Source organism: Corylus avellana, chromosome 10, assembly GCF_965113065.1.
Source record: "Corylus avellana chromosome 10, dhCorAvel1.hap1.2, whole genome shotgun sequence".
Lineage (NCBI taxonomy): Eukaryota > Viridiplantae > Streptophyta > Magnoliopsida > Fagales > Betulaceae > Corylus > Corylus avellana.
In genome coordinates this window covers 17,536,520-17,676,282 of record NC_142499.1, presented here as the reverse complement: position 1 = coordinate 17,676,282, position 139,763 = coordinate 17,536,520, and the positions used below count along the sequence as shown (strand labels likewise).

The window sequence follows — 139,763 nt, the reverse complement described above, 5'->3', positions numbered from 1 at the left end:
TTTGTAACGGAAGGTTTAAATTTAAAATTTTTGAAACATTGGGGGTGGGGGGGGGGTACACTGCCAATTTTTAAACTTTGGGGTTTAAATTAAAAAACCCCTGAAACTTCAGAGGGGTAAAGTGAATTTTCCCCTAAATTCTAAGTGAAATAAAATTCTCTGTATGCCCATTTATGCAAACAAATTCTCACAAACGCTGGGTCTAGAAGTTTACTCGTTAAATATTTGTACATATTCCAATAATTCCTCATAAATCCTAACAAATTATAGTAACTCATCCCCTTGTTATCACAAGCACCAGGAATGCCCAAATATTGCAAAAGAAACTTTCAATTTCAGTATATTTTTTACAATCAAGATTTTTTGCAGCCAACAAATGCATTACAGCCCAAACCACTGAGGGAAAATTACAATCCCTTTAGAACATTCCCAATGAAGGAGCCATATTTTTATGTAAAATGGCTTCTCAAAGCTCACTTTTATCTAGTTTAGCTAAGCCATTTTTAAATGTCTCTACATCCGATTAACTATATTTCTATCTATTCTATTAAAATATTATTAAGAGCAATAAAAGTTTTGGGAAAAAAAGAACATGTGAGAGGAAAAATGGGAAAAAGTTTTGGGAAAAAGAGAACATGCAAAGAAAAAGTAGGAAAAGATTTAAAAAAGAAGAGAAAATAGGTGAGAGAAACAATGAAAAATAAAATAGCGCCCTTGAAAAGTGCTGCTACATGTAGCTATTTTTTTTTAGCTCTTCTAATCAAATATTTATTTTACATTTTCTTTTGGCTAATCCAATATAGGAGATTTTTTAAACATTTAAAGAGCTATTTTAGATAAAAATAACATTTAGTTCTTCCATTGGGAATGCTCTTAGCCTTTATTACATGAATGAACGTAACTAATGTCTAATGACACTGTACTCAAAAGAGGAAGAAAAAAAGTGTGGATTTTTGTTTGCTTTTCTTTCTTTATTAGTTTATTTTATTAGTCTAGGTCTTATTTCCAAATCTTAACAGATTCACAGAATACCCAAAATCAGAGACAGAGTCCAAAGATAAAGACTAGAGAGAGTAAGAGACAATGAGACATACCGCCATACTAGAGACAGAGAGGCGCGGCTGACGGCGACAGTGACTTGGTAAGGATGGCGAGTCGGCAACGGTGAAGATGCCTTGGCCCTTGCTAACGCCTAACGGACGGCGAGGAGGGAGACCTGAGAGAGAGAGAGAGAGAGCCGAGACTTGAGAGGGAGAGTCAGGAGACCTGAGAGAGAGAGAGCTGAGACTTGAGAGGGAGAGTCGGGAGACGAAGGGAGAGTGACGAGCAAGCAGAGAGTGACCGGTGACGAGTGAGAGAGGCAGGCAGAGGCGCAGTTTAGGATTTAGGTTTACTGAATACTGAGTTTGAGTGCAAGCAAAAAGGCAGAGAGTGTCGTCTAGCCCCGTGGCCCGTCTTCCTTATCCTGAAAAAATAATAATAATAAAAAATAAAAACGGGTCTAACGGGTCGACCCGCCAGACACGAAATTACCGGGTCTTAATCAGGTAGACCCGATTACGACTTGAACCCGATAAGCCTAAACCCAATACCTATTTTTTCGTGTCGAGTTCGCGTGTCGTGTCAAAATTGCCGGCCCTACGTAGGCATGTGAGCACGTTGAAACTGGCTCATATTCTACTATTAGCCCATTAGGTGTAATTAGTTTATGTGGGCCTGGGGACAAATAAATTGTAGGGGTATTTTGGGGTTTTCCAAAGTACTTATAATTAGGGTTTTCTCTAATTGTAACTTGTGGCGAAAGCAGTGGCTACTATTCGGTTTTGTATGGAAGATGACGTGATGTATCATGTTATGGACGAAAAATCTCTGGCAGCAGTTTGGCTGAAACTGGAAAGTCGGTATATGTCAAAGTCGTTGACGAACAAGCTCTATCTAAAGCAGCGGTTGTATGGCTTGAAGATGGCGGAGGGCTCGGATCTGAGCCAACACATCAACGCATTCAATCAGATAATCGGAGATCTAAAGAGGGTTGATGTGAAGTTCGAAGACGAAGACAAAGCGTTGATGCTATTGAATTCACTCCCAACTTCTCCTACGTATGAGAATTTGGTTACAACTCTGACATGGGGGAAAAAGTCCTTGGAGTTAGAGGACGTTACAGGAGCCCTATTGTCTTTTCACAAGAGGAAGAAAATCAATGATGAAAGTTCTCAAGGAGAAGGGCTAGTTGTAAAGGGTAACTAAGAGCTTGGAAAAAGCATTAACAAGGGTGGTTCGAATGACAAGAATTTTCGGTTAAAGTCCAGGAGAAGGAAGGACACCATCTGTTATAAGTGAGGAAAGAAATGACACATAAAGCAGGATTGTCTAAACTGGAAGAAGAAAAATGACGAAGAGAATGAAGGTTCCTCAAAATCTGTGAACGTAGTGGAAGATAATTCAGACGATGCTGATGGTGATATGCTTTCTGTTGCATCAAATTTAGAGCATCCTGTGGATTCTTGGATTCTGGACTTAGCAGGTTCATTTCACGTGACGTCCAACAGATATTGGTTTGACACCTACAGGTCAGTTAATTCTGGTATAGTTACTATGGGTAATGGTGCACATTGTAAAATTACTGACATAGGTAATATCAGGATTAAAATGCTTAATGGTGTGATTAGAACGTTATGTGATGTTAGACATGTACCAGAAGTGGAAAAGAATCTGATTTCATTAGGCACCTTAAACTTAAACGGTTATGGTTATAAGTCTGAAGGTGGAGTAGTAAAGGTGACTAAGGGTGCGATGGTAATGATGAAGGGGTGAAAAAGTTCAAAGAATATCTATAAACTGTTAGAAAGTACAGTTATAGGTGGAGTCGCCTCTATAGAGTCTAAGTCTGATTGTACTGTTTTGTGGCATATGCGGTTGGGTCATATGAGTGAGCGGGAAATGTTGGAGCTTCATAAGAGAAATTTGTTGAAGGGTGTTAAAACGTGCAAGCTTGAATTCTGTAAATTTTGTGTTTCGGGAAAGCAGAATCGGGTACAATTCAAGACAGCCACACAGAAGACAGAGGGCATTCTTGATTATGTTCATTATGATGTTTGGGGGGACTAGTGAGGACATCGTCACGAAGAGGACATATGTATTTCGTAATCTTTATTAATGATTTTTCTATAAAGGTTTGAGTGTACTTCATGCGGCACAAATCAAAAACGTTTGCCAAGTTCAATTTGTTGAAAGCTGAAGTGGGGAACCAAACTAGGAAGAAGGTTAAGTGCCTTAGGACAGATAATGAAACTGAGTACACAAACGACAAGTTCAGAGATTTCTATGGGCAGCATGGTATAAAGAGACATTTCACAGTACGCAAGACTCCACAACAAAATGGTGTGGCGGAAAGGATGAATAGGTCTATTGCAAAGAGAGCACGATGTCTCAGGTTGAATGCTAGACTTACAAAGACTTTCTAGACAGATACAGCGAGTATGGCATGCTACTTTATCAACAGGTCACCAAGGGTATCACTAAATGGAAAAGTTGCAAAGGTGTGGACAGGTAATGATGTAGATTACTCTGGTTTGAGAGTATTTGGTTGTCCAGCCTATATGCACATACCTAGTGAAGAAAGATCGAAGCTTGATCCAAAGTCTAGACAATGTGTCTTTTTCAGATATGGGAAAGGGGTTAAGGATTACAAGTTTTGGAATCCGAAGGCAAACAAGGCGATGATCAGTAGAGACGTGGTATTTGATGAAAATTTCATGTTGAAGAGTACTCATGGTAAAGAGAAGCATGTGCCAGAAAGCAGCAGCAGTGATAAGCAGGTGATGCAGGTGGAGTTAGAGACTCATGTGCAGGAGAACACTTCTCAGGGTACAGAGACCTCTACTTTAGGAGTTAAGGAGCATCACACTATAGCCACTGACAGGCCTAGACGCACTATCAGGCCACCAACCAGTTATGGTTTTGAAGACATGGTTTCTTATGCTCTTGCCATCAGCAACAGAGATCCTACTACTTTTCAAGAGGCTATCAATAGCCAAGAGAAGAGCAGATGGGTGGGTGCTATGACGAAAGAGATGGAGTCTCTGCATAAAAACCAGACGTGGGATTTTGTGGAGTTTCCAGAAAGGAAGAGGGCAATAAGGTGCAAATGGGTGTTCAAGAAAAAGGAAGCAATATAAAAAAAATGGGGAGAAAAGTTCAAGGCTCGCCTAGTAGTAAAGGGTTATTCACAACAGAAAGGGGTTGAATATGAGGAAATATTTTCTCCAGTGGTCAAACATACTTCCATCGGAACGGTATTGGCGTTGGTAGCTCATTATGACATGGTATTAGAGCAAATAGATGTGAAGATAGCTTTTCTCTATGGTGATTTGGAAAAGCAGATTTACATGGAGCAGCCATAAGGGTTTAGCCAACTCGGACATGAGCACTTGGTCTGTAAATTTAAGATGTCACTTTATGGGTTGAAGTAGTCTCCAATGTAGTGGTATAAGCAGTTTGACTCCTATATGATCATAATTGGCTACAGGAGATGTGAGTATGACTGTTGTGTGTATGTGAGGAGCCTTGATTATGACTCATTTATTTTTCTGTTACTGTATGTAGATGATATGCTTATTGTAGCTAAGAGTATAGTGGAGGTTAACAAACTTAAGGTTTTGTTGAGTAGAGAATTTGACATGAAGGATTTGGGCTCAGCCAAGAAGATTCTTGGGATGGAGATTCCCAGAGACAAGGATGCCAAGAGATTGTGGCTATCTCAAGCCGGCTATGTGAAGAAGGTATTGGATAGGTTTAGCATGGAGAATGCGAAACCGGTAAGTACACCTTTGGCGAATCATTTCCGTTTGTCTACCTCACAGTGTCCAAAGACAGTTGAAGAAACTGAAGACATGTATAAGGTCCCATATGCCAGTGCAATAGGGTGTCTAATATATGCTATGGTATGTACCAGGCCAGATTTGGCTCATGCAGTCAGTGTGGTGAGCAAGTACATGGCGAATCTGGAGAGACAACAGTAGTATGCAGTCAAATGGATTTTCAGATACTTGAAAGGTACTACAGAGTATGGCATCACTTTTGTCAGACAGAAAAATGATTTGTCAGTAGTCCGATATATGGATGCAGATTATGCAAGGGATTTGGATGACAGGAGGTCGACCACGGGTTATGTGTTCACTCTTGCAGGAGGACCCATATGTTGGAGGTCTATGATCCAATCCACGGTTGCGATGTCCACGATTGAAGCGGAGTACATGGCGGCTGCTGAGGTTGCAAAGGAAGCTTTGTGGCTTACAGAGTTAGTCAGGGAGCTGGGTATTCAGCAAGGCGGAGTTTCGTTGTATTGTGACAGTTAGAGTGCAATTTACTTGGCAAAGAACCAGGTGTATCATGCGAGAACCAAACACATTGATGTGAGCTTTCACAAGATCAGGGAATTGGTTGCTACAAGTGAATTGTTACTTGAGAAGATTCACACTTCTGAGAATGCAGTGGACATATTGATGAAGCATGTTACCGCAAACAAGTTCAAGCATTGTTTGGACTTGACAAATGTCTCCATATGCTAGAAAGGAGAGGAGAGAATGCGGCATTTCCAAACCTATTAGTTCTAGGAGTAGGCCCAATACTTGATTATCTTCAAAGAGGTGAATACTCGCCAAGGTGGAAATTGTTGGAACAAGTGACTCATATTCTACTATTGGCCCATTGGGTGTAATTAGTTTATATGAGCCTGGAGACAAATAAGTTATGAGAGGAATTTTGGGGTTTTTCAAAGTACTTATAATTAGAGCTTTCCTATAAATATGTTATGTTGTAACCATAAATCATTGAATAATAAAATATAGCCGCACTATCTCCTGTGGACGTAGGCACATTGCCGAATCACATAAATCTGGGTCTCAACTTTCTCTTGATCTCTTTCTTTTCGATTACATATTATTCATCATTGTTGTGCATGGTAACAACATAACAGCAAGTAGAAGAGTGGAGGATGGCGACGATTAGCAAGGAGGCAAAAAAGAACACTGGACAAGCACATAGGAGGACAAGATTGACAGAGGAGAGTAGATCGAGGTATGAAAAAAATCAACCCAAGAACTAAATCAATTTCCAAATGGAGAAGGCGAGTAGTGCAATGATGTGCGGTGGAGAAGACGAGTGGCAAATGGAGAAGCGGAGGACGACGGTGGAGGGAGAGATGACATTGTATTGGTGGGTGGAAGAGGAATCGAACAGAAGAAAACACATTGCAAGAAATAAAGAGAAAGGGAAGGCTCCACAACTAGCGAAACGAGATCTCACAAAGAAGAAAGTGGAGTTGAGATATTCTACAAAGAGAAATGTTACACTTCTCAAAAAAAAAAAAAAAAATTCTTTTTTTTTTTCTAAAAATTGATTCTTAAATAATGTGTTACTATCCCATGATATTCATTCCCAACTTTTAAAAACTTTTTTTTAAAAAAAATATAGCATTTCCCTTCTGCAAATAGTTGTCGTGACGTCTATCAGTCTCTGAGGCCGGTCGTTTAGACTTTAGAGGGAAAGGAAATTTTTTTTTTTTTAAAAAAAAAGGTATAAATGTTTGATGTTTCTAGAAGTCGCCACTATGCTATGGAATTCCATGTGTGAGTCAACAAGCATGTGGCATGTAGCAACGATTTTATTCGACACCATTCCACTATGATTATTCCGTTCTACACGTGGTAGCATGCAATTGGTAAGTCCTTTTCCATCCTCCGTGTTTCTCGAGGGCATACCAACCGCATGACGTTCGTCAAGCATGATCCGAGCCGTTCAGCAAGCAACCTATCCTCACACTACGATTAAAATAATCCAACGGCCGAAGTCGAATGCGAGAACCTTCTTTGTCCATTTGTTATAGGGACGACTCCTATTTATCAGCTCAGTGTCTACACCAGTGCTTGTGTCACATTTCAGTGCTTTTCAGTTTGCGATCGAAGGTTCGTATATGTTTAATTCTATTAAATAATTATTTAAATTGCGATTTGTGCTCCGATCGTCTGGTTTTCCGAATTTCTGGCTACGTTTGGTTGCCGAGAAATAGCAGGAAAAGAAGAATAGTTATTAGTTGCGATTGATTTTACACTCATCTGGTCGAACCAGAACCGGAGAAGTAGCTATAAGTCATTGGTTAGAACCGGAGAAGTAGCTATAAGTCATTGGTTAGAATTATGAATTAATAGCCGTGTTTAGAATTATGAATATAGAGCATGAATGATCCGGTTTCTAAACGGAGGGATACAATTGAAAACGATGCTCAGAATTTTGTTCTTTTTGGTGTCTATTTGTTTGTCATATGGTAATCTTATTCTTATCGATGTGATCGTTTGGTTCGAATATAGAAGTAAATCGTGGCCATGGGGAAGAATTGCCCAGCTGTGAGCGAGGAATACCAGAAGGCAGTGGAGAAATGCAAGAGGAAGCTCAGAGGACTCATCGCCGAGAAACGCTGCGCTCCTATCATGCTCCGATTGGCGTAAGATTCTCTCTCTCTCTTCCTAGATGCATACATACGTAGAGTAGGAAAAATGGAAAAGTGAAATATATTCCTTTATTTGACAGAGGAGACGGATGGATTCAAATAAGAAAAAACAACTTTGAAATTGTAATAACTATATACTCGGAGGAAAAATAATATGTATATATGTTCGACATATTCAAGTACTTTCTTATTTTACATTATCTGGAAATACAAAATATGAATATTGAATTTTATTGACTTTATATTATTATTTCTTTCATAGTTTTTAATCACTCCTTTTTATTTTTACATTAAAACATCTCAATTTATTTGCTATACGTTCATAGAATCTGACGGGAAAAGAATATCTTATAACGTAAGTAATAGTTGTTATGAGATTATGTTCTGGGTTAAAGACTAAATTAATTGAAAATATGTAAATATTTTGAGTATCTTTTCTCTACCAAACGCTTTATGAGTGTTTGTGGCTTTTTTGGCGTTGTAGCTGGCATTCGGCTGGTACCTTTGATGTGCAGACGAAGACAGGAGGGCCGTTTGGGACGATAAGGCATCCAGATGAGCTTTCTCACACGGCAAACAGCGGTCTCGATATCGCCATTAGGCTTTTGGAGCCGATCAAGGAGCAGTTTCCCATATTGTCTTATGCAGACTTTTACCAGGTTCTGGTTAATTAACTAGATATTTACCATAAAATCAAACTTTTGTGTTTCCTGTTCCTGTCTTTTGGATTTGAAATTGTTAATTGACTTTGATACTTGTTTGCTTGCTGAAGTTGGCTGGAGTTGTTGCCGTTGAAGTTACGGGAGGGCCCGAGATTCCTTTCCACCCTGGGAGACCGGTCAGTGAACCCCAATATTGTCATTGGTTTCCATTTTATTGTATCGGATGCTTTGGTCTGATTGAGAAGTTGTTGATATTCGTGTGTCATGAATTTGTCAGTATCTGGTATGTTCAAGTTTTTTTTTTTTCTTTGGAATTTGCAAGTTGAATTGTCTTAAACTTGGGAGTCTGATGGTCCTGAATTGAGCAGCTCTGGAGGTTCTTAATATGACTTAAGCTGCTTGTTTGGGACTCAATTCAGAATTAACCCTACATCAAAATGCATTTATAATGAAACTAGTTTTTTGCTTAGTTACTACTTATTGGAAATAGCGTAATCACCCTATCACCTCCAAGATTGTGATTGGTGGCAGAATTAATATATTAGACCCTGAACAATGGTGACTTTCTTGGAAATATGAAAGAAGCATAGGAACAATGCGAAAGAAGGGCTAATATATGCGTGTCAAACTGAATGGGGAGCGCAATGGTGCATTGGTGAAAGTAGGGGTAATCTGCAATACATTTGATTAGGTGAAGCTCTTAATTTCATCTGAGGACAATTGTGGAGCAAATTGACTCATGTAGTTGCAAAGACCAATGGCATCTAAGGGATTAATTCATAGTTGAGCAACAACTCAATCCATGAAAGGGGGAGAGTGGATTCTGTGATCAACTTCTTTGACAAAGGAATATATGGTGATCATATTGAATTCAAATAAGGCAGTGTATGGCTTTGTGGGTTCTGACAATTCTAGTCAGATTGCATTAGGTTTCAATTTTCGCCAGCTCTAGTGGATCTTAGTCCTTGAATTTTGAGCCTAATCTTTCACTCTACTTGAGCCATATATGTTTGTTGTATTAATCTCAAATAGCATTGATGACTCATGACTGCTCGGATGTTTCAAAAAGAGGACTTGAATTTTGGACCATGAAGTTGAAAATAATTGTTACCTGTACATTTGGATAAATTATAACTGCTTATTGGGGATTTGCTATGTAAAACGTTGTTTTGTATATATAGTCCCTTCCACATTTATTGCTGCTGCTTGAATACACTTTTGTTAAGGTTTAATTTGGAAGTGGCACATTCCCCTTTTCACCTTCTTGGTTTCTAGTCTCTTCCTTGTTTATTTAGTTGCTTAAGTAGCTTTATGTGCGGTCTGGAGTGGACCATCCTATCTAGCTTTTTTCTTTTCTTAATGCTTTATCCACTACTGTAGATCACGTCTCTATCTCCCTTGGGAGGGTTGCATGAATGTTCACAATTAGGTCAAAACTCATGCACAAGATAAGCTAGCAATTTGAAAAATTAAATGTTAGTCTGGAATTTTCAGATTCTTTTTTTTCGTTTGGAGGAAAACTTTGTATTTCAATTTTTATTATTTTAACATGTATATTAGTTGTAGTCAAGTATGTTGTTAGACTCCAGCGTATAATATTACTTGATTATGAGATACTAATAGTATAAACGGTTGATTCTAAAACATACTTATTTATCTCAGGACAAAACTGAACCACCCCCAGAAGGTCGCTTGCCTGATGCTACCAAAGGTTAGTTAATCTGTTTAAAATCAAGTCAAAGCTAGATCATTACATGTATCTAATAACTCATCAATAACTTCACTAATGTTTTGTTGTCACTCAAGGTACGGATCATCTGAGGGATATTTTTGGCCACATGGGTCTTAGTGATAAAGATATAGTTGCTTTATCTGGTGGTCACACCTTGGTATGTTCATAATATATGAAATTCTTTTGCTGCCTCCGTTGATAGGTTGTTGCTTGTTTTGTTATAATGGAATATTTTTACTAAAACAGAGTTTTAGCAATTCGTGTATTGTAGTTATTGATGAACTAAGATGCTTTTGGAATCATTTTACAGGGAAGATGCCACCAGGATCGTTCTGGATTTGAGGGACCCTGGACCAACAACCCTCTTATTTTTGATAACTCCTACTTCAAGTAAGACACATCTCTCATTGATTTCTTGTAGATGGTTCTCTGGCGAAATTGATTGTATGCAATGTTTTCTTGTGTAATCATCTCATCATTGGCTTGCATATAATATTGTGTACTGCGATTTCGTTTTTAAAAAATGTATTGTTTAGGAGTTCATTTTAAAAAAATTGCGGTCTGAAAACGTAGAAATCTGTGTTTTCAAGTCACATGTACGGAGTGTGTTTATAAAAACACACAATTTTAAAAGCTAAACACATAACTACATCTTTAAAAATCACAGTTTTTAAATCACTTGTTTTGAAATCAATATTTTTAAATGGCATGTTCAAACATCCCTAAATATCAATAAGGATTCCGGGGGCCAAGACAAGAAGAAGCCAGCTAATTGGTTTGAATCTAATTCTTTAAAACAGGGAACTCCTTAGCGGAGAGAAGGAAGGTCTAATCCAGCTGCCATCAGATAAAGTTCTTCTGGAGGATCCGGTCTTCCGACCTCTTGTTGAGAAATATGCTGCGGTGAGTGTCTATGTTTTACAGTCTTATTTATTAAAACCATATGTAGTTTTTGGATAAACAATTTGCCTACTATCTTGACAATTATCTAATTTAACTTCTGGTTCTGCAATTATGCTTCAGGACGAGGATGCCTTCTTTGCCGATTATGCTGAAGCTCATTTGAAGCTCTCGGAGCTTGGGTGAGTGAGAAACATCGTCTTCTTCATTTTTTTCCCCCTTCAATTGCCTGATGCATGTTGAACTTTGTTCCTCAATCTGAGATTCGGCTTTTATATCACTTGTTAGATTTGCTGACGCCGAATAGAGAATTGGAGACTTGAAATGTGGCTGCTGTCAGGCGTCTGTATATTATGAAGGTTTGCGTGCTTTGATTTATGGCGATGATATTATCTTTGGATTGGCGTGTGTAATATAACTGATATGCAAAAATAGCTAAAGCTTTGGTGTTTGGTGTGCTCCCTTGGTGTGACAATTATGATTCACGACCCCAACAAGGGGATGTTACGTGTTGTGCCTGTTGGCCATCAGAATTTATGTTGTACTTGATTCCTTCAATTTTTTTCTTGCTCTTTTTCTTTTCAATTTGAAGTAACCATTTTTCTGTATTCTGTAAGGGAATAATTACGAAGAATGGAACATTGTGGGACGTCGCGGTGTTCCGGCGTAGTTGTTAAGATTGAAGTTCAACGGTGGTTTAGGTTGGCTGGAGCTAGCTCAGGCCAAGAGCCAAGTCCTACAAGGAAAGAAAAAGTGGAAAGCCTTAAAAAAAAAACGAGGAGAAAGTAAGTGCCTTTTTGTAAAGATAGAACAAAAGTCACAGGTTGATTAAAAGGCAAGCCCTAAAATCAACCCCACTAACAATGACCCATCTTGTTCAAACTCTGAAAAGTCATCAAGAGGAACTCTTTGGGGTTGGGGGTTTCCTTTTCTCATGAGCTTCCACCACCATCATGCTTTAAATCCATACCCTATCACCACATGCTGTTTGGATATTAATATTGCCAACTACTCCAACCGAATCCAAAGATCATTTCAATTTATAATTAATAATCTTGATTAGGTTAAGGGCCTCTACTTTGAGTAATGCCATAACACTCCCATTTTCCTTCCTCTTATTTATTCTTTAACCTTTTTTTTTTTTTTTACATGTCCATACAAGGGGAAAGAAAATGAGAGAGGATTTGAACTAATGACACTGACCTCGGCCGTTTGAAAATGCATGATATCCAGCCAATTGAACTACTCATTAAAAACTATTTACTCCATAACTTGGCACAACCACTTGAGACAAAAAAATTTGCCAGCCTATCTCCTAGTCGGCATCATCCCAAACCACCATGTAGGGGTGGTCGAGACCACTTGATAAAGGACTTTTTACAATTTTGAAAGTTTTTTTTTAAAAAAAAAAAAAAAAAAAAAAAAAAAAAATCAACCCAAATAATAATAGTGTCCTTCGTCGCAACCACCCAAATGGTGCATTGGCCATTGGGGCATCGTTTGGCAACAACCAACATCCTGTTACTATTTATCAACAAAAAAATCACTTCTAACATTCACTTTTTATTTTTTTTCAAATAAAAAAATTATTATAAAACAAAAAATTTCACTTTTTTATACCAAGCATTCTTATTTTTTTTTCTTTTTTCATAACAAACATTTTCGTCACCTGACCACTAAAACCCCAAAAACCTTATCCAAACGGAGCTTGTGATTCATGGAGGCTAAGCAAATACTTCGCCTATAGGCTATAGGTTTGGTGTTGTAGATTAATTTGACCCTTAGTCAACCAAGAAAATCTTTTCTTCTCCAGCTTTGCGTTGAAGCTGGTCAACGGTCGACGAAGTAGGTGAAGACAACCAATAGAATCCTAGAACACGTGTCTTGTCACTTGTGTGTGAATATTTAGACCTTACCTTGATTACCTATACGGCTATACTTCTTTTTTTTTTTTTCTTTTTTTTTTTTTCTTTTTTTAATTTAAAAGGTGGGAAGGGGCGATCAGTGTAGTTTCTCCCCTTGGGCGTTACCATCAGGGTTTCCACCCACTGTAGAATGTCCGGTTTAAGCCATAGCTATACGGCTATACTTACTCCTACAAACATCATTTCATCAATCAAGCAAAATGTTTTGAGGGGATAGGCCCACCTTCATTTAAAACTTCTTTGTTAAATATCTTATGATTATGAAATGATGACGCATTAGTTGAAAATTAATTTTTTTTATAAGTATAACATTTTTCTTAATCAAATTAGGTTATTTATTATTATTATTTTTTTAAAAAAAAAATAAAAAATTTCGGGGCCAACCCTTTGGCCATCTTGCTATTTTTGCACCCCTAATTTTTTTAAAAAAAATAAAAATAAATAAATAAATTAGGTGCAATATTTAAATTTTGGGATAAGATTGGTCAAATTGAAGAAAAAAAAAATTGCAAGTTTGGAGAGTGCATTGCAAAAATTGAAATATTGGAGGTCAAATTGAAAATCGCCTAAAACTTTGAGGGGTAAAATATATTTTTCCCTAAAAATTAAATTTTACAGTAAAATGAAAAGGATTTATTTTGTTATATTTAATAGTGTATACATGATATATCATTTAAAATTTTTTAAATAAGGTGTAAAAACATATAAATCATGAAAGCTATGGATAAAATGAAGAGAACTTTTGACTACATCTAATGGGATAGACATTAGAGTGATGATTTGTACTGAATTGAATGCTAATTCTTTCAAACTTTTATAATCCGATGTAACGTTTCACTTTCACCGGAATATATAATATCCGATGTAACGTTTTCTATTTGGGTGTACCGATGATATCATTTTAGCCATAATAAAATAAAATGAAAAAAACTCCTATTTGACAGTATATTAATATAGTTGTTTTGTACTCTTCTGTCTAGATAGATATTAAAAAATGCTATATATGCATGAAACATGAAGTAAAGTACATTTACTAATATTTCTAAATTATTACGTAAATTTAAATTAAAAACTAATTTAATTTAGGAACAATGAGATAATTTTCTTTTGAAATTTAATAGATGTGTATGATATGTAACTGACGTTACGTGACTATTACATTGTTCATGCTATCCCTTGTACGACATACCATGGATGGATAAGGATAGGATTGTTTTTGTTTTTGTTTTATAATAATGCTTATTCTTTATTTATTTCATAAAAATATAACATATTGCTCTAACAAAATAATATCATATATATACAAGAAGATGCATCCATTGATAAGAAAAACAACAAGATGAGAGTGGGAGTGATTGTTCAGGTATGGGATGCGGATGGATTTGTTTTGGCCTCAATGTGCACCACGGTGTCTTATATTACTGATCCGACTTTAGTGGAGGCTGTGGCTGTTTGGAAGGTTGTTGGTTTTTGCAAGAATTTAGGTCTTCAATGGGTTTTTTTGGAGGACGACGCCCTTGAAATTGTGAACACTTTGCATCAAGATGAATCTTGTTGGAGTCGGTATGTGCAATTAATTGAAGATAGAAAGTCATCCTGAATAGCCTTCAAAGCTGGACGAATCTTGATGGAGTCGGTATGTGCAATTAATTGAAGATAGAAAAGTCATCCTGAATAGCCTTCAAAGCTGGACGAATCTTGATGGAGTCGGTATGTGCAATTAATTGAAGATAGAAAAGTCATCTTGAATAGCCTTCAAAGTTGAACGAATCTTGATGAAGTCGGTATGTGCAATTAATTGAAGATAGAAAAGTCATCCTGAATAGCCTACGAAGTTGGATAGTTAGACATGTGAGGAGGGAGGCAAACGAAGTAGTCCATCGCCTAGTGAAACTTGCACTTGGCTAATCTTTAGACCAGGTATGGATGAAGGATAACTCCAAGTGTATTCAGAACATTGTATTTGCCGAGCAAGATTATTTGGTTAGATTTTTATAAGAATGACTCATATATATATATATATATATATATATATATATATATATATATATATATATATATATATATATAATGTAAAATTTATTCACCAAATATGATATTGATCTATCATAACTTTCTCAACTAAAAGTGATTTCATAGCTTTTTCATTTCCACTACTGGCGCATTTTCAAACACATTCATTTTTGTTGCCTCTATCATCACTCTCAACTCTCAAATTAATGTAATCTCTTTTGTTGCTTCTATTATGAGTGATAATCATTCAATTTGTCTCATAAATTTTATGTCGTTGGTCAGTAATTTACTCCCATAAACGAATTAGAAAGAAAATGAAAAATAAACTGAAAATCTTAGATCGCTATTCTGAAAATTTCATGTAAACAAAACCTTAAAAAAGAATAGAGAAAATCAAAACCCAAAAAAATAGAACAGAAAAAAAACTTTACCCGTAGATTGTTACTGAAAACTTATACAGAAAGAAGACAACTAAAAACTAGTGTAGTTTTGCAAAGCCGAGCATCATTAGACCCACGTTGTTCATGAAAAATAAAGAATTGAGAGACTATAAAATGGCATATAGGAAAACATTAAGACACAACGGTAAAAGAACATCGCTCCTAGTACAGCCCAGGGGTAGCACCAATCTCTGCAAGCGCGTGAGACTTGTGCACAGAAAATTCCATTTTAGGGGTAGTAATTTTTTTTTTTTTTTTTTGTTCATTGTCGAGTTTGAATTGTATTAAGATATATGTATAAAATTATGCAGTTTTAATTTTAATTGAATTTATTTAACTAAATAGGGTAGGCTATTTAATCTTAACTCACCAATTTTATATTGAATTTACAAGTTGTGTGAAAAGTCGTCGACCACCTGTCAAGTTTTTGTTTTATGTTTTTTTAGCTATTTAGGGTTTACTAAATCATTTCATGGCCTTGGAGATGTTTCTGTTCTCCTCCTTATCTCTTTTAATTCTTAATTTGTAAATTTAAATTTTAAATCTTTTGTTATAGATAACACATGTTCAATAAAATTGGTGCTGAACTGATATTAGACGATTTTTGTAAAAAATTTAGATAGAAGTTTTATGCAAAGACCTTAGGGAGTGTTTGTTAAAGGATTTTGATTCGATACTGTAGCAAAAATTGATTGAAATAAAATAAAAAAATAAAAAAAAAATAAGATTTTTTTTTTTTTTTGAAGAAAGTGAAAAAGTAAGAATGTTTGGTATGAAAAATTTAAAAAAAATTTATTTTGTAGTGATTTTTTTATTTGAATAGTAGTAAAAAGTGATTGGTATGATGTAAAAAATAAGAGAATGTTAAAAAAAGAAAAAAGAAAAAGTAAGATAAATAGTAACAAATCAAAATCGTTTAGCAAACGGCCCTTATTTGCTTTTATTGCTTACCCTACAAGTAAGTTCTCAGCAAAATTTTATTTCAAAATAACATTATTGCAAATCGGTGTAATCACTTAACTTAATTTGAGAAAAGTCCACATACTCACCTCAAACCACCACTCCATTGACAATGTGCCCCCCAAACTTTCAATTGTGACAATATCTTCCCCAAACTACAAAAAATTGTCAATGTTCCCCTCAATGATGAAACTACTCTCAGTAAAATAAAAACTAAAAATACTAAAACTTCTAGAAAAAACCTAAAACTAAAAAAAAAAAAAAAAAAAAAAATATCCAAAGGGTGGCACATTTAATTTTTTTTTTTTTAAAAAAAAATCATTTTTATAAGAAAAAAAAATTCTATTTTTTGTTATAAAAATTGAAAATTTTTGTTTTGTTTTATAACTTTTTTAAATAAAAATTTCCGTTTAAAAAAAAAATTCCATTTAAAAAAAAAATCGTTTATATATATATATATATATTAAAATTAAAAATTTTCGTTAAAAAAATAATTTTTTTTTTTGAATTTATAGGGGTATTTTTGTCTTATTGAGAAATATATAGGGGCATTTTTATCTTTTTGCTAGCCTTAGGGGGAGACATTGTCACAATTAAAAGTTTGGGAGAAACATTATCAATTGAGTGGTAATTTGAAGGGTATGCGAACTTTACCCAATTAATTGTGTAATTTTTTTTTTTTTCATAATTAAAATGTTGGAGTGTTTTCAAAATTGTACCGAGTGTGTGATACACCTCCACATAAGCATGGACCAAGATTCCTTAAAACGAGGAGTGAAGAAAACTTCGGGAGCGGAATAGAATGACGAAAAAACAACGGGTTCCTTTAATAAACGATTTTGTTTTGATACTGTAGCAAAAATTGATTGATATGAAAAAAAAAAAAAAAAAAAAAAAAAAAAGTAAAAAAAAATATATATATATATATATAAATTTTTTTTTTTTTTAAAGTGAAAAAGTAAGAATATTTGATATGGAAAAATGAAAAAAAAAAAAGTTTTGTAGTGATTTTTTAATTTTAATAGTAATAAAAAAATGATTGATGCGATGTAAAAAGTAAGAGAATGTTGAAAAAATAAAAAATTGAATTTGTAGGGGTGTCAAAAATTACCGGGAAACCGGGAAACCGGGGTCCCGGTTCTGGTTCCAGTTTGGAAAATCCAAAAACCGGGTACTTCGGTTCCGGTACCGGTTTTTGGTACCCGGTTTTTACCGGGAATACCGGAACCGGGTTTCCATTTTATATATATATATATATATATATATATATATATATTTTTTTTTTACACTTAGGTTTAGGTTTAGGGTAGGGTATTTTAAAAAATTAAATTTTTATTTCTAAGGCCCAAGTAGGCAAAAACATTGATTTTTTAGGATTTTTGGACTTTTTTAGGTTTATTTTTTAATTATTTGGAACAATCACAACAAAACTCCTTTAATTTAGACAAAGAAACTAATAGATTTTTTTTAAAATGGGCCAACTTATGAAAAACAAATTGGCTTATTTTAGGCCCAATACCTAAAATAAGCAAAAAAACCAATTTTTTTTTTTAAAAACCGGTTACCGAACCGGGTAAAACCGGAACCGACCTGTAACCGGGGTCCCGGTTCTGGTTCCGGTTTCTCAAGACACCCCTAGAAATTTGTGTGCCTTTGCCTTTGTCTTTGCCAAACCATTTACCAAACGTCGGGGTGTCAAAAATTACCGGGAAACCGAGGACCCGGTTCCGGTTTGAAAAATCCAAAAACCACTCCAGTTCCGGTACTCGGTTTTTACCGAGAACCAGGTTTCCATTATATATATATGCTAAGTTGAAATTTTCAGATAGTCAGTTTGAAAAGTAGGAAAAATGGTATGCTAAGTTGAAATTTTCAGATAGTCAGTTTGAAAAGTAGGAAAAATGGAAAATAAAGAAATATATTGTTTGAATATATATATATATATATTGTTGTAATATTTATATATAATGTTACTTGAATGTATAATATTAACATCTAAACAAGATTTGATGGAATTTTGATATTGGGTTTATTGGGTTGATTGTAGTAGTTGTTCATTTTCTGATGTTGGATTGTTGGAGTCTTAATCATCTGGAAATTTGGTCAATTGGGTCACTTATTTGGTGCCTTTCTTTGCATAAAGTTTGGTTCTTACAATTTTTTAGGCTCACAATGAAATATACTGTTTGAATATATATAAAGTATTTATTGTTGGTAGTTTATATTTATTGTTGTAATAATTATTTGAAACAATCACAACAAAACTTGTTTAATTTAGACAAAAAAAACAATTTTCTTAAAAAATCGGTTACCGGACCGAGTAAAACCGGAACCGGCCGGTAACCGGGACCCGGTTCTCAGTTAACCGGGGTCCCGGTTCCGGTTTCTCAAAACCGAGAAGCGGGATACCCTGGTTCCAGTTCTCGGTTTTGGCAAAAAACTAAGAAATTGGACTGGATTGACACCCCTAACCAAACGGTGCCAATGAGACTAGAAGTGAAAGGAAATTGATGTGATGTGACGCCGGTGCAACACCAGTGGTGGGTCCTCTCAGTGGCATCGAATCTCGTCCCTACATCTGCATCACGATGAACTTTGAGGCCGTAAGACTCTCTCTCCATTGCCTCTTTTTGGTGGGGTCCTCTCCGAACATCCATTTCAGTACACCATAAGAGCTCAGAGCTCGAAGATTCCTTCTCGCTCTATTCTACAAACCATCTTCTCATTCTCTTTCCAAATCATTCACTGACACACACCCTCAAAAGAAGAATCACTTCTGTTTTATTTGTTTTGCATTATTGTTTTTTTTTTTTTTGTTTAATTAAAAAAATATGATGGCAGTGGCATTGTAACTTTTTATCTGTAGCACAGAGTGGCTTCTCTCTGTTTCATCCTCTCACTTCAGCTTTTCAATGCCCATAATGGAGACTGGGCTTCTCCTATACTCTCTCTTCTTCATCCTTTTCCTTCTCTTCCATGCCTCTTCAGCTCAGATGCCAGGTACTTCCACTCCTCGCTCTTTGTTTCGCGTATATGTATGAGCAAAATAGTGAAATGAATTTTTTTTAAAAATACTTACTGGGTTTGTGGTGGATTGGTTTCTAATGCCCATATCTTGTTAAATATACTGGGGCTCTGTTCTTTTGGATTGCTCTGTGTATGCATTCTTAATTTTGCTTCGGTTGTCATTTTTGATATCTTTTGTTTGCTTTTTAAGATGGCAGTCTAAATAATAGAAAGGGAAAGTAACCATCTTTACAGTCCCACTCCACAGAAATAATGGCCAAACCAGAGATTTGAAGAACTGGAAACAATTGAAGCAAACGGCACAGTGGTTTTCGTCGTTTTGGCTTTTTTAGTGGATCTGATATTTTTCTTCAGTATAACAGATTCTGAAAAAGGGTAGAAAAGAAAAGAATAGAGGCCATAAGTTGTAACTGATATGCAAACCCTTCAACCCTGTACTTATAACCGTCTCATACAAGTTATATTAACCATGCTTCCTTTATAACCTACAACTACCTAAAATTGTTAGCTTTTTAGGTTGTCTTGTCCCATCTTGTAAAATTGTTCTTTTTACGGATGAAGTTAACATAAACTACATGCTTATAAGTGGCTGGGACTTGGAAATTGAATTCATGAGTCACTTTTTTGGGTGGTCAAATGTGTCCAAAAACTATAATCTGTCAATTACATCAACAAATAATCTGTCAATTACATCAACAACTGAAGAATCCTGCTCCAGTTTCCCTTGTGCTCAAGAATAAATTCAATGCGCATATTAGATACTGTGGTAAATAGTTGATCAAGATTAAAGCTGAGAGATATGATCGATCCAACTAGTGTATGCTATAATTAAACTAGATAAATCTATCCTTTCTCCATAGCATGTGTAAATCAAGAGGAAGAGATAGGCGTACTTCCATTGTTAGATGACTTGTTTTTCATGTCTGATCTGATCGCCGCGTTCCCATCTGTGTGTGTGGAGGAGACTAGTACCTCAACCCTAAAATTTGTCTGATGACGGATCATCCAATTTTAATTTTTTTTATTATATTGGTCTTAAACGCATATTTTCAATCTTGAATTTAGGTTCGACTTTGAATTCCACTATTATGTGGGATGAGATCTCTCTCTCTCTATTGTAGCTAAAATGAGATTTGTTTTAAGATAACTCCCTGCTGCTTATTTCCCGTTCTTTTATTATACCCCTTTTTATAATTGCATAAGGTTATTTGGAGTTTTATCCATTATGTGATAAAAACACTAGGTAGACAATAGCAGTTCCTTATAAAATTTGCATGGAGTTTGGATTTACTTTTCTTCTACACCAATATGGTCTTGTGAAGCAGGTTTTGTCAGTTTTGACTGTGGAGGTATAGAAAATTTCTCCGATGACATTGGCCTGGTGTGGACCCCTGACAGTCAACTTGCTTATGGAGAAACAGCTAACATATCTGTTGCAAACGAGACACGCAAGCAATACATGACCCTGAGGCACTTTCCTGCCGATTCCAGGAAGTATTGTTACACCCTTAATGTCATAAGTAGGACTAGGTACCTTCTGAGAGCAACATTCTTTGTATGGTAACTTTGACAACAGCAACGTTTATCCAAAATTTGACATTTCCCTTGGGGCTACTCATTGGTCTACAATAGTCATTTTGGATGCTGGTACTATAGAAGTCCGAGAGCTAATATTCCTGGCTTTAAGTCCTACTATCAGCGTGTGCCTATCCAATGCCACAACTGGGCAGCCATTTATATCTACTCTTGAGCTCCGGCAATTTAATGGTTCAGTTTATTACACAGATTTTGAGGCGCATTATTACCTCAGTGTCTCTGCCAGGATAAACTTTGGTGCAGATAGTGAAGCTCCAATCAGGTATGCACAGAATATTTGCTTAGAAGTGCTTTGCAGCCTGCTATTTCAAATATACAGTTATCTGAATGCATTTTAAAATAATATACATCAAACAATATGAGAAGAAAACAGATTAAGTTAGTCAAGTTGATCTGAGACATGTTGATGCCTAACAACCTAATAAGTGAGAATTTTGAGCTAGAAGAGGTGTACTAGCTACACATTATTGTTTGAAGATTTGTCCAAATTATGAAAAGATCTGTATCTCTGTTATTTTAGGTATCCTGATGAGCCTTTTGATAGAATATGGGAATCAGATTCCTTGAAGAAAGCAAATTACCTTGTTGATGTCGCTGCTGGAACCAAAAAAGTGTCAACCAAAATGCCAATTGATGTTAACAAAGATGAGAGGCCACCTGAAAAAGTGATGCAGACAGCTGTAGTTGGAACAAATGGCAAATGGATCGTTAACTTACCGGTTAAACTTGAACGGTTTTCCTGGTTTCGGATGGGCTGTCTCCTACTTTGCAGAAATTGAAGATTTGGATTCAGATGAGTCTAGAAAATTCAGATTGGTACTCCCAGGCTATCCTGAGATGAGCAAGGCTGTAGTCAATATTGAAGAGAATGCTCTAGGAAAATATATTGTTTATGAGCCTGGATATGTCAACTTAACCCTTCCCTTTTTATTATCTTTTAGATTTGGGAAAACATCAGATTCTTCCCTGGGGCCTCTTTTGAATGCTATTGAGATCAATAAGTATCTGGAGAAAAATGATGGTTCTTTAGATGGTAGGTATAATGAAGTGTGTGCATAAAGATCTAAGATCATGTTTTCTTACTTGTGTTGCATAGCTATTGTTTTTGCTTGTTGAGTGTTTTCTATTGAGTATCATTCTTTAACATGAATTTCATGAGTTGCAGGAGCGGTTATTGCTAATGTAGTTTCACCCTACTCATCAGCAGACTGGGCACAAGAGGGTGGTGACCCATGTCTACCAGTTCCGTGGTCATGGGTGCAGTGCAACTCAGATCCACAGCCAAAAATTGTTAAAATGTAATGGTTAAATTTTTTAAGGTTTTATCGCATGAATATCTAATAGTTTCTGCATTGTTTGCGTGTAGTCACCTACATATATGAATAGAAATGTCACTGATCCAATCACAACTATTTTGTGTCTCTGGTGCTTGGCAGTTTGCTTTCTAGAAAGAACTTAACAAGGAATATCCCTTCGGACTTGACAAAGTTGACTGGTTTAGTTGAGTTGTAAGTATAATACTGCATTTCCATTTTTCTGGATGGTGACTATTGGTTTCAGTGTTTAAAGTCCACAAGTATTGATGACCCTTATATTATAATCATCCCTTTGTCTTGTGGTTGCAGGTGGCTTGATGGTAATTCACTTAATGGTCCATTACCTGATTTTACTGGATGCATAGATTTGAAAATCATGTAATCTACGATGACTTGCTCTCTAAATCATGGGTATATTAAAAAATTAAGCTAATCATGATCTTTGCCTTGTGTAGTCATCTCGAGGACAATTAATTGACAGGTGGTCTGCCTTCTTCTTTGTTCAACCTACCGAAGTTGAGGGAATTGTAAGTTATTGGGACTTCTATATCGGTAATTGTATTGCTTTAAAATTTGAAGACTCCTTGTAAACATCTATTAATTAACTTGAACCATAAAAACCCCAAGGGGTTGGCCCAAGTGGTGGAGGCCTTGGTCTTAAGGTTTGCTCCTTCAAGGTCCAAGGTTCAATACCTCATGGGTGCAAACAATCTCTTGGGGCCACACCCCCTGGTGAAAAGCCAGCGATTTAGCCAGTTTCGTATAGGGAAACTTTTAAGGGTGCGGTGCACGGAACTAGGTTTACTCTGTAGGAGTGGGTCTGAAGGGCCCTGCCTTGGAGAGGTTCCTCGACATAAAAAAATAAAAAATAAAAAATAAAAATAAACTTGAACCATAAATCTTACCTTAAGGTGATGCATCGAGTTGATGACTCAGAGATTATGTATATTATTACAAATTTTTTTTTTTTTTTTTGATAAACAAGTAACTGACTTTATTAAAAGTGTAAGGCGCCCCTAAGTACACTTGAAGTATACAAGGAGGATCACCTAACTAGAAAGGGAAAAACGTACAAGGAAATCATCATAGCTAAACGAAACCGGGAAAACAAACGCTACAGTCCAAAGATACAGAGTATAGAAACAATAGGATAAAAAGTCCTCGATAGACCTCTCCACATCCTCGAAGCACTTATTATTTCTCTCTCTCCATAGACACCAAAAAAAGCAAGTAGGCACCATCTTCCAGCAGCACTCCCCCCCCTTCCTGTAGACCACCAACAGGCTAGCAACTCGAAAACCCGACCAGGCATCACCCATGATAACCCAAAACGGCCAAAAAAGGCACTCCACAAAGCAGACGCCACCTCACAATGAATAAGAAGATGATCCACCGTCTCCTCACTCTTCTTACACATCCAACATCTGTTTACTACAATCACATTTCTCTTTCTGAGGTTATCTAAGGTCAGAATTTTCCTCCAAGCCGCCGACCACGCAAAAAATGCTGCCCTTGGAGGAGCCTGTGTCCGCCACACACTCTTCCAGGGGAACCTCCTCCCTTCCGAGCATGCCAAGGAGAGAAAGAGAGACTTGACCTTGAACGTACCTCTTTGGGAAGAGTTCCCACCATAATCTATCTTCCGACCGTCTTCTCACTCCTGTAGAATGTAACAGCTGGAAAAATGAGGCAAAGGCCTCCACCTCCCAATCATGAGCCTCCCTCGAAAAACTCACGTTCCACTGGTTGGACCCCCCTAGCATCTCCACGTTATCCGCAATTGAGGCCTCCTTCGCACAAGCTATACTATAAAGGATCGGAAAAGCTATCTTGAGAGCTGAATCTCCACACCACCAATCATGCCAAAAGCTAATCCTAGACCCATCCCCCACTGCAAATCTCGTAAAGCCTTTGAAAGTTTCCCACCCTTTTCTAATATTCTTCCATAACCCTACCCCAAACGTGCCTCTAGGCTCAACCGAACACCATCCTCCCCATAAGCTTCCAAACTTCGCATCTATCACAACTCTCCACCAAGCATCTCTTTCCAACCTATAACGCCACAACCATTTCCCTAAAAGAGCGCGGTTGAAAACCAATAAGATCCTGATCCCCAACCCTCCTTCCTTGATCGGAGTGCACACCTGCGACCACTTCACCAAGTGGTATTTGAACTCTTCGCCTATCCCTCCCCAAAGAAAATTGCGTTGAAGCTTCTCAATGCGCTTAGCAACACTCACCGGAATAGGGAAAAGAGACAAGTAATAAGTGGGCAGGTTAGCAAGAGTGCTCTTAATAAGGGTGACCCTACCCCTTTTCGACAAATACAACCTTTTCCAGCTGGCCAACCGATATTCAATCTTCTCGATCACTCCATCCCAAATATGCTTGGACTTATAAGAACCTCCCAACGGGAGACCAAGGTACTTCACTGGCAAAGTAGCTGCCTCACACCCTAAAATACCGGCTAACGAAGCTACTTGCTCCACATTCCCCACCGGAATAAGCATCAATTTAGCCAAATTAACCTTCAACCCGGAAGCAGCTTCAAACAACAAGAACAAACTCTGCAAGTAACGTAACTGGGCAGGCCTAGCATTGCGGAAAATCAAGGTGTCGTCGGCAAATAAAAGATGGGAGACTGTAATGTTGCCGATTTTGAAGCCTTCTAACAACCCCCTATGAACTGCCGCCGAAATCATCCTACTCAGGACCTCCATCACAAACACAAACAGCAAAGGAGAGAGAGGATCCCCTTGTCTCAAACCCCTGGAGCTACTAAAAAACACCTTTAGGAGACCCATTTACCAGAATCGAGAACCGCACCGAGGAAATGCAATGTTGAATCCAAGAACACCAAACCCCTCCAAAACCACACCTCCTTAGCAAGTACATCAAGAAGCCCCAATTCACATGATCGTAAGCTTTTTCCAAATCCATTTTGCAAATGACCCCTGGCTCCCCAGATCTTATCCTACTACCAAGGCATTCATTAGCAATCAAGATGGGATCTAGAATCTGTCGACCTTTGATGAAAGCATTTTGCCACTTGGAGATAATCTTGTCCAACACAACCTTCAATCTGTTTGCTAAAACCTTGGCAATAATTTTGTACATACCTCCCACAAGGCTAATCAGACGGAAATCTTTAAGGTTGATGGCACCGGGAATCTTCGGAATAAGCGAAATGAACAAGGCGTTGAGGCTCTTTACAAACATCCCGCAAGCATGGAAAGCACTGAAGACCCTCATAATGTCCTCCCTCACCACATCCCAACAAGCTTGGAAGAACGCCATAGAAAACCCATCGGGGCCCGATGCCTTGTTGCCATTCATCTTAAACACGACCTTTCTAACCTCTTCCTCTTCAAAATCTCTCTCCAACTAGCTGGCCTCTCCCTCCGAAATGGAATCCAAGGAGATACCATCTACCAAAGGCCTCCAACTGTGTTGTTCAGCAAAGAGCTTTTGGTAGAAATCAACAATGTGCTCACTAATCTCATCCTGATTTGAAGAAAGATTATCCCCAATCATAAGATTCTCTATCGAATTATATCTTCTGTTAGAGTTGGCTATGGAATGAAAGAATTTAGTGCACTTGTCCCCTTCCTTTAACCAAAACACCCTAGATTTTTGTCTCCAACTAATCTCCTCCATAAGAGTACACTTCTCTAATTCTCGAACAACCTCGGCCTTCCTCGCTAACTCCTCCTCGTTCAAAGCCCTACTTTCTTCGTGCTCATCAAACACCCGAAGATCTTCAAGAAGAGTCCGCTTATTCCTCTCAATGTTACCAAACACCTCCTCATTCCAAGTCTTCAAATTCAGCTTCAAGGCCTTGAGTTTGCGAGCGCGAACAAAGCTCGGCGTACCTTGGAACTCATAAGAATCCCACCATTGTTTCACTAAAGCAATAAAGCCTTCCTCCTTAAGCCACATATTCTCAAACCTGAATGGCCTTTTCCCCTGGGATACCTCCCCCAACTCAAGCATGATTGGGAAGTGATCCGAGCATAGACGTGGGAGCCTCTTCTGCCTCACCCCTGGAAACCAGGCTTCCAACTCTGGAGAAACAAGAAACCGATCAATCCTAGACCATAGCGGAGGATCTTGAGAGACCGACCAAGTGCAAACAACCCCGACAAGGGGAAGGTCCATAAGCCCTTGTTCAGAAATAAAATCTGAGAAACCCATCATAGCAGAATCCAGACGAGCTCCACCAGATCTTTCACTAGGGAATCGAGTAACATTGAAATCTCTCCCAATACACCATGGCACGTTCCACCAACTAAGAACGCCAGCCAACTCATCTCAAAGGAGCCTTCTATCCCTATCAATATTCGGACCATACACCCCTGCAAACGCCCACACAGAGATATCTGCCACGTTCCTGAAAGACACAGCTAGGGTAAAATCCCCTATACAGACATCGATCTTCTCCACCACCCTAGTATCCCACATGATTAAAATACCACCCGAGGCCCCACTAGAATCCAAACAGTACCAATCCACATGATTTCGCCTCCATAAACTGCGAACAATGTTTCTAGACATATCCTGAATCTTGGTTTCTTGAAGGCAAACAACATCTGCATTCCAATCCCTAAGCAAATTACTCACCCTCAAGCGCTTATCCCTCTTATTCAACCCTCTCACATTCCAAGAGATTATGCTTATCTTCATAACACTACTACATTCCCCCTCCCTTTCCTGCTTCCCCGAATTGAGCTCCCACTTCTGGCATCATAATTCACCGAACACTCCAAATTCCTCATCTGCCTTTTACCCTTAGTGCCGCTATTTGAAGTAGTTACCATCCCATTATTTCGACACTCCTCTTCTAGAGAGGTTAACAATGCTAACAACTGCAGCTTATGACCGGCAAACGAAATCCCCACGATCGGATATATCTCATTGGCACACTGGATAACCCAATCGGAATAGCCTGCTGCATCCCCTAAATTAGGACCATAACTGTTCAAAGGCGAAGGCCCCTCTATTCCACACGCCTCTGCCCTCCCGCCTTCCTTACTCCTATCCTCAACCAAGACTTCACCCCCACAACTCTTAGCTACCACCACCTGACCAGCCTCTCGAGTCTCAACCAAACCTGAACACCGGAATCCTCTATTTGAAGGATCATCGTCCTAGACATGCAGCCCACCAGTATACCTTAGTTGCTGCACTTGACCCAATCCCCCACTAGCCTGACCGACAACCTGGAACACTTCACCGCCATACCAAGGTTACAACTCACTGCCCTCACACACTGTACCTGGCATCACCGGCATCTTCTGGTGCGAAATAGTATCCCCACCGCCCAAAACCACCATCTCTGGTGCTCCGACAGCTCCAGATGTCTCCCCAGACTCGACCTACTCAAGCTCCTCACCGGCGGCGACCAAAAATGGCACCTCCGGCGTTGTCTGGCTTGACAGAGACTCCCCCCCTTTCGAAATCACGACCGCCGGAGCACTGAATAAATCGCCGGCCATCTCTGACTCACCGGCGACAACCACCAACGGCATCTTCGGCTTTGTCTGGCACGGAAACATCTCCCCCCTGTCCTTAATCACGATCGCCGGCGTGCAGCAGCTGTTTCCGGCCAGAATCAACGCTTCTGTACTGCTAGAAAACTCACCGGGACCACCACCAGAAACTCCCACTGTAGCCGGCGATCCCTCTTCTGTGTACGCCCCTACTGCCACCGACGACGACGCACCTGGGTCACCTGCTGGAGACCTTCAGCATCCCTCCTACAGGCCGATCGTGTTAAACACCTCCGAAGATCCCTTGGGTCTTGCCCCTTCTGGACCAGACACGCATGGGCTGGACTGACCCAGACCCAAGCCCACCTTCCTATGCCTATACACAGCCACCACCTTCTTCTTTCCCTTAAACTTTCTCTTGGGCCATTGGCCTTTCTGTTAGACCCATCCTCCCCCTCCAAATCTCTAACCTCCATGTTAATCTTCTTGGGTTGGGCCTCCCCTTGCTTGAATGAGACCCCTCCTGCCAGACCACACACGCACGCCCCCCCAGTCCTTGTGTAACCACTCCTCTCCTCCAGACTCTTAATTGAAAAATCAAACCTCTCTAGACCCACGTCAATCTCTCCCCTCAACCTACTCAATGACTCCTTCGCATTAATGAGTTCAGTTTTCACACGAAACCAGGCCTGCTCTTCGAGCCTACCTACCCCCTCCCATCTCTTCACGTGATCGTCTCCAACTTCCGATGCTGCCATCATTGCCGAGGCGTTCAACCTGCTCACTAGAGATTGATTTCTGCTCGCCGGAATCCTGTTGACAACACCCCGTGACCCCCCTGCCTTTAGGTTGCACAATCCCTCCGCGTCAGAGAATTGGTTCTTCTTCGGTCCCTCCACGCAACCGCCACCAGTGGAAGCAATCCTCGCCTTGTGCGTACCCACCCCCTGCTCCGTGGAAGCATGGTATTGTTTATCCTTCTCTACAGCAGCCTCCTTCAACCATCTAGGCACCCTGGCTATCGACTCGGAATAAGCAATAAAACAGTCATATGCCGGTTGCAACGACGACCTCAGCACTTCCGCGAAACTCCTCCTTCCCACCCCCTCAAACTTCTTCTTGTTTACCGTGACCTCCCTGACCTCGCACAGTGAAGACTTAGCCAAACGCACCTCCGAGATGAAACGTTCCCAACCTTGACCAACTTGCCCTTCTGGTATAATAATCGATCCTCTTCTTTGCCTTCCATCAAATTCTTCTACTGTCAGAAAACGTCCATTCCTGTTGGAGCATTTTTGCGCAATTATCCGAGGAAACCCTGCTCTGGATTGGTCCCAAAAAACCTTAGAAGTTTCCACTACCACCAAGTCCTCCGCAATGCGCCCCAACCACAGCAACTCATCCTTCTTCAAGAAGATGGTTTTTTGTATCCTATTGCTTCTTTCAAAAATCCTCACCCCTGAACTTTTTATCAGTAACTCAAACTTCTTGGACTCCACAGACCACTTCCTCGAATCAGCCATAACACTAACCAATCAGCTAACAAACTCGACACCCAAACAGGTCACTCGCGCCACCCACACCCCTGCACTCAGGCGGGGGTGGATGAGAGAGAAGAGAGAAAAGTCATGTTTTCCTAGAAGCCATAAGAACCAGATTCTCTTACACAAATAGTCCCACCAAATGCAACAGGAGTTATTTAGAATGATGAACAACTTTTATTAACTGCACTTTAACTTCAGAAAAGATTAGAATGGAAAAGATCAAAGTTTGAAATCTCCATGTTTCAGCAAATTTGTCAAAAGGAAAAAAAAAAGAGAAGGTGATGTAGACAAAATACAAATGATGAAGCTGGGTATTAAATTTCTGGGCAAGGTACAAATGTATCAAACTTTCAATTACCTCATTCCGTTAGGATTTTTTATTAAATTTTGTCAACATTATCAAAATACCCATGTTTTTTTTTAAAAAAAAAAATAGAAAAATTTTAAAAACATTTGCAAAGATGTGACAAAAATATTGCAAAGATGTTTTTTTATTAAAGAAATAAACGTATGAATCTTTACAAATTTTTTTATTTTATTTTTTCTAATAAAAAAATATGAGTATATTAGAAATTTTGACAAAATTTAACAAAAAATTCAAACGGAAGGGGGTAATTGAAAGTTCGATACCCCCTTAATTATGAGTTTTTGAACTTCGGAGAGTACTTTCAAAATGCGTGAAAGTTCGCCCGGGGGGGGGGGTTTGTGAAGTTTCCCAAAAAATAAAGAATCTTGAACAGTTTATATAAGTTGGTCAAGGTAATTTGGCTGCAGAAACAGAATGTAGAAGGAGATTCAACTCATGAAAAATTACCTCGTTTGCAAATTCCCTCTTTCCCTGGAAGGAATTACTGGTTAGAACTTTGACTGCAATTTGTTTATCATCTTTCATTTTCCCATAGTATACAACTCCAAATCCTCCGGAACCAATTTTCTTCTCAAATTTATTTGTAGCGTCTTCAATTTCAGAGAAAGTGAAGCAATGCGCAGCTTCTGTGGGAGCATCACTCTTGGATGGAACTAGCCTTTGAACAGGCAGGGAATGTTCAAGTTGTTCTATAACAAATCAAAACATGTTTTGTTAAACCAACTTCAATTTTTATAAAAGCAAGAGATGAACTTGAAGATTGCTCCAGGCTCATACCTTGCTCAAAATACTTTTTCTTCCCTTTGCTCATAAATAGGCAAGATGCAATAGTAGCTATAAGCAGAACAACAGCCCCAACTGATGAACCAATAATTATATTCATGTGACTTCCTCTTTTGTCACCTTTATGAAGATAATTGTTCCCAGAGTAGCTGAGGAGAATAGAAGTAGCAAGGGTTGGCACATTGGAGTGACAGACACATAGAAAATCACAAACCCCCCCCCACCCCCCCCCCCCCCCCCTCCCAAAAAAAAAAGATATTTGTGTGAGGAGGCAAGATATAGACAAATCCACGTTCATATTAAATCTGACAATAGGATTTCAGTTCAACATATCGGCATGCAAAAGTAATTTAAGACATAGTGTGGAGTAACACACATGAACTGACTATTGCTGTGTTTATCTAAAGCACAGAACCATATGGCAGGGCCTTCAAAGCCATTTTAGTTTCCACAATCCGAAACACACAAACAACATTGTAATCAGCCATGTAAAAACATACATAACCAATTCCTCTCATAGTCCATTGTGGTTGAAAGTTAAAAGCAGTGTAATCTTCCACAAAACAACATACTTTTGAAGAGGGCAAAAAACTTAAGATTGTTAACAAAGAATATGACTCTTAGACGCAGCTACCTCAAAATGACATCTACTTCATCATTAATTCCAAAATTACTTGTGTGGCCATCCATAAGGAAAATCTTGCTTAAAAAGGGTGAACTAGATTCTGCAGTCTAAAATCATGCTACTAATGAAATATCATTATTTCATTAGTAGATATTTCATTAGTAGCATGATTTTAGACTGCAGAATCTAGTTCACCCTTTTTAAGCAAGATTTTCCTTATGGATGGCCACACAAGTAATTTTGGAAGTAATGATGAAGTAGATGTCATTTTGAGGTAGCTGCGTCTAAGAGTCATATTCTTTGTTAACAACCTTAAGTTTTTTGCCCTCTTCAAAAGTATGTTGTTTTGTGGAAGATTACACTGCTTTTAACTTTCAACCACAATGGACTATGAGAGGAATTGGTTATGTATGTTTTTACATGGCTGATTACAATGTTGTTTGTGTGTTTCGGATTGTGGAAACTAAAATGGCTTTGAAGGCCCTGCCATATGGTTCTGTGCTTTAGATAAACACAGCAATAGTCAGTTCATGTGTGTTACTCCACACTATGTCTTAAATTACTTTTGCATGCCGATATGTTGAACTGAAATCCTATTGTCAGATTTAATATGAACGTGGATTTGTCTATATCTTGCCTCCTCACACAAATATCTTTTTTTTTTTGGTGGGGGGGGGGGGGGGGTTTGTGATTTTCTATGTGTCTGTCACTCCAATGTTGCAACCCTTGCTACTTCTATTCTCCTCAGCTACTCTGGGAACAATTATCTTCATAAAGGTGACAAAAGAGGAAGTCACATGAATATAATTATTGGTTCATCAGTTGGGGCTGTTGTTCTGCTTATAGCTACTATTGCATCTTGCCTATTTATGAGCAAAGGGAAGAAAAAGTATTTTGAGCAAGGTATGAGTCTGGAGCAATCTTCAAGTTCATCTCTTGCTTTTATAAAAATTGCAGTTGGTTTAACAAAACATGTTTTGATTTGTTATAGAACAACTTGAACATTCCCTGCCTGTTCAAAGGCTAGTTCCATCCAAGAGTGATGCTCCCACAGAAGCTGCGCATTGCTTCACTTTCTCTGAAATTGAAGACGCTACAAATAAATTTGAGAAGAAAATTGGTTCCGGAGGATTTGGAGTTGTATACTATGGGAAAATGAAAGATGATAAACAAATTGCAGTCAAAGTTCTAACCAGTAATTTCTTCCAGGGAAAGAGGGAATTTGCAAACGAGGTAATTTTTCATGAGTTGAATCTCCTTCTACATTCTGTTTCTGCAGCCAAATTACCTTGACCAACTTATATAAACTGTTCAAGATTCCTTATTTTTTGGGAAACTTCACAAACCCCCCCCCCCGGTCGAACTTTCACGTATTTTGAAAGTACCCTCCGAAGTTCAAAAACTCTTAATTAAGGGGGTATCGAACTTTCAATTACCTCCTTCCGTTTGAATTTTTTGTTAAATTTTGTCAATTTTTAATATACTCATATTTTTTTATTAGAAAAAATAAAATAAAAAAATTTGTAAAGATTCATACGTTTATTTCTTTAATAAAAAAAACATCTTTGCAATATTTTTGTCACATCTTTGCAAATGTTTTTAAAATTTTTCTATTTTTTTTTTTTTTTAAAAAAATGGGTATTTTGACAAAATTTAATAGAAAATCCTAACGGATTGAGGTAATTGAAAGTTTGATACATTTGTACCTTGCCCAGAAATTTAATACCTAGCTTCATCATTTGTATTTTATCTACATCACCTTCTTCCTTTTTTTTTTTTTTTTTTTTTTTCCTTTTGACAAATTTGCTGAAACATGGAGATTTCAAACTTTGATCTCTTCCATTCTAATCTTTTCTGAAGTTAAAGTGCAGTTAATAAAAGTTGTTCATCAGTCTAAATAACTCATGTTGCATTTGGTGGGACTATTTGTGTAAGAGAAAGCTGGTTCTTATGATTGTGTACGCCTCAATTTCATCTAGGTGACTCTTCTTTCAGGGATACATCACAGGAACCTGGTACAGTTTCTTGGGTTTTGCCAGGAAGGAGAGAGAAGTATGCTTGTTTATGAGTTCATGCATAATGGAACTCTCAAGGAACATCTTTATGGTAAGCTCAAAGATTTCTGAATTAAGCAACTGGAGTTTGAATGCTCAACCACGTATAAATTTTTCGTAGGCCTGTTAACACATGAACAGAGTATCAATTGGATCAGGCGACTTGAGGTTGCTGAGGATGTCGCAAAAGGTTTATAAGCTAAAATAAATTCTTTCTTATATTGCTCACAGAAGCCTCTCCTCTGTAATAGAGTAATTAAATGGACTCATGTATTCTCATTGTTATTTAGGGATTGAATACCTTCATACCGGCAGCGTTCCAGCCATTATTCATAGGGACTTGAAAAGCAGCAATATTCTTCTCGGCAAACACATGAGAGCCAAGGTTTCAGATTTCGTTCTTTCAAAACTTGCAGTAGATGGATCCTCTCATGTATCAAGCACAGTTCGGGGCACCTTCGGTTATTTGGATCCCGAGTAAGGCTTTTCTCTGCCTTAATTAAATTCTGCCACTTTTCCTCAAGATCAAGTCAGCATCATATCTGTTTGAATCTTTGAACAAATTTGCAAATAAAAAGAGTGTCTTCAATAAAAAAAATTAACCACTCGTGTTTGAGATGGTTGGCTTCACCTGCTTAAAATTTTCTTGGATCAATTGGCCACCTTCAAATGTATTACATTATAAAGATTTTTTTTTTCTCATGATATGCAGGTATTACATCTCGCAGCAGTTGACAGACAAAATCGATGTTTATAGTTTTGGTGTCATTCTTCTTGAGCTAATATCTGGTCAAGAAGCCATATCTAATGAAAGCGTTGGTGTTAATTGCCGTAACATAGTCGAGTGGGTAAGTGTGTTTTATGTTGAAGCCGGCATTTGTTTGAGATTGCGTTTAAGAAATAAAGCTTTTAAGTTAAAAAGCGTTTTTTGGTAAAAGTTTTATTTTAAAACTTTTGTCAAAAGTGCGTTTTGACAATTTTTAGGCTTTTTAAACCCTTAAAAGTGCTTTTAATTTTTTTACCAAACGATTGTTTTTTTCTTCAAACGGATTTTTTAGTGTTAAACGCACTTTTATGCCCCTCAAACGTAATTTCAAACATGTCACAATAACTAAATTCATCCCACAAATTCCATTAAAGTAAAACCATTTTTATAAAACAACTCAAATTAGTTTTCATTTTCTAAAAATTACACGTTACTTTTCAACATGACCAATCTTCAATTGGGTTTCTCCCATCATTTTTGTTTTTTGGTTTCTTTGAAAGATTAAAATCATCAGTATAGAAACCCTCCTTCTATGACATTTACAGGCAAAGTTGCATATTGAGAGTGGAGACATTCAAGGAATCATTGATCCTTTACTACACGAAGAATTCGACATCCAATCAATGTGGAAGATAGCAGAGAAAGCTCTGATGTGCGTGCAACCACAAGGGCATATGAGACCATCAATTTCAGAAGTTGCCAAGGAGATTCAAGATGCAATCTCAATTGCGAAGGAAACATTGGCTCTAAGAGAAGGTAGCTCTGATGATATGTCAATGAATTCTCCTCATTCTTACTGGAGCGCCTGTTCTTCCATGCATTTGGGTGGTGCTGATGATTACATCTCAATTGATGAATCCTTTGCACGGCCTCTGCACGATAGTACAAACACCAAATAGCTCATTTTTTGTGAAAAAAAAAAAAAAAAAAAATTCATATTTTTTGTTAGAGTGAGCTTACAATTTTTCGCTTATTTGTTACGAGAATGGAGTTTTATACGGAATAATTATTAATATTAGAATATATTAAAATATATGATACGGTAAGATATTTTATTGTGTTTATTTTTGTTTGATGTTGTCTTTATTTTATTTCATGTAAGAATCTTGATGACTCAGTCATTGTTTATATTTTAATAAGAGCTGATGACTAGCCCTAAAAAATATTGTAATAGTTTGCCTATTTAAAGGCCATAATGTTATGAATAAAGTAATCAGAAAATTAATCCAAACTTTATATTTAAAAAGGTTTTAGGTTTTCTTTAACAAATCTAAAAGGGTCTAGGTTCTCGCAAAATTTAACAATCTATCCCGTTACATGTATGTAAAAGCATTTACGTAACAGTATTCCTTTAGTTTTGATCAGCAGTGGTTTCTGTTTTAGTGTTAATGTCTAGTTGTGGATAAAAGGTTCTCCTAATGAATCCAACTAATTCATGAAGCATAAATCATGCCTCATACCTATTTGCTTGCGACAATGCTCAAAGCAATTTTACCAGAATGATGCAAAGTAGCAATTGAAAAAATTTCAGCAATGTGTCCTAATTATGTGTCCTAATTATGGCTGTAAGATTCTTTTTTTAAAAAATCCCAGACATGAATTAAATAATAGATCAGAGAAAATCCTATTCCAAGAATATTAAGCTATAAAATTAAACATGAACTGATTTGGAGACAAGTCAAAGGCAAAACCTTGAACCCTCTGTGTCAGGAGAATTAATTATCTAGTAGCTATAGAGTGCAATGTAAATGGAGACATCTCGAGAGGCCATCTTTTTCCTTCTCTGAAGTGTCAACACGTGCGATCAAATGGCCCACGGGGACTGTGGCACATGATATCTCCCTCTTGTACAATATGATTGAAATATAGACGAGTAGATGTTCTTGAATTGTAGTGTTCTATAATGCCTTTCGGTGCCACGTGTCTAATTGGTTGGTTCATATCAAGTAAGGAGGTCCATGGTCAAAGTTGTAGTCAGGCCATGGTGAGTAGGCAACCATAGCTGATATTGAATGTACTTTTAAAGGCAAAGGTGTACTTTAATATAAGATTTATTTATTTTATTTTTTATTTTATAATTCGTAAGATTTTGAGCATCTTTAGCATATTCTTTAAATATAATCACCTTTTTTTTTTTTTTTTTTTTTTTTTTTTTTTCTAATTGAATAAGGAAAGGGCTACAGAGGAGGATCTTTCCCACTTCTGATCCGGATGGAAGAGAGAATAGGAGATCCTGTGGGAATGCTTCCAAAAACAAGATGGGAAGCGGCCCATTTACCTAAAGCATGTGCCCGAAAATTGGCACTACGAGACACTTTCAAAATATTCCAACTTTGAAAGGAAGATAAAACTAAACTAACATCAGCTATACAATGAGCAAAGTTCCAAGAGGAAAATAAGGAAGGATTGTTAATAGCTAAAACCACTAGAAGAGCATCCCCTTCCAAGGCTAGTAAACTACAACCTAGAGAAGAGGCTAAACGGGAAGCCAGCAAGGCTGCAAAAGCTTCACCTTGAAGGACATCTGTACCCAGGAGCTTCTGAGTAGCTGCACCAACAATATCACCCCTTTCATTACTAATCACAGCTGCTGCAACAGCAAAAGAGCCCTTCACTGCAACATCAAAATTTCCTTTCAACCAACCAGCAGCTGGAGGCTTCCACAAGGCAGGAAGAGCGAGATCATTCCAAGCCACAAGATGATAATTGAAGCTGCAAGAAATTTGATGGATAGCTTTAATGGGAGAGGGCTGCACACCTTCATGAATTAAGAGGTTCCTGCACCTCCAAATATGATCCAACATGAGAACAACAAACAATTGAAATTTCCTAACATCAGATTTAGGAATACCAAAAGAATCCACAGGGGACAAAATAGCAAGAACCCAATCCGAAATAGGCAAGGAGAAGTAAGCCGAAAAAGAGATAGGCCAAGGGGAAGAACTCCACAAAATTCTAGCCAAATCACACTCCAAAAAAATGTGAGATAAAGTCTCCAAAGGTCCTTTACAAAAAGGGCAAAGCCAAGCATCTGGATCTTCACTAACCACAAACCTACCAATCTTAGCCCTTGAAGGAAGAATATCCCAAGCAACCTTCCAAAGCAAATGTTTCAACCTTGCTTGGATTTTTAACCCCCAAAGAGAAACCCAAGCTTCTGTAGCAAGAGGAGGAAACCTGCCCCCCAAAGACAATGAAAGATCATGAGCTGACTTCACTGAGAAATTACCTGAAGGAGATAGAGCCCAAACCCACTTATCAAAAGAAACACAAACAGGCAAATGAATGCTAAGAATGCTGTTCACCGTAAGGGGATCAAAAAGATCCTGCAGCAAGGACAAATTCCAAATTCTCCTAATAGGGCAAATAAGATCAGCAACCGCATAAGATGGGAGCCCCACCAAGTTAACATTCGGAATAGGCTTAAAAAAAGGCATGAGAGGAATCCAAGGAGAATTCCAAATATCAACATTAAGACCACTAGAAATGGAAATACATGCTCCCTGCTCCACAAAAAATATAATCACCTTTAGTCTTCAATAAACATTTCAAAATACAAATTTCTCCCTTTCCTCTCCCTCTTTTCTCTCTTTTCAATAAAAATAATATTTAAATAAAATAAATAGTTGCATAAATAATCTATTAAATTTTATATTAAAAAACTAATAGCTAATTTTTTTATTTTTTTTTTTAAAGTACATTTTGAGCTGCTAAAATGGCCACTACTACTGTAGATGCTTAGAGCATCTCATCAATAGTAGCTAAAATATCTAGTAAAAAGAAAGATAGGAAAATGATGAGAAAATATTAAATACCATGTCTCTTCACTTGAAATATAGATGATCTATTTCATGGTACATATTACTAGTTAGATGTAAAATATCTAATGTGGTATGTTGTTGTGTGTTTAAAAAAAATTAAAATGATGTAATATAATTTACACTATTAGTTATAACAAAATAAAATTTGGACACTTATGTAGGTCCTACAAATTTAATGATTAATTTAAATAAAGGATGAGAGAATAACGAAATAATACTAATAAAACGATACTTGCTGATATGGCAAAATCTCCACCATTGAATTTAAAAACAATGTTGAGATTTGAAGAAATTTACTTGGTAGAGTACTTTAAGAATGGTAGGATTATGATCGTTGTTGATGGTGGACCTCACAGATTCAATGATGGATTTACATAATAGACAAGAGATTGATGTGTAACACTTCTCTTTTCAAATTAAATAGATATAGTTTTGTTAAATCAATATTTACTATATTGTTCTTTATTTTAGAAATAATAATTACTTAATCCTAATATTTAATTTGAAAACTAATTGCTAAGATTTGAGCAAATAATAAAAGAGGAATGCTACGGTTATTCTTGATGTTCTCTTGGTCCTATGTAAGGGTGTTCGCGAGCAAACTCAGGATCGACTTGTATAAACTCGACTCGATTAATTTATAGGTGTAAACGAGCCGAGCTTGAGCGAGCTTCCCTTATTCGGGCTCTAGACAGACTCAATCTAATACATAGGTAGCTCATATTGCAACATTTATTTTCCCGGCCATAAGTGCAAAATCCTCACACCGAAACTTATCATCCTCGATCCAAAAGTCAGGACAAAAATCTTTATCTCAAAGATCACTCATGAAAGCAAATCTAAAGAGAAGTCAAATCTCTATTATAAAAAAAAAAAAACAAAAACACAATAAAAAAAAAAAAAAAAAAAAACAACTACAACAACCGAAGCGAGGGAGGCAAAAATTCCAACCGATTTCGAGGAGGTGAAGAGCGATGTAGCACGGTGGAGGGCGAACGGAGGCAGCGTAGTATCAAAAAGATAAATTTAAAAAAGAAAGGAAAAAAAAACAAGAAGGGAAGGGAAAGGAAAGAAGAGGGGAGTAAGGGGGGAGGGGAAAGGAGGAGGGAGCTCCCTTCTCTAGGGCTGTCAAACGCGTTGGTGTGTCAACCCTCCTAATTAATTCTCTCTCTCTCTCTCTCTCTCTCTCTCTCTATATATATATATATATATATATATATATATAATGGGATAAAGAATTAATTAGGAGGGTATCTCATAACAAAAGGGAAAATTTAAAAAAATTTGGAGAGACTACTTTCCCAAGGGTCTATTTAGCCTCTCAATTTCTATTCCCTCCCGGTGTTCTACATCTAATGCTACAAATAAATATTTGAAAGTATTTTGAATATCAAATAGGACTGCTAGTTAGTTGATCATGATTAGATATGTGGCTTGGAAAAAAAGAATTTTAAAACATCGTTAAACTTTTGGTAAAATCGCAAATTCGACATTTAAAATTGTGGCTTTTTCAATGTCCTCTTTAAGCTTCAAAATTTTGCAATGTGTGTTTGATTTATCAATCTCCTTCAATCACCACCTCAATTAGAATTTTTTGTTTAATCTTATCAGAATATGTAAAAATGACCAAAATATTTGTATTTTTATAAATTTTAGGCTAGGTCAGTTAAGTTTAAAACTCTAGGGCAATTGTCTTGTACGAACATGAGCTAATATTTCACAATTTTTGCATAACGGAGTTCGAATGATGTGCGATCGAGGTTGTGATCAAATGTCTTGTATCTGAGTTGATGACCATCTCAATCGAAAGCTATGTGACGACTACAATCACCATTGCGATTGGGGCACTATGTGAATCTTATCATATGGTCTCGTTCGAATTGGATGTGATTGCCTTTGTGATCGAGCCTTTCAAGTCTTCATGCTCTCGTTTGAACATCATATTGATCTTGAACATCGTAAACTAGACATTTTACCTTGCATATTTATCTTTAAAAGTAGCCTCATTTGAACATTATACAATCGATGTTGCGAACAAGCTATTATGTTCTTCACCTAGAACCAAGTTTTTGAACCTTACAAAATAACAAATTTTGACATTGAATTTGCCAACAAGATAAAATCTATCATTGTTGCTAATTTCTAAACCCTTAATGACCTTCTTCATCTTCATTTTTTTTAAAAAAAAAAGATATTATAGTGGTCAACAAGGGTGATTCGGTATCCGCTACATGTCATCTTTTTATTTTTATTTTTATTTATTTATTTTTATGTGCAATCACATTTTGAACCCTTCATTTAAAATGAATAAACCAAATTAAAATTATTGTACCTCTTACAATACCCTAAATATTGTAGGAGAATTCAACCTTCCGTTATCTTTCAACTTTTCAAAAAAAGTGACAAAAACCTTCACTTGATACATTTTGGTAGTTGTTTGATTTTTTTTTTGAATGTTTTATTTGAGGTGAGATCATCATGGCCAGTGAAGGCATCTAGAATTTGAATGCAAAATGAGATGGCTTTTAAAATCACCGTTTAATCAAAATTCAATAATAATCAATCATAAGGCCAATGATGATTTTAGAAACTACATCATTTTTTAAGTGAAACAAGAGAGATATAAAAGTGGCTTCTAACATTACTCAACCCTTGAATATAGCATTTAGATGCTTTTAACCTTACGAATAAAAGTTGTCTATCAATAGCATAATTATTTTTCATAAATGAGCTTGTGCAAATTATTTTTCACGTAGTGGTTGAGCAAGGTAAGGCTATTCATTTCCCAACAATATTGAATATTTGGTATGATGCCTTAATTTGCACAAGGCAAAATTACGGCTCTTGCAGAATTATACAAAGATTTGTTGATCAGGAAGGTGGATAAAACGATGTCTGTTGATGCACAGTTTTCCGAGGTAACGTGGCACAGATTCTGAGTAGTGCTGCGGTGTCTGAGGACGCGTTAGGCTGCACAGAAAATGCAAAGAACAAGGATTAGAGCAACCGGTGGTGTTCCGACGGGGGAAGCTCCAATGCCTAAGTCAGTATTTTGAGGGAAGAGTGTATAAGCAACAAAAGCTAGAGAACAAGAGTTGCGCTTACCTTTGGTTTAAGTTACGACTTGTATTTAAAGGCATGAAGTAGAGTTTGTTCCCCGCCAAGAAGTGTTGTAACACTTCCTTGCTGCAATCTGGTCTCCTTTGACTTCCTCGACTCCGTCTTCTATCGAAAATTTCATTTTCAAATGATAGGTTGAAGTTGTAGCCTTCAAATTATTCAAGGTTGGCCGACCGATTATTGCGTTGTAAGCAGATGGTCGGTCAACTACTAGGAAATCCACCATGACTGTGGATTGTTTGGGGGCTGTCCTTGCTGTCACAGGGAGAGAAATGAGCCCTATGGGTTGGACTTGCTCTCCTGCAAATCCGACTAGAAGTGAGCCAAATGGTATGGTCTTGTTCCGATCAATGCCCATTTGTTTGAAAGCTGGCCAATAAAGGATATCAGCCGAACTTCCATTGTCTACTAGAATTTGGTGGATCACATGGTTTGCCACAATCATTGTTACCACCAGTGCATCGTCATAGGGCATCACCACCCCCCTAGCATCCACTTCTAAAAATGTTAGAATCATTGAGTCTTGCTTTAGGGCCTTGGAAGGTCTTTCGAGAAAGAAAGCCTTTACGGTCCGCATTCTTCTCGCATGAGCCTTCCTGGCCGAGCTGGACTCTTCTCCACAGCTATCCCACTTACGATAGTGTGGGTTTCGCCTACTACGTCTTGGTTCCGAGGTTGTTGATGTGCGTTCCGATTTTGCCTCGGCTCCGCCTGCTGATTGTTTATCAGTTCAGCGTACCTATCCTCTCTCGAGCCAGCATCCTAACGCTGTCTCATATCTTGTCTTCCATGATCTTCTTGGTTCTCCTCCAGGAATAAGGGATCTTGAGGGTTTCTCCCTCTATTTCTCTCACTCACCAGGAATCTAACCAGTCTGCCGTTCTTGATGAAATTTTCAATTTCCTAGCGCGGAGCTATACACTCCTCGGTGAGGTGGCCTCGGTCATTTTGGTATTCGCAATACTTGTGCAAGTCACGTTTCGCCATGGGACCTCTCATTTTTATCGGCCATTTGAAAGCAGGATCTCTTCTGATCTCCATTAACACCTCAGTCATACTGGTGATTAGTGGAGTGAATTTGCTGAGTTGGGGTTGAGCGCCAATCGTCGGATGTTGAAGGGCCTTTTTTTCCCGACTTCTTTGGGTTCTTTTTTAACTTTTTCTCAGAGTTATGCGGTACTACCTTGTCACTGCTAGTCTTGACTTGGGTCATCTGCTTCTGAGACTTCATGAGGGCTCCAACGGTTTCCTCCTAGTTGATGTATTCCTTAGCCTTATTTAAAAATTGGCGAAGGGTCACATACGTAGACTTCTTCGCTAACCCGGCCATCAGTGGCCCCTCAGCTCTTACCCTATGCATCAAAGATAAGAGCACTATTTGCTCATCTGGGTTTTTTACTGTCAATTTCTCCTTGTTAAACTTGAGCATATAGTCCTTCAAGGACTCGTCATTTCGCTTTCCTTGAACAAGGGAAAGCAAGTAAGCGGGTTTTTCTTCCTCTTCTGGGTTGCCATAAACTAGCTTAAGAAGAGACATCCCAAGGTCTTGAAGTCATCAATCGACTTAGCAGGAAGCCTTGCGAACCATTCTTTGGCTACTCCCTCTAAGGTTAGTGGAAATGCCTTACATGAGATCTCATCTGGGGTACCATGGAGGATGAAATGCACACGAAGGTTTTCCATATGCTCCGCAGAATCTCCGCTACCATCATATGCCTTTACACGAGGCATTTTGAACTTGTCAGGTAAGGGGTAGTTCATACCGCGCTCAGTAAAAGGTAGATTGGTGTTCTCCATCAGCTCTCCTGCCGTTGACTTGTCTCCACTGTCAATCATCTGGCGAGCCATCTCCTCGTACTTCCTCTTGAGATCTTGAACTTTGGCATTAACATTGGTCTCGTTATGCCTGGCATGGTGAGATCTCTCGTTTTGGACAGTCGTATGATGGCTGCCATGAATAGAACTCTCATCATCTTCTTGATGGTTTTCTGCCCGCTTCCCTCTGCGAATCTATTCGCGTCTCTCTCTTTCACGCCTATCTTCACGCTCTTTTGCTTGCCTTTCGTCATGCTCTCAATCCCTTCGACTATTACGGCCATCAGTGATCGTGAGCCTTGTAACAAGATCTTCATTCTGCTTCTTTAGTGTATTCATGGATTCAATCATCTGTTTCATGAAATCGGCGAGATTGGGAGGCGCTCCAGTTGCGTTGGGTGCACTGGCTTGATTCTTTGGTTGAGGATGGGAATGTGTAGTCACCATATCGGATTTATAGATGGGAAGAACTAATGAAAATTGAATTCCCACTGACGGTGCCAAACTGTTGATGCACAGTTTTTCGAGGTGACGTGGCATAGATTCTGAGTAGTGCTGCGGTGTCCAAGGATGCGTCGGGCTGCACAGAAAAAGCAAAGAACAAGGATCAGAGCAACCGGTGGTGTTTCGGTGAGGAAAGCTCCGATGCCTAAGCTAGTATTTTGAGGAAAGAGTGTATAAATAACAAAAGCTAGAGAACAAGAGTTGCGCTTACCTTTGGTTTAAGTTACGACTTGTATTTATAGGCATGAAGTAGAGTTTGTTCCCCGCACGCTTTGGCTCTCTTATCCTTGGATATCTGTTGGGCAGTTACTCGTGAAGGATAGAGTTTGTTAGCCGCCCCATGATCTTAGTAGGCTAAGATTATGAGATAAATAGTTTGAACTTTGCTAGCATTAGATAAGAATGCTTTAGTAGTTCTCAGTCAAATGTGGATAATTCAGGTGTTGACAACTGGCCTGTATTTCGATAAATGTAGATGATTGTTTGAATTTGAATGATATTCTATCCCGTTTGTGTGGAGATAACAGATATCCATCATGTGAAATGACCGATCTATCCTCGGTATAAGACTATTATGCCCTAGAGGCCAACTAATTGTCGGGCTTCAATGACTGAGCTTCCATATGGACTTAGCCCATAATGAGTTTGATAGATCTTTGGGCCGTGAGGCCTGTTGGGCCTTATTGATTGCCGATTCATGACCCAACAAATGTCCATCAGCACCAATTTGGTGGCATGAGGGCTACTCTTTTCTTAGGGTATTCATATAGTTTTGGCCATTCTCCTCAGAAAACAGTTTTGAGAGAATCTGCTCCCTCCTCCTCTCCCCTTCTACTCCCTGCTTCTATCATCTCTCTCCCCTTTTGGTTTTTTCTTTTTTCTTTGTGTTTGTAGGTGTTTTTCGACCAAATCAGCAACTTCGGCCTCTTCGCTATGCATCCGTCCACCTTTCACCGTGTTGTGCCGTTCATCTCCTCTATGGCCGCTGTTGCTGCTTTCTGGTTGTTTGTTTGTGTTTTTTGTTTTGAATAAGAGGTTTCTCCTTTCTAGATCTGCCCTCATGAGTGAGGAGAAATAATTAGGTGTGAGGATTATTTCTCATGGTCTAGATAATTAGGTGAGGGGTTATCTCTCACGGCCAGTTTAAATAAATTTTGTTATGAAATTTGGCTACCTATGTCTTAGATCTAGTTTGCTCGGAGCATATATGCTCTTTAACTATATTTGTACATGGGTTATGATTGTAAGAATTTTTGTTTGTATCTATGACTTTATAACCTCAAAGCATGTGGCTATGATTTTTGCATAACTTTATGCTTTGTGCTATAAGAGCTTTTTGCTCTGCTCTATAAGAGCTTTATGCTCGTGATCTTTAATCAATAAAATCCTTAAATTTTTGTTCAAAAAAAAAAGCTACCTCATTCTTAGAGTGACACAAAAGTAACTTCTCGAATTATTCTCGAGAGCCTCTCAAGTAAAAAATTATCATCTTTTCTAAAAATAAGGAGGCTTGAATACTCTCTCTAATTTATTTATTTTTATTTATTTATTTCATTCAATTATTTTGTTAAATAATGTACTAATTTAAGCATTGAAGTGTCTCAAATCTCTCAAAGATTGATGAATTTTCGGTGACAATTTTATCAATTTTGCATATGACGCGTCACCGATCCGACCGTCAGAAAAATTGCTTCCACATGTATGTCCATAATTTTGAGTCAATGTACCCGATATATATATATATATATATATATATATATATATATATATATATATATATATATATATATATATATATATATAGGAAAATTACGGTTTACCCTCTCAAAGTTGACAACGTTTTTCAATTCGAACATCAAAGTTTCAATTTTTGTAATCCACCCCCACAAAGTTTCTATTTTTTTCAATTTGACCAATATTATCCCAAATTCCCATATTGCCCCTGATTTTTATTTTTTATGAAAAAAAAAAAAATTTTGGGAGTGCAAAAATGGCCAGATGGGCAAAGGGGTGGCTATGGCCATCCTGAATTTTTTTTTTAAAATTTTTTTTATAAAAATAAAAAAAATAAAAATTAAGGTCAATATGAGAAGTTTTGGATACAATCGGTCAAATTGCAAAAATTAGAAACTTTGGGGGGTGGATTTCAAAAAATGAAACTTTGATATTCGAGTTGAAAAACGCCGTCAACTTTAAGGGGATAAATTATAATTTTCCATATATATATATATATATATATATATTCAAGGCGATGATCAGGTAGAAAACTATAATGACATCAAAAAGAAAACCAAGTGGGTGGCATTTCATACTGACCTAACGAGTAGTCTTTACAAGTGGTTGGCATTCCCGGGTTGAACGACCTTTGGAGATTTGTGCTCTTTTCGTTGTCTCTTTTGCTTGAGTTAGTGTGTTTTACGGCTTATTTCTTAGCTTTGTAGAATCGAGCCTATTTTTGGCATATTTTTTTATTATTTGATTGTATTTTAGGTGCATGTGGGCCTATGGTTAATTTGTTAGAGTCATTTCTATTTTCAGTTTTTTAATCTTTGAACCCTTTCCAAAAAAAAAAAAAGACTTAAACACTATTTAGGAATATTGCATTTGAAAAATGTAGTTTTTAAGTCAAAAATAACTTTTAGGCAAAAGCTTTATTTTTAAGTTTTTGACAATAATGCGTTTTGGCCATTTTTAGGTTTTTTGGACCCTTAAAAGCGCTTTTAATTTTTTTTACCAAACGAATACTTTTATTTTATAAATGAACTTTTTTAGTGTTAAAAATATTTTCAAACCCTTCAAACGCAATCTCTAACCGACCATAGTAAAATGCACCAAAATTATGTTTCTTTATTATTAGCACCAATAATATAAAACGTCCTTTCAACACAACAAAACCAAATTGGTTGCTTTGCTTCTTCGTATACTTCCAAACTAAGAAAAAGACTTTATATTTTGTTTGCTATCCAGCCTTACCCTAAAGGCCGCAATTATTTGGTCAAAATATAACCAATGGAGCCACTAAAAAATTGTGAATGGCGGTTGATTCCCACGCCCAAGTCCAACAAGAAAAGAAAAGGTGGAAAGCCTTTAAAAAAAAAATAAAAATAAAAATAATAATAATAATAATAATAATAATAATAAAAATAAAAACACACACACAAGGAGAAAGCCAGTGCCTTTTTGTAAAGATAGAACAAAGTCACAGGTTGATTAAAAGGCAAGCCCTAAATCAACCCCACGAACAATGACCCATCTTGTTCAAACTCTGAATAGTCATGGTGTTGGGGGTTTCCTCTTGGCATGAGCTTCCACCACCATCATGCTTTAAATCCATACCCTATCACCACATGCTGTTTGGAAATTAATATTATCATGCTGAAGTGTAAGTAACGGTTAAGATTAAATCTATAAAAAAATTTCTATTCACTTTCTCTCCTATTAAAAGTTTCTAAAAGTAAGTCAACTTTAAGATTCAATCTTAACCGTTGCTTACATTACAGATAACAACATGTAAGCCAGATCCATTGCCAACTATTCCAATCGAATCCAAAGATCATTTCAATTTATAATTAATAATCTTGATTAGGTTAAGGGCCTCTACTTTGAGTAATGCTACAACACTCCCATTTTACTTCCTCTTATTTATTCTCTAACCTTTTTTTTTTTTTTTTTTTTCTTTTTTTTGCATAAAGGGAGGGAAATGAGAAAAACGATTTGAACTAGTGACTTCCGTTTCATAAGGCAAGATCTTTAGCTGATTAAACTACTCCTTGAAGACTATTTGCTCCATAACTTGGTACAGCCACTTGAGACAAAAAAATTTTGCCTGGCTATCTCTTGGTCGGCATCATCCCAAACCACCATGGAGGGGTGGTCAAGACCACTTAATAAAGGACTTTTTAAAATTTTGAAAGGTTTTTTTTTTTTATTATTTATTTAAATCAACCCAAATAATAATATTGTCCTTCATCGTGATTGCCCTGATGGCGCATTGGGGCATCGTTTGGCAACAACCAACAGTTCGTTACTATTCATCAACAAAAAAAATTCAACTCCCAACATTCTTATTTCTTACTTTTACATCAGATTAATCAATTTTTTTTCTTTAAATAAAAAAAATCACATTTAAATAAAAAGAATTACTACAAAACAATTTTTTTTTCTCACTTTTCAATACCAAACATTCTTATTTTTTCATTTTTTCATATCAAACATTCTTTCTTTCTTTCTTTTTTTCTTCTTTTTTTTTCTTTTTTTTTTTTCTCATATCAATTAATTTTTACTATAATTCTTGGCCACTAAAAACCCAAAAACCTTTCCCAAACGGAGCCTGTGCTTCATGGAGGCTAAGCAAATGCTTCAGTTGCTTGAACATGGGGTGGCCTCGCCATAGCCTATTGGCTATAGGTTTGATGTTGTAGAATTTGACCCTAAAAGTCAACCAAGAAAATCTTTTTTTCTCCAATTTGCGTTGAAGCTGGTCAACGGTCGACGAAGCAGGTGAAGACAACCAATAGAATCCTAGACCACGTGTCTTGTCACTTCGTCGATTACCTATACGGCCATACTTTTTTTTTTAAAAAAATAAGACTCATTTCATTGATTACGAAGACCCTTGCTCAGCAAGGACAATGGCATGAATACAATCTAGATAATCCCTGATCCACAGGTCTCTTCCTTAAGTAGAATTGCCACCTTGGCTAATCTGTGAGCCGTGTCATTAGCTTGTCGAGCCACATGTCGAACGTGCCATTCGCGGTGCTGGAGTAGATTCCGCCTTGCTGTAGCAGTTGACATGCAGTAAACCCCTTTCCATGAACTCTCCCGTTGCAGAGCTTGGGTAATTTCCTTTGCATCACCTTCGAGAATGAGGTGTCCCACTTCCATCTTCTTGCTAATCTCTGTGGCATACCAGGCTGCCATGGCCTCCGCCGTTGAAGGTTCCATAGCTGTCGGTTTATAAGTGCAGAAAGAGGCAAGCACCACACCTCTGTGGTCCCGAAGCACCACGCCCACTCCCGTGATGTTCTGCTCCTTAGAAATTGCAGCATTCCAATTTGCTTTGATAAAGTGCTGTTGTGGTTTTTCCATCTTGCCTCCCGGGGAATCGGAACTGCAGAGGGGGGTTCTCTGCCCTGCGTGGCCCGGTCTCTCTCAAGATTTTTAATTTAGTCCCGTGCCTGCTGCATGAGTGAGACCGGAGACGTCAACTCACCACCGTGGACAACATGGTTTCTTCTGAACCACAACAGGCGTGCCACTGTGGTGAATAGTTGAAACGTGTCCTTGTCCAGCCGTTCTATAAGCCGCAAGAAGAGCTCCTTAAAGCTGATGTCGTCGCTTGTGCATTTGTGCAGTGCCTTTGGACCCTCCAGCCATACATCCCTGGCCAATTGGCAATGCCATAGGAGATGTCCCACCGTTTCTTCATATAAGCCACATAAGGGACAGAGTGAGTCCAAGATAAGGTGACGCCATTTGAGGTTTGCTCGTGTGGGCAAAACATTGTGGCACGCTTTCCACAGAAACAGTTGTTGAGCTGGTGGTCCCCGTGTCTTCCATATTTGCCTCCATAGCTCCTTGTTTGACCCTGAGTCCGAGCATGAACCTGCGCTCTTCTCCATTATCTCCTTCCCCTTGTGATAGCCACTCCTAACAGAGTAAATCCCATTCTTAGTTCCCTCCCATACAAGTTGATCATCTTGTCTGCCTGGACAAATAGGGATTTTGCAAATGGATTGTACCTCTGCTGCTGAGAAGTTCTCGTGAAGTTTTGTGACATTCCACCATCTACTATCCTCATCGATCAAGCTACTGACCGATCCTCGCTACTTTCCCCTTCATTATACCTCCTCAAGTTGTATCCCAGAAACGGTTGGACCTAGGGGTGAAATAGCGGTTGCGGTTAGCGGTTAGTGGCTAAAACCGCTAACCGCAACCGCCTAGGCGGTTAGTAAATTTTACTAACCGCCTCCGCTAACCGGGTAGCGGTTAACCGCTTTGGAATAACAGCTTTTTTTCTAACCGCTTTTTTTGGGCTTTTTTCTTTGGACCGATTTTGGGCCGGGTTTGGACCGGGTTTGGGCCGGTTTTGGGCTCACTTTAAACATTTTTTTTCTCCTTTTAAACATTTTTTTTTTCCCTTTCCATGGCCATTTTAGCATTAAAAATTGCTATATACCAAAATCTTGTTGGCCACCTTCTACAAATCTACACATCATATAATATACAAATAAAATTACAACAAAATCATCACTTCACTTGTAGTCTTATACATAAACTCACAAGCAAGTTCATAAACTCACACATAGAAATAAAATAAAACACAAACAAATTCATAAACTCACAAGCAACCAAAAAAATCAACACATATGGTTAAACTTGAAGCTTGAGGCTCATTTCAATCAACCAAAAAAAGTTCATAAACTCACAACTTATTGTTATTATATATATATAATATATAAATATATATTATATTTAAAAAAAAGCGGTTAGCGGTTAGCGGATTTCCAAAACCTGCTAACCGCTAACCGCAACCGCCTAGGCGGTTAGCGGTTTTTACTAACCGCTTTCAAAGCGGTTAGGCGGTTAGGCGGTTAGCGGTTAACGGTTATAACGGTTAGCGGTTGCGGTTAGACGGTTTTAAATTTCACCCCTAGTTGGACCCATCTGTACGGCCATACTTACTCCTGCAAACATCATTACCGAATTGGAAACCCAATCATGTACCAGGAATATAAATGGTGCAGCCCATATGCCAGCTAAATTAGCAATCAGAAATATTATAGATCAAGTATGGAGGGACGAGATACCCAATTGTATTTGTGATATTATTCAAGTGAGCAAATTGCTTTAGCCTAATTTTGATATAATGAGAAGTGAACTATTTTTTCAAAAAAAAAAAAAAAGCACTCCTTTTTATTTTTACATTAAAACATCTCAATTTATTTACTATACGTTCATAGAATCTGACGGGAAAAGAATATCTTGTAACGTAAGTAATAGTTGTTATGAGATTATGTTCTGGATTAAAGACTAAATTAATTGAAAATATGTAAATGTTTTGAGTATCTTTTCTCTACCAAACGCTTTATGAGTGTTTGTGGCTTTTTTGGCGTTGTAGCTGGCATTCGGCTGGTACCTTTGATGTGCAGACGAAGATAGGAGGGCCGTTTGGGACGATAAGGCATCCAGATGAGCTTTCTCACGCGGCAAACAGCGGTCTCGATATCGCCATTAGGCTTTTGGAGCCGATCAAGGAGCAGTTTCCCTTATTGTCTTATGCAGACTTTTACCAGGTTCTGGTTAATTAGCTAGATATTTACCATAAAATCAAACTTTTGTGTATCCTGCTCCTGTCTTTTGGATTTGAAATTGTTAATTGACTTTGATACATGTTTACTTGCTGAAGTTGGCTGGAGTTGTTGCTGTTGAAGTTACTGGAGGGCTGAGATTCCTTTCCACCCTGGGAGACCGGTCAGTGAACCTCATTGGTTTCCATTCTATTGTATCGTATGCTTTGGTCTGATTGAGAAGTTATTGATATTCATGTGTCACGAATTTGTCAGTATCTGTGATTTTTTTTTTTTTTATTCTATGGAATTTGCAAATTGAGTTGTCTTAAACTTGGGTGTCTGATGGTCCTGAATTGGGATGTTCTTATTATGACTTTAGCTGGTTGTTTGGGACTCAATTCAGAATTAACCCTATATCAGAATGCATTTATAATGAAAGTAGTTTTTTGCTTAGTACTACTTATTGGAAATAGTGTAATCACCCTATCACCCCCAAGATTGTGATTGGTGGCAGAATTAATATATTAGACCCTGAACAATGGTGACTTTCTTGGAAATACGAAAGAAGCATAGGAACAATGCGAAAGAAGGGCTAATATATGTGTGTCAAACTGAATGGGGAGCGCAATGGTGCATTGGTGAAAGTAGGAGTAATTTGCAATACATTTGATTTGATGAAGCTCCTCATTTCATCTGAGGACAATTGTGGACCAAATTGACTCATGTAGTTGCAAAGACCAATGGCATCTAAGGGATTAATTCATAGTTGAGCAACAACTCAGTCCATGAAAGGGGGAGAGTGGATTCTGTGATCGACTTCTTGGACAAAGGAATATATGGTGATCATATTGAATTCAAATAAGGCAGTGTGTATGGCTTTGTGGGTTCTGACAATTCTAGTCAGGTTGCATTAGGTTTCAATTTTCGCCAGCTCTAGTGGCTCTTAGAGCATTCCCAGCAGCATCATTGTCATTTTCCTTACATTTAAGGACTCAAACTACTTTTTACTTCTCTATGTCAAAATACACTCTAATTGCTTTCTTTAATCATTATCTATATCATTAAAATATTTGTTTTTTTAATTATATTATATATACGAGATGAGAGAGAATTGTGAGACATGAGATGAGAAATGAGAGAGGAGAAAAGATAGAGAATCATTTTTATTTTATTTTAATAATCATAAAGATTGCAATAGTGGAACCCAAAACATTGAGTTCCACTGTAACAATCATAATGTTTATGGTTCATTTAGGGAGTCTGCTGTGGAATGTGTTTTGCTATTTTTTGGACATATTCCCAAAACTTAGGGGAGTATGTTGAGAATGCTCTTAGTCCTTGAATTTTGAGCCTAATCTTTCGCTCTTCTTGAGCCATATATGTTTGTTGTATTATTCACTTTGAGATTATGCAATAGTAGCATTGATGATTCATGACTGCTGGGATGTTTCAAAAAGAGGACTTGAATTTTGGACCACGGAGTTGAAAATAATTGTTACCTGAACATATGGATAAATTATAACTGCTTACTGAGGATTTGCTATGTAAAACGTTGTTTTGTATATATAGTCCCTTCCACATTTTCTGCTGCTGCTTGAATACACTTTTGTTAAGGTTTAATTTGGACATGGCACATTCCCCTTTTCACCTTCTTGGTTTCTAGTCTCTTCCTTGTTTATTTAGTTGCTTAAGTAGCTTTATGTGCGGTCTGGAGTGGACCATCCTATCTAGCTAGCTTTTTTCTTTTCTTAATGCTTTATCCACTACTGTAGATCACGTCTCTATCTCCCTTGGGAGGGTTGCATGAATGTTCACAATTAGGTCAAAACTCAAGCACAAGAGAAGCTAGCAATTTGAAAAATTAAATGTTAGTCTGGAATTTTTGGATTTTTGGATTCTTTTTTCTCGTCTGGAGGAAAACTTTGTATTTTAATTTTTAATTTTTTTATTTATTTTTATTATTATTATTATTATTTATCTTTAACATGTATATTAGTTGTAGTCAAGTATGTTGTTAGGCTCCGGCGTATAATATTACTTGATTATGAGATACTAATAGTATAAACGGTTGATTCTAAAACATACTTATTTATCTCAGGACAAAACTGAACCACCCCCAAAAGGTCGCTTGCCTGATGCTACCAAATTAAAGGTTAGTTAATCTGTTTAAATTCAAGTTAAAGCTAGATCATTACATGTATCTAATAACTCATCAATAACTTCACTAATGTTTTGTTGTCACTGAAGTTTCGGATCATCTGAGGGATATTTTTGGCCACATGGGTCTTAGTGATAAAGATAGAGTTGCTTTATCTGGTGGTCACACCTTGGTATGTTCAATATATGAAATTCTTTTGCTGCCTCCTTTGATAGGTTGTTGCGTGTTTTGTTATAATGGAATATTTTTACTAAAGTGGAGTTTTAACAATTCGTGTACTGTAGTTATTGATGAACTAAGATGCTTTTGGAATCATTTTACAGGGAAGATGCCACCAGGATCGTTCTGGATTTGAGGGAACCTGGACCAACAACCCTCTTATTTTTGATAACTCCTACTTCAAGTAAGACACATCTCTCATTGATTTCTTGTAGATGGTTCTCTGGCGAAATTGATTGTATGCAATGTTTTCTTGTGTAATCATCTCATCGTTGGCTTGCATATAATATTGTGTATTGCGATTTCGTTTTTAAAAAATGTATTGTTTAGGAGTTCATTTTAAAAAAAATTGCGGTTTGAAAACGTAGAAATCTGTGTTTTCAAGTCACATGTACGGAGTGTGTTTATAAAAACACAATTTTAAAAGCTAAACACATAACTACATCTTTAAAAATCGCAGTTTTTAAATCACTTGTTTTGAAATGAATATTTTTAAATAGCATGTTCAAACATCCCTGAATATCAATAAGGATTCCGGGGGCCAAGACAAGAAGAAGCCAGCTAATTGGTTTGAATCTAATTCTTTAAAACAGGGAACTCCTTAGCGGAGAGAAGGAAGGTCTAATCCAGCTGCCATCAGATAAAGCTCTGCTGGAGGATCCGGTCTTCCGACCTCTTGTTGAGAAATATGCTGCGGTGAGTGTCTATGTTTTACAGTCTTATTTATAATTAAAACCATATGTAGTTTTTGGATAAACAATTTGCCTTCTATATATCTTGACAATTATCTAATTTAACTTCTGGTTCTGCAATTATGCTTCAGGACGAGGATGCCTTCTTTGCCGATTATGCTGAAGCTCATTTGAAGCTCTCGGAGCTTGGGTGAGTGAGAAACATCGTCTTCATTTTTTTCCCCTTCAATTGCCTGATGCATGTTGAACTTTGTTCCTCAATCTGAGATTCGGCTTTTATATCACTTGTTTAGATTTGCTGACGCTGAATAGAGAATTGGAGACGTGAACTGTGGCTGCTGTCAGGTGTCTGTATATTATGAAGGTTTGCGTGCTTTGATTTATGGCGATGATATTATCTTGCGATTGGCGTGTGTAACATAACTGATATGCAAAAATAGATAAAGCTTTGGTGTTTGGTGTGCTCCCTTGGCGTGACAATTATGATTCACGACCCCAACAAGGGGATGTTACGTGTTGGGCCTGTTGGCCATCAGAATATATGTTGTATTTGATTCCTTCAATTTTTTTCTTGCTCTTTTTCTTTTCAATTTGAAGTAACCATTTTTCTGTATTCTGTAAGGGAATAGTTACGAAGAATGGAACATTGTGGGACTTCGCCGTGTTCCCGCGTAGTTGTTAAGATTGAAGTTCAACGGAGGTTTAAGTGGGCTGGAGCTAGCTCAGACCAAGGCACCTTGTCATGGTGAAAAGACCAATAGCTATGATCCAGTATATGACAATGAAGTGCATGGGAACAAAGGTGAGGCTAGGGGCGATCTCACGACAATGCAGGCTAAAATGAGAAAAGGGGAAGAATAACTAGGCTACCTAAAATTGGGGCGAGTTCAGTGCAAAGCAAGTAAAATTTGGCAAACGCTTTGGAAAAATTAAAGAGAGGAGTCAATTTTGGCAAATATTTCCAATTGAAAACTTGCATAGAAGAAATAATTTGACTCTGAAATTCTCGAGGATGCCGACCCAAAAAGCAAAAGAAAGATAAAATCAGAATGATTTGGGGCAACCTGCAGACTAGGCGTGGTTAAGCCTGTTATCATTACAAGGATGAAACAGGAGCTAAGGTGGCAAAATGAGAAAATTCCTAAAGCTTATCAGTTCTAAACACGCTCACTAGCTCCCCTGCCATGGCAGGAATTAGAATTTTAGTCGTGGAGAAACTACCAAAAAAAAAAATTGGGATCAAGAATTAATTTGGAGGGTTTATCTCATAACAACATATATTTTAGAAGAAATTTTGAAATTTCTCTGTCACACACAACATATATTTTAGAGGAAATTTTAAATTTTGGGAGAGACTACTTTCCAAATGGTCTATTTAGCTCCCCTCTCTCTGCATCTAATGCCGGCAACAAATATTGAAAGTATTTCAAATGTCAAATAGGACTACTCGTTTGTTTGATCGTTATTAGATATGCAGTTTCAAAAAATAGAAATTTCAAAATGCAGTTAATAAAAATATAATTAAGCGTTTGGTAAATTTGCAATTTAGCATTTAAAATTGTGATTTTTTCAATGGGAATAAGATCATCTTCATTTCCCTTTCCTTAATGTTCTTTCGAACTTTAATGTGAGTGCTTAATTTATCAATCACCACCTTTGTTGGAAGTTTTTGTTAAATCGTAACGGAATATGTAAAAGTGACCAAAATATTTGTATTTTTATAAATTTTAGGTTAAGTTGGTTAAGTTTAAAACTCTCAGGCAACTATCTCGTTCAAACACGAGCTAGGATTTCACAATTTTTGCATAGCGGTGTTGGAACGGTGTGCGATCAAGGTTACGATCAAATGTCTTGGATTTGACTTAATAACCACCTTGATTGAACGTTGTGTGATGACTGTGATCACTATTGCAATTGAGGTATTCTGTGAGTCCTATAATATGGCCTTGTTCGAATTGGATGAGATTGCCTTTGTGATCGAGCCTTCCTATAACTCAAATTTTGAAGTCTTCATGTTCTCGTTTGAATGTCCTTCGAGCATGTTTACGATCGAGACATTTTACCTTGCATATTGATCTTTAAAAGCAGTCCCGTTAGAATGTCATACAATTTATGTTGCGAACGAGCTATTTTGTTCTATTTGCCTATTTTCTTTCTTTTTTATGTACAGTCACATTTTGACCCATTCATTTAAAATGAATAACTTATCATGCAATACCTTAAACATTGTAAGAGATTTTGTGATCTTTCAATTTTTCAAATAAAGTGAAGAAACACTCGCTTGATACAATTTTTTTTTTTTTTTAATGTTTTTAATTGAGGTAAGATCATCATTGCCTGTGAAGGCGTCTGTTTTTGAATGCAGAATATTGAGAATTCCAATATTTAATGTGTAGTCCTCAATTGAAGTGGGTAGAGAAGGAGCTTAATGAAGGTTATAATTTACTGCAGCCGCTAAAGTATATTCTCGACTGACCAATTCTGCATGAGCCTTAATTTTGCCTTATGCAAAGGCATAATACCAAATATTCAATATTGTTGGGGAATGAATAAGTGAATAACCTTGCCTCGCTCAACCACTATACTATGTGCTCATTTTATGAAAACTAACTACGCTATTGATAGACAACTTCAATGGGCTATATTCAAGAGCCTTTCAAGTTAAAAATGATTATTGAAGTGTCTCCAATCTCTCAAAGAATGATGAATTTTTTGTGACAATTTTTTCTGTTTTGCATATGACACATCACCGATCCAGCCGTCAAAAAAATTGATTCAACAAATATGATTATGTGTGTCCATAATTTTGATTTGTAAATACCAGATACCTCGGTTGAGATAGTATGAGTCAACATACTCAAAATATTCATAATATATATTTTCAAGGCCATAATCAGGTAGAAAATTATAATGACATCGAAAAGAAAACCAAGTGGTTCCCAGGTTGAACGACCTTTCGAGATTTGTACTCTTTTCGATGTCTCTTTTGCTTGAGTTATTGTTTTTTACGGCTCATTTCTTAGCTTTGTCTAAAAAATACAGAGAATCAGTCAAGTTTTGGCATATTTTTTTTATTATTTGATTGTGTTTTAAGTGTGGGCCTATTGTTAATTTGTTAGAGAGTCCTTTTTAATTTTTTAATTCCTTGCAAAGTTCCAAAAAAAAAAAAAAGTCCTTTCAAGTTTCTTTATTGTTAGCACCAATAATATAAAACGTCCTTTCAACACAAGAACACAAAACCAAGTGGCTTCTTTGCTTCTTCGATCGTATACTTCCACACTAAGAAAAGACTTTCTATTTTGTTTGCTATCCAGCCTACCCTGAAGGCCGCAATTATTTGGTCAAAATATAACCAATGGAGCCACTAAAAACTGTGAATGGCGGTTGATTCCCACGCCCAAGTCCAACAAGAAAAGAAAAAGTGGAAAGCCTTAAAAAAAAAAAAAAACACACACACACAAGGAGAAAGCAAGTGCCTTTATGTAAAGATGGAACAAAAGTCACAGGTTGATTAAAAGGGGCAAGCCCTAAAATCAACCCCACGAACGATGACCCATCTTGTTCAAACTCTGAAAAGTCATCAAAAGGAACTCTTTGGGGTTGGGGGTTTCCTTTTCTCATGAGCTTCCACCACCATCAAGCTTTAAATCCATACCCTATCACCACTTGCTGTTTGGAAATTAATATTGCCAACTACTCCAACCGAATCCAAAGATCATTTCAATTTATAATTAATAATCTTGATTAGGTTAAGGGCCTCTACTTTGAGTAATGCCATAACACTCCCATTTTACTTCCTCTTATTTATTCTCTAACTTTTTTTTTACATGTCTGCAGAAGGAGAGAGTAAATGAGAGAGGAGATTCGAACTAGTAACACTGACCTCGGCAGCTTCAAGAGGCATGGTATCCAGCCGATTGAGCTACCCATTAAAAATTATTTACTCCATAACTTGGCACAGCCATTTGAGACAAAAAAATTTGCCCGCCTATCTCCTGGTCGGCATCATCCCAAACCACCATGTAGGGGTGGTCGAGACCACCTGATAAAGGACTTTTTACAATTTTGAAAGTTGTTTTTTAAAAAAAGAAAAAAATCAACCCAAATAATAAGTGTTCTTTGTCGCGACCACCCCGATGGTGCATTGGCCATTGGGGCATCGTTTGGGAACAGCCGACAGCCTGTTACTATTTATCAACAAAAAATTCTCAAATAAAAAAATTACTACAAAACAAAATATTTTTACTTTTTTATACCAAACATTCTTACTGTTTCATTTTTTCATAATAAATATTTTTTTTTCTCACGTCACCTGACCACTAAAACTCCAAAAACCTTTTCCAAACGGAGCCAGTGATTCATGGAGGCTAAGCAAATACTTTGCCTATAGGTTTTGGTGTTGTAGAATTTGACCCTAAGTCAACCAAGAAAATCTCTTCTTCTCCAATTTGCGTTGAAACTGGTCAACGGTCGACGAAGCAGGTGAAGACAAGTTAGACAACCAATAGAATCGTAGACCACGTGTCTTGTCACTTGTGTATGAATATTTAGACCTTACTACGTACTTACATACACTTCCCCGATTACCTATACGGCTATACTTACTCCTACAAACCTCATTTCATCAATCAAGCAAAATGTTTTAAGGGGATAGGCCACCTTCATTTAAAACTTCTTTGTTATCATATCTTATGATTATGAAATGATGACGCATTAGTTGAAAATCAATTTTTTTAAAAAAGAAAAATTGATAAGTATAACATTTTTCTTAATCACGATTACGAATTAGGGTTTTTTTTTTAAAAAAAATTATTTAATTTACATTAGTCACAATTAGGAATATGTTTTTGTTATTTTTGAGTAATGTTATTTTTTACATCAATTTTATGGAAGTTAACATGTCGAATTTGAAGTTTTTTTTTTTTCTTTTTTTTCTTTTTTCTTTAATTTGTTAACATAGTAAGCCACTTAAATACGTCATGTCAATCCCAAGGTGTAGTTTAATCAGATAGAAATTACGTCTAATGAAACAAATGTTACTAGTTCGAATTTTATCTCAATTTTCTTTTCCTTGTGCGGACATGTCAAACAAAAAATGTCATCTCGGCTGATGGAAAATGAGTATTATAAATGAGTATAAAAAATAAAAAATAAATTGGGTTAAAATGACTTTATTCCCTGAAGTTTCAGGGGTTTTTCAATTTGAACCCTAATAGTTAAAAATTGGCAATGTACCCCCTAATGTTTCAGACTATCTGTTACTAATTTTCGTCTAATTAAACGAAAATCAAAAAAAAAAAAAAAAAAAAAAAAACATTGAGGGTAATTACGTAATTTCATAGATTTCTGTCAAATTTGATGAAAATTGGACAGAAATCTATTTATTTCATAAAAATATAACATATTGCTCTAACAAAATAATATCATATATATACAAGAAGATGCATCCATTGATAAGAAAAACAAGAAGATGAGAGTGGGAGTGATTGTTCGGGTATGGGATGCGGATGGATTTGTTTTGGCCTCAATGTGCACCACGGTGTCTTATATTACTGACCCGACTTTAGTGGAGGCTGTGGCTGCTTGGAAGGTTGTTGGTTTTTGCAAGAATTTAGGTCTTCAATGGGTTTTTTTGGAGGACGACGCCCTTGAAACTGTGAACACTTTGCATCAAGATGAATCTTGTTGGAGTCGGTATGTGCAATTAATTGAAGATAGAAAAGTCATCCTGAATAGCCTTCAAAGCTGAACGAATCTTGATGAAGTCGATATGTGCAATTAATTGAAGATAGAAAAGTCATCCTGAATAGCCTTCAAAGCTGAACGAATCTTGATGAAGTCGGTATGTGCAATTAATTGAAGTTAGAAAAGTCATCCTGAATAGCCTTCAAAGCTAACTGAAGATAGAAGTCGGTATGTCGAATTTGAAGTTTTTTTTTTTTCTTTTTTTTTTTCTTTTTTCTTTAATTTGTTAACATAGTAAGCCACTTAAATACGTCATGTCAATCCCAAGGTGTAGTTTAATCAGATAGAAATTACGTCTAATGAAGCAAATGTTACTAATTCGAATTTTATCTCAATTTTCTTTTCCTTGTGCGGACATGTCAAACAAAAAATGTCATCTCAGCTGATAAAAAATAAAAAATAAAAAATAAATTGGGTTAAAATGACTTTATTCCCTGAAATTTCAAGGGTTTTTCAATTTGAACCCTAATAGTTAAAAATTGGCAATGTACCCCCTAATGTTTCAAAAATTTTCAATTCAGACTATCTGTTACTAATTTTCGTCTAATTAAACGAAATTTTTTTTTTTTTTTTTTTTTAAAAAAAAAAAAAAACATTGAGAGTAATTACTTAATTTCATAGATTTCTGTCCAATTTGATGAAAATTAGTAACAGAATGTTTGAATTGAAAATTTTTGAAACATTAGGAGGATATATTGCAAATTTTTAAACATTGTGATTTGAATTAAAAAACCTCTGAAACTTCAGAAGAGTAAAGTGAATTTAACCCAAATAAATTTTACAGCAAAATGAAAAAGATTTATTTTGTTATATTTAAAATTTATTTTGTATACATGACATATCATTTAAAATTTTTAAATAAGGTGTAAAAACAAATAAATCATGAAACCTTTGAAATTTAATCTAATGAATAAAATGAAGAGAACTTTTGACTACAACTAATGGGATAGAAATTAGAATGATGATTTGTATTGAATTGAATGCTACTTCTTTCAAACTTTTATAATCCGATTGATGTAACGTTTCACCCAAATATATATAAGAGATTTGGTACAATGCATTCTCCACCCATCTCCCCACCATCTCCTCTCTCATGTATTTATTTATTTATTTTGAAAAAATCAAGATGATATCATTTTAGCCATAATAAAATAAAATTAAAAAAACTCCTATTTGACAGTATATTAATATAGTTGTTTTGTACTCTTCTGTCTAGATAGATATTAAAAAATGCTATATATGCATGAAACATGAAGTAAAGTACATTTACTAATATTTCTAAATTATTACGTAAATTTAAATTAAAAACTAATTTAATTTAGGAATAATAAGATAATTTTCTTTTGAAATTTAATAGATATGTATGATATGTAACTGACGTTACGTGACTATTACATTGTTCATGCTATCCCTTGTACGACATACTATGGATGGACAAGGATAGGATTGTTTTTGTTTTTGTTTTATAATAATGCTTATTCTTTATTTATTTCATAAAAATATAACATATTGCTCTAACAAAATAATATCATGTATATACAAGAAGATGCATCCATTGATAAGAAAAACAAGAAGATGAGAGTGGGAGTGATTGTTCGGGTATGGGATGCGGATGGATTTGTTTTGGCCTCAATGTGCACCACGGTGTCTTATATTACTGACCCGACTTTAGTGGAGGTTGTGGCTGCTTGGAAGGCTGTTGGTTTTTGCAAGAATTTAGGTTTTCAACGGGTTTTTTTGAGGGCGACACCCTTGAAATTGTGAACACTTTGCATCAAGACGAATCTTGTTGGAATCGGTATGAGCAATTAACTGAAGATAAAAAAGTCATCCTGAACAAAGTTGGATAGTTGGACATGTGAGGAGCGAGGCAAACGAAGTAGCTTATCGGCTAGCGAAACTTGCACTTGGCTAATCTTTAGACCAGGTATGGATGAAGGATAACTCCAAATGTATTAAGAACATTGTATTTGCCCATCAAGATTATTTGGTTTGATTTTTATAAGAATGACTCATATATATATAATGTGAAATTTATTCAATCCAAATATGATATTGATCTATCATAAATTTCTCAACTAAAAGTGATTTCATTGCTTTTCCATTTCCACTACAAGCGCATTTTCAAACGCATTCATTTTCATTGCCTCTATCATCACTCACAAAATTAATGTAATCTCTTTAGTTGCTTCTATTATGAGTGATAATCATTTTTGTTGGTCCGTAATTTGCTCCCATAAACGAATTAGAGAGAAAATGAAAAACAAATTGAAAATCTTAGCTCGTTACTTTGAAAATTTCGTGTAAACAAAACCTCAAAAACGAATAGAGAAAATCGAAACCCAAAAAAATAGAAGAAAAAAAAACTTGACCCGTAGATTGTTGCTGAAAACTTATACAGAAAGAAGACAACTAAAAACTAGTGTAGTTTTGCAAAATAAAGAATTGAGAGACTATAAGATGGCATATAGGAAAACATTAAGACACAAAACGGTAAAAGAACGTCGCTCATAGTACAGCGGTAGCACCAATCTCTGCAAGCGCGTGAGACATGTACACAAGAAATTCCATTTTGGGGGTAGTAAATTCTTTTCTTTTCTTTTTTATTGTCGAATTTGAATTGTGTTAATATATATATATATATATATATATAGTTTTAATTTTAATTGAATTTACAAGTCGTGTGAAAAGTGGTTGACCACCTGTCAAGTTTTTGTTTTCTGTTTTTTTAGCTATTTTATGTTTCTGTTCTTCTCCTTATCTCTTTTAATTCTTAATTTTTAAATTTAAATTTTAAATCTTTTGTTATAGATAACACATGACTGATATTTGATGATTTTTGTAAAAAAATTAGATTGAAGTTTTATGCAAAGATTTTAGGGTGTGTTTGTTAAAGGATTTTGATATATATATATATATATATATATATATATTTTTTGAAAAAAAAAAATAATAAGAATGTTTGGTATAAAAAATTGAAAAAATTTTATTTTATAATGATTTTTATTTTATTTAAATAGTAATTAAAAATAATTGATGTGATGTGAAAAATAAAAATATATTAAAAAAAAAAGTAAAATAAATAGTAGCAAATCAAAATCGGGGCCTTAATTGCTTTTATTGCTTACCCAATAAGTAAGTTCTCAGCAAAATTTTATTTCACAAAAAAATTATTGTAAATCGGTGTAATCACTTAAATTAATTTTGTAATTTTTTTTTTTTCATAATTAAAATGCTGGAGTGTTTTCAAAATTGTTCCGAGCGTGTGATACACCTCCACTGAGAAGCATGGACCAAGATTCCTTAAAACGAGACGTGAAGAAAACTTCGGGAGCAGAATAGAATGACGAAAAACCAACGAGACGAGAAGTGAAAGGACATTGATGTGATGTGACGCCGGTACAACACTAGTGGTGGGTCCTCTCTGTGGCATCGAATCTCGTCCCTACATCTGCACCACGATGAACTTCGAGGCCGTAAGACTCTCTCTCCATTGCCTCTTTTTGGTGGGTCCTCTCCGAACATCCATTTCAGTACACCGTAAGAGCTCGAAGACTCCTTCTCGCTCTACTCTACAAACCATCTTCTCATTCTCTTTCCAAATCATTCACTCACACACACCCTCAAAAGAAGAATCACTTCTGTTTTATTCGTTTTGCATTATTGTTTTTTTTTTGTTCAATAAAAAAAATATGATGGCAGTGGCATTGTAACTTTTGATCTGTAGCACAGAGTGGCTTTTCTCTGTTGTTTCTTTCCTTTTCCACCATTTTTATCATCTCATCCTCTCACTTCAGCTTTTCAATTCCCATAATGGAGACTGGGCTTCTCCTATACTCTCTCTTCTCCTTCCTTTTCCTTCTCTTCCATGCCTCTTCAGCTCAGATGCCAGGTACTTCCACTCCTCGCTCTTTGTTTCACGTATATGTATGAGCAAAATAGTGAAATGAATTTTTTTAAAAAAATACTTGCTGGGTTTGTGGTGGATTGGTTTCTAATGCCCATATCTTGTTAAATATAGGGGCTCTGTTCTTTTGAATTGCTCTGTGTATGCATTCTTAATTTTGCTTCGGTTGCCATTTTTGATATCTTTTGTTTGTTTTTTAAGATGACATTCTAAGTAATAGAAAGGGAAAGTAACCATCTTTACAGTCCCACTCCACAGAACTAATGGCCAGACCAGAGATTTGAAGAACTGGAAACAATTGAAGCAAACGGCACAGTGGTTTTCGTCGTTTTGGCTTTTTTAGTGGATCTGATATTTTTCTTCAGTATAACAGATTCTGAAAAAGGGTGGAAAAGAAAAGAATATAGGCCATAAGTTGTAACTGATATGCAAACCCTTAAACCCTGTACTTATAACCGTCTGATACAAGTTATATTAACCATGGTTGCTTTATAACCTACAACTACCTAAAACTGTTAGCTTTTTAGGTTGTCTTGTAAGATTTGAAATGCATAAAATGTCCCATCTTGTAAAATTGTTCTTTTTGCGGATGAAGTTAACATAAACTACATGCTTATAAGTGGCTGGGACTTGGAAATTGAATTCACGAGTCACTTTTTTGGGTGGTCAAATGTGTCCAAAAACTATAATCTGTCAATTACATCAACAACTGAATAATCCTGCTCCAGTTTCCCTTGTGCTTTAGAATAATTTGCAATGCACATATTAGATACTGTGGTAAATAGTTGATCAAGATTAAAGTTGAGAGATATGATTGATCCAACTAGTGTAAGTTATAATTAAACTAGATAAATCTATCCTTTCTCCATAGCATGTGTAAATCAAGAGGAAGAGAAAGGCGTACTTCCATTGTTAGATGACTTGTTTTTCATGTCTGATCTGATCGCCGCGTTCTTGTCTGTGTGTGTGGAGGAGACTAGTACCTCAACCCTAAAATTTGTCTGATGACGGATCATCCAATTTTTTTATTTTTTATTTTTAATTTATTATATTGGTCTTAAACGCATATTTTCAATATTGAATTTAGGTTTGACTTTGAATTCCACTATTATGTGGGATGAGATCTCTCTCTCTCTCTCTCTCTCTCTCTCTCTCTCTCTTGTAGCTAAAATGAGATTTGTTTTAAGATAACTCCCTGCTGCTTATTTCCCGTTCTTTTACTTTATCCCTTTTTATAATTGCATAAGCTAATTTGGAGTTTTATCCATTATGTGATAAAAACACTAGGTAGACAATAGCAGTTCCTTATAAAATTTGCATGGAGTTTGGATTTACTTTTCTTCTACACCAATATGGTCTTGTGAAGCAGGTTTTGTCAGTTTTGACTGTGGAGGTATAGAAAATTTCTCCGATGACATTGGCCTGGTGTGGACCCCTGACAGTCAACTTGCTTATGGAGAAACAGCTAACATATCTGTTGCAAACGAGACACGCAAGCAATACATGACCCTGAGGCACTTTCCTGCCGATTCCAGGAAGTATTGTTACACCCTTAATGTCATAAGTAGGACTAGGTACCTTCTGAGAGCAACATTCTTGTATGGTAACTTTGACAACAACAACGTTTATCCAAAATTTGACATTTCCCTTGGGGCTACTCATTGGTCTACAATAGTCATTTCGGATGCTGGTACTATAGAAGTCCGAGAGCTAATATTCCTGGCTTTAAGTCCTACTATCAGCGTGTGCCTATCCAATGCTACAACTGGGCAGCCATTTATATCTACTCTTGAGCTCCGACAATTTAATGGTTCAGTTTATTACACAGATTTTGAGGCGCATTATTACCTCAGTGTCTCTGCCAGGATAAACTTTGGTGCAGATAGTGAAGCTCCAATCAGGTATGCACAGAATATTTGCTTAGAAGTGCTTTGCAGCCTGCTATTTCAAATATACAGTTATCTGAATGCATTTCAAAATAATATACATCAAACAATATGAGAAGAAAACAGATTAAGTTAGTCAAGTTGATCTGAGACATGTTGATGCCTAACAACCTATTAAGTGAGAATTTTGAGCTAGAAGAGGTGTACTAGCTACACATTATTGTTTGAAGATTTGTCCATATTATGAAAAGATCTGTATCTCTGTTATTTTAGGTATCCTGATGACCCTTTTGATAGAATATGGGAATCAGATTCCTTGAAGAAAGCAAATTACCTTGTTGATGTCGCTGCTGGAACCAAAAAAGTGTCAACCAAAATGCCAATTGATGTTAACAAAGATGAGATGCCACCTGAAAAAGTGATGCAGACAGCTGTAGTTGGAACAAATGGATCGTTAACTTACCGGTTAAACTTGGACGGTTTTCCTGGTTTCGGATGGGCTGTCACCTACTTTGCCGAAATTGAAGATTTGGATTCAGATGAGTCTAGAAAATTCAGATTGGTACTCCCAGGCTATCCTGAGATCAGCAAGGCTGTAGTCAATATTGAAGAGAATGCTCTAGGAAAATATCGTGTTTATGAGCCTGGATATGTCAACTTAACCCTTCCCTTTGTATTATCTTTTAGATTTGGGAAAACATCAGATTCTTCCCTGGGGCCTCTTTTGAATGCTATGGAGATCAATAAGTATCTGGAGAAAAATGATGGTTCTTTAGATGGTAAGCATAATGAAGTGTGTGCATAAAGATCTAAGATCATGTTTTCTTACTTGTGTTGCATAGGTATTGTTTTTGCTTGTTGAGTGTTTTCTATTGAGTATCATTCTTTAACATGAACTTCATGAGTTGCAGGAGCGGTTATTGGTAATGTAGTTTCACTCTACTCATCAGCAGACTGGGCACAAGAGGGTGGTGACCCATGTCTACCAGTTCCGTGGTCATGGGTGCAGTGCAACTCAGATCCACAGCCAAAAATTGTTAAAATGTAATGGTTAAATTTTTTAAGGTTTTGTCGCATGAATATCTAATAGTTTCTGCATCGTTTGCGTGTAGTCACCTACATATATGAATAGAAATGTCACTGATCCAATCACAACTATTTTGTGTCTCTGGTGCTTGGCAGTTTGCTTTCTAGAAAGAACTTAACAGGGAATATCCCTTCAGACTTGACAAAGTTGACTGGTTTAGTTGAGTTGTAAGTATAATACTGCATTTCCATTTTTCTGGATGGTGACTATTGGTTTCAATGTTTAAAGTCCACAAGTATTGATGACCCTTATATTATAATCATCCCTTTGTCTTGTGGTTGCAGGTGGCTTGATGGTAATTCACTTAATGGTCCATTACCTGATTTTACTGGATGCATAGATTTGAAAATCATGTAATCTACGATGACTTGCTCTCTAAATCATGGATATATTAAAAAATTAAGCTAATCATGATCTTTGCCTTGTGTAGTCATCTTGAGGACAATCAGTTGACAGGTGGTCTGCCTTCTTCTTTGGTCAACCTACCTAATTTGAGGGAATTGTAAGTTATTGGGACTTCTATGTCGGTAATTGTATTGCCTTAAAATTTGAAGACTCCTTGTAAACATCTATTAATTAACTTGAACCATAAAAACCCCAAGGGGTTGGCTCAAGTGGTGGAGGCCTTGGTCTTAAGGGTTGCTCCTTTCAAGGCCCAAGGTTCAACACCTCATGAGTGCAAACAATGTCTTGGGGCCACATCTTTTGATGAAAAGCCAACAATTTAACTAGTTCCGTGTAGGAAAACTTCCGAGAGTGCAGTGCACAGGACTGGGGTTTACTCTGCAGGGGTGGGTCCGAAGGGCCTTACCTTGGAGAGGTTCCCCGACATCAAAAAAAAAAAAAAAAAACAAAACAAAACAAAAAGTTAACTTGAACCATTAATCTTACCTTAAGGTGATGCATCGAGCTGATGACTCAAAGATTATGTATATTATTACAAATTATAAGTAATATTTTTATTTTTTGTTTATTTGAAGTAAATATTGCCATGCTGTTTGAGCAGAAGATCTTATATACTCTATGCATCTGATGGTTGCAGGTATGTGCAAAACAATATGTTGTCAGGAACAGTTCCCGCAGGTCTTCTTAATAGGAACTTGGTTTTAAAGTGAGTACGAGTTTTTACAATTAGAATTGGGATTTTATAAAATGAAATATGAGATGTGAAGAAGGGAGGAAAATAGTTGACATGCTCAAATCTTAGAAACTTTAACCTCAAAACATATATGTTTTCACAAGTTCTTTGGAAGCATTAGTGAAAGGAGGGAAGAACATGTATGTGGAAGCATTAGTATATAGTTTTCACAAGTTCTTTGCTTTTCATCCATATACATGTATTTGTTTATTTACTCTATATATGTTATTTTTTAAGAGGAAGGGGATATTTGAATTAGTGACATCCACTTCAATAGGTGTGGTTCTTAGCCAATTGAACTATCCTATGGGGTTATTTACTCATATATATGTTAAAACACAGGCGCCACAATTAGAAGAAAATGTAGCTTCAGAATTTCATGTCAGCACTGATGTTTGACATGAAGTGAGTCATTTCAAATCAAAGGATGACAGTTGCACTCGAATAGATTTTGTAATTAGTTTCATTAGTAGCATGATTTTAGACTGCAGAATCTAGTTCACCCTTTTTAAACAAGATTTTTCTTATGGATGGCCACACAAGTAATTTTGGAAGTAATGATGAAGTAGATGTCATTTTGAGGTAGCTGCGTCTAAGAGTAATATTCTTTGTTAACAACCTTAAGTTTTTTGCCCTCTTCAAAAGTATGTTGTTTTGTGGAAGATTACACTGCTTTTAACTTTCACAACGGACTATGAGAGGAATTGGTCATGTATGTTTTTACATGGCTGATTACAACGTTGTTTATGTGTTTTGAATTGTGGAAACTAAAATGACTTTGAAGGCCCTGCCATATGGTTCTGTGCTTTAGATAAACACAGCAATAGTCAGTTCATGTGTGTTACTCCACATTATGTCTTAAATTACTTTTGCATGCCAATATGTTGAACTGAAATCCTATTGTCAGATTTAATATGAACGTGGATTTGTCTATATCTTGCCTCACACAAATATCTTTCTGGTCCGCCTCAATGTAGTCATGCTTTGATCTACTCATTTATGTTCCTTTTTTTGGGAGGGGGGGTGGGGATTTTCTATGTGTCTGTCACTCCAATGTGCCAACCCTTGCTACTTCTATTCTCCTCAGCTACTCTGGGAACAATTATCTTCATAAAGGTGACAAAAGAGGAAGCCACATGAATATAATTATTGGTTCATCAGTTGGGGCTGCTGTTCTGCTTATAGCTACTATTGCATCTTGCCTATTTATGAGCAAAGGGAAGAAAAAGTATTTTGAGCAAGGTATGAGTCTGGAGCAATCTTCAAGTTCATCTCTTGCTTTTATAAAAATTGCAGTTGGTTTAACAAAACTTGTTTTGATTTGTTATAGAACAACTTGAACATTCCCTGCCTGTTCAAAGGCTAGTTCCATCCAAGAGTGATGCTCCCACAGAAGCTGCGCATTGCTTCACTTTCTCTGAAATTGAAGACGCTACAAATAAATTTGAGAAGAAAATTGGTTCCGGAGGATTTGGAGTTGTATACTATGGGAAAATGAAAGATGATAAAGAAATTGCAGTCAAAGTTCTAACCAGTAATTCCTTCCAGGGAAAGAGGGAATTTGCAAACGAGGTAATTTTTCATGAGTTGAATCTCCTTCTACATTCTGTTTCTGCAGTCAAATTACCTCGACCAACTTATATAAACTGTTCAAGATTCTTTATTTTTTGGGAAACTTCACAAAACCTCCCCCGAACTTTCATACATTTTGAACGTACCTTCTGAAGTTCAAAAGTTCTTAATTAAGAGTATCAAACTTTCAATTACCCCCTTCCATTTGAATTTTTTGTTAAATTTTGTCAAAATTTTCAAAATACTCATATTTTTTAATTAGAAAAAATAAAATAAAAAAATTGTAAAATTCATATGTTTATTTTTTTAATAAAAAAAACATCTTTGCAAATGTTTTTAAAATTTTTCTATTTTTTTTTTTAAAAAAAATGGGTATTTTGATTATTTTAACAAAATTTAACAGAAAGTCCTAACGAAATTAGGTAATTGAAAGTTTGATACATTTGTACCTTGCCTAGAAATTTTATACCCAGCTTCATCACTTGTATTTTTATCTACGTCACCTTGTTTTTTTTTTCCTTTTGACAAATTTGCTGAAACATGGAGATTTCAAACTTTGATCTCTTCCATTCTAATCTTTTCTGAAGTTAAAGTGCAGTTAATAAAAGTTCTTCATCATTCTAAATAACTCCTGTTGCATTTGGTGGGACTATTTGCGTAAGAGAAACTGGTTCTTATGATTGTGTACGCCTCAATTTCATCTAGGTGACTCTTCTTTCAAGGATACATCACAGGAACCTGGTACAGTTTCTTGGGTTTTGCCAGGAAGGAGAGAGAAGTTTGCTTGTTTATGAGTTCATGCATAATGGAACTCTCAAGGAACATCTTTATGGTAAGCTCAAATATTTCTGAATTAAGCAACTGGTGTTTGAATGCTCAACCATGTATAAATTTTTTGTAGGCCCGTTAACACGTGAACGGAGTATCAGTTGGATCAAGCGACTTGAGGTTGCTGAGGATGCCGCAAAAGGTTTATAAGCTAAAATAAATTCTTTCTTATATTGCTCACAGAAGCCTCTCCTCTATGATAGAGTAATTAAATGGGCTCATGTATTCTCATTCTTGTTTAGGGATTGAATACCTTCATACCGGCTGCGTTCCAGCCATTATTCATAGGGACTTGAAAAGCAGCAATATTCTTCTCGACAAACACATGAGAGCCAAGGTTTCAGATTTCGGTCTTTCAAAACTTGCAGTAGATGGAGCCTCTCATGTATCAAGCATAGTTCGGGGCACCGTCGGTTATCTGGATCCCGAGTAAGGCTTTTCTCTGTCTTCCTTAAATTCTGCCACTTTTCCTCAAGATCAAGTTGGCATCATATCTGTTTGAATCTTTGAACAAATTTTTAAATAAAAAGAGTGTCTTCAATAATAAATTAACCGCTCGTGTTTGAGATGGTTGGCTTCACCTGTTTAGAATTTTCTTGGATCAATTGGCCACCTTCAATGTATTACATTATAAAGAATTTTTTTTCTCATGATATGCAGGTATTACATCTCGCAACAGTTGACAGACAAAAGCGATGTTTATAGTTTTGGTGTCATTCTTCTTGAGCTAATATCTGGTCATGAAGCCATATCTAATGAAAGCTTTGGTGTTAATTGCCGTAACATAGTCCAGTGGGTAAGTGTTTTTTGCTAAAGCCGGCATTTGTTTGGGATTGCATTTAAGAAATAAAAATTTTTAAGTCAAAAAACGCGTTTTGGCAAAAACTTCATTTTTAAGCTTTTGCCAAAAGTGCATTTTTTGAACCCTTAAAAGTGCTTTTAATTTTTTTACCAAACGATTGCTTCTTTTTTTAAACAGACTTTTTTAATGTTAAATGCACTTTTAGGCTTTTCAAACGTAATTCCAAACATGCCCCAATAACTAAATTCATCCCACAAATTCCATTAAAGTAACCATTTTTATCAAACAACTCAAATTAGTTTTCATTTTCTAAAAATTACATATTACTTTTCAACATTGCCCATCTTCTATTGGGTTTCTCCCATCATTTTTGTTTTTTGGTTTTTTGAAAGATTAAAATCATCAGTATAGAAACCCTCCTTCCATGACATTTACAGGCAAAGTTGCATATTGAGAGTGGAGACATTCAAGGAATCATTGATCCTTTACTACACGAAGAATTCGACATCCAATCAATGTGGAAGATAGCAGAGAAAGCTCTGATGTGCGTGCAACCTCACGGGCATATGAGACCATCAATTTCAGAAGTTGTTAAGGAGATTCAAGATGCAATCTCAATTGAGAAGGAAGCATTGGCTGCAAGAGAAGGTAACTCAGATGATATGTCAAGAAACTCTCTTCATTCTTCCTTGAACGCCTGTTCCATGGATTTGGGTGGTGCTGATAATTACCTCTCAATTGATGAATCCATTACACGGCCTGCTGCACGATAGTACTCATTCAAGTACAAACACCAAATTGCTCCTTTGTTGTGAAAAAAAAAAAGAAGAAAAAAATCATATTTTTTGTTAGAGTGAGCTTACAAGTTTCCGCTTATTCCTTCAGTTTTGATCATGAAAGTCACATTGCAGCAGTGGGTTTTTTTTAGTGTTAATATCTAGTTGTGGATAAAAGGTTCTCCTAATGAATCCAGCTAATTCACGAAGCATAAATCATGCCTAATTGCTATTTGTTTGCGACTCCAGCAGAAATAGGCAAAATAACTACCAAAAAAGTACAAATTTTTATTTTAATTACTCTTTTTTTTTTTTTTTAATATTTTATAGTCTATTATTCTCTTTATTTTCTTTAAATATTATTTTGTGTGGGGAAGGGTCTGAAAGAAAGATGAGGAGAGAGTAAAATAAAGAAAGTGAGAAAAAATAATAAACAAAGTTTACAGTATGAATAGTGAATATGCTAATTATTCTACTAGAGACGAAACAACACTCGTAACAGTCAGATTGGACTATTATTAGGGATTTAGTTATTCTTTTTGAAGATGCTCTAAAGTTGGATAAAGTTTTTTTTTTTCAAATCTAGTTTGAGAAATTTTTTCAGATTTAGTCTATTAAACTGTTATCTGTTCAAAATGCACGAGATTATAACATGGGTTTTGAACAGATGTCAAATTAGTACGTTGAGTTGAAGAAACTTTATTCGACTCAATTTAAAAGAAAATTTTATGACGTTCTGGTTGTGTGCCGTATTTAATTAAGGTTGGCAAACGTGGTTGGGTGTAAATAAGTTGAATCAAATGAGAGCATTAAATGGTGCAAACATCAAGTTAATGATATGTATAGCTAAGGTTGTTGAGGATCTAAGCTATCAAATTATACGGCTTTGTTTGGTAATGGGGATGGGGTTGGCCCAAATACTGTTAATCACCATTTTTTTAAAAAATCAACATCAAAACATTTTAACTTTTTCACTTTTAATATCAAATTATTCACTTTTTATTATTATTCAAATAAAAAAATCACTACAAAACAAAACTTTTTCACTTTTTCATACCACTTTTTCATTTTTTTTATACCAAACATTCTTACTTTTTTTCACATCAATCTACATCAACTATAGTGTTTAGGCCATCCCATTTGCCAAACACCCCCTACATGAACTGAGTTAGATGCAAGTGAAAGGCAAAACCTTGGAGTCAAGAGAATTAATTATCTAGTAGGTCTAGAGTGCAATGTAATTTGCACATCAATGGAGACATCTCGAGAGGCCCTCTTTTTCCTTCTCTTAAGTGTCAACACGTGTGATGAAATGGCCCACAGGGACTGTGGCACATGATATTGTTTGTACAATATGATTGAATTATAGATGAGTAGATGTTCTTGAATTGTAGACTTGTAGTGTTCTATAATGCCTTTCCAATGCCACGTGTCTAATTGGTTGTTCATATCAAGGAGATCCGTGGTCAAAGTTGTAGTCAAGGCCGTCAGGCCATGGTGAGTAGGCAACCATAGCTGATACATTGAATGTACTTTTAAGAGGCACGAGAAATGCATAATTTTTTGGTACAATTTTGGTGAGAATAGAATTTTCACTAGTAAGTTATAATAGAAAGATATTCTTATCTTTTACTTATTTACTATAATTAATTGAATATTTTTTAGTTCAAATAAAATAGAAATGATCCTAATTTGTAAAAATCAACTTCAATTCGTAAGATCTCCGAGCATCTCTAGCGTATTCTTTAAATATTATTACCCTTTTTACTCTCCAATAAATATTTCAAAATACAAATTTCTCCCTTTCCTCTCCCTCTTTTCTCTCTTTTCAATAAAAATAATATTTAAATAAAATTGATAATTGTACAGATAATCTATTGAATTTTGTATTAAAAAATTAGTAGCTGAAATTAATTATTATTATTTTTTTAAAGTGTATTTTGAGTGGCTAAAATTGCCACTATTACAGTAGATGCTTGGAGCATCTAGCTAGCTAAAATATCTAGAAAAAAGAAGGGTAGGAAAATGGTGAGAAAATACTAAATAATAGCATGTCTCTTCTCTTGAAAGAGAGATGATCTAATTCATGGTAAATATTACTAGATTAGATGTAAAAAATCTAATGTCGTATGTTATTGTGTCATTTAAAAATTGGGAATGCTAGGTGTTTTCTTGATGTTCTTTTTGTGTTATCTTGATCTTATGTTAAAATTATTTTATAAAAAACAAGTGAGAGAAAAAAGAGAAGTAACATGTACACCATTAAATTTGACAAAGCAAAATTTGTATACTTATGTACGTCCAACAAATCTAATGATTGATTTTTTTAAAAAAAACATATGGAAAATGATGAGAGAATGATGAAATAATAGTAATAAAATGATACTTGCTGATATGGCAAAATCTCCACCATTGAATTTAAAAACAATGTTGAGTTTTGAAGAAATTTTCCTAGTAGAGTACTCTAAGAATGGTAGAGGATTACGATGGTTGTTGATTGTGGACCCCACAAATTCAATGGTGAATTTACATAATATATGAACAAAAATTATGTAAGAGATGGATGTGTAACACTTCTCTTTTTAAATTAAATAAATAAATTTTTGTTATATCAATATTTGCTATATTGTTCTTCATTTTAGAAATAATAATTACTTAATCCTAATATTTAATTTGAAAACTAATTGCTAAGATTTGAGTAAATAATAAAAGAGAAATGCTACGGTTTTTTTTAGTGTTTTCTTAGTCCTACTTAAATATTGTTTTTTTTTTTATAGAAAAAAACAATATTCATGTAGAACGAGAAGAACACCAAAAAGAACCGTAACATTTCTCATAATTAAATATAATTAAAAATAATAGCTAAGAATTTAAGAACTTTACCAACAAATTATTTCAGGAAAAAAAAAAAAAAAAGTTTTACACACTATTACAAATTTACAAACAAACGATGCGATAAATGGTGATCACTGATCACTACACTAGTAACGACGTCGTGTAGCCAATGAATGACGTATGACCGCCACCAAACAAAAGGCGGAAAACACAGGTAACCAGAAACTCTCAACACGTGGTGTAATCAGATCGGCGAACAATCCAGAACAGAAACAGCAGGAAGACACGGAAAAAGAGCAACCAATATAAAAATAAATCAAGGAAACCCACCACAAAGCCAAACAGAGCCCCTCACCGAAAAGAACAAAAACCAACGGTGCTGATACACCTCGCTCTCTCATCTCAGTCGTCTCCTTTCTCCTCTCTTCTCCAGCGTCCGATCCCCCTCCCTCCACTACCACCCGATCTAAAGCCTCTCGCTCTCTCGCGCCCAAATACAAATTCGGTACGAAACCCGCTTACTATTTCATTTTTTTTTTCTCTCACTCTCTCTCTCTCACACGCGCACACAGAGCCACACGTATACAAATCACAACCCGCCCTCCTTCGCTATTCTGTCTAGGTTTTCGGCGCGACCGGGGGGCTAGGGTTTCTGGTCCGACTGACGATGTCGTTTTGTGATTGGTGCTATGGGATAGGGTTTTCGCGAGGATGGCCGATGCTCCGGCGAGTCCAAACGGAGGGAGCTTCGAGAGCGGCGAGCAGAGTCCCCGCTCTAACGTTCGCGAGCAGGACCGGTTCCTCCCCATCGCGAATATCAGCCGGATCATGAAGAAGGCGCTCCCTGCGAACGGGAAGATCGCTAAGGACGCCAAAGAGACCGTTCAAGAGTGCGTCTCTGAGTTCATAAGCTTCATCACCAGCGAGTACGAGATCAATATTTATTTTTGGTTTTATTTATAGTTTTTTTTTTTTGGTTGTGGGTTAAATTGGAGGGTTTGTTGCTTGAATTATGTGTAGGGCTAGTGACAAATGCCAGAGAGAGAAGAGGAAGACTATTAATGGCGATGATTTGCTTTGGGCTATGGCTACTTTAGGGTTTGAGGATTACATCGATCCGCTCAAAATTTACTTGACCAGATACAGGGAGGTAATTTTAAATCTTACCGTTTTACCTTTCCTGCTTATCCGTAATTATTTTTATTGTTTGGAAATTTGATTTGTGATGTATATTCTTCTTTTTTGATTTGATATTTATGAGCTTCTGTATAAGTTTGGACTGACAGTGTTTTTCGTTTCCTTGTTTTCTCGTTTTATTGTGCTGCTGCAGATCGAGGTATGTTAAGTTATCTCTTCCATTGACATGGCTGGTTACTAAAATTTCTTAATTTTGATGTTTTTGGTTTATTGTTCTCATTCATATGAGCGTCTTTTAATTTTAAATGTTGGATTTGCAAATTATGGCATTTGATAGGGTGACACTAAGGGGTCAGCAAAGGGTGGAGATGCATCTGCTAAAAAAGACGTTCAACCAAGTCCAAATGGCCAGGTGGAATGAGATTCTTTTACACATCTAGCTAATCTTATGTTTTTTGGTTGATGTATGAATTGTGCGTACTTTTATTGATTAAAATTAATATGCAAGCTTAACTCCAAGGGGGTAGGGACTAAGATTACTCATAAAAAAAAAAGAAAGAAAAAAATGCAAGCTTGTCATGGCATCTTATGGCGGATGTTTTGATGATGTCTGTCAGATTGCTCGTCAAGGTTCTTTCTCGCAAGGTATTAATTACCCAGGTTCTCAGGTATTCTCTCTTTCTCTCTCTCTCTCTCTCTCTCTCTCTCTCTCTCACATTATAAACAACATAAGTGTACATCCTTGCTGAATATATTTTGTTAATATATACTAAGCTAAAATACTTCGAATGGAGTATTCGCATGATGGATGAGTAGTGTAACTTTTTCTAACCTCCAAGTACAGTAATTGATTCTCATAATTCACTTAATATTTACTTCACTTTCTCATAAACTCTAGCAATTGAAGGTGTTAATTTGAACTTAGTTCTATCAATCGAGTTTGGTAACTGTATTGATAGGTGTCCATGCTAGATATTACGATATGGTATGTGCAGATATAAATTGATATTGAAAAATTATATCTGCCCATATATTGGAAAATACCTAGAGACTAGAGCCATGTTTAAGATTGTATATTTTAATCATGATTTATATGTACTCAAGTTCACAGCTAGGGACTCACGTTGTTTTGTTCTAGTGGTTGGATTTATTTTCATGTTATGCATCCTGTTTTTTGTGTTTTGTACTCCATGGCATCATGTATCAGCTGATATGTACTAATAAGATAGTATGTAAAATGATCTTCACATATCATGGAAGAATACTATTCATTTACCATAGATGCTGTCTATTCTATTGTTACAACTAGGGCATTAGTCCACCCCTGCGCCCCACTCTTTTTCCCCTTCTCCCTCCACAAAGAAAAAAAAAAAGAAAAGACAGTTGCTATTGTCTTTGAAATGATAAAACACATCAATTTCTAAATATTATTTAACATACTCATGGTGTTGATTATGCTTCAGAAAGCATTATGTAGTAGAAATTGAGCTGTATGTGGATTTTAATCTACTCTTTATTCATCCTTTCGTTTTTTATTTCCTGTTGAAGCATTATTGTTCCTTCACTTTTCTTCTTTGCCTCTTTTGATAATAAAAGAAATGGTGGCTAGTCGGGTACCTCAACTGATGCAAGTGGCATATGAGGAGCTTATGAAAGATCCATCATTTTCTAATGAAGTGACCAAAAAACTTCTTAGCAATAGCAGCCTTTAGGGAAAGGGGTTTTTTTTTTTTTTTTTTTTGCGTGCTGTTCTTTGTTGAATTGAATAAGCTTTTTGGGAAACAGTTTTTCCTGAAAAATCACAGGGAGAAAGGCAGCCCATTTGATTTTTACGTTGTGACTAGAATATAGGGGCTGCTCTAAGATACTTGCAAAGCGACAAGGAGAGTAGCCAAATGTAAATAGCTTGATTGACATCTTTAAGTTTAACGTTGACATGCATTCACTTGGTTATTTAATGAAGTGGGGATCAGAGGTCTATGTATAACTGCAGTTTCAGTATCTAGACTTTAGCCACTTATTTGGTCCTCGAGGATGCAGTTCCAAATTTTCTCCCCCTTTTATCTCTATAAGGACAATACAGTTTGCATACTAGTTAAAATTTCCTTTTTCTCTCAAATTTACCTTTTAGAGAGTGCCGGAAAGTTTGGACCACCTTCTCTAGGCTCATTCTTGTATGTACTTATCTATGTTTGACTTGCTTTCTCTCTCTGCTTGCATATGGTGAAATGAATTGAAAATAGTAACTTCATCTAAGCCTGTGAGAAATGGCTATAAACCATTTTTTTATCCCACAATACTGATGTGGCAGCCCAAATTAACCTTTGAATTTTTTTTAAGGGTTAAATGCCATTTTGGTACATGTGGTAAGGGCCATAATGAAATGGCCGCTTAGGTTTCAAAAAGTGTCACAGGTGGTATCTGTTCTCATCCTAAAGAGCAACGTGCACCTTTTGTTCAGGTCTCATCCATTTTTTAATGGTGATCGACGTCAATACAATTTAAAATGTGACACTTGTCTTACATGGATTATTAATATTATTTATTAAAAAATTGTTAATTTTTTTTTTTAAAAAAAAACTTAAAAACAAAACAAAAACAAAAATTTAGTTTGTCAAGATGTGGTTGCTGCCCCATTTTGGCCGGTCTAGGGGTGGCTAGGCCATTTGGCCAACCCTTAATTTATGTTTTATTCGTTATCTTTTTATTTTATTATTCTTTTGGTCTTTTGGAGTGTAGCCAAACACCCACAAGGGCCATGGAGGTAGTTCTGCTATCCCCATTTGGCCAACCCTGATTTTTATTTATTTTTTTATTTTTTGGCCATTTGGGGTGGCCAAACTATCACCAAGGGCCATGGGAGTGGTTTAGCCACCCCCATATGGCTGGTTTGAGTGGCTGAACCACTTCCATGGGGCCATAGTGGCTCGAGCCCCCCTCTTAGCAAAAATGGAGGTGGGCGGGTACCCCTATTTTGGCCAAGATAATTTTGTTTTTTTGTTTTTTAGTTTTTGTTTTCATTTTTAAGTTTTTTAATTTTTAAATAATATTAATATTCCATATCGGAGGATATGTGTCGTGTTTTAAAGGGCGTTGACATGAATCATTGTTAAAAAAAATGGATGGAAGGTGCATGTTGGTCTTTAAGATGAAGACATATTCCACCTTTGACACTTTTTAAAATCAAGGCGGCTAGTTGATTATCGTCATTACCATAGGTAAGGGCACTAACCCTTTTGTTTTTTTTAACAAGAACTAATCTAATGATTAGTTGGGTTGCTACGTCAATATTGTGGAATAAAAATATAGTTTCTAGCATTATTCTAAGCCTCTTGATGAAAATGCAAAACATCTTCCTCAATCCTGCACCTTTTTTCTTTTAAGAGAGGGGGAAAATGGTGAACCCTTTCTTTTGGTGATATCCCGATGAGTGTTGGACATGGGTGGAAGCAGGAGTTGCATCCTCAAGTGTCTGACAAGTGCAATGTTTGATTGAAGTATCCGATAGATCTGAAACTTATACTGCATTTGAGGACTATCTTTAATCCTAATGACTAATATAGTAGTTTTCGATGGAGCAAACCAACCATTCTAAAAAAGGATGAAGGTCAATTCTACAAAAGAAATATAAGTTGTATTAATCATCTTCCTATATTTAGTTGTGGTAGAATCATACTTGGCCTACGCAGGATTTACTCAGATCACAAATTGTTCTTTTATAGTTCATATACCAGTTCATACATATTGATTTCAGCTCATACATCTGCACTCTTGGAAGGAGCACTTTAGAATCAATGTTAAAGAATCCAAATAGAAATTTGGTAAAAATGTCATAGATGGATCAAGGTTTTTAAAATTTTCGGATCCTATCGAAGATTAGTTGGGGAGGTCCTTCAAGATTTGAATGGAGGACTGTGAGATATCACAAACTACTTTTTTATTTATTTATTTATTTTATTTTTTATAAGTAGTTTGTGAGATATCACAAACTACTAAAATAACTAGTGAGTGATTACAATCTAAAGAACTAACTTTGAAAGAAACAACAAACACAATCAGAGTAGATAAGCGAATACCTCAAGTGGACTAAGTTTTGCCAATAAAGGTCTAGCAAATTCAAATGCAGAGTTAGAAACACCCCTTCCAGAAAAGGAATCAGTTGTCCTTTATGCTCACAATAAATTTAAAACGTTTGAATAGTCTCTACCCGTTTGAATAAAGGTCTAGCAAATTCAAATGCAGAGTTAGAAACACCCCTTCCAGAAAAGGAATCAGTTGTCCTTTATGCTCACAATAAATTTATAACCGTTTGAATAGTCTCTACCTGTTTAAGACCTAAATAGAAAACAGTTAAAAATCTAATACTTTTATGAGTTGGTAAAAAATCTAATATTGGGATGCTAAAAAAATCCTCATTGGATCCCAATTGTTAAATATTTTATTTAAGATCCAAAATGTTTGGGCCTTTTAAGATGGTAAAATCATAAGATTTTGGAGATCTGGATAGGATTTTATCAAACATGAGATGGATAAATATTTGGTAGAACTGTTGCTGCTTGGAAGTCATTGTGTGATACGTGAAAGCTGTGCCCCACTTAGATTATGTTCAGTCTAAATCTTGCTTTTGTATACTAAATAGTTGAGTACATCCACTATTAGTCTATTATTAGGTGTTTTACTCTTTATTTTTGTCTCTTCTGATGTATTGTGTCTGCGCTGGTCCTTTCTTTTCAGTATGTCCCCTTTGATATGATATTACCTATGATTATTATTATTATCTGTTAGATGCCTTTTTAGTTTATATAGTTTTCCATACTATCTTTTGGAGAAATTTTGTTGATTAAGCAAGTAATTTCTTCTATACGCTAGCTGTTCTATTATTTTGGTTTAGTTGGCTCTAATACGTACATACTGGATTCTTGTAATGTTTGTAGTCTCAGACCCAACATCTGATGGTTCCTATGCAAGGCACGGAGTAGACGTCTACTCATCTTCATCTGATTCCAAAATTTGGCATCTGGTCGGAATATCCTGTTTAGTGCCCACAAGAAATATTTATTAAAACCTCCTCCTTATGTGAACACTGACATTTTAGGGTCATTTTTGCACTTGTCTTGTTTCCATATGTATTTCAGGTAAATGGTGTATATTTATGGGTGTCTTGGGAGTAGAATGACTATTTTAAGAAGATATTATAAATTTTTGGTCTTGTGATTTGTAGACATGTTGTTTTGCCAAGATATTATTTTACTTAATTATGAAACGTCAATGTTTTTTTTTTTTTTTTTTTTTAAATTATGTTTCTGACCCGGAAACTGAAAGTTTCTGAAATTCCCATTGCATTGATCCAAAGCTATCTTTGTTTTCAATCTCTGTCAAGCGGTCCTTCCAATATGAAAAATGATAGCCATCACTATTATCTCAAATTGATTAAGTCAATTTAGAGTTTTCTTAAAATTTCTTATGAAGTTCAGTTTTACCTAGTAATTAGACAATGTGAGATTTAATATTTATGATTATCTTTATAAATTACCTGACAATAGCGCCCTAATTGGTGGCATTCCTCTGTGCCACATTGCACTCCATGAGGAGCAAGCAAGTCTTAAGGTCATATTGAAGATCCCCTCCTTTTGTGTGCCCTTCACCTCCTCCGCCACGACGTTGATGCACTGGATTTATTACAACACCACAAACAAACAACTTTTGTATTTTGGCTATCCAATAATCGGGGTCCCATAGCTTCCGCTCACTACCAAAGCTGTAGGCTGTTGGCTTTGTTGATTTTTCTGTTGGCTTATGTCTCCCCCTTGTTACGTGTGTCTCTTGTAGACGTGATAAAACTGAAGTCCTTTGTGCTTTAGTGGTTGATCCTATCTTTCACTTATCTCCCTACAGTAAAATGTAGGTCCTACATATTCATTGGTAGATTTGCACAAGAGATAGATGTGTAACCATTCTCATTTGCAAAAAGATATGGTTAAGACTTAAGAGTGTAGTTACAATTTGTTTAAAAAAAAAACTACAAACTTGAATTTAAATATTTACATTTGAATGTAGATAATATGATTATCATCTATTCGTGGAGTAGTTCTATCTTTATCCTTATCAACATTTGAATTCGTTTGGTTTGGTTTGTTCACTTTGTTGAGATGAAATATTCTTGAGACTTCGGTAAATTAATTTGTAATAAGACTGCAACGTCTTTTCTCCCCTCCCCCTTTTTTCGACTTTTGAAAGTATCTAATTTAATTTCGTACCTTTTTTCTTCTTTCTATAGAATATAAATGCGTTGTTGACCACCAATAGATTTTTTTTTTTTTTTTTCTTGTACTTTGAAAAGCATCCAACTTAATTCCTTAACTTTTTCTTCTTCTAAAGAATATAAACACGTAAGTTGTTGAGCATAAGCTTTTTGGTCCTTGAAAATTATCCAACTTAATTCCTTTTTTTTTTTTTTTTGGTAAGCACAATCCCATAATGCTAAACTACTCTTATTGGTGAACTTGGCATCATAATAGAAGGATTCACTACCGAGGTCGTTTCCAACAGTAAAGCCACCACCTTGGCACATAAACGAATGAATTCGGGGATCTTCGAGTCCTTGTAGTGGAGAGGCTTGCTAGAGCACACCCTTCTCAACAGTGTAAGGGGCTTAGAAGTTCAACCCTTATCATCACCGCCGCTAGGGGTGGGCAAATTAAATGTTTACCGCGTACCAACTGCAATCGAACCGACATTAACCACTTACCGCCAGAAGTCAGTCGGTAATCGGTTAATGATTTTTATACCAACATCGGTTTCATTAATCGGTATAAATATTTTTTTATCGGTTAACCGAATTAGCCGATAAGTAACCGAATTAACTGATAATTAACCGATAATAAATGTTTTAGGACCATTTTATTAGTAGAAGTGTAGAACATATGTATGGTGGACTCTTATTGTCTTAATTAATTGGTCCATTTAAAATTTATCTTTTTTTTTTTTTTTTTTTTTGAAAAAAAATTTGTTTGGTTCAATAAGCTATTTTAGCAAAAAAAAAAAAAAACAATTTGGGAGCCCAAAACATTCAATTTTTGGCCCAATTAAAAAAGCCCACAAATAACCAAAATAACCATTTAACCGAAACTCTCGAAATAAATCATTATCAAAATGTAATCGGTGAATTAACTGATTTGACCAACAATTTCGGTTAACCGACCGAAAATGACTATATCGAAATGAACCAAACCGATACCCACCCCTAACCGCCGCTCACGTCCATGTCGTCCCCCGATCAACAAATTCTAGTTGATTCGCTACGGACCATGTAAAATAACATAATTTTTTCTACAATAAACTTTATTCTTCCTCTTTTATCTTTTCTCTCCCTCTCTCTTTTTCTTTCACAATGTCCAATAGGGTTTTTGGAGGAATATAATAAAAAGGAAGAAGAGGAATAATAATTAAAAGAAAGTAGAGTATTTGATAGAATGTGTTAAAAAAAAAAAAAAAAAAAAAGAGAATTGCACTTTTTATTAGTTATCATGAATTCCCACCAACGCACCAATGGATAAAACAATGGGACCCGCCCCTACTTGTTTTCTGCATCTTTTTGACTTCTCTTTTTAGAGGCTTGGAGGCCAAGTTTAAACTCTCTTTTGGAAGGGAAATAAAAGGGATATACTCTTATTAGTTTTCTTTATTCTTTGCTGCTGTTTACTAGCTAGGGTTTAATAAGGCCATGTTTTTACTGCTTTTTACAAGCGTAGAACTTATAACTTATTTGAAATTGTGTTTGAGAAATAGAGTATTTAAGTTAAAGACACTTTTAATTTTGTTACCAAACGAATATTTTTTTTTTAAATGGACTTTTTGAATGTTAAAATCACTTGTAAGCTCATCAAACGCAATCCCAAACGAATATTTTTTTTCTTTAAACAAACTTTTTAAGTGTTAAAAATACTTTTAAACTCTTCAAATGTAAGCCCAAATAGACCCTTAGACTCCTTGCTAATTAGCAAGGATGCATGAACCTTTTCTTTTTTTAAATAATTTTTTCTTCTGTGTTCATGACAAGAAGCTGCTATTTCTTTTCATTTTCATTTGGCCTTTTCGTGGTTTGACACAGCTGCCTTGTATTTTGTATATTATAGTAGAAAGGGTTGAGTTTTGCAGAGATTGGGTGCTTTTCCTACGTCAATTATTAAGTTACTTTTTTGGCGTCAATTTCCTCTACTTTTGCTGGAGCAAAAGTATGGTGTACCTATCTTACCGCTTCCTTTCTCCATACGTTATGCCCTAAAAGAGATAAACTTCAATATATGCTTATCTCCTATCTTTTTTACTACTTCTTTCATTCATATTTGATTTGATAGAACATATTAAAATATTAATTAAATTTATCACTTTTTATAAGTTTAAATTTTTAAATTTATTTACTCCTGCTCTTGTAAGCGATAAATTAGGTTATGAGAAAAGTTAAATGTTATGATATTAGTGTCTCACATGAGTTAAGTCTAATATTGATTATGTGCATATAAGCTCTCGGACATTTTTTTCTTGCAAGCCGATTTTTCAAGGGTGAATTCTACCCAAAATTTGTAAGTTAGCTACCATATCAAGGGATTCGAGTCACAGAGAGGACAACTTATGAGTTAGATTCAAATACTAATAGGTGAATAGATCCGCCAAAAAAGAAAAGTCTACCATCGAATCAGTGTTGATAGAGTAGGTTGTTATGGGTGTCGGTCACGAAAGCATTATGTTATTCCTATCATACCTCATTTTAGAGAGGATTACAATGTTTTTTTAAGGCTAAGTCATCAAGAGACTCTTATTGAAATAATATCATAACCCTAATATGGTTAGGGTTAGCCCACTTATGCTAAGAGCAGGACAAAGTTTTCTGAGGAAAACTTTGTCCCTAAATGCATTCTTAGCAGGCTCACAAAATTTTACTCACCAAAATAATCAAAAGTATAATTTTTTATTTATTTTAATTATCTATTTTTTAAAAGTACCCTAGCAGCCTCATTATTTTAACTATAAAATGTAAAGATTTAAACCATTTTTGTTAAATTGTCTCATCAAAATAACAAAAAAATATATAATTTTGATGAGACTTAAAAAGGTGTTACAACATAATGGTGGTGTTTGGCAAACAACACCAAACACTAATACGGTATTCATCTCATTTTTTTAAAAAATTAACATCAAAACATTCTCATTTTTTATATTACATAATTTACTTTTTATATCATACCATATATTTTTTATTATTATTTAAATAAAAAAATTACTACAAAATAAGTTTTTTTTACCTTTTGTACTAATTATTATATTTATTTTTGTCTTTCATCAATTATAAACAGTATATTGTAAATAGCTTGTTGTTTTCTAAACAAGGGCAAACCTACCCCATAAGCCTAATAAACCTAGCCTAATATGGTATAAAAAGGTGCTCAGTTTATGTCTTTTTGCTACCTATGCCTTTGCTCGAAGATATGAGTTTATATATATATATATATATATAATTGTACAGTTGATGTTAGAGAGACCAGCTTTCACTGTTCGGGGCAGCAGCTTTGGTTGCCCCATATTCTGTCCATTGCCCAGTCTGCTCAGCTGAGCTTACGGGGCTTCAAGTGCTGTCCATCAAGGCAAAATATTGGACAAGTTTGAAAAGAAATGCATTGAATCGATTGATTTTTTCGAGGTTTTTCTGGCAATCTTCTTAATTCTCTGATGCAGACACTCTGCACAAATCAAAGCCTCACTATTCTGGCGTTGGGATCCCCAGCAGTGGGGAAATTTCACATCAGTTTTTATTTTATTTTATTTTTAAATTTTGACCCTTGATTCTTGAATTATATTTAAGGATTTGTTTGGTAATAAGGATGGGATTGGCCCAAATACTATTTATCACCGCTTCTCAAAAAAATCAACATCAAAACATTTTAACTTTTTCACTTTTAATATCAAATTATTCACTTTTTATTATTATTCAAATAAAAAAATCACTACAAAATAAAACTTTTTCACTTTTTTCATACCACTTTTTCATTTTTTTATACCAAACATTCTTACTTTTTTTCATATCAATCTATATCAACTACAGTGTTTAGGCCATCCCATTTACCAAACACCCCCTAAAAGTCTACAAATTGTCATTTGTTTTATTAATTAAAAAAGTAATATTTTATTATTTAAATTTTAGAAATAAATATAAAACAAAATTAAATTAAAAAAAAAACCAAAGTATAAGATGGTAGGCCACCCCACCGCAACTGAAACATAGCGCCTCGGGCCAAACCCAAAAAAATTGGATGGCCGAAGCCACTTTCATGGCCTAAGGGGTGGCTTCGGCCACCCCCAACCGGCTCTTGGGTTCGGTCACCCTCTCGGGTCAAACTCAAAAATTTTGAAAACAAATTTTAGCTGGGATGGCCACATACTTTTTTCTTACTTTTTTATTTATTTTGTTTTTTATTTGTTTTTAAAATTTAAATAATAAAATATTATTTTTTAGTTAATAGGACACATGGTGACTTGTAGACCATTGGATAAAATTCAAGGGTAAGGATTTCAAAAAAAAAATTGATGGGCAATTCCTCCCGATCCACTATTCTCATGCAAAGGAGATGCCAAAAAATGGAGTCTCCCCATCACACCTAAAGAAACAATTAAAACAATTACAATCTTACATTCTTATTTTTACATTTTTATATGCATTCTTTTCTCGACGTGGTACTCAAAATTATTATTATTATTATTTTTATTTTTATTTTTTATTTTTAATTAAAAAGGTCGATAGGAACTGCATACGCTCCCTCAAGACCGACCAAGCCATAACTTAACACTCACACCACTAAGACATCAATAGAAATTAAGTGGCTAACACTAATAGGCTAAGGAATTCCCATCATTCTTAGATACCGTTAAAAAGTGGGAATGTACGTAACTTTTCTCATCCTTCGTATTTCAATATCACCAAATAAGCAAAAGAGAGGGTTTGGTATTGCGATTTCGAACCAAATCATAGATAACATATATGGTTTAAGAGGGTGTTTTAAAAAATTGCAATATTAAAATATAAAAAAAATATGCATTTTTACAAATAGTGTATTTTTAAAAATACATAATTTTAAATGCTAAATTGTAATTTTACAAAATGCTTACTTGTGTTTTTAAGAATCGCACTTTCATATTGTATATTTAAAAATTGTTTTAAAATCAGAAGCTCAAACAGACCCAAAGTGTACATCATCCATTGATCCCTTGTTTGACTTCATGGTGAGTTCCTAATTCTATTTAAAAACGTCAAGATAAATCCTGCTCCTAACCAATCTCTTAATTAATAAAACTGTTAAGAGGATTCCTAATAAAACTGAATTGAAGACTCCTAAACAAACTAAATGAAAATAAAGATAAAAGGGATGGACTTTGGAATAGGATTTTTTCAATTTTAAATGAAGGAAGATATATTTTATGGTTAAAATTGTATTTTGTTGTATTTAACGGCATATATGATGTCATGCATGTGCATGATGATGATATATATATATATATAAATCATAAAATGAACTCTCTCCTTAGTCTCCTAGTTGAACTCCATTGCATCATTTTATAAATGTAAAATGCCCAAAATTATTGGAATTAAGTGGTTCTCTATATGGTGCGTTTTGACATTACGATTTCATAAACAAAAAAGTAGTGTGATTTTAAACAAAATCATAGAAAAATGAATTGTTTAGCATTGCATTTTTAAAAAATTGTGATTTGAAAAAGCATAAAATATGCGTTTTTAAATCGTAAATAATGATGTGTTTTTTTGAAAACATACAACTTTAAAGGTTATATTACGATTTAAAAGGCTAAATTGCGATTTTATCAAAATCACATTTTTAAATTATTATTTTTAATTATACTTTTTGAAATCGCAAATTCAAACTCAAACTACCCTAAACCCAACTGCCCAAGCAGTTGGGGAGGAGTATAGTCTCTATTTGAATAAGGAAATAAAATACAATGAAATTGTAAAGCAATTTAAGAATTTAAAACATTTTTTGAAGGTGGATTGAAGTAATAAATAAATCATCACTCTCCTTTTCAATAAAAAAATCAAAGGTGGTATCATCTTAATCTTTTATAGAGTAGGCTTCTGTTTGCACATTAGTTGTTGGTGATGAATATGGCACTCGCAGGATCGTATCCTGAAAAACTTCCTCTAACAAAAGGTAACAAGAAAACCCTAGCTCCATAATAATAATAATAAAAGCAAATGGTACGAGGGCCAGACCGGAGGGCCCAAAAGGGCAGTGACCATCAAGGAGTTGGGCTTGGCCAGCCCGAAGGCCCAAAACATGAAAAGGCCGTGCGAACAGACTCTCCCCCTAATCGAACGGTTCAAATCGCGTCATGATACTAAAGACGCCACTTTTCTACGGCCATTACCTGACCCCACATCAACAAAAATGCACCTCACACACACAGTACAAATATATGCCAGTATTAGAAGCTTAACTAAATCCTCCATTATATATACATTCCATATATATATATATACATATATATAAAATCCTCTCCACCCGCACCCCCACGCTTACATACATACACTCATGCCTTGTGCCTCCTCCTCATCATCATCATCATCATCACCATCACGGATTCACGATCAGAGACCTTAATTTAATTGTGGAGCCAGAGGAGTAGACCAAGGCGAAGAAAGAAGAAGAAGAAGCACAAGCCCTGAATTGCGGTGGATTTCCATAGAAATATTGGTCTTCAACTCCTGAAGACCGATTGAAAGAACTGTTACTGGGTACCGTAAAATCATCAAAATTCTCTCTTTTTTTCATAAAGTTGTATCATTCTCTTTTGGTTGATCTTAAATTTCCTTTTCGCTTTCACCTGTGAAATTGTTTGTATGTATCTCTACTTTTTCATTTTCTTTTTATTTTTTATATGTATATATAATACATATATACACACGTATGTATTTGTTGTAATGCTTAAATGATTTGGAGTTGATCGTGTTTGTTTTTGGTAGGAGTTATTTATTTTGAGGGGTTTTTTGGTTATATGGGAACAAAACTGAGTCTTTGTATGTTTCGGATTATTATTCAAATTATTCTGCTCTCATGAGGTTGTTCCTTGTATGGTACGGAATTAGTGGTGTAATATACAAACACAACTCGCATTACTGACGATTACTTTTAGGTTTGGGAATTCTGTGTTACTGAGAATGCTAATTTCTGCTGTCTTAATCTAAGGAAAGTTTCAAGTTGGAAATACTGAATTTTAATTGAGCTGGAGACTGGAGTTATGGTTTTTTCTTTCTTTTTTGGGGGTTTATAGTTCTGATGATAAAATTTTGTAGGGGTTTTGAATTTTATGAGAATGACTATCTATGCTTTCATCTAATGAAGGTATTGAACAGGGTGGCTATTTATTCTCTGCGTTGAAAAGTTTAGAGATTGATCAGTAAATGGGTAATCGTGGCCAAAAGCGCACCGAGATGATTGATGAATTGCCAGCCGATAAGCGGGCATGTAGTTCATTGGATTTCAGGCCGAGTTCATCGAACTCATCGGTTCAGACCCATATGAACTCCTCAAATTCTACACATGAAACCCATGACAATGACATGGAAACTTCTTCATCTGCTTCGGCCTCAAGCCGATCGGAAGGAGAACCTGAGAGGGACTCAGCATATGGGTCTTGTGATTCTGATGATGCGGAGCAAAGACACATCAATCTTCGTCAGTATCGTGATTATCAGAGACAGAGATCATCTGGTGATCATGGGAAATTCAAGAGGATTTTAACAAGTTTGAGTGAGGAAACTGGGCCTTCTGGGCAAGTGGCTGCCCTCACTGAGTTATGCGAGGTGTTGTCATTTTGTACAGAGGATTCACTCTCAGGCATGGTTTCAGACTCATTGTCACCGCTTCTTGTAAACCTCGCAAAGCACGAGACTAACCCGGAAATAATGTTACTAGCTATAAGGGCTATAACTTATATATGTGATGTGTATCCACGATCTTCGAATTTCCTAATTCGGCATGATGCAGTTCCTGCTCTTTGCCAAAGATTAATGGCTATTGAGTACTCGGATGTTGCTGAACAGGTAATGTAGTTATATATGATTGATTATATAATATCCTGGACCTTGTTTTATACAAGGAAATATTGTTGTTATATGGGAACCTACAGGTTATCCTCTCTGATTTCTTGTAGTGTATGCAAGCATTGGAGAAGATTTCACGGGAGCAACCACTTGCTTGCTTACAGGGCGGGGCAATTATGGCTGTCCTTAATTATATTGACTTCTTCTCAACAACTGTACAGGCAAGCCAATATGTGACATGTTTTTATTTGGAAATATGGTGCTTTTTACGATTGTGTTTACGTGATGGTTCTATACATGATGTATAACTTTTTTCTACTTGCATCAGAGAGTTGCTCTTTCCACTGTGGTGAACATATGTAAGAAACTTCCTTCTGAATGTCCTTCACCTTTCATGGAAGCTGTTCCCATATTGTGCAATCTTCTTCAGTACGAGGATAGACAGGCATGGATGTTGTAGTGTTCTTTTTTTTTTTTTTTTTTTTTTTTTAAAGAAATTATTTTTCTGTTCATTCATACTTTGAAGTCTTTTTTCTGATCTGCCAACTTATTTTTATGTTTTATATTCACAGCTTGTCGAATATGTTGCTACTTGCTTGATTAAAATAGTGGAGCGAGTAAGTGAGTCTTCTGAGTTGCTGGATGAACTTTGTAAGCACGAGCTGATTCATCAAGTCATACATCTTATTGACTTGAATAGCCGAATCACTATATCCCAACCTATTTATAAAGTAGGCAAATATTTTTTAATCTTGCTTCTGAAACCATTCTTCCATATATTACTTCTTTCCTGGAGTGATCTGACTCTTTCATTTTGGTTTGGCAGGGTCTGATTGGGATACTTACCAAACTTTCTTCTGGTTCATTTGTAGCCTTCAGAACTCTATATGAGCTCAATATAAGCAGCATATTGAAGGATATATTATCCACTTATGACCTCTCACATGGAATGACTTCTCCTCATATGGTGGATGGCCATTGCAATCAGGTTTATCCTTTGTCTATACAACTCTATTTTGTCTCTTATGGTGACAAAGTTGGTTGAATCCTTAGAATATCAATTTTTATTCATGATAATGGAAAAGAAAAAATTGAGCTTTCCTACTTTTATGTGCCTTAAATATCCTCCTCTAGGCATGTAAGAGATCTAGATAATTATTTTTTATATGCATTCATGATTGGTTATGAATGTTTTAGGAGAAACTATTATTAAATTGGACTGGAGAAAAACATGGTTGTTAGTTTTAGATTTTGCAGAGAGTTTGATGACAATGATTCCTTTTAGGTGCATGTTTTCCAACTATGTACCGAAGTCTCTAGTAAAAAAAAAAAGAGTTCTTGTGTCTCTGGAGGTAAGAAGTGGCACAAAATCAAATAGACCTTTTACGTATTCCTGTTTCAGTAAGATATAAAGAGGTAAGAGGGCATTTACAAAGATTACATTTAGATGCTTGTTTTTCAACTTTTCAGGTTTTGGTGTATGTTCATAAATGCATTCTTATGAGGAAAAGTTTCCTTGCATTTGTCAAATGGTCAAATGAGGACCTGGTTGGAACTGCTATGCAAACCCCTTAACCCTTGCTAAATATTTTTGTTCGAGACCCATGCATTTTTCCTCTGAACGAGTGTGGTTCTGCAAACTCCACATCTGGACCTGTGTCACATTTACATTTCCAATATGCAAATTGATGGCCTTTATTTTTTTTTAAAAAATTTATTAATGCAAGAACTACCACTACGAAAGGATTATGGACAGCTGATATGATCACTCCCTTGGTGCTTTTGTTAAGTGCAGAATTATTCCTAGCTGTGGATATAATGGTTAGATGTTTTAAGGAGTTAAGTGGGTCCAATCTAATTAATAAATTCCAATCTTCTATACATAATTTAGTGAAATCTAGAAAGCTTTTACCCTACTCTATGAGCATGGCTACAGAAACACTGATTGTGGTAGCTATTAATAAGTCACATGCATAATATAAGTAAATGGAATTAAGATTTCTGCGTCAGTGGAATTTGGAATATGAGCTATTGAGAGGATCCCAGGATTATCTACAATATAAAATTTGATATAATAGTTTTCTGTAAATTCTGGGGCAAAGATTGTGATGATAGGTTGGTTTTTTTGTTCATTGATTACTTTTCAATTTCATAGAGGGGTTTTCTCTCTCTCTCTCTCTCTCTCTCTCTCTCTCTTTTTTTTTTTTTTTTTTTTTTCATTCTTGACTGTGAAATCGTCATTATTTTAGATTCATTTACTATTTTAAAATATTGGATGTGAATCATGAAATTTAATTCATGGGTTCTATATTATTAGAGGGAAAGGAATGGTGGTGTTATTGCTATTTTTCCATTCTCAGGTTTATGAAGTTCTTAAGTTGCTTTATGAGCTTCTACCTACTTCAGCTAGAGATCCAGATGTTCAACAGGTGTCAGATAAGGAATCATTTTTAGTTAATAGCTCCAGTCTTCTGCAAAAATTTGGGATGGATGTACTTCCCTTGTTGATCCAGGTTGGTTTTCTGGTATATAGCAGTTGAGACTGTTTTTTCTCCCCTTGCATGGATTTGTAATATTTCCTTCACCCTCTATACAGGTGGTTAATTCTGGTGCAAATTTATATGTTTGCTATGGCTGTCTATCTGTTATCAACAAGTTAGTTTATTTCAGCAAATCTGATATGCTTCTTGAATTGCTGAAGAATGCCAACATTTCAAGGTGAACAAGGCTTTCTTGTCTTTACAGTAGCCAATCCTAATATTATTTTCTTTGGAGCTAAAATTTTTCTGTCCAATTGGCAGTTTTTTAGCTGGAGTATTCACTCGAAAGGATCTGCATGTGCTGTTAGTAGCTCTACAGATTGCGGAGATGATCTTGCAAAAGCTTTCTGATATTTTCCTGAACTCCTTTATCAAGGAAGGCGTCTTTTTTGCTATTGATGCACTGTTAACACAAGAAAATTGTTCGCAGTTGATGTTTCCAGTGTTCAGTGGCATCCAGTTGTCATTTGACTCTAGTCAGAAGTCAGCTTCAAAGGAGGTTCTAAGATGCTTATGTTATGCTTTTGCTACTGGCCAATCTCCTACAGCATCAGAAGCTGGTAGTTGCAAGCTTGAAAAGGATTCAGTTCACAATCTCGCAAAGCACATAAGGACTAATTACTTTGCACCAAATTTATGTGACTCTGAGAAAGGAGTAACTGATATTCTTCAAAAGCTGAGAACTTTTTCTACTACTTTAAGTGATTTGGTTAACATGACCATCGGTAATGATGCTTCTGCTCAGCATGAAGAGAGGTTCTATCATATATTGCTTCAAATTATGGCAAGTCTTAATGGAAGAGAACCCATTTCCACTTTTGAGTTTATTGAAAGCGGGATTGTGAGATCGTTGCTGAATTACTTATCCAATGGCCAGTACCTTGGAGAAAAGGGTAAGGCTCAGGTGGGGAATGGTAATTTCTTTGTTGTAGAAAAACGATTTGAGGTGTTTGCAAGGCTATTCTTGTCTTCTTCAGAGCCCCATTTTGTGGAATTACCTCTATTTGTGCTGATACAAAAATTACAAAGTGCACTATCTTCTTTGGAAAATTTCCCTGTTATTTTGAGTCATGGATCCAAGCAAAGGAACTCATATGCTATGATCCCAAATGGACGACGTGCATTACATCCGTGTCTAAAAGTTCGTTTTGTGCGAGGAGAGGGGGAGACTTGCATTTGTGCGTATTCTGAAGATGTTCAGACTGTTGACCCTTTTTCCTCTTTAGATGCCATTGAAGGATTTCTGTGGCCTAAAGTTAATATTAAAAGAAATGAGAACATTAATCCACCCAGTTGCTCTAAGGGCCAAACAGAGAGTTTACCACTTGACTTACCATCAAATGCAAGAACTAGTCCAGGAGAAAGTCCAGATGCCATGGATCCTGACAGTATATCTACAGATTTGCCTAATATGCAGGTTATTTTTCTTATGGTTTATGAATTGGCTTAAGCTAACTTGACTCTTCTAGAGACAAGAAAGCTTCTGATTTGTTTTATTTGGTTCTTTCTTCAAAGGGATAGGGAATTTCCTGATTTACTTGGAGTTTATGAATCTTTAATTATTTATTTATTATTGAGTTATACTTCTCTGCAGGAGGATAATGCGAACTTGTCTCAGCCTGGTCCTGAACAAGCAGTCAATGTAAGATAGACTAAACCTGGCAGAACTTTTTTGCATGAAACTTATACTTTTAGTTGATCTTAGTTGATTCTCCTTCATCATCGGTTTGTTTTTATGCGGCTGACATTTGCCTTGTCTTTATACTAAACGGTGTTGGCTATATAACTATGACTTTCCTCTTTGGAATTATGATTATGGATTTGTTGTTATATGCTTTTTCTGCACTGAACAAAACTTTTCATCATCTGACTTGGGGCTGGCAATGCTGTTGGTGTAATTTGTGTAAGCTACTGAATAATTGGTATTTCATATTTTTCTTGTCTCTGGCTTGACCTGCTAATTTCCATTTTAAGGGTCATTCTTCTTCTCCTTTAGCACCAAGGTAGCATCACTGTTTTTAAATGTCTGTTTGTGTGTTGTGTAACAGCAATCTACAGAGCAAGAAATACAACTTCCTTTGGAACCAGATGCCAGTATGGAAATGCAGCATCCTGCATCTTGTAGTGATGAAGGTGCTTCACAAAAACTGGTATTTTACCTTGAAGGACAACAGCTGGATCAGACATTGACACTATACCAAGTGATTCTCCAAAAACAAATGAGAGAACATGAATTTATTACTGGTGCAAAATTGTGGAGTCAAGTTTACACATTAACATATAAAAGAGCTGCAGAACCTATACAAGGTGATTCTCAAGAATGTCTTCAGTCAGACCAAAATTTCTGTGTATCAGATAAAGTCGGGGCATATATTCAATACACTCCATTTTTCTCTAGCATGTTTGCTTGTGAACTCACTTCTGACTTGGAGAGGTCAAGTTCTACTTATGATATATTATTTCTGCTCAAAAGCTTGGAACGCTTGCACAGGATTACATTTCATCTGCTGTCTCGTGAAAGAATATGTGCTTTTGCTGAAGGTAAAATTGATAACTTGGATAGTCTGAAGGTGAGAGTTCCTTCAGTGCCACAGAATGAGTTTGTAAGCAGTAAGTTGACAGAAAAACTAGAACAGCAGATGCGGGACTCTCTGTCTGTGTCCCCTGGTGGTATGCCTTCTTGGTGTAAGCAGTTAATGGCTTCGTGCCCTTTTTTGTTTAGTTTTGAGGCAAGGTGCAAGTACTTCCGGTTAGCAGCATTTGGTCAATTGCAAGTTCAATCTCATCAATTGTCTCAAAGCAATTCAGGAGCCACAAGTGACAGGCGACCCAGCTCTGGCAGCTCGCCGCGTAAGAAATTTTTAGTTTTCCGCAACCAGATTCTGGCCTCTGCTGCACAAATGATGGACATGCATGCCCGTCATAAAGTGCCTATTGAAATTGAATACAGTGAAGAAGTTGGTACTGGTCTTGGTCCGACATTGGAATTTTATACCCTGGTTAGTCATGAGTTCCAGAAGTCTGGCCTAGGAATGTGGAGGGAGGAGGCATTTGCCTCCAGGACAAGTTTGCAGGTTGAGGATATGGGAATTCTTGTGTCACCTTTTGGACTTTTCCCATGCCCATGGCCATCTACGTTGAATGCATCCAATGAAAAATTTTACGAAGTAATCAAAAAGTTTGTCCTTTTGGGCCAAGTAGTTGCAAAGTCTCTTCAAGATGGAAGGGTCTTGGATCTGCATTTCTCCGAAGCCTTCTACAAAATTATCCTTGGCCAGGTACCTTCTAATTCTAAGTACTATTAATGAAACTGTATGTAGGCTTGTCATGTTAATTAGCATGATAGTTATTATTCAAGCTTTGGTCTAATTATTTATTTATTATTTGTTTCAATTTTTTCTAGGAACTTACTTTGTATGACATCCAGTCATTTGATCCTGAGCTCGGTAGGACATTGCTAGAGTTTCAGGCTCTTGTTAATAGAAAAATGTTTCTGGAAACTATTAATGAAGAAAATTCACCACCTGAATTCGACTTATGCTTTCGGGATACCAGAATTGAGGATCTTTGCCTTGATTTTACTCTTCCTGGGTATCCTGATTATGTACTTGCTTCTGGGCCTGATCATGAAATGGTAATAATGCACACCTCAATATGATTGCTTTTATTTTTTCGTGATCTTTCAATTGACGAGGTACGAGCTTAACTGATGTTATCCCTGTTGTTTTACTAGGTTAATATGAGAAACTTGGAGGAATATCTTTCGCTCATTGTTGATGCAACTATAAATGCTGGAATTTCCAGACAGGTGGAAGCTTTTAAATCTGGATTTAACCAGGTCTGTACCCTTCTTTTGATGAAGTAGGCAGGACTGTATATTTAATCCTTTGACAATCCACCTGCCAAAACTAAAAGATCTTTTCATGTTTTCTGATTAATTCAATGACTGAAATTTCTGTTTTCCTTGAGTGAAAAAGACATGCTTGAATCTTTATGGCTGTGATTGGAAAAGGGCCGGACCGGACCTAACTCAAAAACCTAAAAAATTCTTCTCAAAATTAACCCCAACATTGTTACTTTTTACATCATATTAATAACTTTTTATTATTATTCAAATAAAAAAATCACTACAAAACAAATTTTTTCATTTTTTTATACAAAATATTCTTACTTTTTTCTCTCATATCAATCAAATCTGCTACAGTTCCATTCTACTCCCTTTTTCTATTTCATTGCCAAACACAGCCTATATGAATTTCTATCATCCTGGGAAAAATCGACTTACACGCTCAAAAGATTTGAAACAGCATCATGTCCTTTCAGAAATTGATATTTTGACATCTGTTATGGTGATGGCTTCAATTTGTATGATGCCCTCATGTCCATGATTGATTCTCAAGTGCTACATAAGCTGTAAATGGAGCCAATTGATTGCAGGAGAAATCCCAATTTTGTCCTCGACCTTCAGTTTTACACTGTTGTTGTTTATATTCTCTGGTCAGCTTATTTACTCCTGTCACTTCAGAACCAAACTTCTATTTGAACTCCTTCATAGCCAATGCTCGACATATATTCTTTTAGTACTGCAGTTTCTATTGTATGCACAAAGTAACAGAAGGTGACCTGAAAGCATTGAAACTAGAATTCCAATTTAGCCTAGAATTTCAATTTAGATATGGCAGTAGTTCATATTCTCTGTTAAACTTGTTTACTTCTGTCACTTCCAAGCCAAGTTCTGGCAATTGAGATTGTCATCTTAAAGTATTTTCTTGGTCCCCTTTTTAGTTGAGTTGAATTTACCCACTTCCAATACAAATTTCAAATAAATCTTTTATTCATGTTTTATGACCGATATGATAATTGATTTTGTGAATGGTTTTGTATTTGGTTTTTCAGGTTTTCCCCATTGAACATCTTCAGATTTTTACTGAAGAGGAACTAGAGCGTTTACTATGTGGAGAACGTGATTCTTGGGCTGTATGTTTCTTCTCTCTTAAATTTTTCTCTAATTACTTGGGGTATTGATTATTTTTACCAAGTCTTAACATATTCTTTTAAACAGTTCAATGAGCTCCTGGATCATATCAAGTTTGATCATGGATACACAGCTAGCAGTCCTCCCATTGTCAATGTCGGTGTTCTTACTCCATCCTTTTATTTATTTATTAAATCAACATATGCATCCGTAATGTAGAAAATCACTCACATGTTCTGCAATTTCAGTTGCTGGAAATTATACAAGAATTTGACCATGGACAGCGACGAGCATTTCTGCAGTTTGTTACTGGGGCACCTAGGCTTCCTCCAGGAGGTTTAGCCTCTCTCAGTCCAAAGTTGACTATTGTACGAAAAGTTAGTACCAGCGACACCTCATTTGCTCAATTTATCTTTTGCTCTTCCTTATAGTTATTATCTGATTGTTTCTTTATTGTCCGGGCTGTTTATACAGCATTGTAGCAACTGGGCTGACGCAGACCTACCTAGTGTGATGACATGTGCAAATTATCTTAAGCTACCAGCTTACTCTTCAAAAGTAACTCTTGGATTTCGAGCTTACATTTTCACCGGAACTGCTGTAGAATAGCATTCTAGAAGTTTCTCGCATTCATTTTCATTCGAACCGCTAAGAATAGCATAACAAAAATTTATTTTTCCTTATTTTTTTTGTGTGTGTGTTTGTGTTTGTTCCAGGAGAGGATGAAAGAAAAGCTCTTATATGCCATAACAGAAGGACAAGGATCATTTCACCTATCATAGCTTCTAATATCTATGACCAACAGGTTCATCAATTGTGAAAATTGTAATTATTAGAGTAGGTGCTGGTGGTGTAGATAAAAAGAATGGTGGCTGGTAGACTGGTAGTGGTGTTGCTGATTGTTGAAGAGGAGCCGATTGCCGTGGAACAAAAGGAAGCTTCTGTCTTCGCTGACTATATTTGGTGGGATATGTAAGTACCTGTAAATACAGGTGGTTGATTTACTTCATGTTAGGGAGATGTACAGGAAAGAATGGGGGATTTCAGATAGATGGTTTTATTAAGCCGTGTATAGAGATCTTAATCATAATATAGTTGCTCTTTCTACCTGTTGCAATCAAAAATAGTTTTATCAGCATGCGGAACATTCGTTATTTACATATGGTAATTCAATTGGTTATCTACAAAGCAGGTCATCTGCCAAAGGTTCAATATCCTACCACCTGCCCAAGTATTGAAAAAAGAAAAGGAGGTGTGGGTGATGGATGATGTCAAAGGTTTATCTTTTTTTCTTTTTCTTTTTGATAAATAATTGGCTTAGATGGTGGAACCAGATGCGTTTTCTCAAGTTCGGTTGAACTATAGGCTCATAGCCTGACTTAGTTTTTTTAGGACATCAGTGGATTTATGATGGTTTACACTAATCATGCATACATTCTCACTGCAGGATTCGAATTTATGCCCTAATGTGTATTTGACCACTTGGATAATCTTGACCTTTGCTTATATTTTGTCAAAAGGCGACATGGTTGAGACAAAAATCACAGCACTTTGTCTAAACTAAATAAACTTTCACTTTATCCCTAGATTGGGGATAGCTTAGTAATTTACTATATGAGTGGGCTATTTAGTACTTACCTCCTTGATGTTTTCACACTTGTCCAATTATATACTTGATGTTTTGTAACGTTGGATTTTCATGTTTAAAAATTTTGCAATGTCATTGCTACCGTTACGGTTTATGGTTAAATCAAATAGTAAATATATGGTAGGCAGTTGGCATTCTGGTTTGCTATTTTACACATAAGTTCCATCTAGTTAAAAAATTTGCAATTTTGGAAGCCGACCAATTGGAGACTTTAATAAAGAAAGATAAAGGGAAAACTTTACTTGCTCCTTATATTTTGACACTTTGTAATCATATCCTTAAAACTTAAAAAGTTATAATGTAAAATTTTCATGTTTAGAAATTTGGTAATATCATTGCTATCATTAGGGTTTATGGTTAAATCACATGGTTAACATGTGGCAAGCAGTTGGCATTTTCGTTTCCTTTTTTACACATGGGTTTCACCCAACTAAAAATTTTGCAATTTTGAAAGTTGACCAATTGAAGACTTCAATAGAGAATCATAAGGAAAAACTTCACTTACCCCATTTGATGTTTTGACACTTTTACAACGTTCATCGGTACCGTTAGAATTTAGGGTTAAATTAGACGGTAAAAATATGGCAAGGAGTTAGGCATTAGTTTGCTCTACACATAGTTTCCATCCGATTAAAAAGGGAACAAACAAGAAATTTTTTACTGGGAGCCGCTCCAAGTGTTCTACACTTCTTTCACCAGATCCACAACACAATGCCATCATTCAATGTTCACGATAAAGAAATTTATCCTGGATCACTAGGTTTTATCCATCTTCTCAACAAAACTGGAAAAAAATAGTAAACTTTAGCCAAAACCATTGATTCTAATTTACTCATTTCCTCATTTAAAGGACCCTAATAAAATGTTACTCTTTTATCAATTATTTTCCATAGGTTTTCTTAGAGCGGATGTATGAATCTTAGATTAAAGTATTCGAATTGGCACAAATTACAACGAGATGATTCCAATGATCTGAAAAAAGAATCTATGTATAACTCAATCATCCACATAAACATAACTAAAATGTTAGCTACAATTTTATACAGTTTGGAGACTAACATCGAAGGATCAAAAAACTCTCAATAATTGATGATATGCTTTTCTGGTTCAGTGTACATGTAGATGTCACCTTTTTTTTTTCTTCTGTTCAAATCAGGGGAAATGGAACATGTAGAAATCAAAAGTAAACAGATTGAGGAAGAGCTACACCTGAAAGGAATCAAGCATGGCTTTTAAGGTTTTCTCAGATGTTGGCCACTGTTTATCATTTGCACTGACTACAAATAAGACAACGGTATTCCCCTTTGCTGTTGCCTTTGCAAGATTGTGTGAACCCGTCAAAGCAAAAGGAGTCTCAAGCACATATTTGTAATACTGTAAACACCAAAATGAGAAAAGTTTGCAATTATTGCCAACAGATTTAACTTCTTTTGAAAGGATAACAAAAAGAAAGAAAGAAAGAAAGAAAGAAGAAATGGAATACAAACAATTATATCTGTTGTTAGATAACTTACTATAAATTTAAGAAGCAATCCGTATCAGTTTTAAATTTTAATAAGCTTTAACTTTTGATATCTCTCATTGTCAACATGCACCGGAGACTTAATGTGTAACACTCTGTCCTAAATGAATGTGTTTATATGGAATATGCTCTCTCTAAATAGTATGAGGCATTTTGAGGGTAAACCCAACACTAAAATCGTGCGGGCTTGGTCAAAAGCGGACAATATCATATCATTTAGGACGGGGTGTTACATATGGTATCAAAACCATAGCCCAGTCTAAGATGGGGGGAGCATACATAAGCCGACGAGGGTCGCCAGCGAGGACGCTGAGTTCCAAGAGGGGGTGATTGTGACGTCCCACATTATCTGGGTGTGGAAAAGATGATGTGTTTATATAAAATATGCTCTCTCTAAATGATATGAGACCTTTTAAAGATAAACCCAACACTAAAACCGTGCAGGCTTGGCGCAAGTAGAGAATATCATATCATTTAGGGCGTTGTATTACAACAAGTTTAACATCCTTCCCAAATATATGTGATAACAAAGTAGTGCAGTGAGCTTCATTCATAAGCAAACATCTCTGAAATATGAATCTGAAGCAATATTGGCAGTGTTATTCATCTGATAAAATATTTGCACATCACAGAATCATGATAATTTTGTCTCCATTGCCCTACTTTAAGGAATTTCATCTGGATCTAACATAAACTGAAACAAATTTCAATTCAATTCCTTAAATGGTATATAATGTATATCCTATTTCTAGTTTTTTTTTTTTTTTTTTTTTTTTTTTTTTTTTTTTACCTTCTTGTAAGCAAAAATTCGAGGAGAATTAAGATTGTAAATCATATGGTAAGCAGTATAGTAAAAAGAATTGTACCGTCTGATCACCAAGCTTTTCAACCTGTGTCTCAAGGAGTTCGTCCGGATCATATGTATTTCCAGTAACAAAAGGGCCAAGAGAAGCAATCAACTTCTCAGGGCTCCCAATTTCTTCAATTGATGCATTGGGCTTATTGGTGAGGCGTATCAAAGGTGAAGCCACTACTTGGATTTTCCCCTGTTTCTCATCTTCAAATTTCACCTCCACCCAAGGCTCTGCACATTTGGGTTGGCAGTAATTGCCAGACAATATGTTTGCTACTCTTGTCTGTTTCCAAGTTGGTGGGATGATGAACTGGTAGGGTTGCACATTTCCTGCAAAGAACTAAATCCCAAGTATCATTAACATATATATATAAGAAAAACAGAGTAATTGAAAATATCATAGAAAAACGTTGGATAATTAATTTATCTAAAGGAAAAGGGTATAGTTGTTTTCTGTGATTACTGAAGATTACGCAACATACAAAGTTTTGAAATAAATAAGCAAGTTAAGTAAGATCAACGTAGGGTAGTAACATTATATTGAAGCCATGAATGAAGAGAAGATAAATTAGAAAGGAATTTAACGAAAGAAAGACCTGCGCGAAGAGCAGGGGTGTCTTTGGGAGAGGCTTTGAAGAAGACGAAGGAAGGGTCGGAAGGGGAAGGTGGGAGGAAGGACCCAACCTCGATCTCTTTAGCCGCTGAAGAAGGACGCGGCTGCTTCAACTCAAGAAGAGGAAGCAGAGAAAGACCTTTCAAGATTATCTCTCTCCTGAGAGAGAGCTGGTTATGCTTGTGAGGGAATGGGGGGGCTGTGGATTTCAGAGGGGAGTTTGAAGTTGAGCATATGGGGTAGGAGTAGGGCTTTACAACTGCAGAGGCAGCTGCCATTGTTGTTTTCTTCAGAGAGACGCAGAGAGATTTCAAGGGGGGTGATGGATTTGGCTCACTCATCACTCTTATCCATGTTTTTTTGCTGCTCTATCGTAGACGATGACTCGGGTGACGTGGCACGCACAGTCAGCAATGACATGTCAATTTATTTATTTATTTTTTAGAAAAAAATATAAGAGGAGAAGAGGAGGGAAATCGATACTTCTCCCTCTTCTCCATTTCTGACTCCGTCCGTTCTCTTACCACCGTCGGAGACACAAATGATAGAGCAGTGGGTTTTGCTTCTGGGTTTTCCGTCGATCTCGCAGGCTTTTTGGTTTGTGGGTTTTCACCGTCAACAACCACTGACCGACGATGCAAAACCCAGGTTTGTGGGGGGTTTTTTTTTCCCTTCTATCGGCTTGTGGATTTGGGTATTAATTTTTTAGCTGAACCGTAACATATTTGAATTCTGCTCGTAGCTTGTGAATTCAATTGTGGGTTGGTTCTAGATGGAGCTGGAAGTGAAAAGGCAAAATTTTGGTAGTTTAATTTTGTGAATGGAAAGTGGAGTGAGGCTTATGAAGAGGCCAACTAGGGAAGGTTCTCCTTTTAGGCTGTGTACATTAAAATCATTGACACTCATATCAGTTAGATTGATGTTTGTGTTTGGTTTTGCCTAATGGATTACATTTAGTCTTATTTAAGCCAATAATAATGGATTTTAAGCCAGTATGACAGTTCCTGCGGAAAGTTTAGAGTTACTTGATGTAGGATTTGCAATTGTGCTATTGGCTGAGACCCATTATATGGATTTGAAACTTTCTGGCAAGTCTTACTCTTACTACCCCAATGTTAAGTACTAAAAATTTTGGATATGATACACTAAACCTTTTTGTACTATGCGAAAAGGTATGAACTCACAACATACTTTTTTGTATTATGTAATAACTGAACCCAGTCAAATCAATGGTTAAGCACATTGAAATTTTGTATTATGTAGTTAATGATACTCTAAATTGAAAGTGCAATGACAAGGTTGACAAATCGGGTTCAAAAGGTATGTTGATATCTACACGGCACCTGGAATCTTGAATTTAGGTAAAATTCCTTTCCCTCTGGATGGTTAAATTCCTTTCTTTTTGTATGAAGTTGATTATATATATATATATATATATATATATATATATACACATTTCCTTTATAGAAGATTTTTATTTGTCTTAGGAGGTTGACCAACTCTCAATTGAGTGAGCATATGACTTCAGATAGGCAGTAGCAGCTGCATTGTTGGTGCTGCAGGGCGTCTTAACTTAAAATTTCAATTCGTAACATTGTCCTGCCTATTCTATGGGAAAGTAAAGAAGAAAAGAGGAAAAGCAAAACGTTCCTGGCAGTATGATGCCTGTGCAAATTGCACTCACCTTCTGATAAAGTCGTTATATGTAGGAAAGACACCTAAATGCTCTCTTATTTGTATGTCTATTGAGATGAATGTTCACCATTTAGTAGTTTCTTTGCTGATAACCAAACTGCTAATATCAATCCCTTCTTAGGAAATGGTGAGTCTTGAGTGAGATCTTTTTCCAATTTTCCTGTTTTGTAATCAGTATCATATCTTTTCACACCGTTGGACCACATTGGTATCTGCACATTTTTCAGTACTGAAATTAGTGATGCCCTATTTTAAATTTCATGTTCATATTTTAGCATGTATACAGTTATATATCAGTTACTGGTGTTTCATTGCAATAAGATTTTCTTCATCTAATGTACTAATCTTCCATTGCTTGGGTTTTTGGTCTTAATAATGTATCTTGAGGTCATATCATTTGCCTTCTTAAGGAATATGTCTTAGTATTTGTTAAAATAATGATTAAGTAATTAAATGTATCTCTTTTTATAAGCTTAAGCTTTTAGGACAAACGGTGATTTAACATGGTATCAGAGTCAAAGGTCTTGGGATCGAACTTTGACTTTGTCAAATCACCCCTATTTAAATTAAATATTTCATGTATTAGGCTTCACCTATTAAAGGGAGCTTAAGCCCACATGTAAGGGAGAGTGTTAAAGTAATAATTAAGTGATTAAATTTATCTTTTCCTGTAAGCTTAAACTTTTGGGACAAATAGTAATTTAACAGCATTAACTGTAACCTAACATCTATTTTTTATTTATTTTTCTTTTGATGATCGGTAATAATTACATGTAGAAAAATTGTCCATGCTTTATTTGGTTCTCAAATATCACGTATCAGGAATGTACTCTGTAATTGAACATAATATTAGAAAAAAAAAATATCAGTTCACTGGAATTTGCAAAATTTTCCTTGGATATGTCAAATGCTTTTTTTGGTCACTTTCTATGTTTTTTCCTAACCAACTCTGTCAGTTAATAGGTTTAGGTGCCTTTCTGAATGCATAATGTGAAAATACCTGCAGCTTCTAGTGAAGGTCTCCTCAAAAAGGCTCTCTCTTCAGAATGCAGATCATATGGGTATTTGCAAATAAGTTGGATTGGAAACTTCTGATCTAATTCTGCCATGGCTTTGAAGAATTCACATGGTTAAATTGTGCTTCCAATGGTGTAATTTTTTTGTCCAAATGAACCAACTTGAAGAGTTCATCATTGTAATCTCCAATATCTCTTCAGATTTGCTCTGCTCGTTGACTGAGAAGCTTGAGTATCATGTACTATATACCATCTATATATGATGTATATTCATGAATATGTTCCCTGTCTTGTTCATGGTATTGCCTACATGAGTTATTGGATCTATTTATCCAAATAGTAAAGATGAATGGTCAATTCAATGCCAGTTTATTTTGATAGTTGTAATGGTTCTATGTTCGATAAAAACAGTGTGACAACAATCTGGATGTATTTTAGAATTTTCGGTATTTCTACTTCTTGCATGCATATATATATATATATATTTGCCATATATGATTATGGATTTTTGAAACAATGTTGAATGCGTTTATTCAAGATTATTTGTTCTAGCATCCAAATTTCTTTCCAAGACTAAAATCAGTAATTATCAAACTAAGATGTGAGACATTTGGATTTCCCTTTTCTCTTTTTTTTTTTTATTAAAGTTTCATTTATTTCGATGTAAAATAATTTCTGAGAAAAATATTTTTCGTATTTATTTGGTCCATTCCAATTTTCCCTACCCATTCTGTATTCTATATCCACGTGTCGTGGAAAGTAACTAATTCAACTGTAACAAGCAAGAAAAAAAAAAACAAAAAAGAAAGAAAAAAATCTGATCCAACTGCAAAAATAGTCTAGCAGCCAGAACGAGAGGACAGAACACTCTCGACGTAGTACACTGTCTTCCACCCACGAACCTGCAACGGTCTCTTTTTCTCTCTCTCTCAGTTATCTTCTTCTCCTTGAAGAGCTTTCCTCTCCTCCCATCCTTTCCCACTCCTTTTTGCTCCCCAAATGGACAAGCCATGAACGCTAAACTACCACAACCGCTTCCACCAACCTCCTCCTCTTCATCAAATTCCTACTCATTCCCACTAACCCATACCCTCTATCTCCACTGGGCCTCTCCTCCGCCCTCCTCCTCCACCGCTATCACCACCACGTCCAAATCCTCGCGCTCATTTCTTGTGCACGCCGCAACGAACCACACCAGCCCAACAGACCTCTCTCTCACAGCCACCGCCGCCACCGAACCGGCCAATTCTTTAGACCAAACACTCCTAGCTCTCCTCCGTCAAAGGAAAACAGAGGACGCCTGGATAGCCTACACCCAGTGCACTCACCTTCCGAGCCCCACTTGCCTTAGCCGCTTGGTCTCCCAGTTGTCCTACCTAAACACCCAAGTGGGCCTCACGCGCGCCCAGTCCATCATCACCCGCCTCCGCCACGAGCGCCAGCTCCACCGCCTCGATGCTAATTCCCTCGGCCTCCTCGCCGTGGCGGCCGCCAAGGCCGGCCACACGCTCTACGCCACCTCCATCGTCAAGTCCATGCTCCGCTCCGGTTATCTCCCCCACGTCAAGGCGTGGAGCGCCGTCGTTAGCCGCCTCGCGGCTTCCGGCGATGACGGCCCCACCGAAGCGCTCAAGCTGTTCAATTCGGTGACACGGCGGGTCCGCCGATTCGCAGACCCCACCATAGTTGCCGACTCGCGGCCCGACACGGCTGCTTACAACGCTGTGCTCAATGCCTGTGCTAATGTTGGCGATACTAAGCGGTTCCTGCAATTGTTTGATGAAATGCCTGAGTTTAGCGCTGAGCCGGATGTACTAACTTACAACGTTATGATTAAGCTGTGTGCTAGAGCTGACAGGAAAGATTTGCTGGTCTTTGTATTGGAGAGGATTCTTGAGAAGAGAATTCCCTTGTGTATGACAACGTTGCATTCACTTGTTGCGGCTTATGTTGGTTTCAGTGATTTGCAAACGGCGGAGAATATGGTTCAAGCAATGAGGGAAGGTCGGAGGGATCTTTGCAGGATTCTCAGGGAGAATTCGAGTCAGGAGGATGGAGATGAAGATGGGGATAGAGATAGAGATGGGCATGGAGATGTGTTTACGAAGTTGCTTCCCAATAGTATCGAGTTGGGTAACTCTGAGCCGCCACTGTTGCCAAAAGCATATGCTCCTAACTCTAGAATTTATACAACTCTTATGAAAGGTTATATGATGTCTGGCCGTGTCACCGACACGGTCCGAATGCTTGAGGCAATGCGGCGGCAGGACGATAGTGCTAGTCATCCTGATCATGTAACATATACAACTGTTATTTCAGCAATGGTAAAGGCAGGGTTGATGGACCGGGCACGCCAAGTGCTTGCCGAAATGACAAGAATTGGTGTACCTGCAAATCGGATTACTTACAATATACTCCTCAAGGGCTACTGCGAGCAACTGAAGATAGACAAGGCAAAGGAGCTGCTTAGGGACATGGCTGATGATTCAGGAATTGAGCCTGATGTGGTGTCCTATAACATCTTGATTGATGGGTGTATACTGGTTGATGACAGTGCCGGGGCTCTTGCATTCTTCAATGAGATGCGAGCAAAAGGAATAGCTCCCACGAAGATTAGTTATACCACTTTGATGAAAGCTTTTGCCTTGTCGGGTCAACCAAAGCTGGCTAACAAGGTGTTTGATGAGATGCTCAGTGATGCTCGAGTGAAGGTTGATTTAGTTGCCTGGAATATGTTGGTTGAAGGCTATTGTAGACTGGGATTGCTTGAAGAAGCAAAGAAAATCATTGAGAGAATGAAAGAAAATGGGTTTTACCCCAATGTGGCTACTTATGGCAGTCTAGCCAATGCAATTGCATTGGCTAGAAAACCAGGAGAGGCACTTCTGCTTTGGAACGAGGTAAAGGAGAGATGTAGGGCAAAAAAGGAAGGAGTGAATTGCGATTCTTCACCTACACCTCCACCATTGAAACCAGATGAAGGGCTTTTGGATACTTTGGCTGATATCTGTGTGAGAGCCGCTTTCTTTAGAAAAGCTTTAGAAATAGTGGCTTGTATGGAAGAGTATGGGATACCACCAAACAAGACCAAGTATACAAGAATCTATGTGGAAATGCACTCAAGGATGTTTACTAGCAAGCATGCATCAAAGGCCAGGCAGGACAGAAGGATTGAGAGGAAGAGGGCAGCTGAGGCTTTCAAATTTTGGCTGGGGTTGCCTAATTCTTATTATGGGAGTGAGTGGCGGTTAGAACCTATTGATGGAGATCAAGATGCTTCTGAATTCTGATTCAGTTTAACCCCTTGGTATGTTACTGTATATCGTATTACTGGGTTTGGAATATCCCACCAAAACTGAAAAAGAAAAGAAAAGAAAGCCAATATAAGTTTTGATGTATTTATTCAATTTGGATCTGAATATTATGAAGCCTGAATTTTAGATGTAAAAGATTGTTTTGACTATTTAGTGCACGAATTGTCTCCTTTGTCACCTAACTCATGAGATTATCTGCAAATCTTTCCACGAATTAAACAATTAAAACAGTTTAAACCAGGAAATAGACAATCATGCATATGTGATGAAAACGCATTCGTAGTGATCCCCTTTTTTCATCTCCAGGTCACCACACGAAGAATATTTGTGGCACTGAAAAATTGAAAATCATCTTTTGGATCAGTACTTAAAAAAAAAAAAAAAAAAAATCAATGATTGATTTTTATTGTCTCATCATTCTAGTTGTATAATAGTTTACTAAATAGCATTACTCTTACTCTATGCCAATTAGGGAAAAAAACATTGTTCTTACATAATAATAATAAAATAAAAAAATGTTTTGTCTGGAAGCTAGGAGACATACCTTGGTTTTAAGGTATCCTTTTGTTGCCGTTTCTGAAGCAGCCATCTTCCAAGTAAAGACAAAAAAAATGGCATTGATTTATCAGCTATTTTGCAAAGCAGAGGAAGTAACAAACGTAATTTCGCATCCTTCAAGGCATAGTAGTAGTTGCATCCCAATGAATGGGGAGAGCAGATGAGAACAATTTTATGGGTAACATTCAGCAGATTCTCTTCCTGCGTATGTATCTATGGTACCATAGTTATTAAGGTTGTCTACTTGTCTTATAGTTTGTAAGGTTGTCTACCTGTCTTATAGTTTTTAAGGTTGTCTACTTGTCTTATTGGCTTCTCTTGCTATAGAATATTTGCATCTGCTCCCTTATGCAAATACACATAAATGCAGGATGATCCGGCAAAAGGAATATATTATGTTTGTTTATTATTTTTATATTTTCAAAGAAGAAATATTCTTTCTAAGCTAGCTGTTCCTTATATATTTCACTGGTGTGGTATTCTAGTATACGAACTACAAACACTGAATTCCTCATTCTCCAACACCTCTGATTTTCTCTACAGAACACAGAAATGATGGAAATGGCCTTATCTTCACTTCTACAGGTACTATTTGATAGACTAGCTTCCCCAGCTATAGCACAGCTTCGGGATCTCTGTGGCCTTAAGCAGAATTTTGAGAAGCTACTGCAGTCGCTGCCGATGATTCAAGCTTTGCTTGAAGATGCAGAAGAGCGACAAGAGACAGATAGTATTGTGAAGAAATGGCTGTCAAAGCTCAAAGGCGCAGCTTATGATGCTGAGGATTTATTGGATGAGCTTGCATCAGAAATCATGCTATGTGAGATGAGCAGTAGCATTGGAGATCAGGTACGCAGCTTTCTTCTGCCTTTTCACCCTTCCAAAGATCTCTTTCATATTGCTCGTCATCAACTTCCAGAAATGCTTGTGGCCTTAGATGAGATTATTGAGAAGGGTTTCAGCTTAAATTTGACACAAAAGGTTCATAATACGCTTTCTGAGAGCTCAATTAGCTATAGGGAGACTATCTCTTTAGTGATTGAATCTGAGGTGTATGGAAGAAGGGAAGATAAAGAAAAGATTATAGAGCTTCTGCATACCACCAGCAATGGGAAAAACAGAGGAGATGTTCCAATCATTCCAATTGTTGGAATAGGAGGCCTAGGCAAGACAACATTAGCTCAATTGGTCTACGGTGATGCTGGTTTGATGGGGTGCTTTGATATGAAAATATGGGTGTATGTTTCTAATGATTTTGATATTAAAATGATTATTACAGCCATTATAGAGTCTGTAACACTGAGGAAATGTGAATTTACAAATTTGGATATACTTTCTCGTAAGCTGCAGGAAACTTTATGTGGGAAGAGGTATCTACTGGTTTTGGATGATGTATGGAATGAAGATCAATATAAATGGCAAAGATTTCAAACTTTACTAAAAGGTTGTGTGAAAGGAAGCAAGATAATAGTCACCGCTCGAAGTGACAAAGTTGCATCAATAGTAGGAACTTTCTCCTATCATCTCAAGGGCTTGGCTGAGGATGATTCTTGGGCTTTGTTCAAGCAGTACGCTTTTGGTCAGGGAGAAGGAAGGTCATCCTAACTTGTTGCCAATTGGAAAACAAATTGTTAAGAAATGTGGAGGCGTGCCGCTAGCAGCACGGACCCTGGGAGGTTTATTGCGCGACAGAAGAGAGGAGAGTTACTGGTTGGATGTGAAAGAGAGTGAACTTTGGGAAATGGATGATGGCCAAAGTGAAATTTTGCCGACCCGAAGATTGAGTTATAGTCTGTTGCGACCATATCTGAAACGATGCTTTGCATACTGTTCGCTGTTTCCAAAAAGTTATGAGTTCAAGAAGGAGAAGTTAATCCATCTTTGGATGGCAGAAGGCTTGATTCTAGCAAATAAAGAACGTAGGCCATTAGAGGACATTGGAAATGATTATTTCAATCAACTATTGTGCCTGTCCTTCTTTCAGGAAGTTAAGGAAAGTAAAGATGACGGCATGAAAGTTTACAGAATGCATGATCTCATTCATGATCTTGCCCAATCTGTTGCTGGGGATGAATTCTTGAAACTAGAGCATGCCCCTACTCCAAGCAATCTTGCAAAAACTCGTCACTCATCAATACTTTCCAATTTTCAATCATCTATAATCCCACTAGCCTTGCTGACAGCAAAACGTCTCAGAACCTTGCTTTTGTTGTCTCCTGGAGTCAGCTCTGGGGAGGTTCGTTCTTTTTCACCCACTGATTTCATGTACTTGAGGGTGCTAGATCTAAGTTGTTGTGGAATCAAAAGTGTAACGACCTAGGGAAAAGCGCTAGCCACATCTGCGCTATTACCCCCAAAAGGATTAGTCCATTTGGAGTTTTCCTAGAATTCATTATAAAGCCCAGTTTCACCTAGTAACTAGGCAATGTGGGACTTAGCACCCATGACTATCTTTATAAATTACCCACTCTATGTGGGCTTCTTCTCATCTTCCCAATATGGGACCTGGTGTTACAAACTCCCCCTCTTAAATTCCTGACGTCCTCGTCAGGGCTACGTCATGCAGTGCTCTAATACCACATGACCTGGCGTTAGTAGGTGGCTCTGATACCACTTGTAACGACCCAGGGAAAAGCGCTAGCCACATCTGCGCTATTACCCCCAAAAGGACTAGTCAATTTGGAGTTTCCCTAGAATTCATTATAAAGCCCAGTTTCACGTAGTAACTAGGCAATGTGGGACTTAGCACCCATGACTATCTTTATAAACTACCCACTCTATGTGGGCTTCTTCTCATCTTCCCAATATGGGACCTGGTGTTACAAAAAGATTGCCGGCATTGATAGGGAATTTGATCCATTTGAGATTCCTTGACCTCTCCAACTCTTCAATACAAGAACTCCCTGACACAATCTGTGACCTCTTGAATTTGCAGACACTGAACCTCTCAGGTTGCTACCAACTTCTGAAGCTGCCTGATAGCATGGGAAAGTTGATTAACCTAAGACACCTTAAAATATCTGGATGCGTAAGATTGACCCATATGCCAACCAGGATTGGAAAGTTGGTTCACGTTCAGACATGGCCGATATACATTGTGGGCAGGGGAATTGGGGAAAGCATTGCAGAACTCAGCTGTCTAAACCTAAGGGGTGGACTTAACATTAAATGCTTGGAGAATGTGAATGATGCAGAAGAAGCAAAGACTGCTAATTTGAAAGCGAAGCACCTTCACGTTTTGGGATTATTTTGGGGAGATGATAATGGGAACACGAGATAGGAAAATGACACTGAAAGCCTACACTCAACAGGTTCGTCATGTGGAGATGATAGTGATGCTCGCTTAAGAGAAATGGAAGATATTCTAGAATGCCTTGAACCACATCCAAATCTTAAAAAGCTTTTCATCAAAGGGTATCCGGGCATCAGGTATTGAAGTTTAACACATAATTGATTTTTGTATTGGCTCTCTCAATCGTAGAGACCTTCCTTGCATTGTATAAATAGGTTTCATAATTAGATTACAAACACATTACTGAAGTCTTATTAATTGGACGTTCTGCTTTAGTGGACTTTGTTTTAGTTGCTGATGTAATTGTAGTAGGATTAGAACTCACTTCTTCTTGTGTGCTTACATCAGGTTTCCAAATTGGCTTCTTCCAAGTTTGACTGGGGTTGTACTGACCAATTTCAAAGGATGTAAAGCTTTACCCACCCTTGGGCAGCTTCCATTTCTTAAGAATCTATACCTGCAAGCAATGGAAGGCATTGAGTGCATTGGCCAAGACTTCTATGGCAGAGACATCCAGGCGCCATTCTCTTCTCTCAAAGAACTAACCCTCAGAGATTTTCCAAAGTTGAAAGAATGGTGTGGCAGTAATGGCAAACAAGTATTCCCTTGCCTGGAAAAACTAACTGTAAATAAATGTCCAAACCTGACTTCAGCGCCATTCCTTCCATCTCTTCAACATTTAGAGTTGCAATGTTGCCATGCATTGCTTATAAAATCCATGGAAAATCTGACCTCACTCTCCATTCTTGTGATTGATGGTTTCCCTGAGTTGCCACTCTTATCAGGAGACCTGCTAAAAAACAATATTCTTCTCACCTCTCTGAAGTTTAGCTCATGCCCTAATCTTTCTTTGCTGCCTTTGGAAATAGAGAATCTCACTGCTCCAACATCACTGACCATAAGTTGGTGTAAGGAGCTTAAATCTTTGCCACAAGGATTGCAAAACCTTAAATTACTGGAGTCTTTGGAAATCAGTGACTGCCATAGACTTAAGTCTTTGCCAGAGGATGGTATTCAAGGTTTGAGCTCCCTAAGAACTTTGTCCATTGAGAACTACGATAAGCTGTCTTCTTTATCAACAGGACTGCAATACCTCAGTGCACTTGAGCACTTGAGCATTATGTACTGCCCAAAATTACCTGCTCTGCCAGATGATTTGCACAACCTCTCAGCGCTTCGAAGTTTGAGCATTTTAAGTTGTCCTAGTCTGGTTTGTCTGCCAGAGGGGCTACCTCATATTAAGACATTGCAAACTTTGGAAATTCGTAGCTGTCCTTGTCTCAGTGATTTTTCTTGATGGGTTTGGAATTTTTCTTTTCATAGGACATTGTCAATTTCAGATTGCAATAATTTGACTTCCCTTCCAGAAGGATTGCTATGTTGCAATACACTCCAGCACCTGTCCGTTCAAGAGTGTCCTAATCTGGAGGAGTGGTGGAAGCATAACAGAAGTATGGACGGGCAGAAGACAGCTCACATCTCACACATATACATTGGGTCACCAGAATTCAGGAAATAAACTTGAGAGCAGGCAAATATTCAGGTTAAACAAGAACTTTCCTTCTGATATGTCATTGATGTTTTGACTTCTGGACACTTTCTTCAGTGTCGCACTTCATAGTATACCTTCAAACTTTAATTTTGAATATAATAATTTTATTTTCTACCCTGAAACTGAAGAATTTTTCAAGTCCTTGTTCTAATAGCTATGAGAAACAACGGGAGAAATTACATTCCCATCTAGTGCTAGTACTGCCCCAGTTTTGTGAACTAACTGGAACAAATAGGCTTAAAACACAATAAAAAGTCCCAACTAGTCATAAAAATATACAAGCAGCTAAAATTTTGAGGTTGCATATGATAGTATCATGAGTTTTGTGAGATGATGTAGATCATTTTTAATGTCAATTGATCTACAAAATGGTTGTGTCCTTGATGATTGGTATTACACTATCTTTAGTCCAGAAAAAGTTATGTTGCCCTAAAATTTCTTGTGGCTTAAACAGTCACAATCTTTCTTGGTAAAAGGCCCATTTTCTACAGAAAGGATGAAGGATAACCGTATATACGTACGTATACGTCCTAAAATACTATCCAAAAAAATTAATGACGACCCAAATCTTTATTTATTTTTGTATATTTATATAAAAACTGAATGAAAGAGTTGGTGTGAATCGATCCAAATTGAAGAAAGAATCGAATATTTATTAATCAAATTAGTTATTCCATTATAGTCTGATAGATGTTTTGAAGAACTAATTAATCGGACGAGAATAAAGATAGAGTAATCTACACTTCTAACGTACATTATTATCGAAAAGTAAATTGTTGCATGAAATAAAGGCTAGGTTTTCATAATCTTACCCTTGGTGGTGTTGAGATATATATATATATACTATCCATTATCTTTATTATGCTTTGAAAGTGCAAGCATATATATATATATATATATATATATATATATATATATATATATATATATATATGCTTGCACTTTCAAAGCATAATAAAGATAATGGATAGTAGAGACAGAGGGTTTACAACCTAGAGAAGTTCTTCATTCTCTCATAGCATCCCTGTCTAGCTTTTCATATTTAATATTTCTCTAAATTTTTAACAAAATTCATAAAAAAACATCTTTTATCGAACTCTTTAATCAAAATTAAATTTAACATTTGTTTTAACTTCTCTCCAAATATAAAGACATCAAAAGCAAAAGCCATTTATTTTTTAATATTATTTTGGTTGTTGGGGTGGTATTTTGGTAAATCTCTCACATAGAATCAAAGTGAGTGAGTTTCATGGTAGTTACATTTATTTACTGTTGGGCCATAGATCAGCTCTTAAAGCCCAACGGGTCCCAAAACCGATCTAAGCTAAAACAGAATACCCGACAAGGCCTCGGACAAGCTTTCTCCGAGGAGGCTTCGTAAACCGAGAAGGTCTCGGACACGAATCCGAGACTACTCCTCGGTAGGTATCGGATGCTGAATCCGAGATGCAACTTGAAAGCAAATAGTCAAGAGCCAAGGGTGAAACTATCATTTTACAACTATGGATATGCAAGTATTCAAACTGGTCCCAGTAAATGTTATCTCACATTCAAAAAAGCTCTTTACAGCATAGAAGCTTATCTACCTACAAACAATCCCTACACAAGCGGGATAAAGCTGTTATTCAAATTCAAAAGGTTATTTAACTCAAAATCTTATCACTTTGTCCCAGGATTCTTACCCTAATCAAATAACTGTGAAACAGATATTTAGGGATAGGGATCCCGAGACGTGCAGGAAACAAATTCTACTCCATGCCTATAAATACAAGTCCCGATTTCCATCAAGGGTAAGCGCAATCTTAGCTTTGAAAACTTTGGTTGCTTAGACATTCTTTCTTCACGTTCTGACTTAGGCATCGGAGCTCCCCTGCCTGGACACCACCGAGGGCTCTAATCCTGTTTGTTCTTTTTTGTGTGTAGCTGGAAGTGTCTATGAAGTTGTCAGCACCACCTCTAGGCGTGCCACGTCACCATCTCAGAAAACTGTGCATCAACAGTTTGGCGCCGTTTGTGGGAACTTCATCGAGTTTTCATTTGATCAATTCTCATTATTTCGGTATGGTGACTACACGCTCCCATTCTCTATCGGTGTGTCAGCCTGACATACCTCGCGCGGCTACTGGAGCGCCTCCTGATTTAGCTGGGTTCATGAAGTGGATGATTGAATCCATGAAGGCTTTGCAGAAGCAGAATGAAGATCTCGCCACTAGGCTCACGGTTACTGAAGGCCGAAATAGCCAAAGGGATCAAGAGCGGGAAGAAAGGAGGACCAAAAGACACGAGGATAGGCGCGAGAACGAGAGATGCGCTGAAATCCGTAGGGGGAAGAGGCCTCGAGGTTCCGATCATGAAGATGATGTGAGTTCAATTCAAGCCAGCCATCACACGACCGTCCAAAATGAAGAAGACAGTCAGAGGGCGAATCCCGAGAGGTCTCGTCATACTAGATCTCGACGAGAGCAGTCTCCCCGCCAGGAGGATCATCGCACTGAAGGGCATAGCGAGAGCAACGTTAGTGCTGATTTGCAGGATCTTAAAAGAAAGTACGAAGAGATGGCTCTCCTGATAGCCAATGGTGGAGATCAGTCCATTGCAGGGGAGCTCATGGAGAACACGAACCTGCCCTTCACTCCTCGAGTCATGAATTTTTCCCCTCCCTGACAAATTTAAGATGCCCCGAGTTAATACCTATGATGGCACCGGGGATCCAACAAACCATATGGAGAGTCTTCATGCGCATTTCATCCTTCATGGTACCCCGGATGAAATTTCATGTAGGGCTTTTCCCTCAACTTTGGCTGGAGTAGCTAAAGATTGGTTCGGGAGGCTCCCAGCCAGTTCAATAGATAATTTCAAAACTCTGGGGCGCCTCTTCTTAAGTCAATTCTTGGCTACCCGAAAGAGGAAGAAGAATCCGGCCAAATTGCTATCCCTTGTTCAGGGGAAGGAGGAGTCGTTGAAGGAATTCATGCTCAGGTTTAACCAGGAGAAGCTGATGATTGAAAACCCGAATGAGCAAACAGTACTTGATGCTTTGATGCATGGGGTAAGGGCTGAAGGACTGTTGATGGCGGAGCTGTCGAAAAGTTCTAAGTTAATAACTCTCAGCCAATTCATGAAGAAGGCTAATGAATACATTAATCAAGAAGAAACTGTCAAAGCTCTCATGAAGTCTCAAAGGGAAGAAATCGAAGCCAAGAGTGGTATTGCTTAGGTAGAACCAGCTAGTGTTGAAAAGAAAGGCGAGAAGAATGTGAAGAAATCAGGGAAGGTGGTCCCGTCATACCCAAGGATGGACCCTCGGAAATTGCAAAGCCCGAAGTTCACTCCACTGAATACTAGCATGACTAAGGTATTCATGGAGGTTAGGAGGGATCCTGCCTTCAAATGGCCAAGTAAGTTGAAAGGCGACCCTAAGAGGCGTGACCCTTAGAAATACTGTGAGTATCATCATGACCATAGTCACTTAACCGAAGAATGTATAACTTTACAGCAAGAGATTGAGAATCACATCAGAAACGGGAAGTTGGTGAAATTCCTGGCCATTTGAGGGATCCTGCCTTCAAATGGCCAAGTAAGTTAAAAGGCGACCCTAAGAGGCGTGACCCTCAGAAATACTGCGAGTATCATCGTGACCATGGTCACTTAACCGAAGAATGTTACTTGAAGGAAACCGAGAAGCTCCTAGAAACCGAGAAGTAAGGCCGAGGGAAGATCAGTATGTTGAACCGATACACAATCAACAGGCAGAACCAAGATGGGATCGGGATGCCCATCAGCCTCGGCATCAGGATGTAATAAGGGAAATCCACACTATCTCAAGAGGAATAGCTGGTGGAGGAAGTTCTAGTTCATCTAGAAAAGCTTATGCAAGAAGAACGAAGGCTGATGATGAAGTGTTGTCGATAGGAAGACCTTCAAAAGTTGCGAAGAAGGAGGTCATGACTATATCCTTCTTTGAAGAAGATGCTAGGGGGGTAATATTTCCCCACGATGATGCGTTAGTAGTTATGTTAACGATTGCCAACCATAAAATTCACTGAGTCTTGGTGGATAATGGTAGTTCGGATGATATTTTATACTGGCCGGTCTTCAAACAGATGGGTGTTGACTGAAACAAGATCCAACTGTTTGACTCGCCATTAGTAGGGTTTGCTGGAGAACAAGTCCAGCCAATGGGACTCATATCCCTCCCGGTTACAGTGGGGACAGCTTCTAGGCAGTCTACAACCATGGTGGACTTTTTGGTGATCGATCGACCGTCTGCTTACAGTGCAATCATTGGTCGACCATCCCTTAATAAGTTAAGGGCTTTCTACTTACCATTTGATGATGAAATTTCCTACGGAGGAAGGAGTCGGAGAGGTGAGAGGGGATCAAACCGCAACAAGGAAATGTTATAACATTTCCCTCAAGAAAGCAGACCTTGCTCTGTTGACGGTGGGCGTGGTGGGTAGCCGAAGCAAAGATCCCCTAAATGGAGAACTTGCCGAGCCCTTGGAAGACGTGGAGTTGGGAGAAGGAAAAGTAGTGAAGATAGGAACACAGCTCACCTCGGGAATCCGAGATGCTCTCGTAACCTTTCTCCAAGGAAACATGGAGGTATTTGTGTGGACTCATGAAGATATGCTGGTAATCAGTCCCGATGGCATTCTCCACCAACTCGATGTGGACCCAAGCATGAAGCCAGTGAGGCAGAAGCGAAGAAAGTTTGCCCCCGAGCAGAATATGGCCATCGCCAAGAAAGTAGAGAAGTTGCTCAAGGCTCGGTTTATAGAGGAGGTATATTATCCTGATTGGTTGGCCAATGTGGTACTGGTCAAAAAATCTAACGGAAAATGGAGAATGTGCGTGGACTTTACAGACCTCAACAAAGCATGCCCAAAAGAGAGCTTTCCTCTGCCACGCATTGATGCGTTGGTAGATCAAAAGAATACCAACCGAGGAGACCCCGTATGCTTTGGCTTTCGGGACTGAGGCAATCATACCAGCCGAGGTAGGCTCAGGTAGCTACCGAGTCAAGACCTTCCATCCCGCGACTAGTGATGAAGGTCTCAAACTACACTTGGACTTGTTACAAGAGAAACGAGACCAGGCCCAAGTAACCATGGCGGCATACCAGGAGAAAGTGGCTCGATATTTTAATAAAAAGGTCAAGCATAGAAGCTTCAAGATCGGGGACCTGGTTTTGCGCAAGACCACCATTGCCACCAAAAATCCTGCTGAAGGAAAATTAGCTACAAACTGGAAAGGATCCTACAGAGTGACTGTGCAAACAGGGGTAATTTGAAGATCTCAAAAAGTATTTTGCTGAAAACTATTAATTTTGAGAAGTAGTATTTATGAGAACAGGCTAAGCATTGTCATGTTTTGCCTTTTTGTTTAGTAAGAAGCTACGCGTCATCCCACTTAAACATTGGGTCGCTGAGTTTTGTGAAGAACATGGATCAGCTTTAAAACCCTGAGATTCATAGTTTGGTTTCGAAAAATCTGCTTAGAATTGCATCGTTTGGAAAGGTTTTTGAGTGAATGCATCTGGTTTAGGATAAATGCATTAGTTTGTATTTATGTATATAGATTACAACATTATAACACACACATGTAGGCAAACCTTCATCGAGACATGCATACATACACATATATATATTATAGGTTTGTCACTCACGGTGATTCCTATTATTTTTTCTAGGCTCTCTCTTCAATATCACCCACAAGAACAAAAATAAGGGTGCTCAAGAGAAGTTTGCTGAAATTAATAATGGTATGGTAATTTCTTATTTCTTTTCTGTTGAGGTGCTTCTTTTTAAATAATTTTTTTGAGTCTATTTACATATCCACTATTATTGCTTGTAGCATATAGAACATCTGGATTTGGAGACGAGTACCCTTGTTTTCATCATAATAACAATTTACATTTTTTTTCTGTTGAAATTTATGACCAATAAGTGACTACAATTTCAATTAGTTTTGGTTCCTGGTGTTCATATCTAGTATTAATCACTGGCTTTTATTTTATTTGATCAAGATTCCGTACTTTTGGATATTTCTTGTTGGCCATTCTTTCTTTTTGGAAAATATTGACTTTTATCTTCTTGTTTTTTCATTGGCTTACGAGATTTTATCTGATGAAGAAAAGAGAAAAAATTATGATATGTATGGGGATGAGAAGGGAAGCCCTGGATTTGATGCTGGCCATCCTGGGGACAATGATGGATATACTTACTTCACGAGTGGTGGACCTGGACCGGGACACGATCAGTTTAATTTCAGACCAGATGAATGGCAGAGTATGGGTGGACAGGGAGGTTCCAAGTCATTCTCATTTTCCTTTGGTGGCTCTCGCGGTCAAGATTCATTTGGTTTTGGCATGGATGATATTTTTTCCAACTTTTTTTGTGGTGGTAATACCAGAGGTGGTGGGAGTCGGTTTGGTGGTTCAACCAGGTCTCAATCTTCCCCTAGGAGCTCCCCGAAGAGCATCAGAACCATAAATTCACAGGTCTTTGAAAAAGAAATAGCTGACCGGGGAATTACTTGGCTTTTGTTGTCTTACACACCCACATTGAAGGGGAATCAATCCTAGAGGAGGTTGCCAGCTCACTTCAGGAAGCATTAAAGGTACTTACCTGTTTTTATTTGTTGTCTATGATGTATGCTCTGTCCTTTGAATTCCCTTTGATCATTACATATGCTTAATTTTGTATTCCCTCTGATAGGTTGGAAGCATAAATTGTGAAACAGAACTGTCTTTCTGTAAGGACCTTGGCATATATCCTCGCCGAGAACCCAGGGTGTTTGTGTATTCATATATAGCGAGTGAGAAGGGTTCTCTGGTGGAGTACAATGATGATTTGACTGAAAAATTTGAAATCATTTTGCCAAGAACACTTGCCAAGGTTTTCAAAACGAGCTCACCTGAATCATTTTGAATTTCCCTCTTTGACCACAGAAAAATTACCTAGGGTCATGCTTCTTTCTACCAAAAAGGATACACCCATCATATGGCGAGTTCTCAGTGGGTTGTATCGCAAACGCTTCATTTTCTATGATGCTGAGGTATGTTATGGCTGCCTATTAGCTTATTTACTTATTTTTCTTTTTGTATGGATTTGTATTGGTCTAAACCTGTACTAATTAATGAATTTGATAGGCGTACAGTGTCAGAATTTATTGGAAAGAATGAGATTATATGCTTAAAAGAATGATCACTCTTTCTTGTGTATACTTAGATTGAATGCATTTGTATTGAAACCGTCAATTAGGCTTGGCAGGTTATGTTCCATAGCAAACTGAATCAGATCCTGTCTTATAATGAAAAGGATGCTTGGGCTGTATAAATACTCAAAAAAATACTATGTTTGTGTAGGTTCATGATGTTACTGATCCAACTGTGAGAAAGTTGGAAGTTGATTCACTTCCGGCTATAGTTGGTTGGCTATCAAATGGGGAGAAATTGGCTTTGCATGTGTGCATTCTGCCTTCAAAGGGAAGCCACATAACCCTTTATTTCCTGCATAGGAAGCTTCAGAAAATGTCGCAAATTGCTTGATCATTGGGATTGGCCCCACCAATTGATTGAATGAAAGGTTTAGAACAGAAAGGAACGTCAGACCAACTGCAAGTTGTACTAGAATCTCCCCCGTAAGCTTGTTCCTTGACAAGTCTAAGGACTCCAACTGAGTCAAGTTTGCGAGAGATGGTGGAATTTGGCCAGTAAGAGCATTGTGCAACAAGTTGAGAACATATAGTGATCTAAGTCCTCCGAATTCTTCCGGTATTGGCCCCTCAAGATTGTTGCAAGAAAAGTCAATTGAGGTGAAGATAGTTAGAATCTTCACCAACTCCATATTTCGACCTTTGGAGGTAACTATTATGGAATCATGATAGTAAAAATGATTGAAACTCAAGAATTCAAATTGGGCCCTATTTTCATTATCTATCATTGGCTTCCAGGCAGAAATTTTTGGAATTTTACCGGTAAAATTGTTTGAAGCTATGTCTACAATTTGAAGCATAGGCCAGGTGGCATTAGGATCCGAACAAACAATGGGCCCGTTAAAGTTGTTAGATCGCAATACAAGAGCGCGCAACATGGACAAGTTCTTCAAGTAACATGGAAAGACATCCTCGATGAGATTGTTCCCCACGTTCAAGACCTCCAACTTTGTGCAATTGGCTAGAGACTTCGGTAATGGTCCTCCTATTAGGCTTCCATTGAGATCTAAAGTTTGTAAATTACAATCGTCTTGAAAGGAATCGGGAATTGAGCCAAAAAGTTTGTTTCCCTTTAGATTCCGCACCCCAAGAGTCACACTCTTCTCAATCAAGCATTGGGGTATTTTTCCACTTAAGGAATTATTAGATAGATCTAAAACTTGAAGAAATGTAGCATTGCATATTGATTCAGGGATACTCTCATAAAAGTTATTGCTAGAAAGAAAGAAGAAATAAGCAGAAGTAAAGGAGTCACCAATATTAGCTGGTATTACAGTGTTGAAATGATTCATTAAGAAATCCAAATACCAGGCACGCGGTGGTAGATCTGGGAGTTGTCCTTGGAGCTTGTTTGAACTAAGGTCCAAGACAGCCAAATAAGAAAGATTGGAGAAAAGTCGATCCAGAGTCACCAGCCGGTTGAAAGAGAGATTTAAGTAATCAAGACCACCAAGTTCTCCGAGCCAGTTTGGTATATTTCCGTCAATCTGGTTGTATGAAAGGTCTAGAACGGCTAATTGGGATTGGTATCTCAAGAAATCAGGAAACTTTTTCAACTTGCAAGAAGCCAAACTTATATCGTAAATATGGGGAATGGAAGAGGACAAAGTTGAATTAATTCCATCAGTTCCATTATATTCAATCAATAACCTGTTGAATGAAAGATCAAGAGTTGAAAGATTTCTCAAATGCTAAATCACATTTAGAAGCTGCAAGGAGCCATTGAAGTTGTTTGAAAAAAGGAGGAGGAACTGAAGACAGAGTTCAAAGACAAACATCGGTATTGGCCCTTCCAAGTTGTTGCTACTCAAATCAAGAGTGTCTAGTTGGTAAGAAGAAATGTTGGAAAATTGATTGAGTTGACCACAAAATTGGTTGTTGGAAAGTTGTAAATTTTGCAATTTTGGAAGAGAAAAGAGAGTAATTGGAATACTCCCATTCAGTGAATTGAAACTCAGGTCAAGGCCTACCAGATACCAAAGTTCTCCCCAACGAATGGATGTAATCTGTCCACTTAGATCATTATGAGAAAGTTTTATTTGGGTCAGTTTCTTGGCCGTGCTGAATGATGGAATTGGTCCGATGAATTTGTTCCGTGACACATCCAAATAAAGCAATTGTGTAAGCTTTGCCATTGAGTGTGGCAGTGATCCGCTGAAATTGCAGTGTGAAATATCTATTGTAGAAAACTTTGTAAGGTAACCAATAGAATCTGATATTGTCCCTGAAAAGTTTGTTTTGCTAAGCAACAGAGTGGGAAGAGATCCATTATAAGGAAAATCTGGCAAGGAACCATGCAGTAGTCAATTATAAGACAAGTCAAGAATCTCTAGTGTTGGTACCTGGAAGATCTTTCTTGGAAATGTGCCTCTCAACCCAGAAGAAGTGAGACGCAGCAACCTCAAATTTGTGAAATTTGCGAAGAACTCTGGAACTGGAGTAGACAAATTGTTATTATCCAGATGGAAATCGAGAGGGATTGAAGCTTCAGTAAGGTGGAATCAATAGGGCCTGAAAGATAACAATTTGATAAACTCAACACCCTCAGATTTGGCAGTGAAGATGATAAGGCCTGGCACCACTAATTCCCTCTTGCTGATATGTTTACATCATCAAGAATAAGTTCTACAAGCTCCGTAAGGTTCTGAACCAGCACATTGAGACTTGGATTCTCAAGTTTCAGAACAGGACCTCTCTGGATGAGACTTGGATTCGCAATTTTTAGAAGAGTATCTACCGAGAAGTAATCGGAAGATAAATCAAGAGAAACCAACGTTGTCAAGTGCGAAATTTCAATTGGTATCTGCCCTGAAAAGCCAGCACTTGGTAGGTTTAAATAACTCAAATTTGTCATCTTCTCAAACTCCGATGGAATTTGAGAACCGTTGAAGTTGTTGTGAGCCAAACTCAGGTACTGGAGATTCTGAAGATTGAAGAGGCTGCTTAAGTTATCACGTCCACTGGAGATGGCTTCGTTCATCAGATTGAGACAATAACACTTCCCTCTGATCAGTTTACACCTTCCCAAGAACAGCAATCGGCACTTTGATTCCACCGAACAAGTTTTTCAAACATGGCAGTGTTGAATGTAAGGTTGTTCTTCAATTGGAGCAACAAGGACCTCTGACTGTCCAAACATTGGCCTGCCACCACAAAGATACTGAAGCTAAGTTGAAGTGAGCAAAGAAGCATCAAGAAAAGCCATGAAGAGAATGGATTTCTCATTGGAGGCAGTAATGAGAGATAGCCACGCAATGAAGAATTGAAAAGTTATGAAACTAATGGTGGGTTCAGGAGGGTGAGGACCGATGAACGTGACCTTTTCGGCCTGTGACTCAAGTCTTGGCCGACCAAAAACCACTCGGATTTGGCACGGGACGAAAACCAAAGGCGTAGAATAGGAAGTAGAAGAAGTAGCGATGGATTTGCTTCATTGGAAATGATGAATGTGCAATCTACGAGTAATTGATGTAAACTGGAATGATATTTATATGGAGGAAGATGGAGAGAATAGCAATCAGGAACAGTCTAAGGGGTAGCAAAAGTTGTGGGCTTTGCATGAAGCTCAACCATTGGGTTCACTATTTGCTTTACTTTCCTCTAGCCGTGCTATTTGTCCCAATCCGCTTTTTTGACTTTGAAAGTCTCCCAAGTCCTAAAATCTCTTTCTAGCCTGTGACTCAAGTCTTGGCCGACCAAAAACCACTGGGATTTGGCACGGGATGGAAACGAAAGGCGTAGAATAGGAAGTAGAAGAAGTAGCGATGGATTTGCTTCAATTGGAAATGATGAAAGTGCAATCTACGAGTAACTGATGTAAACTTGAATGATATTTATGTAGAGGAAGATGGAGAGAATAGCAATCAGGAACACTCGAAGGGGTAGCAAAAGTTGTGGGCTTTCCACGAAGCTCAACCATTGGGTTCACTGTTTGCTTTACTTTCCACTAGCCGCGTTATTTGTCCCAATCTGCTTTTTTGACTTCGAAAGTCTCCCAAGTCCTAAAATCTCTTTCCGTCCTGTGACTCAAGTCTTGGCCGACCAAAAACCACTGGGATTTGGCACGGGACGGAAACCAAAGGTGTAGAATAGGAAGTAGAAGAAGTAGCGATGGATTTGCTTCAATTGGAAATGATGAAAGTGCAATCTACAAGTAACTGATGTAAACTGGAATGATATTTATGTAGAGGAAGATGGAGAGAATAGCAATCAGGAATAGTCTAAGGGGTAGCAAAAGTTGTGGGCTTTCCACGAAGCTCAACCATTGGGTTCACTGTTTGCTTTACTTTCCACTAGCTGCGTCATTTGTCCTAATCCGCTTTTTTGACTTTGAAAGTCTCCCAAGTAAAGCAAACAGTGAACCCAATGGTTGAGATTCGTGGAAAGCCCACAACTTTTGCTACCCCTTAGACTGTTCCTGATTGCTATTCTCTCCATCTTCCTCTACATAAATATCATTCCAGTTTACATCAGTTACTCGTAGATTGCACTTTCATCATTTCCAATTGAAGCAAATCCATCGCTACTTCTTCTACTTCCTATTCTACGCCTTTGGTTTCCATCTCGTGCCAAATCCCAGTGGTTTTTGGTCGGCCAAGACTTGAGTCACAGTCCGGAAAGAGATTATAGGACTTGGGAGACTTTCGAAGTCAAAAAAGCGGATTGGGACAAATAACGCGGCTAGTGGAAAGTAAAGCAAACAGTGAACCCAATGGTTGAGCTTCGTGGAAAGCCCACAACTTTTGCTACCCCTTAGACTGTTCCTGATTTATATTCTCTTCATCTTCCTCTACATAAATATCATTCAAGTTTACATCAGTTACTCGTAGATTGCACTTTCATCATTTCCAATTGAAGCAAATCCATCGCTACTTCTTCTACTTCCTATTCTACACCTTCGGTTTTCGATCCCGTGCCAAATCCCAGTGGTTTTTGGTCGGCCAAGACTTGAGTCACAGGCCGGAAAGAGATTTTAGGACTTGGGAGACTTTCGAAGTCAAAAAAGTGGATTGGGACAAATAACGCGGCTAGTGGAAAGTAAAGCAAGCAGTAAACCCAATGGTTGAGCTTCGTGGAAAGCCCACAACTTTTGCTACCCCTTAGACTATTCTTGATTGCTATTTTCTCCATCTTCCTCTACATAAATATCATTCCAGTTTACATCAGTTACTCGTAGATTGCACTTTCATCATTTCCAATTGAAGCAAATCCATCGCTACTTCTTCTACTTCCTATTCTACACCTTCGGTTTCCATCCCGTGCCAAATCCAGTGGTTTTTGGTCGGCCAAGACTTGAGTCATAGGCCGGAAAGAGATTTTAGGACTTGGGAGACTTTCGAAGTCAAAAAAGCAGATTGGGACAAATAACGCGGCTAGTGGAAAGTAAAGCAAACAGTGAACCCAATGGTTGAGCTTCGTGGAAAGCCCATAACTTTTGCTACCCCTTAGATTGTTCCTGATTACTATTCTCTCCATCTTCCTCTACAAAAATATCATTCAAGTTGACATCAGTTACTGATAGATTGCACTTTCATCATTTCCAATTGAAGCAAATCCATCGCTACTTCTTCTACTTCCTATTCTACGCCTTTGGTTTCCGTCCCATGCAAAATCCCAGTGGTTTTTGGTCGGCCAAGACTTGAGTCATAGGCCGGAAAGAGATTTTAGGACTTGGGAAACTTTCGAAGTCAAAAAAGCGGATTGGGACAAATAACGCGGCTAGTAGGAAGTAAAGCAAGCAGTGAACCCAATGGTTGAGCTTCGTGGAAAGCCCACAACTTTTGCTACCCCTTAGACTGTTCCTAATTGCTATTCTCTCCATCTTCCTCTACATAAATATCATTCCAGTTTACATCGGTTACTCGTAGATTGCATTTTCATCATTTCCAATTGAAGCAAATCCATCGCTACTTCTTCTACTTCCTATTCTACGCCCTTGGTTTCCGTCCCGTGCCAAATCCCAGTGGTTTTTGGTTGGCCAAGACCTGAATCATAGGCCGGAAAGAGATTTTAGGACTTGGGCGACTTCGAAGTCAAAAAAGCGGATTGGGACAAATAACACAGCTAGTGGAAAGTAAAGCAAATAGTGAACCCAATGGTTGAGCTTCGTGGAAAGCCCACAACTTTGCTACCCCTTAGACTTTTCCTGATTGATATTCTCTCCATCTTCCTCTACATAAATATCATTCAAGTTTACATCAGTTACTCGTAGATTGCACTTTCATCATTTCCAATTGAAGTAAATCCATCTCTACTTCTTCTACTTCCTATTCTACGCCTTCGGTTTCCGTCTCGTGCCAAATCCCAGTGGTTTTTGGTCGGCCAAGACTTGAGTCACAGGTCGGAAAGAGATTTTAGGACTTGGGAGACTTTCGAAGTCAAAAAAGTGGATTGGGACAAATAACTCGGCTAGTGGAAAGTAAAGCAAACAGTGAACCCAATGGTTGAGCTTCGTGGAAAGCCCACAACTTTTGCTACCCCTAAGACTGTTCCTGATTGCTATTCTCTCCATCTTCCTCTAGATAAATATCATTCCAGTTTACATCAGTTACTCGTAGATTGCACTTTCATCATTTCCAATGAAGCAAATCCATCGCTACTTCTTCTACTTCCTATTCTACGCCTTTGGTTTCTGTCCCGTGCCAAATCCCAGTGGTTTTTGGTCGGCCAAGACTTGAGTCACTGGCCGAAAAGGTCACGTTCATCGGTCCTCACCCTCCTGAACCTACCATTAGTTTCATAACTTTTCAATTCTTCATTGCGTGGCTGTCTCTCATTACAGCCTCCAATGTGAAATCCACTCTCTTCATGGCTTTTCTTGATGCTTCTTTGCTCACTTCAACTCAGCTTCAGTATCTTTGTGGTGGTGGGCCAATGTTTGGACAGTCAGAGGTCCTTGTTGCTCTAATTGAAGAACAACCTTACATTCAACACTGCAATGTCCGAAAAACTTGTTCGGTGGAATCAAAGTGCCGATTGCTATTCTTGGGAAGGTGTAAACTGCTCGGAGGGAAGTGTTATTGGTCTTGATCTGACGAACGAAGCCATCTCCGGTGGATGTGATAACTTAAGTAGCCTCTTCAATCTTTAGAATCTCCAGTACCTGAGTTTGGCTAACAACAACTTCAACGGTTCTCAAATTCCATCGGAGTTTGAGAAGATGAGGAATTTGAGTTATTTGAACCTATCAAGTGCTGGCTTTGCAGGGCAGATACCAATTGAAATTTTGCGCTTAACAAGGTTGGTTTCTATTGATTTATCTTCCAATTACTTCTCGGTAGATACTCTTCTGAAAATTGCGAATCCAAGTCTCATCCAAAGAGGTCCTGTTCTGAAACTTGAGAATCCAAGTCTCAATGTGCTGGTTTAGAACCTTACAGAGCTTGTAGAACTTATTCTTGATGATGTAAACATATCAGCACAAGGGAATCAGTGGTGCCAGGCCTTATCATCTTCACTGCCAAATTTGTGGGTGTTGAGTTTATCAAATTGTTATCTTTCAGGCCCTATTGATTCCACCTTACTGAAGCTTCAGTCCTTCTCGATTATCCGTCTGGATAATGACAATTTGTCTACTCCAGTTCCAGAGTTCTTCGCAAATTTCACAAATTTGAGGTTCCTGCGTCTCACTTCTTCTGGGTTGAGAGGCACATTTCCAAGAAAGATCTTCCAGGTACCAACACTAGAGATTCTTGACTTGTCTTATAATCGACTACTTCATGGTTCCTTGCCAGATTTTCCTCATAATGGATCTCTTCGCACTCTGTTGCTTAGCAAAACAAACTTTTCAGGGACAATATCAGATTCTATCGGTTACCTTACAAAGTTGTCTACAATAGATATTTCACACTGCAATTTCAGCGGATCACTGCCACACTCAATGGCAAAGCTTACACAATTGCTTTATTTGGATGTGTCACGGAACAAATTCATCGGACCAATTCCATCATTCAGCACGGCCAAGAAACTGACCCAAATAAAACTTTCTCATAATAATCTAAGTGGTCAGATTACATCCATTCGTTGGGAAGAGCTTCGGTATCTAGTAGGCCTTGACCTGAGTTTCAATTCACTGAATGGGAGTATTCCAGTTACTCTCTTTTCTCTTCCAAAATTGCAAATTTACAACTTTCCAACAACCAATTTTGTGGTCAACTCAATCAATTTTCCAACATTTTTTCTTACCAACTAGACACTCTTGATTTGAGTAGCAACAACTTGGAAGGGCCAATACCAATGTTTGTCTTTGAACTCCGTCTTCAGTTCCTCCTCCTTTTTTCAAACAACTTCAATGGCTCCTTGCAGCTTCTAAATGTGATTCAGCATTTGAGAAATCTTTCAACTCTTGATCTTTCGTTCAACAGGTTATTGATTGAATATAATGGAACTGATGGAATTAATTTAACTTTGTCCTCTTCCATTCCCCATATTTACGATATAAGTTTGGCTTCTTGTAGGTTGAAAAAGTTTCCTGATTTCTTGAGATACCAATCCGAATTAGTCGTTCTAGACCTTTCATACAACCAGATTGACGGAAATATACCAAATTGGCTCGGAGAACTTGGTGGTCTTGATTACTTAAATCTCTCTTTCAACTGGCTGGTGACTCTGGATCGACCTTTCTCCAATCTTTCTTATTTGGCTGTCCTGGGCCTTAGTTCAAACAAGCTCCAAGGACAACTCCCAGATCTACCACCGCGTGCCTGGTATTTGGATTTCTCGATGAATCATTTCAGCTCTGTAATACCAGCTAATATTGGTGACTCCTTTACTTCTGCTTATTTCTTCTCTCTTTCTAGCAATAACTTTTATGAGAGTATCCCTGAATCAATATGCAATGCTACATTTCTTCAAGTTTTAGATCTATCTAATAATTCCTTAAGTGGAAAAATACCCCAATGCTTGATTGAAAAGAGTGTGACTCTTGGGGTGCTGAATCTAAAGGGAAACAAACTTATTGGCTCAATTCCCGATTCCTTTAAAGACGATTGTAATTTACAAACTTTAGATCTCAATGGAAACCTAATAGGAGGACCATTACCGAAGTCTCTAGCCAATTGCACAAAGTTGGAGGTCTTGAACATGGGGAACAATCTCATCGAGGATGTCTTTCCATGTTACTTGAAGAACTCGTCCATGTTGCGCGCTCTTGTATTGCGATCTAACAACTTTAGCAGGCCTGTTGCTTGTTTGGATCCTAATGCCACCTGGCCTATGCTTCAAATTGTAGACATAGCTTCAAACAATTTTACCGGTAAAATTCCAAAAATTTCTGCCTGGAAAGCAATGATGGATACTGAAAATAGGGCCCAATTTGAATTCTTGTGTTTCAGGCATTTGTACTATCAAGATTCCATAATACTTACCTCCAAAGGTCGAAATATGGAGTTGGTGAAGATTCTAACTATCTTCACCTCAATTGACTTTTCTTGCAACAATCTTGAGGGGCCAGTACCGGAAGAACTCGGAGGACTTAGATCACTATATGTTCTCAACTTGTTGCACAATGCTCTTACTAGCCAAATTCCACCATCTCTCGCAAACTTGACTCAGTTGGAGTCCTTAGACTTGTCAAGGAACAAGCTTACGGGGGAGATTCCAGTACAACTTGCAGCTGGTCTGATTTTCCTTTCTGTTCTAAACCTTTCATTCAATCAATTCGTGGGGCCAATCCCAATGATCAAGCAATTTGCGACATTTTCTGAAGCTTCCTATGTAGGAAATAAAGGGTTATGTGGCTTCCCTTTGAAGGCAAAATGCACACATGCAAAGCCAATTTCACCGCCAACATTTAAAGAAAGTCCTTCGAATTCTGAGAATGTGATTGATTGGAATTTTATTAGTGTTGAACTGGGATTTGTTTTTGGTTTTGGAATTGTAATTTGGTCCCTTATGTTTTTGAAGAGATGGAGGATATGGTATTCCAGGCACATTGATGACATTCTTTTCAGGATCTTCCCTCAATTATATCTCAGAAAAAAAATATCGTTGAAGATGAATGCACAAAAATCAAGGGAGGAGGCATTAGTGATAGTTTATGAGAAGTAATGTACCAAAGCTTAGCGTTTATTTCTTTCTGCTTCAATAAAAGGAAATATAAAAATTGTATCTATGTAATTGGATGCAAGTGATGTCTTTAAGGTATGATGTTTGTAACTACTAAGTTGTATTATTGAAATACTTAGCTTTTGTTTCTTTGTTTTTGATGAATTTCGTGGAAGATGCTCAGGCCTTACTTGATTTTATTGCGAACTGGTTCGTTTAGTTTGCCCCATACTTGGCCGACCTCAAAAAGGTAGTCATCGTGTTTTTGTCCCTCACGTTCTGTATGGGGTTATTTTTCGAGACCTGTTTTTTTGTACATATTCTTTTTCTGTACCTAATTACTGCATTTTTGACTCATATTTGGAGAGGATGCACTCTCATGATCTGCATGAAGGACATGTTTATATATAAATTCTCACATAGCTAGTACAAACATCTGTAATTTGAATAAAATTGGATTCGACAAATTGTGGTGGGATGAAAGGTGGGATTTGCCCAGCTCCATTTATTTTCCCATTCCTTTTTTTTTTTTTTTTTTTTCATTCTTCTAGATTTTTTTTTGTGCACTTCACGTTCTAATTTTTCTCTTGTAACCCCACACAATGTAGATTGGAAACGAATACATGGGTTTAATCTAATGGCTTAAGCAATGACCTATTTTTATTCTTTATTTATTTATTTTGATACTTAGAATCCAAAAAGACAAAAAACAAAAACACCTAGAGTGAACTGAATACCTCTAAAGTGAACTCTAATCACGGCTTAATAAATCATATGTTGGACGCAGAAATTAGCATTTTTGTGAACTTTTTGAGCATTCCAAAGAGAGACAATAGGGATGAGAGAGATGGTGCTAGAAATGAAGCAGCATGTGTGTGTGTTTTTTTTTATCCTTTTTTAATAATAATTATGTATAAAAATATTAAATTCATTTAAATTATTATTTTTTTTTTTTTAAAAAAAAAGGGGGATTATCTAGATTTTGAATATAAAAATGAGATTACATAGACATTAAAATATCATTAACTGACACGAAATGATATTGGTTTGCTTGTTATGCCTTAATTTCCTTCATCACTCGTACAGGTTAATAAAAATTATTGCCTTTTATGTCTTCAAATAAGGAACAATTCTAATAATGATAGAAACAAGACCTTGTATGCTCTTAATGAGGTCCATGGTCCAAGATTCCAGCCCTATCAATGCTTTATTTGGATTGAAATTTCAAATTACACAAAATTCCCATAGTTTTTAGAGAGAACTTTGCATCAAGCCTGCTTGGTGGCGCGTGGGGGACTGATCGGATTCATTGGAGCAATGTTGAGGGGATTCTCCAATTTTTCTCCTTACCTGTAGAGGATTTTCAAAGACTTCTAAAGTCAAGCAGGCAATAACACAGCAAGTGATTCACATGTACTGATGGTTGAAAAGCCATGCAAACCGTAAGCCCAACGGTCAAGCCTTAGGGGGCATCCTACGAGCTTTTTGAGCCACCATGTTTGACCATGAAATTTGTCTAAAGAAATTTCTGAGGAGGTTTAATTTTTCTGGTGCTGGAAAGAGAGTCTAGGAGATTTTCAAAGCAAAGCGGATTGGGACAATATTGATTGAGCTTCGTGGACTGCCCACAGATTTTGCTACTCCTTTGACTTTTCCTGATTGCTATTCTCTCCATCTTCCTCTACATTTATTGAAGCAAATCCTTTTATACTTCTTATCCACCAGTGGTTTTTGGTCCTCACTCTTCTGAATCCGCCATTAATTTCATCAACTTTTCATTTCTCTATTGTGTGGGTGCCTCTCACTACAGCCTCCAATGAGAAATCAAATCTTTTCATGGCATTTCTTGATGCTTCTTTGCTCACTTCAGCTCACCTTCTATATCTTTGTGGCGTTTGGACAATGTCTTGGCAATCAGCAATCCTTATTATTGCAAATGAAGAACAACCTCGTATTCAGCAGTGATTTGTCCACAAAACTGGTCTACTGGAATCAAAGTGCAGATTGCTGTTTGTGGGAAGGTGTAAACTGCGCGGAAGGATGTGTTATTGGCCTTAATCTGACCAACAAATCCATCTCGGGTGGACTTGACAACTTAAGCAGCCTCTTCAATCTTTCGTATCTCCAGCGCTTGAATTTGGCTTTAACTTCAACGGCTCTCAAATTCCATTGGAGTTTGACAAGCTGGCAAATTTGAATTATTTAAACCTATCAAATGCGGGCTTTGATGGGTAGATACCAATGGCGATTTCACGCTTGACAAGGTTGGTTACTCTTGACCTGCATTACAACTCACTGAATGGGAGTATTCCAATTTCCTTGTTTTCCCTTCCATTATTGCAAACATTACAACTTTCCAACAACCAATTTTCTGGTCAACTCAATGAAATTCTCGATGTTTCTTCTCACCTGATGGACACCCTTGATTTGAGTAGCAACAACTTGGAAGGGCCAATACCCATGTCTGTCTTTGAACTCCGACGGCTTAAGATCCTCTCACTTTCTTCAAACAACTTCAATGGATCCTTGCAGCTTAATGTGATTCAACAGTCGAGCAATCTTTTGCACCTTGATCTTTCATACAATAGGTTATTGATTGAATATAATGGAACTAATTCGTCATTCTCCTCCTTTCCCCAGATTGCCACATTAATATTGGCTTCTACCACATTAATATTGGCTTCTAGCAAGTTGAAAAAGTTTCCTGATTTCTTGAGAAACCAATTCAAACTCACTTATCTAGACCTTTCAGACAACCAGATTGAAGGAGATATACCAAACTGGCTCTTGGAACATCGTAATCTTATTGGCTTAAATCTCTCTTTTAATCACCTGGTGACTCTAGATGGACCTCTCTCTAATCTTTCTTCTTTGCGTGTTCTGGACCTTAGTTCAAACCAACTCCTAGGACAACTCCCAAATCTACCACCATTTGTCACGTACGTGGATTTCTCGAGGAATAATTTCAGCTCTGTAATACCAGCTAGTACTATTGACTCCCTTACTTCTGCTTATTTCTTCTCTCTTTCTAGCAATAAGGTCCATGGGAGTATCCCTGAATCAATATGCAATGCAACATATCTTCATGTTCTAGATTTGTCTAATAATCTCTTCAATGGAAAAATACCCCAATGCTTGAGTGAGATGTATCGGACTCTTCTGGTGCTAAATCTAAGGAGAAACAAGTTCACTGGCTCAATTCATGATTCCTTTGAAGACAATTGTAGTTTACGAACTTTGGATTTTAGTGAAAACCTAATCAGAGGACTGTTACTGAAGTCTCTAGCCAATTGCACAAAGTTGGAGGTCTTGAACATCAGGAACAATCTCATCGAGGATGCCTTTCCATGTTACTTGAAGAACGCATCCATGTTGCACATCCTTGTTTTGCGATCTAACAACTTTACCGGGCTCGTTAGTTGTTCAGAGCCTAATGCCACTTGGCCGATGCTTCAAATTGTAGATATAGCTTCAAATAATTTTACCGATAAGCTTCCAAAAATTTATGGCTGGAAGGCAATGATGGATGATGAAATTGAGGCCCAATCAGAGCATACGCACCTCCAATTTGAAGTCTTGAGACAATATTACCATCAAGATTCCATAACAATTACCTTCAATTTTACTATGGAGTTGGTGAAGATTCGAAATGTTTTCACTGTGATTGACTTTTCCAGCAACAATCTTGAGGGGCCAATACTGGACTAATTTGGAGGACTTAAATCATTATATGTTCTCAACTTGTCGCATAATGCTCTTACAGGCCAAATTCCACCATCTCTAGCAAACTTGACTCTACTAGAGTCACTAGACTTGTCCAGGAACAATCTTACAGGGGAGATTCCAATGCAACTTGTAGATGGTCTTACTTTCCTTTCTTTCCTAGACCTTTCTTTCAATCATTTGGTGGGGCGAATTCCACAAATTAAGCAATTTACTACATTTTCTTAAGCTTCATTTGCCGGAAACAAAGGATTATGTGGCTTCCCTTTGAAAGCAGAATGCCCATATACAGAGCCAGCGCCACCTCCAACATTTGAAAGAAGTCATTCGAATTCTGAGATTGTGAATGATTGGGACTTTATGAGAGTTGAACTGGGACTTATTTTTGGTTTTGGAATTGTAATTGGCTTCTTATATTTTTGAAGAGATGGAGGATGAATGCACTGAAATCAGGGGTGGAGGCATTAATGATCATTTTTGAAAAGTAATGCACCCTAAGCTTACCTTTTGTTTCAATAAAAGGAAAAAATAAAAATTTTATCCTTACAATTGGATGCGAGTGTTGTCTTTTAGGTATGTTGTTTGTAACTGCCAAGCTGTATTATTGTTTGCCAATAATTCCTTTTCAATATGGTTGTTGGGGGTAGAGAGGGAGACCTGATTTTGGAGCATAAAACTATGGTCAAATTTTTTTGAAAGTTCACGTGTTCATAAAATTAGAACAGAGAATAATTCCATGCAGAAAAAAAAAAAAAAAAAAGGATTAAAATATATATTATTTAAATATAAGAAAATGGTCTCACTTAAACTTGTAACAAGCCTCAAAATGTATTGAGTTGGCCTTGTGTATATGTTGCCTAAATTGTCACATCATTTAAAATTTTAAAAAAATATAACGCTATGTACATCGTTAGATGCTGTAAAATTTAATCTGAACCATTAAATGGTTGTGAAATGAAGAGATTTAAGGTTTAAGGTTTAAGGTTGTTGTACTAGAGTGAATGAGGAATTTCGTTTGTGTGGTGTGAAACTGTGAATACAGGGAAGACTGAAGGCAAGGATATGGTCGAGAGATTCCATAAAGAAAGGCCTCTTTTCACGTCAATCCGGCCTAAGCCACGGTCCAGAAAGAATAGCTAACCAAAATTTACCCACATTTGAAAGTCCACCAAAATGGAATTGTGATGCTGGCCTTAGGGTAAAGACAGACTATATTTAGTAGGGAAATTAAGGTCTCAGATGGTGATAGAATCACTATTTTGGAGAATTTTAATTACTATTATTATCATTATTATTATTACTATTACTATTAGGGCGAATTGCTAATTAGTCCATGTATGTGATTTCAAACAGAGCTTATAAATCCTTGTAATATGCCTCTATAACAAAATGTTCCCTCACACAAATTTGAGTAAATTTTTTCAATAGAACCTTTATGAATAGCAATTTTACCTTCAAATAATTTTAAAAAAATAAAAATCAAATTTAGCGATTGCCAAACTACCTTATAGGCTTTTGGAGGTAGTGGGCTATCCCCTCTGGCCAATTCTTAGTGTGGTTGACCATCCATAAGGATCTTTGAGATGGTTCGGCCACCCATTTTACCTATTCTGGAGGTGGTCGACCGACCTTATCTCCCTTGAGGATGGTTTAGTCAACCCCAACGGTTGGGTTTAGGGTGTTCGAACCACACCCTAGAATTGGCTAGAGAGGGTGGCCGACCACCCCAAGGGCTATATAGTTCGATCAGCTTTAAACTAATATATAATAATAATAATAATAATAATAATTTTTTTTTATTTGAGAATAATATTGCAGTTTCATTGCAGTTATATCCGAAAAATGCCCTAAATTTGTAAAGAGATATCATTTTGTTACAATGGCATACCAAATGGAGTTAAATTCTCATTTTGAAATCTCAGGAATTAACTTTTTATAAGTTCAAATAACAAGACCAGATTAATATATATATATATATATATATATTTTCCTTAGTATTATTAGTAGAAGTAGCATTAATGAAATAGACAAAATTCTAAGTCATGGTACAAGTATAGGGGTTAGACAAAAGGCAACAAAACAAAATATAATAACAATCAAATTTTGAATAAGCGACTCTAGAATGAGTAATTCTAGAAGGCATCTCAAGTATATATCCTCCCCTCAAATTTTTTATTTTTTATTTTTCCCTCAAATTATTTTTGCTCACACTTGCCCACGTGCAGCTAATACGTATGTATGACTTTATGAAAGTTAAAGAAGTTTAGCTTCCTTCAACCAACCCCTTGAAATATTATTAAATGTACCCTTTTCCTATATATATATTTCAACAACCAAATAGTATTTTAAGCTTACTTTATATCTATAATCAGACAAAAAAAATGATTAGGTGATAAAAAAAACACTAGTGACGACCCTATGCATATCAAATTAATGACTTTTTGAATAGCTTGGTTAGAAGACTCAGAACCTCTAATTTATTCGTGCATTGGCCTATTGGCTGGTTTCATAGTTTTTCTATAGTGGGGTTGGCTGCTTCCAAGCTAACATGATCTTCATTTCTAAAGTAAGACCAATCATTCAAAAAAGAAGACCAAAATTGTTAAGTAATCCTCACCAAATACTCGAAAATGAAAAGAAATTAAGAATTGTAAGATAACATAAAACAATGCTCGAATTTTCTTGACTTCAAACAATTTTTAGAGTCACGCCCACTTAGTGTAAAAAAATGGGTAATATTGTAAATTTGGTTATTCAACTTGAATATTAAGACAATATTACCATTCTTTTTACACTAAAGGAATATTCTCCTTTTCAAATGAAATGAAGAGGATCCGATTCCGTTATGAAACTACCTTGCCTTACAAGATTCTTAAAAAGAAAACTCCATAGTATATTCCAAGGGGTACATATATGATTCCTCACCGTGAATCTCAATCCATGGAATCAACATTCAAAGCTGGCGAAGTCATGGCATTTGGAATTCTTGATCAGAAGCTTCGAGCGTCCATTTCAAGATGGTATAACAACCAGGCGTGTGTTTACTTCAACAATTAATGCTAGCCATCCCATTCTCTTTATATCCGTATCTGATCTTCCTCTTCTTCTTCATATCTTTCTCTATCTCCCATTCCACACGATAAATTCCGTCACCTCTTGATCAGTTTTTTATCATATTGTCACCTCATGTTACAGCCTCCAGTGAGAACCTCGTCCTTTTTCTTGATGCCCATATGCCCACTTTTCCTCAGCTTCTGTACCATTGTGGTGTCTGGCCAATGTTTTGGCAATCAGCAGTCTTTGTTGCTCCAGTTGAAGAACAACCTCATATTCGACAGTGCTTTGTCCGCGAAACTGGCCGGTGCATTGGAACCAAAGTGCCGATTGTTGTTCATGGGAAGGCGTAACCTGCGAGGAAGGACGTGTTATTGGTCTCGACCTGACCAATGAATCCGTCTCAGGTGGACTCGAGAATTCAAGCAGCCTCTTCAGTCTACAGCATCTCCAAAACTTGAGCTTGGGTTACAACAACTTCAACAAGTCTCAAATTCCATCGGAGTTTGACAAGCTCATGAATTTGAGGTTTTTGAACCTATCAAATTCTGGCTTTGCAAGACAAATTCCAATTGCAATTTCCCACTTGAGGAGTTTGGTTTCTCTTGATTTATCTACTAGAACTCCACTGAGACTTGAGAATCCAAATTTAAATATGCTCATTTAGAACCTTCCGGAGCTTATAGAGCTTCTTCTTGATGGGGTAAACATATCAGCATAGGGGAATGAGTTGTGTCGGGCCTTATCATCTTCACTGCTAAATTTGAGAGTGTTGAGTTTGTCAAATAGTTACCTCTCAGGCCCTATTGATTCCACCTTACTCAAGCTTCAGTCCCTCTCAATTATTCGTTTGGATAAAAACAATTTGTTTACTCCAATTCCAGAGTTCTTCGCAAATTTCACAAAATTGATGTCGTTGCGTCTCAGTTTTTGTGGGTTGATTGGCACATTTCCAAGAAAGATCTTCCAGCTGGTACCAACACTAGAGATTCTTGACTTGTCTAATAATCAATTACTTAATGGTTCTTTGCCAGATTTTCCCCAAGCCCGCACGGTTTTATTATTGGGTTTACCCCCAAAAGGCCTCATACCATTTAGAGAGAATATATTCCATATAAACACATCATCTTTTCCATGCTTAGGCAATATGGGACGTTACAATCACCCCCTCTTAGGACTTAGTGTCCTCGCTGGTGACCCTCATGGGCTTGTGCACGCTCCCCCCATCTCGGGCTGGGCTATGGCTCTGATACCATATGTAACATCCCTGCTCCAATTAGTATGATATTGTCCGCTTTGGGCCAAGCCCGCACGGTTTTATTATTGAGTTTATTCCCAAAAGGCCTTATACCATTTAGAGAGAGTATATTCCATATAAACACATCATCTTTTCCATGCCCAGGCAATGTGGGACGTCACATTAGCAATACAAGATTTGCGGGGAAACTGCCAGATTCTACTGGTAATCTCAAAATGTTGTCAAAGATGGATCTTTCCTTCTGCAATTTTGATGGGTTAGTCCCATACTCAATGGCAAGCCTCACACAATTGGTTTATTTGGACATCTCACACAATAGTTTCAATGGACCAATTCCTGTCTTCAGCATGGCCAAAAATCTGACCCAAATAAACCTTTCTTATAACAATTTAACTGGTCAAATAACTTCCACCCGCTGGGAAGAGCTTCTGAATCTAGTGGATCTTGACTTACGTTACAATTTGTTAGAAGGGAATATTCTAGTGTCTCTCTTCTCTTCCATCAATGCATAAATTACTACTTTCTAATAACCAATTTTCTGGTAAACTCAATGAATTTTCCAACATTTCTTCTCATATGCTAGGCACCCTTGATTTGAGTAGCAACTACTTGGAAGGTCCAATACCTATGTCTGTCTTTCAGCTCCGAGGTATTAAGTTCCTCTCACTTTCTTCAAACAACTTTAATGGCTCCTTACAGTTTAGTGTGATTCAACGGCTAAAAGATCTTTCAAATCTTGATCTTTCACAAAATAGCTTGTCGATTGAATATAATGGAACTAAGTCTTTGTTATGCTCCTTTCCCCAAATCACCACATTAAAATTGAGTTCTACCAAGTTGAAAACATTTCCTGGTTTCTTGATAAACCAATCCAAATTAAGATATCTAGACCTTTTAGACAACCAAATTATGGGAGAGATACCCGAATGGATTTGGAAAAATTTTAATCTTGTTCACTTAAATCTCTCTCATAACAGCCTCATGAAGTTGGAAGGACCTTTACTCAATCTTTCTTCCTTAAGAGTCCTAGACCTTCACTCTAACCAACTCCATGGTCAACTCCCAGTTCTCCCACCATCTGCCACTTATTTGGATTTCTCAAGGAATGATTTTAGCTTTGCTATTCCAACTAGTATTGGCAATTCCCTGAAATCCACTTATTTCTTCTCTCTTTCAAGCAATAACTTCCACGGGAATGTCCCAGACTCAATATGCAATGCTTCGTATCTTCAAGTTCTAGATCTGTCTAATAATTCTTTGAATGGCACAATTCGCCAATGCCTGATTGAGATGAGTAAGACTTTATGGGTGCTGAATCTAGGGAGAAACAACTTCATTGGCATAATTTTTGATTCATTTCCTAACAAATGTGGTTTACAAACCCTAGATCTCAGTGGAAACCTACTAAAAGGAGTGCTACCGAAGTCTCTCGCCAATTGCACAAAGTTGGAGATCTTAAGCATTGGGAACAATCACATTGATGATACATTCTCGTGTTACTTGAGGCTTATTATTGTAAGGTGATTCTTGTTTAATTCTCATTCGATTATTATTTTCCTTGTAATTTTCATTACATTTTATTTCATTAAATAAAAGAATCTCTTGAAGTTTCGATCACCTTTCAAACATTTCAAAAGCAAAATAAATCAAATTACTGTAGGGTAAACAGCCGAAAGGCCACCAGGAAAATTTAGAACTTTCCTGAGACCAAACCTGGTGAGACATAGTTCTTCAA

General features: G+C 37.0%; 7 protein-coding genes, 1 long non-coding RNA gene and 7 pseudogenes across 15 annotated transcripts; 13 read left to right on the top strand and 2 right to left on the bottom strand.

Annotated features, from left to right (window-relative positions):
- The first annotated feature begins 6,875 nt into the window (after window positions 1-6,875).
- LOC132191918 (L-ascorbate peroxidase 2, cytosolic) lies at window positions 6,876-11,359 on the top strand. The gene is made up of 10 exons (XM_059607052.2): window positions 6,876-6,965; window positions 7,368-7,501; window positions 7,992-8,166; window positions 8,280-8,345; window positions 9,832-9,880; window positions 9,976-10,058; window positions 10,212-10,291; window positions 10,702-10,804; window positions 10,925-10,983; window positions 11,090-11,359. The coding sequence occupies exons 2-10, from the start codon at window positions 7,383-7,385 to the stop codon at window positions 11,106-11,108; spliced, it is 753 nt and encodes a 250-aa protein (XP_059463035.2). The 5' UTR covers window positions 6,876-6,965; window positions 7,368-7,382; the 3' UTR covers window positions 11,109-11,359.
- A 7,637-nt stretch (window positions 11,360-18,996) lies between these two features.
- On the top strand, window positions 18,997-34,744 carry LOC132161603 (putative LRR receptor-like serine/threonine-protein kinase At1g67720; annotated as a pseudogene). The gene is made up of 14 exons (XR_015909387.1): window positions 18,997-19,139; window positions 20,492-21,024; window positions 21,283-21,795; window positions 21,928-22,060; window positions 22,199-22,270; window positions 22,388-22,456; window positions 22,534-22,608; window positions 31,590-31,789; window positions 31,878-32,119; window positions 32,866-32,992; window positions 33,062-33,130; window positions 33,231-33,417; window positions 33,653-33,788; window positions 34,252-34,744. The product of XR_015909387.1 is annotated as a putative LRR receptor-like serine/threonine-protein kinase At1g67720 (transcript).
- Window positions 34,745-49,761: 15,017 nt separating this feature from the next.
- On the top strand, window positions 49,762-53,868 carry LOC132162398 (L-ascorbate peroxidase 2, cytosolic-like; annotated as a pseudogene). Its single transcript, XR_015909380.1, has 9 exons — window positions 49,762-49,784; window positions 50,090-50,264; window positions 50,378-50,442; window positions 52,360-52,417; window positions 52,509-52,591; window positions 52,743-52,822; window positions 53,232-53,334; window positions 53,462-53,520; window positions 53,624-53,868. The product of XR_015909380.1 is annotated as an L-ascorbate peroxidase 2, cytosolic-like (transcript).
- Window positions 53,869-62,684: 8,816 nt separating this feature from the next.
- On the top strand, window positions 62,685-71,222 carry LOC132161602 (Leucine-rich repeat protein kinase family protein). The gene is made up of 15 exons (XM_059571759.2): window positions 62,685-62,967; window positions 64,352-64,883; window positions 65,142-65,647; window positions 65,780-65,912; window positions 66,051-66,122; window positions 66,240-66,308; window positions 66,386-66,457; window positions 66,998-67,066; window positions 68,181-68,335; window positions 68,424-68,665; window positions 69,371-69,497; window positions 69,567-69,635; window positions 69,736-69,922; window positions 70,154-70,289; window positions 70,733-71,222. Exons 1-15 carry the CDS (start codon window positions 62,889-62,891, stop codon window positions 71,066-71,068), a joined length of 2,784 nt encoding a protein of 927 aa, XP_059427742.2. The 5' UTR covers window positions 62,685-62,888; the 3' UTR covers window positions 71,069-71,222.
- A 3,005-nt stretch (window positions 71,223-74,227) lies between these two features.
- LOC132192317 (nuclear transcription factor Y subunit B-8) lies at window positions 74,228-80,267 on the top strand. The gene is made up of 6 exons (XM_088511054.1): window positions 74,228-74,411; window positions 74,605-74,832; window positions 74,927-75,056; window positions 75,381-75,455; window positions 75,661-75,711; window positions 79,978-80,267. The coding sequence occupies exons 2-6, from the start codon at window positions 74,618-74,620 to the stop codon at window positions 80,020-80,022; spliced, it is 516 nt and encodes a 171-aa protein (XP_088367180.1). The 5' UTR covers window positions 74,228-74,411; window positions 74,605-74,617; the 3' UTR covers window positions 80,023-80,267.
- A 7,335-nt stretch (window positions 80,268-87,602) lies between these two features.
- Window positions 87,603-97,806, top strand: UPL4 (ubiquitin-protein ligase 4). Of its 2 annotated transcripts, none has more exons than XM_059606395.2 (18): window positions 87,603-87,845; window positions 88,464-89,153; window positions 89,264-89,374; window positions 89,482-89,598; window positions 89,726-89,884; window positions 89,980-90,141; window positions 91,514-91,666; window positions 91,750-91,871; window positions 91,955-93,110; window positions 93,288-93,335; window positions 93,742-94,971; window positions 95,097-95,327; window positions 95,427-95,531; window positions 96,590-96,670; window positions 96,756-96,824; window positions 96,917-97,045; window positions 97,143-97,226; window positions 97,385-97,806. In XM_059606395.2, the coding sequence occupies exons 2-18, from the start codon at window positions 88,512-88,514 to the stop codon at window positions 97,448-97,450; spliced, it is 4,665 nt and encodes a 1,554-aa protein (XP_059462378.2). In that variant the 5' UTR covers window positions 87,603-87,845; window positions 88,464-88,511; the 3' UTR covers window positions 97,451-97,806. The 2 variants fall into 2 exon arrangements, with proteins under 2 accessions (XP_059462378.2, XP_059462377.2); XM_059606394.2 differs by having other exon boundaries at window positions 88,453-89,153.
- Window positions 97,807-99,378: 1,572 nt separating this feature from the next.
- Window positions 99,379-101,631, bottom strand: PPD6 (thylakoid lumenal protein (Mog1/PsbP/DUF1795-like photosystem II reaction center PsbP family protein)). The gene is made up of 3 exons (XM_059607665.1): window positions 101,288-101,631; window positions 100,705-101,021; window positions 99,379-99,690 (listed from the first exon to the last, which is right to left on the bottom strand). The coding sequence occupies exons 1-3, from the start codon at window positions 101,580-101,582 to the stop codon at window positions 99,520-99,522; spliced, it is 783 nt and encodes a 260-aa protein (XP_059463648.1). The 5' UTR covers window positions 101,583-101,631; the 3' UTR covers window positions 99,379-99,519.
- Window positions 101,632-101,780: 149 nt separating this feature from the next.
- Window positions 101,781-104,468, top strand: LOC132161808 (uncharacterized). 2 transcript variants are annotated; one of them, XR_009438178.2, is made up of 2 exons: window positions 101,781-101,952; window positions 104,006-104,468. It is a non-coding gene; the product is annotated as an uncharacterized LOC132161808 (long non-coding RNA). The 2 variants fall into 2 exon arrangements; XR_015909363.1 differs by lacking the exon at window positions 101,781-101,952 and adding an exon at window positions 101,983-102,665.
- A 424-nt stretch (window positions 104,469-104,892) lies between these two features.
- HCF152 (Tetratricopeptide repeat (TPR)-like superfamily protein) lies at window positions 104,893-108,561 on the top strand. Of its 2 annotated transcripts, none has more exons than XM_059572061.2 (2): window positions 104,893-107,322; window positions 108,473-108,561. In XM_059572061.2, the coding sequence occupies exon 1, from the start codon at window positions 105,026-105,028 to the stop codon at window positions 107,303-107,305; it is 2,280 nt and encodes a 759-aa protein (XP_059428044.2). In that variant the 5' UTR covers window positions 104,893-105,025; the 3' UTR covers window positions 107,306-107,322; window positions 108,473-108,561. The 2 variants fall into 2 exon arrangements, with proteins under 2 accessions (XP_059428044.2, XP_059428045.2); XM_059572062.2 differs by having other exon boundaries at window positions 108,431-108,502.
- LOC132162396 (disease resistance protein RGA2-like) lies at window positions 107,247-113,008 on the top strand (annotated as a pseudogene). Its single transcript, XR_015909398.1, has 4 exons — window positions 107,247-107,322; window positions 108,431-110,188; window positions 110,711-111,316; window positions 111,528-113,008. The product of XR_015909398.1 is annotated as a disease resistance protein RGA2-like (transcript).
- Window positions 113,009-116,895: 3,887 nt separating this feature from the next.
- On the top strand, window positions 116,896-121,496 carry LOC132162055 (dnaJ protein ERDJ3A-like; annotated as a pseudogene). The gene is made up of 5 exons (XR_015909397.1): window positions 116,896-118,015; window positions 118,424-118,495; window positions 118,850-119,352; window positions 119,451-119,790; window positions 120,101-121,496. The product of XR_015909397.1 is annotated as a dnaJ protein ERDJ3A-like (transcript).
- On the bottom strand, window positions 120,569-122,929 carry LOC132162394 (receptor-like protein 6). The gene is made up of 5 exons (XM_088511419.1): window positions 122,532-122,929; window positions 122,292-122,383; window positions 121,927-122,230; window positions 120,813-121,599; window positions 120,569-120,601 (listed from the first exon to the last, which is right to left on the bottom strand). The coding sequence occupies exons 1-5, from the start codon at window positions 122,927-122,929 to the stop codon at window positions 120,569-120,571; spliced, it is 1,614 nt and encodes a 537-aa protein (XP_088367545.1).
- Window positions 122,930-126,736: 3,807 nt separating this feature from the next.
- LOC132162393 (receptor-like protein 7) lies at window positions 126,737-129,976 on the top strand (annotated as a pseudogene).
- A 1,833-nt stretch (window positions 129,977-131,809) lies between these two features.
- On the top strand, window positions 131,810-133,701 carry LOC148583434 (receptor like protein 27-like; annotated as a pseudogene).
- A 3,201-nt stretch (window positions 133,702-136,902) lies between these two features.
- LOC132162484 (uncharacterized) lies at window positions 136,903-139,552 on the top strand (annotated as a pseudogene).
- Window positions 139,553-139,763: the final 211 nt, after the last annotated feature.

What these genes read in the sequence shown, in the direction of transcription:
- LOC132191918 (XM_059607052.2), top strand. Translation starts at nt 7,383, where the DNA reads ATGGGGAAGAATTGCCCAGCTGTGAGCGAGGAATACCAGAAGGCAGTG. An exon ending in CCTATCATGCTCCGATTGGC is followed by an intron (nt 7,502 to 7,991) that starts GTAAGATTCTCT and finishes TTGGCGTTGTAG; the next exon opens with CTGGCATTCGGCTGGTACCT. An exon ending in CTTTCCACCCTGGGAGACCG is followed by an intron (nt 8,346 to 9,831) that starts GTCAGTGAACCC and finishes TATTTATCTCAG; the next exon opens with GACAAAACTGAACCACCCCC.
- LOC132161602 (XM_059571759.2), top strand. Translation starts at nt 62,889, where the DNA reads ATGGAGACTGGGCTTCTCCTATACTCTCTCTTCTCCTTCCTTTTCCTT. An exon ending in AAATGATGGTTCTTTAGATG is followed by an intron (nt 65,648 to 65,779) that starts GTAAGCATAATG and finishes CATGAGTTGCAG; the next exon opens with GAGCGGTTATTGGTAATGTA. An exon ending in GCCGTAACATAGTCCAGTGG is followed by an intron (nt 70,290 to 70,732) that starts GTAAGTGTTTTT and finishes TGACATTTACAG; the next exon opens with GCAAAGTTGCATATTGAGAG.
- LOC132192317 (XM_088511054.1), top strand. Translation starts at nt 74,618, where the DNA reads ATGGCCGATGCTCCGGCGAGTCCAAACGGAGGGAGCTTCGAGAGCGGC. An exon ending in AACCAAGTCCAAATGGCCAG is followed by an intron (nt 75,456 to 75,660) that starts GTGGAATGAGAT and finishes GATGTCTGTCAG; the next exon opens with ATTGCTCGTCAAGGTTCTTT. An exon ending in TTAATTACCCAGGTTCTCAG is followed by an intron (nt 75,712 to 79,977) that starts GTATTCTCTCTT and finishes TAATGTTTGTAG; the next exon opens with TCTCAGACCCAACATCTGAT.
- UPL4 (XM_059606395.2), top strand. Translation starts at nt 88,512, where the DNA reads ATGGGTAATCGTGGCCAAAAGCGCACCGAGATGATTGATGAATTGCCA. An exon ending in TTAAATCTGGATTTAACCAG is followed by an intron (nt 95,532 to 96,589) that starts GTCTGTACCCTT and finishes TTGGTTTTTCAG; the next exon opens with GTTTTCCCCATTGAACATCT. An exon ending in TACCAGCTTACTCTTCAAAA is followed by an intron (nt 97,227 to 97,384) that starts GTAACTCTTGGA and finishes TGTTTGTTCCAG; the next exon opens with GAGAGGATGAAAGAAAAGCT.
- PPD6 (XM_059607665.1), bottom strand. Translation starts at nt 101,582, where the DNA reads ATGGCAGCTGCCTCTGCAGTTGTAAAGCCCTACTCCTACCCCATATGC. An exon ending in CACCCCTGCTCTTCGCGCAG is followed by an intron (nt 101,022 to 101,287) that starts GTCTTTCTTTCG and finishes AGTTCTTTGCAG; the next exon opens with GAAATGTGCAACCCTACCAG. An exon ending in AAAAGCTTGGTGATCAGACG is followed by an intron (nt 99,691 to 100,704) that starts GTACAATTCTTT and finishes TGGTGTTTACAG; the next exon opens with TATTACAAATATGTGCTTGA.
- HCF152 (XM_059572061.2), top strand. Translation starts at nt 105,026, where the DNA reads ATGAACGCTAAACTACCACAACCGCTTCCACCAACCTCCTCCTCTTCA.
- LOC132162394 (XM_088511419.1), bottom strand. Translation starts at nt 122,929, where the DNA reads ATGAACGAAGCCATCTCCAGTGGACGTGATAACTTAAGCAGCCTCTTC. An exon ending in ATATCAGCAAGAGGGAATTA is followed by an intron (nt 122,384 to 122,531) that starts GTGGTGCCAGGC and finishes TGTCTACTCCAG; the next exon opens with TTCCAGAGTTCTTCGCAAAT. An exon ending in TTCCAAGAAAGATCTTCCAG is followed by an intron (nt 122,231 to 122,291) that starts GTACCAACACTA and finishes GTTCCTTGCCAG; the next exon opens with ATTTTCCTTATAATGGATCT.